Below are 144179 nucleotides of genomic sequence, written 5' to 3'. Positions count from 1 at the left end.
AATAAGAAGGTGCAAGGTATACAGTACACCTGACGTGAAGCATCGGAATCTAAAACTCTACTCACAGGAGAGGTTCAAATCATAGAAAGAGATAGTGTCGGTCCTCTTTTTCTTAAGTCGGCATTGTGCCTTTTGTATTAAATTCGGATGCAATTTCTGTGTTTCATCGTCAATAACAAGGTCCAAGGGATACAGTAAACCTGAAGTGAATCATCGGAATCTAAAACTGGACTCACAGGAGTGGTTAAAATCATTGAAAGAGAGAGAGTCAGTCCTCTTTTACTTAAGTCGGCATTGTGCCTTTTGTATTAAATTCGGATGCAATTTCTGTGTTTCATCGTCAATAAGAAGGTCCAAGGGATACAGCAAACCTGAAGTGAAGCATCGGAATCTAAAACTGGACTCACAGGAGTGGTTTAAATCATAGAAAGTGAGGGTGTCAGTCCTCTTTTACTTAAGTCGGCATTGTGCCTTTTGTATTTAATTCGGATGCAATTTCTGTATTTCATCGTCAATAAGATGGTCCAAGGGATACAGTAAACCTGAAGTGAAGCATCGGAATCTAAAACTGGTCTCACAGAGAAGTTCAAATCGTAGAAAGTGAGAGTGTTAGTCCTCTTGTACTTAAGTCGGCATTGTGATTTTTGTATTAAATTCGGATGCAATTTCTGTATTTCATCGTCAATAAGAATGTCCAAGGGTTACAGTAAACCTGAAGTTAAGCATCGGAATCTAAAACTTGACTCACTGGAGAGGTTCAAATCATAGAAAGGGAGAGTGCCAGTCCTCTTGTACTTAAGTCGGCATTGCGCCTTTTGTATTAAATTTGGATGCAATTTCTGTGTTTCATCGTCAATACGAAGGTACAAGGTATACAGTAAACCTGAAGTGAATCATCGGAATCTGAAACTGGGCTCACAGGAGAGGTTCAAATCATAGAAAGTGAGAGTGTCAGTCCTCATGTACTTAAGTCGGCATTGTGCCTTTTGTATTAAATTCGGATTCAATTTCTGTGTTTCATCGTCAATAAGAAGGTTCAATGGATACAGTAAACCTGAAGTTAAGCATCGGAATCTAAAACTGGACTCACTGGAGAGGTTCAAATCATAGAAAGAGTGAGTGTCAGTCCTCTTGTACTTAAGTCGGCATTGTGCCTTTTGTACTAAATTTGGATGCAATTTCGGTGTTTCATCGTCAATACGAAGGTACAAGGTATACAGTAAACCTGAAATGAATCATCGGAATCTGAAACTGGGCTCACAGCAGAGGTTCAAATCATGGAAAGTGAGAGTGTCAGTCGTCTTGCACGTAAGTCGGCATTGTGCCTTTTGAATTTAATTCCGATGCAAGTTCTATGTTTCATCGTCAATAAGAAGGTGCAAGGTATACAGTAAACCTGAAGTGAAGCATCGGAATCTAAAACTGGGCTCACAGGAGAGGTTCAAATCATAGAAAGTGAGAGTGTCAGTCCTCTTTTACTTAAGTCGGCATTGTGCCTTTTGTATTAAATTCGGATGCAAATTCTGTGTTTCATCGTCTATAAGAAGGTCCAAGGTATACAGTAAACCTGATGCGAATCAACGGAATCTAAAACTGGGCTCACATTAGAGGTTCAAATCATAGAAAGTGAGAGTGTCAGTCCTCTTGCACTTAAGTCGGCATTGTGCCTTTTGTATTAAATTCGGATGCAATTTCTGTGTTTCATCGCCAATTAGAGGGTCCAAGGGATGCAGTAAACCTGAAGTGAAGCATCGGAATCTAGAACTAAACTCACAGGAGAGGTTCAAATCATAGATAGTTAGAGTGTCAGTCCTCTTGTACTTAAGCCGACATTGTGCCTTTTGAATTTAATTCCGATGCAATTTTTATGTTTCATCGTCAATAAGAAGGTGCAAAGTATACAGTAAACGTCTAGTGAAGCATCGGAAACTAAAACTGGACTCACAGGAGAGGTTCCAATCATAGAAAGAGAGAGTGTCAGTCCTCTTTTACTTAAGTCGGCATTGTGCCATTTGTATTAAATTCGGATGCAATTTCTGTATTTCATCGTCAATAAGAAGGTTCAAGTGATACAGTAAACCAGAAGTGAAGCATCGGAATCTAAAACTGGACTCACAGGAGAGGTTCAAATCACAGAAAGTTAGTCAGTCCTCTTGTACTTATGTCGGCATTGTGCCTTTGTATTAAAATCCGATGCAATTTCTGTGTTTCATCGTCAATAAGAAGGTGCAAGGTATACGGTAAACCTGAAGTGACGCATCGGAAACTAAAACTGGACTCACAGGAGAAGTTCAAATCATAGAAAGTGAGAGTGTCAGTCCTCTTCTACTTAAGTCGGCATTGTGCCTTTTGTATTAAATTCGAATGCAAATTCTGTGTTTCATCGTCAATACGAAGGTACAAGGTATACAGTAAACCTGATGTGAATCATCGGAATCTGAAACTGGGCTAACAGGAGAGGTTCAAATCGTAGAAAGTGACAGTGTCATTCCTCTTGTACTTAAGTCGGCATTGTGCCTTTTGTACTAAATTCGGATGCAATTTCTGTGTTTCATCGTCTATAAGAAGGTCCAAAGTATGCACTAAACCTGAAGTGAATCAACCGAATCTAAAACTGGGCTCACATGAGAGGTTAAAATCATAGAAAGTGAGAGTGTCATTCCTCTTATACTTAAGTCGGCAATGTGCCTTTTGTATTAAATTCGGATGCAATTTCTGTGTTTCATCGCCAATTAGAGGGTCCTAGGGATGCAGTAAACCTGAAGTAAAGCATCGGAATCTAAAACTGGACTCAGTGGAGAGGTTCAAGTCATAGAAAGGGAGAGTGTCAGTCCTCTTGTACTTAAGTCGGCATTGTGCCTTTTAAATTAAATTTGGATGCAATTTCTGTGTTTCATCGTCAATACGAAGGTACAAGGTATACAGTAAACATGAAGTGAATCATCGGACTCTAAAACTGGGCTCATAGGAGAGGTTCAGATCATAGAAAGTGAGAGTGTCAGTCCTCATGTACTTAAGTCGGCATTGCGCCTTTTGTATTAAATTCGGATGCAATTTCTTTGTTTGATCGTCAATTAGAGGGTCCAAGGGATACAGTAAACCGGAAGTGAAGCATCGGAATCTAAAACTGGACTCACAGGAAAGGTTCAAATCATAGATAGTTAGAATGTCAGTCCTCTTGTACTTAAGTCGGCATTGTGCCTTTGGAATTTAATTCCGACGCAATTTCTATGTTCCATCGTCAATAAGAAGGTGCCAGGTATACAGTAAACGTGCAGTGAAGCATCGGAATCTAAAACTGGACTCACAGGAGAGATTCAAACCATAGAAAGAGAGAGTGTCAGTCCTCTTTTACTTAAGTCGGCATTGTGCCATTTGTATTAAATTCGGATGCAATTTCTGTATTTCATCGTCAATAAGAAGGTCCAAGTGATACAGTATACCTGAAGTGAAGCATCGGAATCTAAAACTGGTCTCACAGGAGAGGTTCAAATCATAGAAAGAGAGAGGGACAGTTGACTTGTACTTAAGTCGGAATTGTGCCTTTTGTATTAAATTCGGATGAAATTTCTGTATTTCATCGTCAATAAGAAGGTCCAAGGGATACAGTAAACCTGAAGTGAAGCATCGGAATCTAAAACTGGACTCACAGGAGAGGTTTAAATCATAGAAAGAGATAGTGTCAGTCCTCTTTTACTTAAGTCGGCATTGTGCCTTTAGTATTAAATTCGGTAGCAATTTCTGTGTTTCATCGTCAATAAGAAGCTCCAAGGGATACAGTAAACCTGAAGTGATTCATCGGAATCTAAAACTGGACTCACTGGAAAGGTTCAAATCATAGAAATGGAGAGTGTCAGTCCTCTTGTACTTAAGTCGGCATTGTGCCTTTTGTTTTAAATTTGGATGCAATTTCTGTGTTTCATCGTCAATACGAAGGTACAAGGTATACAGTAAACATGAAGTGAATCATCGGAATCTAAAACTGGGCTAACAGGAGAGGTTCAAATAATAGAATGTGAGAGTGTCAGTCCTCATGTACTTAAGTCGGCATTGTGCCCTTTGTATTAAATTCGGATGCAATTTTTGTGTTTCATCGTCAATTAGAGGGTCCAAGGGATACAGTAAACTTGAAGTGAAGCATCGGAATCTAAAACTGGACTCACAGGAGAGGTTCAAATCATAGATAGTTAGAATGTCAGTCCTCTTGTACTTAAGTCGGCATTGTGCCTTTTGAATTTAATTCCGATGCAATTTCTATGTTTCATCGTCAATAAGAAGGTGCAAGGTATACAGTAAACGTGAAGTGAAGCATCGGAAACTAAAACTGGACTCACAGGAGAGGTTCCAATCAAAGAAAGAGAGTGTGTCATTCCTCTTTTACTTAAGTCTCCATTGTGCCATTTATATTACATTCGCATGCAATTTCTGTATTTCATCGTCAATAAGAAGGTTCAAGTGATACAGTAAACCAGATGTGAAGCATCGGAATCTAAAATTAAACTCACAGGAGAGGTACAAATCATGTAAAGTTAGAGTGTCAGTCCTCTTGTACTTATGTCAGCATTGTGACTTTGTATTAAATTCCGATGCAATTTCTGTGTTTCATCGTCAATGAGAAGGTGCAAGGTATACGGTAAACCTGAAGTGACGCATCGGAAACTAAAACTGGACTCACAGGAGAAGTTCAAATCATAGAAAGTGAGAGTGTCAGTCCTCTTTTACTTAAGTCGGCAATTTGCCTTTTGTATTAATATCGTATCCAAATTCTGTGTTTCATCGTCAATAAGAAGGTCCAAGGGGTACAGTAAACCTGAAGTGAAGCATTGGAATCTAAAACTGGACTCACAGGAGAAGTTCAAATCATAGATAGTTAGAATGTCAGTACTCTTGTACTTAAGTCGGCATTGTGCCTTTTGAATTTAATTCCGATGCAATTTCTATGTTTCATCGTCAATAAGAAGGTGCAAGGTATACAGTAAACGTGAAGTGAAGCATCGGAATCTAATACTGGACTCACAGGAGAGGTTCCAATCATAGAAAGAGAGAGTGTCAGTCCTCTTTTACTTAAGTTGGCATTGTGCCATTTGTATTAAATTCGTATGCAATTTCTGTATTTCATCGTCAATAAGAAGGTCCAAGTGATACAGTAAACCAGAAATGAAGCATCGGAATCTAACATTGGACTCACAGGAGAGGTTCAAATCATAGAAAGAGAGAGTGTCAGTCGTCTTTTACTTAAGTCGGCATTGTGCCTTTTGTATTAAATTCGGATGCAATTTCTGTATTTCATCGTCAATTAGAAGGTCCAAGAGATACAGTAAACCTGAAGTGAAGCATCGGAATCTAAAACTGGACTCACATTAGAGGTTAAATCATAGAAAGAGAGAGTGTCAGTCCTCTTTTACTTAAGTCGGCATCGTCCCTTATGTATTAAATTCGGATGCAATTTCTGTGTTTCATCGTCAATAAGAAGGTCCAAGGTATACAGTAAACCTGAAGTGAATCACCGGAATCTAAAACTGGGTTCACATGAGAGGTTCAAATCATAGAAAGTGAGAGTGTCAGTCCTCTTATACTTAAGTCGGCATTGTGCCTTTTGTATTAAATTTGGATGCAATTTCTGTATTTCATCGTCAATAAGAAGGTCCAAGGGATACAGTAAACTTGAAGTGAAGCATCGGAATCTAAAACTGGACTCACAAGAGAGGTTCAAATCATAGAAAGTGAGAGTGTTAGTCCTCTTGTACTTAAGTCGGCATTGTGTCTTTTGTATTAAATTCCGATGCAATTTCGTTGTTTCATCGTCAATAAGAAGGTGCAAGGTATTCAGTAAACCTGAACTGAAGCATCAGAATCTAAAACTGGACTCACAGGAGAGGTTCAAATCATAGAAAGTAAGAGTGACAGTCCTCTTATACTTAAGTCGGCATGGTGCCTTTTGTATTAAATTCGGATGCAATTTCTGTGTTTCATCGTCAATTGGAAGGTCCAAGGGATACAGTAAACCTGAAGTGAAGCATCGGAATCTAAAACTGGACTCACAGGAGAGATTCAAATTATAGAAAGTGAGAGTGTCAGTCCTCTTGTACTTAAGTCGGCATTGTGCATTTTGTACTAACTTCCGATGCAATTTCTCTGTTTCATCGTCAATAAGAAGGTGCAATTTACACAGCAAACCTGAAGTGAAGCATCGGAATGTAAAACTGGACTCACAGGAGAGGTTCAAATCATAGAAAGAGATAGTGTCGGTCCTCTTTTACTTAAGGCGGCATTGTGCCTTTTGTATTAAATTTGGATGCAATTTCTGTGTTTCATTGTCAATAAGAAGGTCCAAGGGATACAGTAAACCTGAAGTGAAGCATTGGAATCTAAAACTGGACTCACAGGAGAAGTTCAAATCATAGATAGTTAGAATGTCAGTACTCTTGTACTTAAGTCGGCATTGTGCCTTTTGAATTTAATTCCGATGCAATTTCTATGTTTCATCGTCAATAAGAAGGTGCAAGGTATACAGTAAACGTGAAGTGAAGCATCGGAATCTAATACTGGACTCACAGGAGAGGTTCCAATCATAGAAAGAGAGAGTGTCAGTCCTCTTTTACTTAAGTTGGCATTGTGCCATTTGTATTAAATTCGTATGCAATTTCTGTATTTCATCGTCAATAAGAAGGTCCAAGTGATACAGTAAACCAGAATTGAAGCATCGGAATCTAACACTGGACTCACAGGAGAGGTTCAAATCATAGAAAGAGAGAGTGTCAGTCGTCTTTTACTTAAGTCGGCATTGTGCCTTTTGTATTAAATTCGGATGCAATTTCTGTATTTCATCGTCAATTAGAAGGTCCAAGAGATACAGTAAACCTGAAGTGAAGCATCGGAATCTAAAACTGGACTCACATTAGAGGTTAAATCATAGAAAGAGAGAGTGTCAGTCCTCTTTTACTTAAGTCGGCATTGTCCCTTATGTATTAAATTCGGATGCAATTTCTGTGTTTCATCGTCAATAAGAAGGTCCAAGGTATACAGTAAACCTGAAGTGAATCACCGGAATCTAAAACTGGGTTCACATGAGAGGTTCAAATCATAGAAAGTGAGAGTGTCAGTCCTCTTATACTTAAGTCGGCATTGTGCCTTTTGTATTAAATTTGGATGCAATTTCTGTATTTCATCGTCAATAAGAAGGTCCAAGGGATACAGTAAACCTGAAGTGAAGCATCGGAATCTAAAACTGGACTCACAAGAGAGGTTCAAATCATAGAAAGTGAGAGTGTTAGTCCTCTTGTACTTAAGTCGGCATTGTGCCTTTTGTATTAAATTCCGATGCAATTTCGTTGTTTCATCGCCAATAAGAAGGTGCAAGGTATTCAGTAAACCTGAACTGAAGCATCAGAATCTGAAACTGGACGCACAGGAGAGGTTCAAATCATAGAAAGTGAGAGTGACAGTCCTCTTATACTTAAGTTGGCATGGTGCCTTTTGTATTAAATTCGGATGCAATTTCTGTGTTTCATCGTCAATAAGAAGGTACAAGGGATACAGTAAACCTGAAGTGAAGCATCGGAATCTAAAACTGGACTCACAGGAGAGTTTCAAATCATAGAAAGTGAGAGTGTCAGTCCTCATGTACTTAAGTCGGCATTGTGCCGTTTGTATTAAATTCGGTTGCAATTTCTGTGTTTCATCGTCAATACGAAGGTCCAAGGGATACAGTAAACCTGAAGTGAAGCATCGGAATCTAAAACAGGACTCACACTAGAGTTTCAAATCATATAAAGTTAGAGTTTCAGTCCCCTTGTTTCTAAGTCTGCATTGTGCCTTTTGTATTAAATTCCTATGCAATTTCTGTGTTTCATCGTTAATATGAAGGTGCAAGGTATACAGTAAACCTGATGTGAAGCATCGGAATCTAATACTGGCCTCACAGGAGAGGTTCAAATCATAGAAAGAGTGAGTGACAGTCCACTTGAACTTAAGTCGGAATTGTGCCTTTTGTATTAAATTTGGATGCAATTTCTGTGTTTCATCGTCAATAAGAAGGTGCAAGGTATACGGTAAACCTGAAGTGAAGCATCGGAATCTAATACTGGACTCACAGGAGAGGTTCCAATCATAGAAAGAGAGAGTGTCAGTCCTCTTTTACTTAAGTTGGCATTGTGCCATTTGTATTAAATTCGTATGCAATTTCTGTATTTCATCGTCAATAAGAGGGTCCAAGTGATACAGTAAACCAGAAATGAAGCATCGGAATCTAACACTGGACTAACAGGAGAGGTTCAAATCATAGAAAGAGAGAGTGTCAGTCGTCTTTTACTTAAGTCGGCATTGTGCCTTTTGTATTAAATTCGGATGCAATTTCCTTATTTAATCGTCAATTAGAAGGTCCAAGAGATATAATAAACCTGAAGTGAAGCATCGGAATCTAAAACTGTTCTTACAGGAGATGTTCAAATCATATAAAGTTAGAGTGTCGGTCCTCTTGTACCTATGTCAGCATTGTGCCTTTGTATTAAATTCCGATGCAATTTCTGTGTTTCATCGTCAATAAGAAGGTGCAAGGTATACGGTAAACCTGAAGTGATGCATCGGAAACTTAAACTGGACTCACAGCAGAAGTTCAAATCATAGAAAGTGAGAGTGTCAGTCCTCTTGTACTTAAGTCGGCATTGTGCCTTTTGTATTAAATTCGGATGCAATTTCTGTATTTCATCGTCGATAAGAAGGTCCAAGGGATACAGTAAACCTGAAGTGAAGCTCCGGAATCTAAAACTGGACTCACAGGAGTGGTTCAAATCATAGAAAGTGAGAGTGTCAGTCCTCTTGTACTTAAGTCGGCATTGTAGCTTTTGTATTAAATTCCGATGCAATTTCTCTGTTTCATCGTCAATAAGAAGGTGCAAAAGGTATACAGAAAACCTGAAGTGAAGCATCGGAATCTAAAACTGGACTCACATTAGAGGTTAAATCATAGAAAGAGAGAGTGTCAGTCCTCTTTTACTTAAGTCGGCATTGTCCCTTATGTATTAAATTCGGATGCAATTTCTGTGTTTCATCGTCAATAAAAAGGTCCAAGGGATACAGTAAACCTGAAGTGAAGCATGGGAATCTAAAACTGGACTCACAGAAGAGGTTCAAATCATAGAAAGTGAGAGTGTCAGTCCTCTTGTACTTAAGTCGGCATTGTGCCTTTTGTATTAAATTCGGATGCAATTTCTGTATTTCATCGTCAATAAAAAGGTCCAAGGGATACAGTAAACCTGAAGTGAAGCATGGGAATCTAAAACTGGTCTCACAGAAGAGGTTCAAATCATAGAAAGTGAGAGTGTCAGTCCTCTTGTACTTAAGTCGGCATTGTGCCTTTTGTATTAAATTCCGATGCAATTTCTGTGTTTCATCGTCAATAAGAAGGTGCAAGGTATACAGTAAACCTGACGTGAAGCATCGGAATCTAAAACTGGACTCACCGGAGAAGTTCAAATCATAGAAAGAGATAGTGTCGGTCCTCCTTTACTTAAATCGGCATTGTGAACTTTGTATTAAATTCGGATGCAATTTCTGTGTTTCATCGTCAATAAGAAGGTCCAAGGGATACAGATAACCTGAAGTGAACCATCGGAATCTAAAACTGGACTCACAGGAGAGGTTCAAATCATAGAAAGTGAGAGTGTCAGTCCTCTTGTACTTAAGTCGGCTTTGTGCCTTTTGAATTAAATTTGGATGCAATTTCTGTGTTTCATCGCCAATACGAAATTTACAAGGTATACAGTAAACATGAAGTGAATCATCGGAATCTAAAACTGGACTCACAGGAGAAGTTCAAATCATAGAAAGAGATAGTGTCGGTCCTCTTTTACTTAAATCGGCATTGTGCCCTTTGTATTAAATTCGGATGCAATTTCTGTGTTTCATCGTCAATAAGAAGGTCCAAGGGATACAGTTAACCTGAAGTGAAGCATCGGAATTTAACACTGGACTCACAGGAGAGGTTCAAATCATAGAAAGAGAGAGTGTCAGTCCTCTTTTACTTAAGTCGGCATTGTGCCTTTTGTATTAAATTCGTATCCAAATTCTGTGTTTCATCGTCAATAAGAAGGTCCAAGGGATACAGTAAACCTGAAGTGAAGCATCGGAATCTAAAACTGGACTCACAGGAGAGGTTCAAAACATAGAAAGTGACAGTGTCAGTCCTCTTGTACTTAAGTCGGCATATTGCCTTTTGCATTAAATTCGGATGCAATTTCTGTGTTTCATCGTCAATACGAAGGTACAAGGTATACAGTAAACCTGAAGTGAATCATCGGAATCTGAAACTGGGCTCACAGGAGAGGTTCAAATCATAGAAAGTGACAGTGTCAGTCCTCTTGTACTTAAGTCGGCATTGTGCCTTTTGTACTAAATTCGGATGCAATTTCTGTGTTTCATCGTCTATAAGAAGGTCCAAGGTATACAGTAAACCAGAAGTGAATCACCGGAATCTAAAACTGGGCTCACATGGGAGGTTGAAATCATAGAAAGTGAGAGTGTCAGTCCTCTTATACTTAATTCGGCATTGTGCCTTTTGTATTAAATTTGGTTGCAATTTCTGTATTTCATCGTCAATAAGAAGGTCCAAGGGATACAGTAAACCTGAAGTGAAGCATCGGAATCTAAAACTGGACTCACAAGAGAGGTTCAAATCATAGAAAGTGAGAGTGTCAGTCCTCTTGTACTTAAGCCGGCATTGTGCCTTTTGTATTAAATTCCGATGCAATTTCGTTGTTTCATCGTCAATAAGACGGTGCAAGGTATTCAGTAAACCTGAACTGAAGCATCAGAATCTAAAACTGGACTCACAGGAGAGGTTCAAATCATAGAAAGTGAGAGTGACAGTCCTCTTATACTTATGTCGGCATGGTGCCTTTTGTATTAAATTCGGATGCAATTTTTGTGTTTCATCGTCAATAAGAAAGTCCAAGGGAAACAGTAAACCTGAAGTTAAGCATCGGAATCTAAAACTGGACTGACTGGAGAGGTTCAAATCATAAAAAAGGGAGAGTGTCAGTCCTCTTGTACTTAAGTCGGCATTGTGCCTTTTGTATTAAATTTGGATGCAATTTCTGTGTTTCATCGTCAATTCGAAGGTACAAGGTATACAGTAAACCTGAAGTGAAGCATCGGAATCTAATCCTGGCCTCACAGGAGAGGTTCAAATCACAGAAAGGGAGAGTGTCAGTCCTCTTGTACTTAAGTCGGCATTGTGCCTTTTGTATTAAATTCGGATGCAATTTCTGTGTTTCATCGTCAATTAGAGGGTCCAAGGGATACAGTAAACCTGAAGTGAAGCATCGGAATCTAAAACTGGACTCACTGGAGAAGTTCAAATCATAGATAGTTAGAATGTCAGTACTCTTGTACTTAAGTCGGCATTGTGCCTTTTGAATTTAATTCCGATGCAATTTCTATGTTTCATCGTCAATAAGAAGGTGCAAGGTATACAGTAAACGTGAAGTTAAGCATCGGAATCTAATACTGGACTCACAGGAGAGGTTCCAATGATAGAAAGAGAGAGTGTCATTCCTCTTTCACTTAAGTTGGCATTGTGCCATTTGTATTAAATTCGTATGCCATTTCTGTATTTCATCGTCAATAAGAAGGTCCAAGTGATACAGTAAACCAGAAATGAAGCATCGGAATCTAACACTGGACTCACAGGAGAGGTTCAAATCATAGAAAGAGAGAGTGTCAGTCGTCTTTTACTTAAGTCGGCATTGTGCCTTTTGTATTAAATTCGGATGCAATTTCTGTATTTAATCGTCAATTAGAAGGTCCAAGAGATACAGTAAACCTGAAGTGAAGCATCGGAATCTAAAACTGTTCTTACAGGAGATGTTCAAATCATAGAAAGTTAGAGTGTCAGTCCTCTAGTACCAATGTCAGCATTGTGCCTTTGTATTAAATTCCGATGCAATTTCTGTGTTTCATCGTCAATAAGAAGGTGCAAGGTATACGGTAAACCTGAAGTGATGCATCGGAAACTTAAACTGGACTCACAGCAGAAGTTCAAACCATAGAAAGTGAGAGTGTCAGTCCTCTTTTACTTAAGTCGGCATTGTGCCTTTTATATTAAATTCGGATGCAATTTCTGTATTTCATCGTCGATAAGAAGGTCCAAGGGATACAGTAAACCTGAAGTGAAGCATCGGAATCTAAAACTGGACTCACAGGAGATGTTCAAATCATAGATAGTTAGAATGTCAGTACTCTTGTACTTAAGTCGGCATTGTGCATTTTGTATTTAATTCCGATGCAATTTCTATGTTTCATCGTCAATAAGAAGGTGCAAGGTATACAGTAAACGTGAAGTGAAGCATCGGAATCTAATACTGGACTCACAGGAGAGGTTCCAATCATAGAAAGAGAGAGTGTCAGTCCTCTTCTACTTAAGTTGGCATTGTGCCATTTGTATTAAATTCGTATGCAATTTCTGTATTTCATCGTCAATAAGAAGGTCCAAGTGATACAGTAAACCAGAAATGAGGCATCGGAATCTAACACTGGACACACAGGAGAGGTTCAAATCATAGAAAGAGAGAGTGTCAGTCGTCTTTCACTTAAGTCGGCATTGTGCCTTTTGTATTAAATTCGGATGCAATTTCTGTATTTCATCGTCTATTAGATGGTCCAAGAGATACAGTAAACCTGAAGTGAAGCATCGGAATCTAAAACTGTTCTTACAGGAGATGTTCAAATCATAGAAAGTTAGAGTGTCAGTCCTCTTGTACCTATGTCAGCATTGCGCCTTTGTATTAAATTCCGATGCAATTTCTGTGTTTCATCGTCAATAAGAAGGTGCAAGGTATACGGTAAACCTGAAGTGATGCATCGGAAACTTAAACTGGACTCACAGCAGAAGTTCAAATCATAGAAAGTGAGAGTGTCAGTCCTCTTGTACTTAAGTCGGCATTGTGCCTTTTGTATTAAATTAGGATGCAATTTCTGTATTTCATCGTCGATAAGAAGGTCCAAGGGATACAGTAAACCTGAAGTGAAGCACCGGAATCTAAAACTGGACTCACAGGAGTGGTTCAAATCATAGAAAGTGAGAGTGTCAGCCCTCTTGTACTTAAGTCGGCATTGTAGCTTTTGTATTAAATTCCGATGCAATTTCTCTGTTTCATCGTCAACAAGAAGGTGCAAAAGTATACAGAAAACCTGAAGTGAAGCATCGGAATCTAAAACTGGACTCACATTAGAGGTTAAATCATAGAAAGAGAGAGTGTCAGTCCTCTTTTACTTAAGTTGGCATTGTCCCTTATGTATTAAATTCGGATGCAATTTCTGTGTTTCATCGTCAATAAGATGGTCCAAGGGATACAGTAAACCTGAAGTGAAGCATCGGAATTTAAAACTGGACCCCGAGGAGGGGTTCAAATCATAGAAAGAGAGAGTGTCAGTCCTCTTGTACTTAAGTCGGCATTGTGCCTTTTGTATTAAATTCGGATGCAATTTCTGTATTTCATCGTCAATAAGAAGGTCCAAGGGATACAGTAAACCTGAAGTGAAGCATGGGAATCTAAAACTGGACTCACAGGAGAGCTTCAAATCATAGAAAGTGAGAGTGTCCGTCCTCATGTACTTAAGTCGGCGTTGTGCCTTTTGTATTAAATTCGGATGCAATTTCTGTGTTTCATCGTCAATTAGAGGGTCCATGGGATACAGTAAAGCGGAAGTGAAGCATCGGAATCTAAAACTGTACTCACTGGAGAGGTTCAAATCATAGACAGTTAGAATGTCAGTCCTCTTGTACTTAAGTCGGCATTGTGCCTTTTGAATTTAATTCCGATGCAATTTCTATGTTCCATCGTCAATAAGAAGGTGGAAGGTATACAGTAAACGTGCAGTGAAGCATCGGAATCTAAAACTGGACTCACAGGAGAGGTTGAAATCATAGAAAGAGAAAGTGTCAGTCCTCTTTTACTTAAGTCAGCATTGTGCCATTTGTATTACATTCGGATGCAATTTCTGAGTTTGATCGTCAATAAGAAGGTGCAAGGTGTACGGTAAACCTGAAATGACGCATCGGAAACTAAAGCTGGACTCACAGGTGAAGTTCAAATCCTAGAAAGTGAGAGTGTCAGACCTCTTTTACTTAAGTCGGCATTGTGCCTTTTGTATTAAATTCGGATGCAAATTCTGTGTATCGTCGTCAATAAGAAGGTGCAAGGTATACAGTAAACCTGAAGTCAAGCATCGGAATCTAAAACTGGACTCACAGGAGGGGTTCAAATCATAGATAGTTAGAGTGTCAGTCCTCTTGTACTTAAGTCGACATTGTGCCTTTTGAATTTAATTCCGATTCAATTTTTATGTTTCATCGTCAATAAGAAGGTGCAAAGTATACAGTAAACGTGAAGTGAAGCATCGGAATCTAAAACTGGACTCACAGGAGAGGTTCAAATCATAGAAAGAGAGAGTGTCAGTCCTCTTTTACTTAAATCGGCATTGTGCCTTTTGCATTAAATTCGGATGCAATTTCTGTATTTCATCGTCAATAAGAAGGTCCAAGTGATACAGTAAACCTGAAGTGAAGCATCGGAATCTAAAACTGGTCTCACAGGAGATGTTCAAATCATAGAATGTTAGAGTGTCAGTCCTCTTGTACCTATGTCGGCATTGTGCCTTTGTATTAAATTCCGATGCAATTTCTGTGTTTCATCGTCAATAAGAAGGTGCAAGGTATACGGTAAACCTGAAGTGACGCATCGGAAACTTAAACTGGACACACAGCATTAGTTCAAATCATAGAAATTGAGAGTGTCAGTCCTCTTGTACTTAAGTCGGTATTGTGCCTTTTGTGTTAAATTCGGATGCAATTTCTGTATTTCATCGTCAATAAGAAGGTCCAAGGGATACAGTAAACCTGAAGTGAAGCACCGGAATCCAAAACTGGACTCACAGGAGTGGTTCAAATCATAGAAAGTGAGAGTGTCAGTCCTCTTGTACTTAAGTCGGCATTGTGCCTTTTGTATTAAATTCCGATGCAATTTCTGTGTTTCATCGTCAATAACAAGGTGCAAAAGGTATACAGTAAACCTGAAGTGAAGCATCGGAATCTAAAACTGGACTCACAGGAGAGGTTCAAATCATAGATAGTTAGAGTGTCAGTCCTCTTGTACTTAAGTCGTCATTGTGCCTTTTGAATTTAATTCCGATTCAATTTTTATGTTTCATCGTCAATAAGAAGGTGCAAAGTATACAGTAAACGTGAAGTGAATCATCGGAATCTAAAACTGGACTCACAGGAGAGGTTCAAATCATAGAAAGAGAGAGTGTCAGTCCTCTTTTACTTAAATCGGCATTGTGCCTTTTGCATTAAATTCGGATGCAATTTCTGTATTTCATCGTCAATAAGAAGGTCCAAGTGATACAGTAAACCTGAAGTGAAGCATCGGAATCTAAAACTGGTCTCACAGGAGATGTTCAAATCATAGAATTTTAGAGTGTCAGTCCTCTTGTACCTATGTCGGCATTGTGCCTTTGTATTAAATGCCGATGCAATTTCTGTGTTTCATCGTCAATAAGAAGGTGCAAGGTATACGGTAAACCTGAAGTGACGCATCAGAAACTTAAACTGGACACACAGCATTAGTTCAAATCATAGAAATTGAGAGTGTCAGTCCCCTTGTACTTAAGTCGGTATTGTGCCTTTTGTGTTAAATTCGGATGCAATTTCTGTATTTCATCGTCAATAAGAAGGTCCAAGGGATACAGTAAACCTGAAGTGAAGCACCGGAATCCAAAACTGGACTCACAGGAGTGGTTCAAATCATAGAAAGTGAGAGTGTCAGTCCTCTTGTACTTAAGTCGGCATTGTGCCTTTTGTATTAAATTCCGATGCAATTTCTGTGTTTCATCGTCAATAACAAGGTGCAAAAGGTATACAGTAAACCTGAAGTGAAGCATCGGAATCTAAAACTGGACTCACATTAGAGGTTCAAATCATAGTAAGACAGAGTGTCAGTCCTCTTTTACTTAAGTCGGCATTGTGCCTTCTGTATTAAATTCGGATGCAATTTCTGTGTTTCATCGTCAATAAGAAGGTCCAAGGGATACAGTAAACCTGAAGTGAAGCATCGGAATCTAAAACTGGACTCACAGGAGAGGTTCAAATCATAGAAAGTGAGAGTGTCAGTCCTCTTGTACTTAAGTCGGCATTGTGCCTTTTGTATTAAATTCCGATGCAATTTCTGTGTTTAATCGTCAATAAGAAGGTGCAAGGTATACAGTAAACCTGACGTGAAGCATCGGAATCTAAAACTGGACTCACACGAGAAGTTCAAATCATAGAAAGAGATAGTGTCGGTCCTCTTTTACTTAAGTCGGCATTGTGCCTTTTGTATTAAATTCGGATGCAATTTCTGTGTTTCATCGTCAATAAGAAGGTCCAAGGTATACAGTAAACCTGAAGTGAAGCATCGGAATCTAAAACTGGACTCACTGGAGAGGTTCAAATCATAGAAAGGGAGAGTGTCAGTCCTCTTGTACTTAAGTCGGCATTGTGCCTTTTATTATTATTATTATTCGTTACAGTCAACTTTGGACTACGCTAAGCATCAGTCATTTCTTGTGCTTTTTCTTGCGTTCTTCCCAGTACTTCTTCATTTTTTCTGAGTGGGCTTCTTTACGTTCTTGCGACCAGGTTGTTCCCGTCTTCTTTGATTGCGTTCGGTCTTTGAATCCCTGTATTTTGTTGATGGCATTCCTATATTCCATTCTGTTGTAAACTGTCTCTGGTATAATGTTCATTTCTGCAATGTCTTCTTTTACTTCTTTCAACCAGTTAATTTGTGTCTTTCTGCTTTCCATGTATTCCAGGATTTTCTTTGCTGTTCTTTCTGGTGCCATTCTTTTGACATGCCCATAGAAACTCAGTCTTCTCTTTTTAAAGGATGTTGTCAGTTTTTCAATTTTCTCGTATAACTCTTCATTGGATCGCAATTTATAATCCTGTCCATCCTTTTTAGGTCCTAAGATCTTTCTCAGTAATTTTCTCTCTTTTATTTCCAATTTCTCCAACAGACGTTTTCTGTTCAGTGGGATGCATTCAATCGCATACAAACTTTCTGGTTTTATTACCGCATTGTAGTGCCTGAGCTTGGCATTGATGGAGATCGACTTTTTATTGTATACATTTCGGCATAGCTGGTATGCCGTTTCCATCTTTATTGCTCTTTCCTGTAGTGAAACATTTGGTAACCCTGTCGGTGTAATCCATTCCCCTAGATACTTAAATTTATGAACTCTCTTAATTATTCCATATTTAGTTTGCAATGTCTGTGTTGGGTCTGTTTTGTCCTGTATCATCAGTTCTGTCTTTTCATACGATATTTGTAGACCTGTCTTCTCAGCGATCTCATGCAGCATTTCTATCTGAATCTTTGCTGTTTCGATGTCATCTGCCAATATTGCCATGTCATCAGCAAATGCCAGACATTCAATTTTTGTTTTATTTCTTCCTAACGTTATCCCATTTTTCACTCCAGCTTCTGCCATCTTCTTTCTCCATTCCCTGACCACTTTTTCAAGGACAATGTTAAACAACAGCGGGGAGAGCCCATCCCCTTGTCTAACACCTGTTCCAATTACAAACGGTTGTGACAATCTACCCAAAAACTTCACTTGCGATTTTGTTCCCGTAAGGGTTTCCTGGATTAGACTTCTGCTTTTATCATCAATCCCAAATTCTTCTAATGTGTTAATCAGAGTTGGTCTATCAATAGAATCATATGCTTTTTTGAAGTCTATGAATGTAATTACTAGATTTTTCGATGTGCGTGCGCGAAGTTGTATTATGGAGAGTAGACTGAATATCTGTTCACTGCATGATCTTCCTTTTCTAAACCCAGCCTGATATTCACCCAGTTCTTTCTCTACCTGATTTTCAATCCTGTTTTGTAGTGCCTTGGATAGGATCTTATAGGCCACTGATAACAATGAGATACCTCTGCAGTTATTTGCATTTGTCTTGGCACCCTTCTTATGTAACGGATGAATCAATGCTGTCTTCCATTCCTCCGGAATCTTCTCTGTATTCCAAATCTCTTCAAACAGCGCCTCGAAATTATTTATTAAGTTTTCTCCTGCGTATTTCAGTAGTTCCGCGACTAACGAATCTTTACCAGATGCTTTATTGTTTTTCAATCCTTTCAAGATCTCTTTAATTTCTTCTTTATTAGGTGGTTCAGAGTCTGGTAGCTTATTCTTAGGCTTCTCAAATGTCAAGGTTTCATCAGGTCTTTTGCAGCTTAGCAGCGTTTCAAAGTAGTTCGCTAGGTGTTGGCAATTTTGTTCCACGCTGGTGATCAGATTTCCTTTTTCATCTTTGAAGCAGAGTGTCGGTGGTTTATATCTTGTTATTGTAGTTCTGAATGTTTGAAAGAAATTGCGTGTATTATTCTTAGAAAATTCATCTTGTATTTTCTGTATTTGTTGTGTGTCATATTTCCTTCGTTCACTTTTAATGATTTTCGTCGTTTCACGTCTTTGCGTTTTGAACTGCTCCCAGTCAGTTGGCCTTTTGGTAGAGTTGTATTTCTCCCAAGTTCTGGCTCTTTTCTGTAGTGCTTTCTCACAGACCTCATTCCACCAGGGATGCTTTTTCTTTTTGGTTAGTAAAATTGTTTGTTCTGCTGCGTCTCGTATTGAGGTTGCAATTTCTTCCCATTTGTGACTTTTGATTTTATCTGTCTTTTCCTTGTAGTCGTCTAAGACTTGCTGATTGAGCATTAAGTCCTGTACTCTGTATTTGGCTATTTTTGTTTCGTCACTCTTGTGACTTCTTTCTGGTGTTAATTTCATCTTAATTTTGGTCAGATAATGGTCAGAATCAAAGTTGGCCCCTTTCACCACCTGTACATCTTGAATGTCCCTTGAATTATCATAACTTATTGCCACGTGATCAATCTGGAACTCGCCGAGTAATTTGTTCGGTGATTTCCATGTTGTTTGTTTTTTGGGATTCTTCTGGAATTTGGTTGTCATAATGTTCAATTTGAATTTCTCACAAAACTCTACTAATCTCTGGCCATTCATGTTAGTTTTAGTGTGTGCTGTAAACCTCCCTGTGCTTTTTGATAATTCGTTTCTTCCAATTTGTGCATTAAAGTCTCCTAACAGAATTGTAGTGTGTTGCTCAGGGATCTTCCCTATTGTTTCTTCCAGTTCCTCCCAAAATGTCTGCACTTTCTCTGGATTTTGTTGGTTGTCTTTATTTATTGGTGCATGGGCATTTATAAGTGTGTACTTTTTATTTTTATTTCTGAATGTTATCAATGATATTCTTGGTGATTTAGATTTAAATTCTAGTACCTTAGTAGAAAATGAGTTATGTATCACAAATGCTGTGCCATATACCCGAAGACCTTTTGTATTCTTTACTATCTGTGCTGGTTTCCGTTTATAAATCCTGTACTGGTCTGCCTGTACTGTATCCTCATCTGGGTATCTTGTTTCTTGTATAGCCAGAACTTTTAGTTTGTGTTCATCCATTAGTTTTGTCAGTTCTTTTTGTTTACCTGTTCTCAGCATTGAGTTCACGTTCAGTGTTCCTATGAACGTTTGATGTCTGTTCCTATGTTTAGCGTTAGGGATCCTAGGACCCTCCGACTGGTCTGTTGCGCAATGATGCTGGGCCCCCGGATCCGAATGCCCAGCTTCGGTGGTATTACCACCACGGGGAGGAAACTTTCTCATTGCACCTTCCATTTCTGATACTTGGTTAAAGCTGTTGTTTCCAGAGGTATACACCTCCTTCCACTAAGACTTAGTTCGCTACACTAAGAAGTTAATTCAGGCCGCTCCTCTGGAGTACAGACGCCTTTCGCAGCCGCTTCTCTGAAGTACAGACGCTGCTGATTGAAGATAACTCTTCCGCTCCAAAAGCCGTTGGGACATATAGTGTCTTCTTCCGCCTTCTGGACCGTTAGTTAATCTTCACCTCTTCCGCCAGTTCCGCCGTTCCGATGATCTTCATCTCCGCCTTCACTGCCGTTGAGGTCTTCACCGTTACCCTGGCAAGAGACCCAGGCCAGGTGAACCAAGGTTTTTTAACGAGGTTGTTACTCCTCCACCTCCTCCTTTTTCAACCGGGCTTGGGACCGGCTTTGGCGGAGTTCATTGTGCCTTTTGTATTAAATTTGGATGCAATTTCGGTGTTTCGTCGCCAAATCGAAGGTACAAGGTATACAGTCAACATGAAGTGAATCATCGCAATCTAAAACTGGGCTCACAGGAGAGGTTCAAAGTGAGAGTGTCCGTCCTCATGTTTTTAAGTCGGCATTGTGCCTTTTGTATTAAATTCGGATGCAATTTCTGTGTTTCATCGTCAATTAGAGGGTCCAAGGGATGCAGTAAACCGGAAGTGAAGCATCGGAATCTAAAACTGGACTCACAGGAGAGGTTCAAATCATAGAAAGTGACAGTGTCAGTCCTCTTGTACTTAAGTCGGCATTGTGCCTTTGTATTAAATTCCGATGCAATTTCTGTGTTTCATCGTCAATAAGAAGGTGCAAGGTATACGGTAAACCTGAAGTGACGCATCGGAAACTTAAACTGGACTCACAGGAGAAGTTCAAATCATAGAAAGTGAGAGTGTCAGTCCTCTTTTACTTAAGTCGGCATTGTGCCTTTTGTATTAAATTCGGATGCGATTTCTGTATTTCATCGTCAATAACAAGGTCCAAGGGATACAGTAAACCTGAAGTGAAGCATCAGAATCTAAAACTGGACTCACAGGAGAGGTTCAAATCATAGAAAGTGAGAGTGTCAGTCCTCTTGTACTTAAGTCGGCATTGTGCCTTTTGTATTAAATTCCGATGCAATTTCTGTGTTTCATCGTCAATAAGAAGGTGCAAGGTATACAGTAATCCTGAAGTGAAGCATCGGAATTTAAAACTGGACTCACAGGAGAGGATCAAATCATAGAAAAAGATAGTGTCGGTCCTCTTTTACTTAAGTCGGCATTGTGCCATTTGTATTAAATTCGGATGCAATTTCTGTGTTTCATCATCAATAAGAAGGTCCAAGGGATACAGTAAACCTGATGTGAAGCATCGGAATCTATAACTGGATTCACTGGAGAGGTTCAAATCGTAGAGAGTTAGAATGTCAGTCCTCTTGTACTTAAGTCGGCATTGTGCCTTTTGTATTAAATTTGGATGCAATTTCTGTGTTTGATTGTCAATACGAAGGTGCAAGGTATACAGTAAACATGAAGTGAATCATCGGAATCAAAACTGGGCTCACAGGAGAGGTTCAAATCATAGAAAGTGAGAGTCTCAGTCCTCATGTACTTAAGTCGGCATAGTGCATTTTGTATTAAATTCGGATGCAATTTCTGTGTTTCATCGTCAATTAGAGGGTCCAAGGGATACAGTAAACCTGAAGTGAAGCATCGGAATCTAAAACTGGACTCACAGGAGAGGTTCAAATCATAGATAGTTACAATGTCAGTCCTCTTGTACTTAAGTCGGCATTGTGCCGTTGAAATTCAATTCCGATGCAATTTCTATGTTTCATCGTCAATAAGAAGGTGCAATTTATACAGTAAACGTGAAGTAAAGCATCGGAATCTAAAACTGGACTCGCAGGAGAGGTTCAAATCATAGAAAGAGAGAGTGTCAGTCCTCTTTTACTTAAGTCGGCATTGTGCCTTTGTATTAAATTCGGATGCAATTTCTGTATTTCATCGTCAACAAGAAGGCCCAAGTGATACAGCAACCTGAAGTGAAGCATCGGAATTTAAAACTGGACTCACAGGAGAGGTTCAAATCATAGAAAGTTTGAGTGTGAGTCCTCTTGTACTTATGTCGGCATTGTGCCCTTGTATTAAATTCCAATGCAATTTCTGTGTTTCATCGTCAATAAGAAGGTGCAAGGTATACGGTAATCCTGAAGTGACGCATCGGAAAATTAAATTGGACTCACAGGAGAGGTTCAAATCATAGAATGTGAGAGTGTCAGTCCACTTTTACTTAAGTCGGCATTGTGCCATTTGTAGTAAATTCGGATGCAATTTCTACGTTTCATCGTCAATAAGAAGGTCCAAGGGATACAGTAAACCTGAAGTGAAGCATCGGAATCTAAAACTGGACTCACAGGAGAGGTTCAAATCTTAGAAAGTGACAGTGTCAGTCCTCTTGTACTGAAGTCGGCATTGTGCATTTTGTATTAAATTCGGATGCTATTTCTGTGTTTCATCGTCAATTAAAGGGTCCAAGGGATACAGTAAACCTGAAGTGAAGCATCGTAATCTAAAACTGGACTCACAGGAGAGGTTCAAATCATAGATAGTTAGAGTGTCAGTCCTCTTGTACTTAAGTCGACATTTTGCCTTTTGAAATTAATTCCCATGCAATTTCTATGTTTCATCGTCAATATGATGGTGCAAAGTATACAGTAAACGTGAAGTGAAGCATCGGAATCTAAAACTGGACTCACAGGAGAAGTTCAAATCATAGAAAGAGATGGTGTCGGTCCTCTTGTACTTAAGTCGGCATTGTGCCTTTTGTATTAAATTCGGATGCAATTTCTGTGTTTCATCATCAATAAGAAGGTCCAAGGGATACAGTAAACCTGAAGTGAAGCATCGGAATCTATAACTGGACTCACTGGAGAGGTTCAAATCATAGAGAGTTAGAGTGTCAGTCCTCTTGTACTTAAGTCGGCATTGTGCCTTTTGTATTAAATTTGGATGCAATTTCTGTGTTTGATCGTCAATACGAACGTACAAGGTATACAGTAAACATGAAGTGAATCATCGGAATCTAAAACTGGGCTCACAGGAGAGGTTCAAATCATAGAAAGAGAGAGTTTCAGCCCTCTTTTACTTAAGTCGCATTGTGCCATTTGTATTAAATTCGGATGCAATTACTTTATTTCATCGTCAATAAGAAGGTCCAAGTGATACAGTAAACCTGAAGTGAAGCATCGGAATTTAAAACTGGACTCACAGGAGTGGTTCAAATCATAGAAAGTTAGAGTGTGAGTCCTCTTTTACTTATGTCGGCATTGTGCCTTTGTATTAAATTCCGATGCAATTTCTGTGTTTCATCGTCAATAAGAAGGTGCAAGGTATACGGTAATCCGGAAGTGACGCATCGGAAACTAAAACTGGACTCACAGGAGAAGTTCAAAACATAGAAAGTGACAGTGTCAGTCCTCTTGTACTGAAGTCGGCATTGTGCCTTTTGTATTAAATCCGGATTTAATTTCTGTGTTTCATCGTCAATTAAAGGGTCCAAGGGATACAGTATACCTGAAGTGAACCATCGGAATCTAAAACTGGACTCACAGGAGAGGTTCAAATCATAGATAGTTAGAGTGTCAGTCCACTTGTACTTAAGTCGACTTTGTGCCTTTTGAAATTAATTCCGATGCAATTTCTATGTTTCATCGTCAATATGGTGGTGCAAAGTATACAGTAAACGTGAAGTGAAGCATCGGAATCTAAAACTGGACTCACAGGAGAGGTTCAAAACATAGAAAGTGACAGTGTCAGTCCTCTTGTACTTATGTCGGCATTGTGCCTTTGTATTAAATTCCGATGTAATTTCTGTGTTTCATCGTCAATAAGAAGGTGCAAGGGATACGGTAAACCTGAAGTGACGCTTCGCAAACTTAAACTGGACTCACAGGAGAAGTTCAAATCATAGAAAGCGAGAGTGTCTGTCCACTTTTACTTAAGTTGGCATTGTGCCTTTTGTATTAAATTCGGATGCAATTTCTGAGTTTCATCGTCAATAAGAAGATGCAAGGGATACAGTAAACCTGAAGTGAAGCATTGGAATCTAAAACTGTACTCACAGGAGAGGTTCAAATCATAGAAAGTGAAAGTTAGTCCTCTTGTACTTAAGTCGGCATTGTGCCTTCTGTATTAAATTCCGATGCTACCTCAGTGTTTCATCGACAATAAGAAGGTGCAAGGTATACAGTAAACCTGAAGTGAAGCATCGGAATTTAGAACTGGACTCACAGGAGAGGTTCAAATCATAGAAATAGATAGAGTCGGTCCTCTTTTACTTATGTCGGCATTGTGCCTTTTGTATTAAATTCGGATGCAATTTCTGTGTTTCTTCTTCAATAACAAGGTCCAAGGGAAACAGTAAACCTGAAGTGAAGCATCGGAATCTATAACTGGACTCACTGGAGAGGTTCAAATCATAGAGAGTTAGAGTGTCAGTCCTCTTGTACTTAAGTCGGCATTGTGCCTTTTGTATTAAATTTGGATGCAATTTCTGTGTTTCATCGTCAATACGAAGGTACAAGGTATACAGTAAACATGAAGTGAATCATCGGAATCTAAAACTGGGCTTACAGGAGAGGTTCAAGTCATAGAAAATGAGAGTGTCAGTCCTCATGTACTGAAGTCGGCATAGTGGCTTTTGTATTAAATTCGGATGCAATTTCTGTGTTTCATCGTCAATTACAGGGTCCAAGGGATACAGTAAACCTGAAGCGAAACATCGGAATCTAAAACTGGACTACAGGAGAGGTTCAAATCATAGATAGTTAGAATGTCAGTCCTCTTGTACTTAAGTAGGCATTGTGCCTTTTGAATTTAATTCCGATGCAATTTCTGTGTTTCATCGTCAATTAAAGGGTCCAAGGGATACAGTAAACCTGAAGTGAAGCATCGGAATCCATAACTGGACTCACAGGAGAGGTTCAAATCATAGCAAGAAAGAGTGTCAGTCCTCTTGTACTTAAGTCGGCATTGTGCCTTTTGTATCAAATTCCGATGCAATTTCTGTGTTTCATCGTCAATAAGAAGGTGCAAGGTATACAGTAAACCTGAAGTGAAGCATCGGAATCTATAACTGGACTCACCGGAGAGGTTCAAATCATAGAGAGTGTCAGTCCTCTTGTACTTAAGTCGGCATTGTGCCTTTTGAATTTAATTCCAATGCAAAATCTGTGGTTCATCGTCAATAAGAAGTTCCTAGGAATACAGTAAACCTGAAGTGAAGCATCGGAATCTAAAACTGGACTCACAGGAGAGGTTCGAATCATAGAAAGCGAGAGTGTCTGTCCACTTTTACTTAAGTTGGCATTGTGCCTTTTGTGTTAAATTCGGATGCAATTTCTGAGTTTCATCGTCAATAAGAAGATGCAAGGGATACAGTAAACCTGAAGTGAAGCATCGGAATCTAAAACTGGACTCACAGGAGAGGTTCAAATCATAGAAAGTGAGAGTGTCAGTCCTCTAGTACTTCAGTCTGCATTGTGCATGTTATACTAAATTCGGATGCAATTTCTGTTTTTCATCGTCAATAAGAAGGTCCAAGGTATATGGTTAACCGGAAGTGAAGCATCGGAATCTAAAACTGGACTCACAGGAGAGGTTCAAATCTTAGAAAGTGACAGTGTCAGTCCTCTTGTACTTAAGTCGCCATTGTGCCTCTTCTATTAAATTCGGATGGAATTTCTGTGTTTCATCGTCAATTAGAGGGTCCAAGGGATGCAGTAAACCTGAAGTGATGCATCGGAATCTAAAAGTGGACTCACAGGAGAGGTTCAAATCATAGATAGTTAGAGTGTCAGTCCTCTTGTACTTAAGTCATTATTGTGCCTTTTGAATTTAATTCCGATGCAATTTCTATGTTTCTTCGTCAATAAGATGGTGCAAAGTATACAGTAAACGTGAAGTGAAGCATCGGAATCTAAAACTGGTCTCACAGGAGATGTTCAAATCATAGAAAGTTAGAGTGTCAGTCCTCTCGTACCTATGTCGGCATTGTGCCTTTGTATTAAATTCCCATGCAATTTCTGTGTTTCACCGTCAATTAGAAGATCCAAGGGATACAGTAAACCTGAACTGAAGCACCGGAAACACAAACTGGACTCACAATAGTGGTTCAAATCATAGGAAGTGAGAGTGTCAGTCCTCTTTTACTTAACTCGGCATTGTGCCTTTTGTATTAAATTCGGATGCAATTTCTGTGTTTCATCGTCAACAAGAAGGTCCAAGGGATACAGTAAACCTGAAGTGAAGCATCGGAATCTAAAACTGGACTCACAGGAGAGGTTCAAATCATAGATAGTTAGAGTGTCAGTCCTCTTGTTCTTAAGTCGACATTGTGCCTTTTGAATTTAATTCTGATGAAATTTCTAAGTTTCTTCGTCAATAAGATGGTGCAAAATATACAGTAAACGTGAAGTGAAGCATCGGAATCTAAAACTGGACTCACAGGAGAGGTTCAAATCATAGAAAGAGAGAGTGTCAGTCCTCTTTTACTGAAGTCGGCATTGTGCCTTTTGTATTAAATTCGGATGCAATTTCTGTGTTTCATCGCCAATAAGAAGGTCCAAGGGATACAGTAAACCTGAAGTGAAGCATCGGAATCTAAAACTGTACTCACAGGAGAGGTTCAAATCATAGAAAGGGAAAGTTAGTCCTCTTGTACTTAAGTCGGCATTGTGCCTTCTGTATTAAATTCCGATGCAACCTCAGTGTTTCATCGACAATAAGAAGGTGCAAGGTATACAGTAAACCTGAAGTGAAGCATCGGAATTTAGAACTGGACTCACAGGAGAGGTTCAAATCATAGAAATAAATAGAGTCGGTCCTCATGTACTTAAGTCGGCATCTTGCCTTTTGTATTAAATTCGGATGCAATTTCTGTGTTTCATCGTCAATTACAGGGTCCAAGGGATACAGTAAACCTGAAGTGAAGCATCGGAATCTAAAACTGGACTACAGGAGAGGTTCAAATCATAGATAGTTAGAATGTCAGTCCTCTTGTACTTAAGTCGGCATTGTGCCTTTTGAATTTAATTCCGATGCAATTTCTGTGTTTCATCGTCAATTAAAGGGTCCAAGGGATACAGTAAACCTGAAGTGAAGCATCGGAATCCATAACTGGACTCACAGGAGAGGTTCAAATTATAGCAAGAAAGAGTGTCAGTCCTCTTGTATTTAAGTCGGCATTGTGCCTTTTGTATCAAATTCCGATGCAATTTCTGTGTTTCATCGTCAATAAGAAGGTGCAAGGTATACAGTAAACCTGAAGTGAAGCATCGGAATCTATAACTGGACTCACAGGAGAGGTTCAAATCATAGAGAGTGTCAGTCCTCTTGTACTTAAGTCGGCATTGTGCCTTTTGAATTTAATTCCGATGCAAAATCTGTGGTTCATCGTCAATAAGAAGTTCCTAGGAATATAGTAAACCTGAAGTGAAGCATCGGAATCTAAAACTGGACTCACAGGAGAGGTTCGAATCATAGAAAGTGAGAGTGTCAGTCCTCTTTTACTTAAGTCTCCATTGTGCCTTTTGTATTAAATTCTGATGCAATATCTGTGTTTCATCGTGAAACGATGGTGCAAGGTATACAGTAAACCTGAAGTGAAGCATCGGATTCTAAAACTGGACTCACAGGAGAGGTTCAAATCATAGAAAGAGAGAGTGTCAGTCCTCTTTTACTTAAGTCGGCATTGTGCCTTTTGTATTAAATTGGGATGCAATTTTTGTATTTCATCGTCAATAAGATGGTCAACTGGATACAGTAAACCTGGAGTGAAGCATCGGAATCTAAAACTGGAATGACAGGAGAGGTTCAAATCATAGAAAGTAAGAGTGTCAGTCCTCTTGTACTTAAGTCGGCATTGCGCCTTTGTATAAAATTCTGATCAATTTCTGTATTTCTTTGTCGATAAGAAGGTGCAAGGTATACAGTAAACCTGAAGTGAAGCATCGGAATCTAAAACTGGACACATAGGAGAGGTTCAAATCAAAAAAAGTGATAGTGTCAGTCCTTTTTTACTTAAGTCGGCATGGTGACTTTTGTATTAAATTCGGATGAAATTTCTGTGTTTCATCGTCAATAAGAAGGTCCAAGGAATGCAGTAAACCTGAAGTGAGGCATCGGAATCTTAAACTGGACTCACAGGAGAGGTTCAAATCATAGAAAGAGAGAGTGTCAGTCCTCTTGTACTTGAGTCGGCATTGTCCCTTCTGTATTAAATTCGGTTGCAATTCTGGATTTCATCGTCAATAAGAAGGTCCAAGGGATACAGTAAACCTGAAGTGAAGCATCGGAATCTAAGACTGGACTCACAGGAGTGGTTCAAATCATAGAAAGTTAGAGTGTCAGTCCTCTTGTACTTATGTCGGCATTGTGCCTTTTGCATTAAATTCCGATGCAATTTCTGAGTTTCATCGACAGTAAGAAGATGCAAGGTATACGGTAGACCTAAAGTGACGCATCGGAATCTAAAACTGGACTCACAGGAGAAGTTCAAATCATAGAAAGTGAGGGTGTCAGTTTTCTTTCACTTAAGTCGGCATTGTGCCTTTTGTAATAAATTCGGATGGAATTTCTGTGTTTTACCGTCAATAAGAATGTCCAAGGAATACAGTAAACCTGAAGTGAAGCTTCGGAATCTAAAACTGGACTCACAGGAGTGGTTCAAATCATAGAAAGTGAGAGTGTCAGTCCTCTTTTACGTAAGTCGGCATTTGGCCTTTTGTATAAAATTGCGACGCAATTTCTGTGTTTCATCGTCAATAAGGAGGTCCAAGGGATACAGTAAACCTAAAGTGAAGCATCGGAATCTAAATCTGGACTCACAGGAGAGGTTAAAATCATAGAAATAGATAGAGTCGGTCCTCTTTTACTTATGTCGGCATTGTGCCTTTTGGGATAATATCGGATGCAATTTCTGTGTTTCATCTTCAATAAGAAGGTCCAAGGGATACAGTAAACCTGAAGTGAAGCATCGGAATCTATAACTGGACTCACTGGAGAGGTTCAAATCATAGAGAGTTAGAGTGTCAGTCCTCTTGTACTTAAGTCGGCATTGTGCCTTTTGTATTAAATTTGGATGCAATTTCTGTGTTTCATCGTCAATACGAAGGTACAAGGTATACAGTAAACATGAAGTAAATCATCGGAATCTAAAACTGGGCTTACAGGAGAGGTTCAAATCATAGAAAATGAGAGTGTCAGTCCTCATGTACTTAAGTCGGCATAGTGCCTTTTGTATTAAATTCGGATGCAATTTCTGTGTTTCATCGTCAATTACAGGGTCCAAGGGATACAGTAAACCTGAAGTGAAGCATCGGAATCTAAAACTGGACTACAGGAGAGGTTCAAATCATAGATAGTTAGAATGTCAGTCTTCTTGTACTTAAGTCGGCATTGTGCCTTTTGAATTTAATTCCGATGCAATTTCTGTGTTTCATCGTCAATTAAAGGGTCCAAGGGATACAGTAAACCTGAAGTGAAGCATCGGAATCCATAACTGGACTCACAGGAGAGGTTCAAATCATAGCAAGAAAGAGTGTCAGTCCTCTTGTACTTAAGTCTGCATTGTGCCTTTTGTATCAAATTCCGATGCAATTTCTGTGTTTCATCGTCAATAAGAAGGTGCAAGGTATACAGTAAACCTGAAGTGAAGCATCGGAATCTGTAACTGGACTCACAGGAGAGGTTCAAATCATAGAGAGTGTCAGTCCTCTTGTACTTAAGTCGGCATTGTGCCTTTTGAATTTAATTCCGATGCAAATTCTGTGGTTCATCGTCAATAAGAAGTTCCTATTAATACAGTAAACCTCAAGTGAACCGTCGGAATCTAAAACTGGACTCACAGGAGAGGTTCGAATCATAGAAAGTGAGAGTGTCAGTCCTCTTTTACTTAAGTCGGCATTGTGCCTTTTGTTTTAAATTCCGATGCAATATCTGTGTTTCATCGTGAAACGATGGTGCAAGGTATACAGTAAACCTGAAGTGAAGCATCGTATCTAAAACTGGACTCACAGGAGAAGTTCAAATCATAGAAAGAGAGAGTGTCAGTCCTCTTTTACTTAAGTCGGCATTGTGCCTTTTGTATTAAATTCGGATGCAATTTTTGTATTTCATCGTCAATAAGATGGTCAGCTGGATACAGTAAACCTGGAGTGAAGCATCGGAATCTAAAACTGGAATCACAGGAGAGGTTCAAATCATAGAAAGTAAGAGTGTCAGTCCTCTTGTACTTAAGTCGGCATTGCGCCTTTGTATAAAATTCTGATTAATTTCTGTATTTCTTTGTCGATAAGAAGGTGCAAGGTATACAGTAAACCTGAAGTGAAGCATCGGAATCTAAAACTGGACACATAGGAGAGGTTCAAATCATAAAAAGTGATAGTGTCAGTCCTTTTTTACTTAAGTCGGCATGGTGACTTTTGTATTAAATTCGGATGAAATTTCTGTGTTTCATCGTAAATAAGAAGGTCCAAGGAATACAGTAAACCTGAAGTGAGGCATCGGAATCTTAAACTGGACTCACAGGAGAGGTTCAAATCATAGAAAGAGAGAGTGTCAGTCCTCTTGTACTTGAGTCGGCATTGTCCCTTTTGTATTAAATTCGGTTGCAATTCTGGATTTCATCGTCAATAAGAAGGTCCAAGGGATACAGTAAACCTGATGTGAAGCATCGGAATCTAAAACTGGACTCACAGGAGTGGTTCAAATCATAGAAAGTTAGAGTGTCAGTCCTCTTGTACTTAAGTCGGCATTGTGCCTTTTGCATTAAATTCCGATGCAATTTCTGAGTTTCATCGACAATAAGAAGATGCAAGGTATACGGTAGACCTAAAGTGACGCATCGGAATCTAAAACTGGACTCACAGGAGATGTTCAAATCATAGAAAGTGAGGGTGTCAGTTTTCTTTCACTTAAGTCGGCATTGTGCCTTTTGTAATAAATTCGGATGGAATTTCTGTGTTTTACCGTCAATAAGAAGGTCCAAGGAATACAGTAAACCTGAAGTGAAGCTTCGGAATCTAAAACTGGACCCACAGGAGAGGTTCAAATCATAGAAAGTGAGAGTGTCAGTCCTCTTTTACGTAAGTCGGCATTTTGCCTTTTGTATAAAATTGCGATGCAATTTCTGTGTTTCATCGTCAATAAGGAGGTCCAAGGGATACAGTAAACCTAAAGTGAAGCATCGGAATCTAAATCTGGACTCACAGGAGAGGTTCAAATCATAGAAATAGATAGAGTCGGTCCTCTTTTACTTATGTCGGCATTGTGCCTTTTGTATTAAATTCGGATGCAATTTCTGTGTTTCATCTTCAATAAGTAGGTCCAAGGGATACAGTAAACCTGAAGTGAAGCATCGGAATCTATAACTGGACTCACTGGAGAGGTTCAAATCATAGAGAGTTAAAGTGTCAGTCCTCTTGTACTTAAGTCGGCATTGTGCCTTTTGTATTAAATTTGGATGCAATTTCTGTGTTTCATCGTCAATACGAAGGTACAAGGTATACAGTAAACATGAAGTGAATCATCGGAATCTAAAACTGGGCTTACAGGAGAGGTTCAAATCATAGAAAATGAGAGTGTCAGTCCTCATGTACTTAAGTCGGCATAGTGCCTTTTGTATTAAATTCGGATGCAATTTCTGTGTTTCGTCGTCAATTATAGGGTCCAAGGGATACAGTAAACCTGAAGTGAAGCATCGGAATCTAAAACTTGACTCACAGGAGAGGTTCAAATCATAGAAAGTGAGAAAATCAGTCCTCTTGCAATTCAGTCGGCACTGTGCCTTTTGTATTAACTTCCGATGCAATTTCACTGTTTCATCGTCAATAAGAAGGTGCAAGGTATACAGTAAACCTGAAGTGAAGCATCGGAATCTAAAACTGGACTCACAGGAGAGGCTCAAATCATAGGAAGGGAGAGTGTCAGTCCTCTTTTACTTAAGTCGGCATTGTGCCTTTTGTATTAAAATCGGATGCAATTTTTGCATTTCATCGTCAATAAGATGGTCAACTGGATACAGTAAACCTGGAGTGAAGCATCGGAATCTAAAACTGGAATCACAGGAGAGGTTCAAATCATAGAAAGTTAGAGTGTCAGTCCTCTTGTACTTAAGTCGGCATTGTGCCTTTTGAATTTAATTCCGATGCACAATCTGTGGTTCATCGTCAATAAGAAGTTCCTAGGAATACAGTAAACCTGAAGTGAAGCATCGGAATCTAAAACTGGACTCACAGGAGAGGTTCGAATCATAGAAAGTGAGAGTGTCAGTCCTCTTTTACTTTAGTCCGCATTGTGCCTTTTGTATTAAATTCCGATGCAATATCTGTGTTTCATCGTGAAACGATGGTGCAAGGTATACAGTAAACCTGAAGTGAAGCATCGGATTCTAAAACTGCACTCACAGGAGAGGTTCAAATCATAGAAAGAGAGAGTGTCAGTCCTCTTTTACTTAAGTCGGCATTGTGCCTTTTGTATTAAATTCGGATGCAATTTTTGTATTTCATCGTCAATAAGATGGTCAACTGGATACAGTAAACCTGGAGTGAAGCATCGGAATCTAAAACTGGAATCACAGGAGAGGTTCAAATCATAGAAAGTAAGAGTGTCAGTCCTCTTGTACTTAAGTTGGCATTGCGAATTTGTATAAAATTCTGATCAATTTCTGTGTTTCTTTGTCGATAAGAAGGTGCAAGGTATACAGTAAACCTGAAGTGAAGCATCGGAATCTAAAACTGGACACATAGGAGAGGTTCAAATCATAAAAAGTGATAAGGTCAGTCCTTTTTTACTTAAGTCGGCATGGTGACTTTTGTATTAAATTCGGATGAAATTTCTGTGTTTCATCGTCAATAAGACGGTCCAAGGAATACAGTAAACCTAAAGTGAGGCATCGGAATCTTAAACTGGACTCACAGGAGAGGTTCAAATCATAGAAAGAGAGAGTGTCAGTCCTCTTGTACTTGAGTCGGCATTGTCCCTTTTGTATTAAATTCGGTTGCAATTCTGGATTTCATCGTCAATAAGAAGGTCCAAGGGATACAGTAAACCTGAAGTGAAGCATCGGAATCTAAAACTGGACTCACAGGAGTGGTTCAAATCATAGAAAGTTAGAGTGTCAGTCCTCTTGTACTTATGTAGGCATTGTGCCTTTTGCATTAAATTCCGATGCAATTTCTGAGTTTCATCGTCAATAAGAAGATGCAAGGTATACGGTAGACCTAAAGTGACGCATCGGAACCTAAAACTGGACTCACAGGAGAAGTTCAAATCATAGAAAGTGAGGGTGTCAGTTTTCTTTCACTTAAGTCGGCATTGTTCCTTTTGTAATAAATTCGGATGGAATTTCTGTGTTTTACCGTCAATAAGAAGGTCCAAGGAATACAGTAAACCTGAAGTGAAGCATCGGAATCTAAAACTGGACTCACAGGACAGGTTCAAATCATAGAAAGTGAGAGTGTCAGTCCTCTTGCAATTCAGTCGGCATTGTGCCTTTTGTATTAAATTCCGATGCAATTTCTGTGTTTCATCGTCAATAAGATGGTGCAAGGTATACAGTAAACCTGAAGTGAAGCTTCGGAATCTAAAACTGGACTCACAGTAGAGATTCAAATCATAAAAAGAGAGAGTGTCAGTCCTCTTTTATTTAAGTCAGCATTGTGCCTTTTGTATTAAATTCCAATGCAGTTTCTGTGTTTCATCGTCAATAAGAATGTCCAAGGGAAACAGTAAACCTGAAGTGAAGAATCGGAATCTATAACTGGACTCACAGGAGAGGTTCAAATCATAGAAAGAGAGAGTGTCAGTCCTCTTGTACTTAAGTCGGCATTATGCATTTTGAATTAAATTCGGATCCGATTTCTGTGTTTCATCGTCAATAAGGAGGTCCAAGGGATACAGTAAACCTCAAGTGATGCCTCGGAATCTAAAGCTGGACTCACAAGAGAGGTTCAAATCATGGAAAGTGAGAGTGTCGGTCCTCTTTTACTTAGGTCGGCATTGTGCCTTTTGTATTAAATTCCGATGCAATTTCTATGTTTCATCGTCAATAAGAAGGTCCAAGGGATACAGTAAAGCTGAAGTGAGGCATCGGAATCTAAATCCGGACTCACAGGAGAGGTTCAAATCATAGAAAGAGAGACTGTCAGTCCTCTTGTACTTAAGCCGGCATTGTGCATTTTGTATTAAATTCGGTTGCATTTCTGGATTTCATCGTCAGTAAGAAGGTCGAAGGGATACAGTAAACCTGAAGTGAGGCATCGGAATCGAAAACTGGACTCACAGGAGAGGTTCAAATCATAGAAAGGGAGAGTGTCAGTCCTCTTTTACTTAAGTCGGCATGGTGCCTTTTGTATTAAATTCGGATGCAATTTCTGTGTGTCATCGTCAATAAGGAGGTGCAAGGTATACAGTAAACCTGAAGTGAAGCATCTTAATCTAAAACTTGACTCACAGGAGAGGTTAAAATCATAGAAAGTTTGAGTGTCAGTCCTCTTGTGCTTATGTCGGCATTGTGCCTTTTGCATTAAATTCCGATGCAATTTATGTGTTTCATCGTCAATAAGAAGGTGCAAGGTATACGGTAGGCCTAAAGTGACGCATCGGAATCTAAAACTGGACTCACAGGAGAAGTTCAAATCATAGAAAGTGAGAGTGTCAGTCCTCTTTCACTAAAGTCGGCATTGTGCCTTTTGTAGTAAATTCGGATGGAATTTCTGTGTTTTACCGTCAATAAGAAGGTCCAAGGAATACAGTAAACCTGAAGTGAAGCTTCGGAATCTAAAACTGGACTCACAGGAGAGGTTCAAATCATAGAAAGTGAGAGTGTCAGTCCTCTTTTACTTAAGTCGGCACTGTGCCTTTTGTATAAAATTGCGTTGCAATTTCTGTGTTTCATCGTCAATAAGGAGGTCCAAGGGATACAGTAAACCTAAAGTGAAGCATCGGAATCTAAATCCGGACTCACAGGAGAGGTTCAAATCATAGAAAGAGAGACTGTCAGTCCTCTTGTACTTAAGTCGGCATTGTGCCTTTTGTATTAAATTCGGATGCAATTTCTGTATTTCATCGTCAATAAGAAGGTCCAAGTGATGCAGTAAACCTGAAGTGAAGCATCGGAATCTAAAAATGGACTCACAGGAGAGGAACAAATCATTGAAAGTGAGAGTGTCAGTCCTCTTGCAATTCAGTCGGCATTGTGCCTTTTGTATTAAATTGCGATGCAATTTCTGTGTTTCATCGTCAATAAGATGGTGCAAGGTATACAGTAAACCTGAAGTGAAGCATCGGAATCTAAAACTGGACTCACAGGAGAGGTTCAAATCATAGAAAGAGAGAGTGTCAGTCCTCTTGTACTTAAGTCGGCATTGTGCCTTTTGTATTAAATTCGGATGCAATTTCTATATTTCATCGTCAATAAGGGGTACAAGGGATACAGTAAACCTGAAGTCAAGCATCGGAATCTAAAACTGAACTCACAAGAGAGGTTCAAATCATAGAAAGTGAGAGTGTCAGTCCTCTTTTACTTAGGTCGGCATTGTGCCTTTTGTATTAAAATCCGATGCAATTTCTGTGTTTCATCGTCAATAAGAAGGTGCAATGTATACAGTAAACTTGAAGTGAAGCATCGGAATCTAAAACTGGACTCACAGGAGAGGTTCAAATCATAGAAAGAGAGAGTGTCAGTCCTCTTTGTCTTAAGTCGGCATGGTGCCTTTTGTATTAAATTCGAATGCAATTTCTGTGTTTCATCGTCAATAAGAAGGTCCAAGGGATACAGTAAACCTGAAGTGAAGCATCGGAATCTAAAACTGGACTCACAGGAGAGGTTCAAATTGTAGAAAGTGAGAGTGTCAGTCCTCTTTTACTTAAGTCGGCATGGTGCCTTTTTTATTAAATTCGGATGCAATTTCTGTGTTGCATCGTCAATAAGAAGGTGCAAGGGATACAGTAAACGTGAAGTTAAGCATCGGAATCTAGAACCGGATTCACAGGAGAGGTTCAAATCACAGAAAGTGAGCGTGTCAGTCCTCTTTTACTTAAGTCGTCATTGTGCCTTTTGTATTAAATTCCGATGCAATTTCTGTGTTTCATCGTCAATAAGATGGTGCAAGGTAAACAGTATACCTGAAGTGAAGCATCGGAATCTAAAACTGGACTCACAGTAGAGGTTCAAATCATAGAAAGAGAGAGTGTCAGTCCTCTTTTATTTAAGTCAGCATTGTGCCTTTTGTATTAAATTCCAATGCAATTTCTGTGTTTCATCGTCAATAAGGATGTCCAAGGGATACAGTAAACCTGAAGTGAAGCATCGGAATTTAAAACTGGACTCACAGTTGAGGTTCAAATCATAGAAAGTGAGAGTGTCAGTCCTCTTTTACTTAAGTCGGCATTGTGTCTTTTGTATTAAATTCCGAAACAATTTCTGTGTTTCATCGTCAATTAGATGGTGCAAGTTATACAGTAAACCTGAATTGAAGCATCGGAATCTAAAACTTTACTCACAGGAGAGGTTCATATCATAGAAAGAGAGAGTGACAGTCCTCTTTTACATAAGTCGGCATTGTGCCTTTTGTATTAGATTCCGAAGCAATTTCTGTGTTTCATCATCAATACGAATCTCCAAGGGATACAGTAAACCTGAAGGGAAGCATCGGAATCTAAAACTGGACTCACAGGAGAGGTTCAAATCATAGAAAGAGAGAGTGACAGTCCTCTTTTACATAAGTCGGCATTGTGCTTTTTGTATTAGATTCCGAAGCAATTTCTGTGTTTCATCATCAATACGAATGTCCAAGGGATACAGTAAACCTGAAGGGAAGCATCGAAATCTAAAACTGGACTCACAGGAGAGGTTCAAATCATAGAAAGGTAGAGTGTCAGTCCTCTCGTACTTAAGTCGGCATTGTGCCTTTTGAATTTAATTCCGATGCAATTTCTATGTTTCATCGTCAATAAGAAGGTGCAAGGTATACAGTAAACCTGAAGTGAAGCATCGGAATCTAAAACTGGACTCACAGGAGAGGTTCAAATCATAGAATGAGAGAGTGTCAGTCCTCTTGTACTTAAGCCGGCATTGTGCATTTTGTATTAAATTCGGTTGCATTTCTGGATTTCATCGTCAATAAGAAGGTCCAAGGGATACAGTAAACCTGAAGTGAGGCATCGGAATCGAAAACTGGACTCACAGGAGAGGTTCAAATCATAGAAAGAGAGAGTGTCAGTCCTCTTGTAATTAAGTCGGCATTGTTCATTTTGAATTAAATTCGGATGCAATTTCGGTGTTTCATCGTCAATAAGAAGGTCCTAGGGATACAGTAAACCTGAAGTGAAGCATCGGAATCTAAAACTGGACTCACAGTAGAGGTTCAAATCATAGAAAGAGAGAGTGTCAGTCCTCTTTTATTTAAGTCAGCATTATGCCTTTTGTATTAAATTCCAATGCAATTTCTGTGTTTCATCGTCAATAAGAATGTCCAAGGGATACAGTAAACCTGAAGTGAAGCATCGGAATCTAAAACTGGACTCACGGGAGAGGTTCAAATCATAGAAAGAGAGAGTGACAGTCCTCTTTTACTTAAGTCGGCATTGTGCCTTTTGTATTAGATTCCGAAGCAATTTTTGTGTTTCATCATCAATAAGAATGTCCAAGGGATACAGTAAACCTGAAGGGAAGCATCGGAATCTAAAACTGGACTCACAGGAGAGGTTCAAATCATAGAAAGTGAGCGTGTCAGTCCTCTTTTACTTAAGTCGTCATTGTGCCTTTTGTATTAAATTCCGATGCGATTTCTGTGTTTCATCGTCAATAAGATGGTGCAAGGTATACAGTATACCTGAAGTGAAGCATCGGAATCTAAAACTGGACTCACAGTAGAGGTTCAAATCATAGAAAGAGAGAGTGTCAGTCCTCTTTTATTTAAGTCAGCATTGTGCCTTTTGTATTAAATTCCAATGCAATTTCTGTGTTTCATCGTCAATAAGGATGTCCAAGGGATACAGTAAACCTGAAGTGAAGCATCGGAATTTAAAACTGGACTCACAGTTGAGGTTCAAATCATAGAAAGTGAGAGTGTCAGTCCTCTTTTACTTAAGTCGGCATTGTGTCTTTTGTATTAAATTCCGATACAATTTCTGTGTTTCATCGTCAATTAGATGGTGCAAGGTATACAGTAAACCTGAAGTGAAGCATCGGAATCTAAAACTTTACTCACAGGAGAGGTTCAAATCATAGAAAGAGAGAGTGACAGTCCTCTTTTACATAAGTCGGCATTGTGCTTTTTGTGTTAGATTCCGAAGCAATTTCTGTGTTTCATCATCAATACGAATGTCCAAGGGATACAGTAAACCTAAAGGGAAGCATCGAAATCTAAAACTGGACTCACAGGAGAGGTTCAAATCATAGAAAGGTAGAGTGTCAGTCCTCTCGTACTTAAGTCGGCATTGTGCCTTTTGAATTTAATTCCGATGCAATTTCTATGTTTCATCGTCAATAAGAAGGTGCAAGGTATACAGTAAACCTGAAGTGAAGCATCGGAATCTAAAACTGGAATCACAGGAGAGGTTCAAATCATAGAATGAGAGAGTGTCAGTCCTCTTGTACTTAAACCGGCATTGTGCATTTTGTATTAAATTCGGTTGCATTTCTGGATTTCATCGTCAATAAGAAGGTCCAAGGGATACAGTAAACCTGAAGTGAGGCATCGGAATCGAAAACTGGACTCACAGGAGAGGTTCAAATCATAGAAAGAGAGAGTGTCAGTTCTCTTGTAATTAAGTCGTCATTGTGCATTTTGAATTAAATTCGGATGCAATTTCTGTGTTTCATCGTCAATAAGAAGGTCCTAGGGATACAGTAAACCTGAAGTGAAGCTTCGGAATCTAAAACTGGACTCACAGTAGAGGTTCAAATCATAGAAAGAGAGAGTGTCAGTCCTCTTTTATTTAAGTCAGCATTATGCCTTTTGTATTAAATTCCAATGCAATTTCTGTGTTTCATCGTCAATAAGAATGTCCAAGGGATACAGTAAACATGAAGTGAAGCATCGGAATCTAAAACTGGACTCACGGGAGAGGTTCAAATCATAGAAAGAGAGAGTGACAGTCCTCTTTTACTTAAGTCGGCATTGTGCCTTTTGTATTAGATTCCGAAGCAATTTCTGTGTTTCATCATCAATAAGAATGTCCAAGGGATACAGTAAACCTGAAGGGAAGCATCGGAATCTAAAACTGGACTCACAGGAGAGGTTCAAATCATTGAAAGAGAGAGTGTCAGTCCTCTTGTACATAAGTCGGCATTGTGCCTTTTGTATTAAATTCGGATGCAATTTCTATATTTCATCGTCAATAAGGGGTCCAAGGGATACCGTAAACCTGAAGTGAAGCATCGGAATCTAAAACTGAACTCACAAGAGAGGTTCAAATCATAGAAAGTGAGAGTGTCAGTCCTCTTTTACTTAGGTCGGCATTGTGCCTTTTGTATTAAAATCCGATGCAATTTCTGTGTTTCATTGTCAATAAGAAGGTGCAAGGTATACAGTAAACCTGAAGTGAAGCATCGGAATCTAAAACCGGACTCACAGGAGAGGTTTAAATTATAGAAGAGAGAGTGTCAGTCCTCTTTGACTTAAGTCGGCATGGTGCCTTTTTTATTAAATTCGGATGCAATTTCTGTGTTGCATCGTCAATAAGAAGGTCCAAGGGATACAGTAAACCTGAAGTGAAGCATCGGAATCTAAAACTGGACTCACAGTAGAGGTTCAAATCATAGAAAGAGAGAGTGTCATTCCTCTTTTATTTAAGTCAGCATTGTGCCTTTTGTATTAAATTCCAATGCAATTTCTGTGTTTCATCGTCAATAAGGATGTCCAAGGGATACAGTAAACCTGAAGTGAAGCATCGGAATTTAAAACTGGACTCACAGGAGAGGTTCAAATCATAGAAAGTGAGAGTGTCAGTCCTCTTTTACTTAAGTCGGCATTGTGCCTTTTGTATTAAATTCCGATACAATTTCTGTGTTTCATCGTCAATAAGATGGTGCAAGGTATACAGTAAACCTGAAGTGAAGCATCGGAATCTAAAACTTTACTCAAAGGAGACGTTCAAATCATAGAAAGAGAGAGTGACAGTCCTCTTTTACATTAGTCGGCATTGTGCCTTTTGTATTAGATTCCGAAGCAATTTCTGTGTTTCATCATCAATACGAATGTCCAAGGGATACAGTAAACCTGAAGGGAAGCATCGGAATCTAAAACTGGACTCACAGGAGAGGTTCAAATCATAGAAAGAGAGAGTGTCAGTCCTCTTTGAGTAAAGCCGGCATGGTGCCTTTTGTATTAAATTCGAATGCAATTACTGTGTTTCAACATCAATAAGAAGGTCCAAGGGATACAGTAAACCTGAAGTGAAGCATCGGAATCTAAGACTGGACTCACAGGAGAGGTTCAAATCATAGAAAGTGAAAGTGTCAGTCCTCTTTTACATAAGTCGACATTGTGCCTTTTGTATTAAATTCCGATACAATTTCTGTGTTTCATCGTCAATAAGATGGTGCAAGGTATACAGTAAACCTGAAGCAAAGCATCAGAATCTAAAACTAGACTCACAGGAGAGGTTCATCTCATAGAAAGAGAGAGTGTCAGTCCTCTTTTACTTAAGTCGGCATTGTGCCATTTGTATTAAATTCCGACGCAATTTCTGTGTTTCATCGTCAATAAGATGGTGCAAGGTATACAGTTAACCTGAAGTGAAGCATCGGAATCTAAAACTTTGCTCACAGGAGAGGTTCAAATCATAGAAAGGGAGAGTGTCAGTCCTCTTGTACTTAAGTCGGCATTGTGCCTTTTGAATTTAATTCCGATGCAATTTCTATGTTTCATCAATAAGAAGGTGCAAGGTATACAGTAAACCTGACGTGAAGCATCGGAATCTAAAACTGGACTCACAGGAGAGGTTCAAATCATAGAAAGAGAGAGTGTCAGCCCTTTTGTACTTAAGCCGGCATTGTGCCTTTTGTATTAAATTCGGTTGCATTTCTGGATTTCATCGTCAATAAGAAGGTCCAAGGGATACAGTAAACCTGAAGTGAGGCATCGGAATCGAAAACTGGACTCACAGGAGAGGTTCAAATCATAGAAAGTGAGAGTGTCAGTCCTCTTTTACATATTACGGCATTGTGCCTTTTGTATTAAATTCCGATACAATTTCTGTGTTTCATCGTCAATAAGATGGTGCACGGTATACAGTAAACCTGAAGCAAAGCATCGGAATCTGAAACTAGACTCACAGGAGAGGTTCATCTCATAGAAAGAGAGAGTGTCAGTCCTCCTTTACTTAAGTCGGCATTGTGCCATTTGTATTAAATTCCGATCCAATTTCTGTGTTTCATCGTCAATAAGATGGTGCAAGGTATTCAGTTAACCTGAAATGAAGCATTGGAATCTAAAACTTTACTCACAGGAGAGGTTCAAATCATAGAAAGGGAGAGTGTCAGTCCTCTTGTACTTAAGTCGGCATTGTGCCTTTGAATTTAATTCCGATGCAATTTCTATGTTTCATCGTCAATAAGAAGGTGCAAGGTATACACTAAACCTGAAGTGAAGCATCGGAATCTAAAACTGGACTCACAGGAGAGGTTCAAATCATAGAAACAGAGAGTGTCAGTCCTCTTTGATTAAAGTCGGCATGGTGCCTTTTGTATTAAATTCGAATGCATTTTTCTGTGTTTCTTCGTCAATAAGAAGGTCCAAGGGATACAGTAAACCTGAAGTGAAGAATCGGAATCTAAAACTGGACTCACAGTAGAGGTTCAAATCATAGAAAGAGAGAGTGTCAGTCCTCTTTTATTTAAGTCAGCATTATGCCTTTTGTATTAAATTCCAATGCAATTTCTGTGTTTCATCGTCAATAAGAATGTCCAAGGGATACAGTAAACCTGAAGTGAAACATCGGAATCTAAAACTTTACTCACAGGAGAGGTTCAAATCATAGAAAGAGAGAGTGACAGTCCTCTTTTACATAAGTCGGCATTGTGCCTTTTGTATTAGATTCCGAAGCAATTTCTGTGTTTCATCATCAATACGAATGTCCAAGGGATACAGTAAACCTGAAGGGAAGCTTCGGAATCTAAAACTGGACTCACAGGAGCGGTTCAAATCATAGAAAGAGAGAGTGTCAGTCCTCTTTGACTAAAGTCGGCATGGTGCCTTTTGTATTAAATTCGAATGCAATTTCTGTGTTTCATCGTCAATAAGAAGGACCAAGGGATACAGTAAACCTGAAGTGAAGCATCGGAATCTAAAACTGGTCTCACAGGAGAGGTTCAAATCATAGAAAGTGACAGTGATAGTCCTCTTTTACATAAGTCGGCATTGTGCCTTTTGTATTAAATTCCGATACAATTTCTGTGTTTCATCGACAATAAGATGGTGCAAGGTATACAGTAAACCTGAAGCAAAGCATCGGAATATAAAACTAGACTCACAGGAGAGGTTCATCTCATAGAAAGAGAGAGTGTCAGTCCTCTTTTACTTAAGTCGGAATTGTGGCATTTGTATTAAATTCCGATGCAATTTCTGTGTTTCATCGTCAATAAGATGGTGCAAGGTATACAGTTAACCGGAAGTGAAGCATCGGAATCTAAAACTTTACTCACAGGAGAGGTTCAAATCATAGAAAGAGAGAGTGTCACTCCTCTTGTACTTAAGCCGGCATTGTGCCTTTTGTATCATATTCGGTTGCATTTCTGGATTTCATCGTCAATAAGAAGGTCCAAGGGATACAGTAAACCTGAAGTGAGGCATCGGAATCGAAAACTGGACTCACAGGAGAGGTTCAAATCATAGAATGGGAGAGTGTCAGTCCTCTTTTACTTAAGTCGGCATGGTGCCCTGCGTATTAAATTCGGATGCAATTTCTGTGTTTCATCGTCAATAAGAAGGTCCAAGGGATACAGTACACCTAAAGTGAGGCATCGGAATCTAAAACTGGACTCACAGGAGAGGTTCAAATCATAGAAAGGGAGAGTGTCAGTCCTCTTGTACTTAAGTCGGCATTGTGCCTTTTGAAGTTAATTCCGATGCAATTTCTACGTTTCATCGTCAATAAGAAGGTGCAAGGTATACAGTAAACCTGAAGTGAAGCATCGGAATCTAAAACTGGACTCACAGGAGAGGTTCAAATCATAGAAAGTTAGAGTGTCAGTCCTCTTGTACTTATGTCGGCATTGTGCCTTTTGCATTAAATTCCGATGCAATTTATGTGTTTCATCGTCAATAAGAAGGTGCAACGTATACGGTAGACATAAAGTGACGCATCGGAATCTAAAACTGGACTCACAGTAGAGGTTCAAATCATAGAAAGAGAGAGTGTCAGTCCTCTTTTATTTAAGTCAGCATTATGCCTTTTGTATTAAATTCCAATGCAATTTCTGTGTTTCATCGTCAATAAGAATGTCCAAGGGATACAGTAAACCTGAAGTGAAGCATCGGAATCTAAAACTAGACTCACAGGAGAGGTTCAAATCATAGAAAGAGAGTGACAGTCCTCTTTTACTTAAGTCGGCATTGTGCCTTTTGTATTAGATTCCGAAGCAATTTCTGTGTTTCATCATCAATAAGAGTGTCCAAGGGATACAGTAAACCTGAAGGGAAGCATCGGAATCTAAAACTGGACTCACAGGAGAGGTTCAAATCATAGAAAGAGAGAGTGTCAGTCCTCTTGTACTTAAGTCGGCATTGTGCCTTTTGTATTAAATTCGGATGCAATTTCTATATTTCATCGTCAATAAGAAGGTCCAAGGGATACAGTAAACCTGAAGTGAAGCATCGGAATCTAAAACTGAACTCACAAGAGAGGTTCAAATCATAGAAAGTGAGAGTGTCAGTCCTCTTTTACTTAGGTCGGCATTGTGCCTTTTGTATTAAAATCCGATGCAATTTCTGTGTTTCATCGTCAATAAGAAGGTGCAAGGTATACAGTAAAGCTGAAGTGAAGCATCGGAATCTAAAACTGGACTCACAGGAGAGGTTCAAATCATAGAAAGAGAGAGTGTCAGTCCTCTTTGACTTAAGTCGGCATGGTGCCTTTTGTATTAAATTCGAATGCAATTTCTGTGTTTCATCGTCAATAAGAAGGTCCAAGGGATACAGGAAACCTGAAGTGAAGCATCGGAATCTAAAACTGGACTCACAGGAGAGGTTCAAATCATAGAAAGTGAGAGTGTCAGTCCTCTTTTACTTAAGTCGGCATGGTCCCTTTTGTATTAAATTCCGATACAATTTCTGTGTTTCATCGACAATAAGATGGTGTAAGGTATACAGTAAACCTGAAGTGAAGCATCGGAATCTAAAACTTTACTCACAGGAGAGGTTCAAATCATAGAAAGAGAGAACGACAGTCCTCTTTTACTTAAGTCGGCATTGTGCCTTTTGTATTAGATTCCGAAGCAATTTTTGTGTTTCATCATCAATAAGAATGTCCAAGGGATACAGTAAACCTGAATGGAAGCATCGGAATCTAAAACTTGACTCACAGGAGAGGTTCAAATCATAGAAGGAGAGAGTGTCAGTCCTCTTTGACTTAAGTCGGCATGGTGCCTTATGTATTAAATTCGAATGCAATTTCTGTGATTCATCGTCAATAAGAAGGTCCAAGGGATACAGTAAACCTGAAGTGAAGCATCGGAATCTAAAACTGGACTCAGAGGTGAGGTTCAAATCACAGAAAGGGAATGTGTCAGTCCTCGTTTACTTAAGTCGGCATAGTGCCGTTTGTATTGAATTCGGATGCAATTTCTGTGTTTCATCGTCAATAAGAAGGTCTAAGGGATACAGTAAATCTGAAGTGAAGCATCGGAATCTAAAACTGGACTCACAGGAGAGGTTCAAATCATAGAAAGTTAGAGTGTCAGTCCTCTTTTAATTAAGTCGGCATTGTGCCTTTTGAATTAAATTCGGATGCAAACTCTGTGTTTCATCGTCAATAAGATGGTGCAAAAAAAACAGTGAACCTGAAGTGAAGCATTTGAATCTAAAACTGGACACACAGGAGAGGTTCAAATCATAGAAAGAGAGAGTGTCCGTCCTCTTTTACTTAAGTCGGCAATGTGCCTTTTGTATTACATTCCGATGCAATTTCTGTGTTTCATCGTCAATAAGAAGGTCCAAGGTATACAGTAAACCTGAAGTGAACCATCGAAATCTAAAACTGGACTCACAGCAGAGGTTCAAATCATATAAAGAGAGAGTGTCAGTCCTCTTGTACTTAAGTCGGCATTATGCCTTTTGTATTAAATTCGGTTGCAATTTCTGTAGTTCATCGTGAATAAGAAGGTGCAAGGTATACAGTAAAACCTCAAGTGATCCATCGGAATCTAAAACTGGACTCACAGGAGAAGTTCATATCATAGAAAGTGAGAGTGTCAGTCCTCTTGTACTTATGTCGGCATTGTGCCATTTGTATTAAATTCGGATGCAATTTCTGTGTTTCATCGTCGATTAGAAGGTCCAAGGGATACAGTACTTCTGAGGTGAAGCATCGGAATGTAAAACTGGAGACACAGGAGAGGTTCAAAACATAGATATTTAGCGTGTCAGTACTCGTGTACTTAAGTCGACATTGTGCCTTTTGAATTTAATTCCGATGCAATTTCTGTGTTTCATCGTCAACAAGAAGGTGCAAGGTATACAGTAAACCTGAAGTGAAGCATCGGAATCTAAAACTGGATTCACAGGAGAGGTTCAAATCACAGAAAGGGAGAGTGTCAGTTCTCTTTTACTTAAGTCGACATTGTGCCTTTTGAATTTAATTCCGATGCAATTTCTGTGTTTCATCGTCAACAAGAAGGTGCAAGGTATACAGTAAACCTGAAGTGAAGCATCGGAATCTAAAACTGGACACCCAGGAGAGGTTGAAATCATAGAACGAGAGAGTGTCACTGCTCTTTTGCTTAAGTCGGCATTGTGCCTTTTGTATTAAATTCGGATGCAATCTCTGTGTTTCATCGTCAATAAGAAGGTCCAAGGGATATAGTAAACCTGAAGTGAAACATCGGATTCTAAAACTGGACTCACAGGAGAGGTTCAACTCATAGAAAGGGAGAGTGTCAGTCCTCTTGTACTTAAGTCGGCATTGTGCCTTTTGTATTAAATTCCGATGCAATTTCTGTGTTTCATCGTTAATAGGAAGGTCCAACGTGTACAGTAAACCTGAAGTGAACCATCGGAATCTAAAACTAGACTCACAGGGGAGGTTCAAATCATAGAAAGAGAGAGTAACAGTCCTTTGTTACTTAAGTCGGCATGGTGCCTTTTGTATTAAATTTGGATGCAATTTCTGTGTTTCATCGTCAATAAGAAAGTCCAAGGGATAAAGTAAACCTGAAGTGAAGCATCGGATTCTAAAACTGGAATCATAGGAGAGGTTCAAATCATAGAAAGTGTGAGTATCAGTCCTCTTTTACATAAGTCGGCATTGTGCCTTTTGTATTAAATTCCGATACAATTTCTGTGTTTCATCGTCATTAAGATGGTGCAAGGTATACAGTAATCGTGAAGTGAAGCATCGGAATCTAAAACTAGACTCACAGGAGAGGTTCAAATCTTAGATAGTTAGAGTGTCAGTCCTCTTTTAATTAAGTCAGCATTGTGAATTTTGTATTAAATTCGGATGCAAACTCTGTGTTTCATCGTCAATAAGATGGTCCAAAAAAAACAGTGAACCTGAAGTGAAGCATCGGAATCTAAAACTGGACTCACAGGAGAGGTTCATATCATAGAAAGAGAGAATGTCAGTCCTCTTTTACTTAAGTCGGCATTGTGCCTTTTGTATTAAATTCCGATGCAATTTCTGTGTTTCATCGTCAATACGAAGGTCCAAGGTATACAGTAAACCTGAAGTGAACCATCGGAATCTAAAACCGGACTCACAGGGGAGGTTCAAATCATAGAAAGAGAGAGTGTCAGTCCTCTTGTACTTAAGTCGGCATTATGCCTTTTGTATTAAATTCGGTTGCAATTTCTGTAGTTCATCGTGAATAAGAAGGTGCAAGGTATACAGTAAACCTCAAGTGATCCATCGGAATCTAAAACTGGACTCACAGGAGAAGTTCAAATCATGGAAAGTGAGAGTGTCAGTCCTCTTGTACTTATGTCGGCATTGTGCCATTTGTATTAAATTCGGATGCAATTTCTGTGTTTCATCGTCAATAAGATGGTGCAAGGTATACAGTGAACCAGAAGTGAAGCATCGGAATTTAAAACTGGACACACAGGAGAGGTTCAAATCATAGAAAGAGAGAGTGACAGTCCTCTTGTACTGAAGTCGGCATTGTGCCTTTTGTATTAAATTCGGATGCAATTTCTGTATTTCATTGTCAATAAGAAGGTCCAAGGGATACAGTAAACCTGAAGTGAAGCATCGGAATCTAAAACTGGACTCACAGGAGAGGTTCATATCATAGAAAGTGAGAGTGTCAGTCCTCTTTTACTTAAGTCGGTATTGTGCCTCTTTTATAAAATTCCGATGCAATTTCTGTGTTTCATCGTCAATACGAAGGTCCAAGGTATACAGTAAACATGAAGTGAACCATCGGAATCTAAAACTGGACTCACAGGAGAGGTTCGAATTATAGAAAGAGGGAGAGTCAGTCCTCTTTTACTTAAGTCGGCATTGTGCCTTTTGTATTAAATTCGGATGCAATCTCTGTGTTTCATCGTCAATAAGAAAGTCCAAGGATATAGTAAACCTGAAGTGAAGCATTCGATTCTAAAACTGTACTCACAGGAGAGATTCAAATCATAGAAAGGGAGAGTGTCAGTCCTCTTGTACTTATGTCGGCATTATGTCTTTTGTATTACATGCGGTAGCAATTTCTGTGTTTCATCGTTAATAAGAAGGTGCAAGGTATACAGTAAACCTGAAGTGAACGATCAGAATCTAAAACTGGACTCACAGGAGAATTTCAAATCATAGAAAGTGAGAGTGTCAGTCCTCTTATACTTAAGTTGGCATTGTGCCATTTGTATTAAATTCGGATGCAATTTCTGTGTTTCATCGTCAATTGGAAGGTCCAAGGGATACAGTAAACCCGAAGTGAAGCGTCGGATCCTAAAACTGGACTCACAGGAGAGGTTCAAATCATAGATAGTTAGAGTGTCACTCCTCTTGTACTTAAGTCGGCATTATGCCTTTTGAATTTAATTCCGATGCAATTTCTGTGTTTCATCGCCAATTAGAAGGTGCAAGGTATACAGTAAACCTGAAGTGAAGCATCGGAATCTAAAACTGGACTCACAGGAGAGGTTCAAATCATAGAGAGTTAGAGTGTCAGTCCTCTTGTACTTATGTTGGCATTGTGCCTTTTGTATTAAATTCCGATGCAATTTCTGTGTTTCATCGTCAATAAGAAGGTGCAAGGTATACGGTAAACCTGTAGTGAAGCATCGGAATCTAAAACTGGACTCACAGGAGAGGTTCATCTCATAGAAAGTGAGAGTGTCAGTCCTCTTTTATTTAAGTCGGCATTGTGCCTTTTGTATTAAATTCCGATGCAATTTCTGTGTATCATCGTCAATAAGATGGTGCAAGGTATACAGTTAACGTGAAGTGAAGCATCGGAATCTAAAACTGGACTCTCAGGTGAGGTTCAAATCTTATATACTTAGAGTGTCAGTCCTCGTGTACTTAAGTCGACATTGTGCCTTTTGAATTTAATTCCGATGCAATTTCTGTGTTTCATCGTCAATAAGAAGGTGCAAGGTATACGGTAAACCTGAGGCGAAGCATCGGAATCTAAAACTGGACTCACAGGAGAGGTTCAAATCATAGAAAGGGAGAGTGTCAGTCCTCTTTTTATTAAGTCGGCATTGTGCCTTTTGTATTAAATTCGGATGCAATTTCTGTGTTTCATCGTCAATAAGAAGGTCTAAGGGATACAGTAAACCTGAAGTGAAGCATCGGAATTTAAAACTGCACTCACAGAAGAGGTTCAAATCATAGAAAGGGAGAGTGTCAGTCCTCTTGTACTTAAGTCGGCATTATGCCTTTTGTATTAAATTCGGTTGCAATTTCTGTGTTTCATCGTGAATAAGAAGGTGCAAGGTATACAGTAAACCTCAGGTGATCCATCGGAATCTAAAACTGGACTCACAGGAGAAGTTCAAATCATAGAAAGTGAGAGTGTCAGTCCTCGTGTACTTAAGTCGACATTGTGCCTTTTGAATTTAATTCCGATGCAATTTCTGTATTTCATCGTCAATAAGAAGGTCCAAGGGATACAGTAAACCTGAAGTGAAGCATCGGAATGTAAAACTGTTCTCACAGATGAGGTTCAAATCGTAGAAAGTGAGAGTGTCATTCCTCTTTTACTTAAGTCGGTATTGTGCCTTTTGTATAAAATTCCGATGTAATTTCTGTGTTTCATCTTCATTAAGAAGGTCCAAGGTATACAGTAAACCTGAAGTGAACCATCGGAATCTAAAACTGGACTCACAGGAGAAGTACATCTCATAGAAAGGGAGAGTGTCTGTCCTCTTTTATTTAAGTTGGCATTGTGCCTTTTGATTTAAATTCCGATGCAATTTCTGTGTATCATCGTCAATAAGATGGTGCAAGGTATACAGTAAACGTGAACTGAAGCATCGAAATCTAAAACTGGACTCACAGGTCAGGTTCAAATCTTAGATAGTTAGAGTTTCAGTCCTCGTGTACTTAAGTCGACATTGTGCCTTTTGAATTTAATTCCGATGCAATTTCTGTGTTTCATCGTCAATAAGAAGGTGCAAGGTATACGGTAAACCTGAGGTGAAGCATCGGAATCTAAAACTGGACTCACAGGAAGGGTTCAAATCACAGAAAGGGAGAGTGTCAGTCCTCTTTTTATTAAGTCGGCATTGTGCCTTTTGTATTAAATTCGGATGGAATTTCTGTGTTTCATCGTCAATAAGAAAGTCTAAGGGATACAGTAAACCTGAAGGGAAGCCTCGGAATCTAAAACTGGACTCACAGGAGAGGTTCAAATCATAGAAAGTTAGAATGTCTGTCCTCTTGTACTTAAGTCTGCTTTGTGCCTTTTGGATTAAATTCGGATGCAAACTCTGTGTTTCATCGTCAATAAGATGGTGCAAGGTATACAGTGAACCTGACGTGAAGCATCGGAATCTAAAACTGGACGCACAGGAGAGGTTCAAATCATAGAAAGAGAGAATGTCAGTCCTCTTTTACTTAAGTCGGCATTGTGCCTTTTGTATTAAATTCGGATCCAATCTCTGTGTTTCATCGTCAATAAGGAGGTCCAAGGGATATAGTAAACCTGAAGTGAAGCATCGGATTCTAAATCTGGACTCACAGGAGAGGTTCAACTCATAGAAAGGGACAGTGTCAGTCCTCTTGTACTTAAGTCGGCATTTTGCCTTCTGTATTAAATTCGGATGCAATTTCTGTATTTCATCGTCAGTAAGAAGGTCCAAGGGATACAGTGAACCTGAAGAGAGTCAACGGAATCTACAACTGGACTCACAGGAGAGGTTCGAATCATAGAAAGTGAGAGTGTCAGTCCTCTTTTACTTAAGTCGGCATTATGACTTTTGTATTAAATTCGGGTGCAATTTCTGTCTTTCATCATCAATTAGAAGGTCCAAGGGATACAGTAAACCTGAAGTGAAGCATCGGAATCTAAAACTGGACTCACAGGAGAGGTTCAAATCATAGATAGTTGCAGTGTCAGTCCTCTTGTACTTAAGTCGGCATTGTGCCTTTTGAATTTAATTCCGATGCAATTTCTGTGTTTCATCGTCAATAAGAAGGTGCAAGGTATACAGTAAACCTGAAGTGAAGCATCAGAATCTAAAACTGGACTCACAGGAGAGGTTCAAATCATAGAGAGTTAGAGTGTCAGTCCTCTTGTACATATGTTGGCATTGTGCCTTTTGTATTAAATTCCGATGCAATTTCTGTGTTTCATCGTCAATTAGAAGGTGCAAGGTATACAGTAAACCTGAAGTGAAGCATCGGAATCTAAAACTGGACTCACAGGAGAGGTTCAAATCATAGAGAGTTAGAGTGTCAGTCCTCTTGTACTTATGTTGGCATTGTGCCTTTTGTATTAAATTAAGATGCAATTTCTGTGTTTCATCGTCAATAAGAAGGTGCAAGGTATTCGGTAAACCTGAAGTGAAGCATCGGAATCTAAAACTGGACTCACAGGAGAGGTTTATCTCATAGAAAGGGAGAGTGTCAGTCCTCTTTTATTTAAGTCGGCATTGTGCCTTTTGTATTAAATTCCGATGCAATTTCTGTGTATCATCGTCAATAAGATGGTGCAAGGTATACAGTAAACGTGAAGTGAAGCATCGGAATCTAAAACTGGACTCTCAGGTGAGGTTCAAATCTTATATAGTTAGAGTGTCAGTCCTCGTGTACTTAAGTCGACATTGTGCCTTTTGAATTTAATTCCGATGCAATTTCTGTGTTTCAGCGTCAATAAGAAGGTGCAAGGTATACGGTAAACCTGAGGTGAAGCATCGGAATCTAAAACTGGACTCACAGGAGAGGTTCAAATCACAGAAAGGGAGAGTGTCAGTCCTCTTTTTATTACGTCGGCATTGTGCCTTTTGTATTGAATTCGGATGGAATTTCTGTGTTTCATCGTCAATAAGAAGGTCTAAGGGATACAGTAAACCTGAAGTGAAGCATCGGAATTTAAAACTGCACTCACAGAAGAGGTTCAAATCATAGAAAGGTAGAGTGTCAGTCCTCTTGTACTTAAGTCGGCATTATGCCTTTTGTATTAAATTCGGTTGCAATTTCTGTGTTTCATCGAGAATAAGAAGGTGCAAGGTATACAGTAAACCTCAGGTGATCCATCGGAATCTAAAACTGGACTCACAGGAGAAGTTCAAATCATAGAAAGTGAGAGTGTCAGTCCTCGTGTACTTAAGTCGACATTGTGCCTTTTGAATTTAATTCCGATGCAATTTCTGTGTTTCATCGTCAATAAGAAGGTGCAAGGTATACAGTAAACCTGAAGTGAAGAATCGGAATCTAAAACTGGACTCACAGGAGAGGTTCATATCACAGAAAGGGAGAGCGTCAGTGCTCTTGCACTTAAGTCGGCATTGTGCTTTTGTATTAAATTCGGATGCAGTTTCTGTATTTCATCGTAAATAAGAAGGTCCAAGGGATACAGTGAACCTGAAGTGAAGCAACGGAATCTAAAACTGGACTCACAGGTGAGGTTCAAATCGTAGAAAGTGAGAGTGTCAGTCCTCTTCTACTTTTGTTGGCATTGTGCATTTTGTATTAAATTCCGTTGCAATTTCTGTGTTTCGTCGTCAATAAGAAGGTCCAAGGTGTACAGTAAACCTGAAGTGAACCATCGAAATCAAAACTAGACTCACAGGGGAGATTCAAATCATAGAAAGAGAGAGTGACAGTCCTCTTGCACTGAAGACGGCATTGTGCCGTTTATATTGAATTCGGATGCAATTTCTGTATTTCATCTTCAATAAGAAGGTCCAAGGTATACAGTAAACCTGAAGTGAACCATCGGAATCTAAAACTGGACTCACAGGAGAGGTACATCTCATAGAAAGGGAGAGTGTCTGTCCTCTTTTATTTAAGTCGGCATTGTGCCTTTTGAATTAAATTCCGATGCAATTTCTGTGTATCATCGTCAATAAGATGGTGCAAAGTATACAGTAAACGTGAACTGAAGCATCGGAATCTAAAACTGGACTCACAGGTCAGGTTCAAATCTTAGATAGTTAGAGTTTCAGTCCTCGTGTACTTAAGTCGACATTGTGCTTTTTGAATTTAATTCCGATGCAATTTCTGTGTTTCATCGTCAATAAGAAGGTGCAAGGTATACGGTAAACCTGAGGTGAAGCATCGGAATCTAAAACTGGACTCACAGGAAGGGTTCAAATCACAGAAGGGAGGGTGTCAGTCCTCTTTTTATTAAGTCGGCATTGTGCCTTTTGTATTAAATTCGGATGGAATTTCTGTTTTTCATCGTCATAAGAAAGCCTAAGGGATACAGTAAACCTGAAGTTAAGCATCGGAATCTAAAACTGGACTCACAGGAGAGGTTCAAATCATAGAAAGTTAGAGTGTCTGTCCTCTTGTACTTAAATCGGCATTGTGCCTTTTGGATTAAATTCGGATGCAAACTCTGTGTTTCATCGTCAATAAGATGGTGCAAGGTATACAGTGAACCTGAAGTGAAGCATCGGAATCTAAAACTGGACACACAGGAGAGGTTCAAATCATAGAAAGAGAGAATAACAGCCCTCTTTTACTTAAGTCGGCATTGTGCCTTTTGTATTAAATTCGGATCCAATCTCTGTGTTTCATCGTCAATAAGGAGGTCCAAGGGATATAGTAAACCTGAAGTGAAGCATCGGATTCTAAAACTGGACTCACAGGAGAGGTTCAACTCATAGAAAGGGAGAATGTCAGTCCTCTTGTACTTAAGTCGGCATTGTGCCTTTTGTATTAAATTCGGATGCAATTTCTGTATTTCATCGTCAGTAAGAAGGTCCAAGGGATACAGAGAACCTGAAGTGAAGCAACGGATTTTAAAACTGGACTCACAGGAGAGGTTCGAATCATAGAAAGTGAGAGTGTCAGTCCTCTTTTACTTAAGTCGGCATTATGTCTTTTGCATTAAATTCGGATGCAATTTCTGTCTTTAATCGTCAATTAGAAGGTCCAAGGGATACAGTAAACCTGAAGTGAAGCATTGGAATCTAAAACTGGACTCACAGTAGAGGTTCAAATCATAGATTGTTAGAGTGTCAGTCCTCGTGTACTTAAGTCGACATTGTGCCTTTTGAATTTAATTTCGATGGAATTTCTGTGTTTCATCGTCAATAAGAAGGTGCAAGGTATGCAGTAAACCTGAAGTGAAGCATCGGAATCTAAAACTGGACTCACAGGAGAGGTTCAAATCACAGAAAGGGAGAGTGTCAGTCCTCTTTTACTTAAGTCGGCATTGTGCTTTTTGTATTGAATTCGGATGCAATTTCTGTGTTTCATCGTCAATAACAAGGTCTAAGGGATACAGTAAACCTGAAGTGAACGATCGGAATCTAAAACTGGACTCACAGGAGAAGTTCAAATCATAGAAAGTGAGAGAGTCAGTCCTCTTATACTTAAGTTGGCATTGTGCCAATTGTATTAAATTCGGATGCAATTTCTGAGTTTCATCGTCAATTGGAAGGCCCAAGGGATACAGTAAACCTGAAGTGAAGCATCGGAATCTAAAACTGGACTCACAGGAGAGGTTCAAATCATAGATAGTTGCAGTGTCAGTCCTCTTGTACTTAAGTCGGCATTGTGCCTTTTGAATTTAATTCCGATGCAATTTCTGTGTTTCATCGTCAATAAGAAGGTGCAAGGTATATAGTAAACCTGACGTGAAGCATCAGAATCTAAAACTGGACTCACAGGAGAGGTTCAAATCATAGAGAGTTAGAGTGTCAGTCCTCTTGTACTTATGTTGGCATTGTGCCTTTTGTATTAAATTCCGATGCAATTTCTGTGTTTCATCGTCAATAAGAAGGTGCAATTTATACGGTAAACCTGAAGTGAAGCATCGGAATCTAAAACTGGACTCACAGGAGAGGTTCAAATCATAGATAGTTTGAGTGTCAGTCCTCGTGTACTTAAGTCGACATTGTGCCTTTTGAATTTAATTTCGATGCAATTTCTGTGTTTCATCGTCAATAAGAAGGTGCAAGGTATGCGGTAAACCTGAAGTGAAGCATCGGAATCTAAAACTGGACTCACAGGAGAGGTTCAAATCACAGAAAGGGAGAGTGTCAGTCCTCTTTTACTTAAGTCGGCATTGTGCCTTTTGTATTAATATCGGATGCACTTTCTGTGTTTCATCGTCAATAAGAAGGTCTAAGGGATACAGTAAACCTGAAGTGAACGATCGGAATCTAAAACTGGACTCACAGGAGAAGTTCAAATTATAGAAAGTGAGAGAGTCAGTCCTCTTATACTTAAGTTGGCATTGTGCCATTTGTATTAAATTCGGATGCAATTTCTGTGTTTCATCGTCAATTGGAAGGTCCAAGGGATACAGTAAACCTGAAGTGAAGCATCGGAATCTAAAACTGGACTCACAGGAGAGGTTCAAATCATAGATAGTTGCAGTGTCAGTCCTCTTGTACTTAAGTCGGCATTGTGCCTTTTGAATTCAATTCCGATGCAATTTCTGTGTTTCATCGTCAATAAGAAGGTGCAAGGTATACAGTAAACCTGAAGTGAAGCATCAGAATCTAAAACTGGACTCACAGGAGAGGTTCAAATCATAGAGAGTTAGAGTGTCAGTCCTCTTGTACTTATGTTCGCATTGTGCCTTTTTTATTAAATTCCGATGCAATTTCTGTGTTTCATCGTCAATAAGAAGGTGCAAGGTATACGGTAAACCTGAAGTGAAGCACCGGAATCTAAAACTGAACTCACAGGAGAGGTTCATCTCATAGAAAGGGAGAGTGTCTGTCCTCTTTTATTTAAGTCGGCATTGTGCCTTTTGTAATAAATTCCGATGCAATTTCTGTGTATCATCGTCAATAAGATGGTGCAAGGTATACAGTAAACGTGAAGTGAAGCACCGGAATCTAAAACTGGACTCACAGGTCAGGTTCAAATCTTAGATAGTTTGAGTTTCAGTCCTCGTGTACGTAAGTCGACATTGTGCCTTTTGAATTTAATTGCGATGCAATTTCTGTGTTTCATCGTCAATAAGAAGGTGCAAGGTATACGGTAAACCTGAGGTGAGGCATCGGAATCTAAAACTGAACTCACAGGAGAGGTTCAAATCACAGAAAGTGAGAGTGTCAGTCCTCTTTTTATTAAGTCGGCATTGTGCCTTTTGTATTGTATTCGGATGGAAAATCTGTGTTTCATCGTCAATAAGAAGGTCTAAGGAATACAGTAAAACTAAAGTGAAGCATCGGAATCTAAAACTGGACTCACAGGCGAGGTTCAAATCATAGAAAATTAGAGTGTCTGTCCTCTTGTACTTAAGTCGGCATTGTGCCTTATGTATTAAATTCGGATGCAAACTCTGTGTTTCATCGTCAATAAGATGGTGCAAGGTATACAGTGAACCTGAAGTGAAGCATCGGAATCTAAAATTGGACTCACAGGAGAGGTTCAAATCACAGAAAGGGAGAGTGTCAGTCCTCTTTTACTTAAGTCGGCATTGTGCCTTTTGTATTGAATTCGGATGCAATTTCTGTGTTTCATCGTCATTAAGAAGGTCTAAGGGATACAGTAAACCTCAAGTGAAGCATCGGAATCTAAAACTGGACTCACTGGAGAGGTTCAAATCATAGAAAGTGATAGTGTCAGTCCTCTTTTACTTAAGTCGGCATTGTGCCTTTTGTATTAAATTCCGATGCTATTTCTGTATTTCATCGTCAATAAGATGGTGCAAGGTATACAGTGAACCTGAAGTGAAGCATCGGAATCTAAAACTGGACACACAGGAGAGGTTCAAATCATCGAAAGAGAAAGTGTCAGTCATCTTTTACTTAAGTCGGCATTGTGCCTTTTGTATTAAATTCGGATGCAATCTGTGTGTTTCATCGTCAATAAGAAGGTCCAAGGGATATAGTAAACCTGAAGTGAAGCATCGGATGCTAAAACTGGACACACAGCAGAGGTTCAACTCATAGAAAGGGAGAGTGTCAGTCCTCTTGTACTTAAGTCGGCATTGTGCCTTTTGTATTGAATTCGGATGCAATTTCTGTGTTTCATCGTCAATAAGAAGGTCTAAGGGATACAGTAAACCTCAAGTGAAGCATCGGGATCTAAAACTGGACTCACTGGAGAGGTTCAAATCATAGAAAGTGATAGTGTCAGTCCTCTTTTACTTAAGTCACCATTGTGCCTTTTGTATTAAATTCCGATGCTATTTCTGTATTTCATCGTCAATAAGATGGTGCAAGGTATACAGTGAACCTGAAGTGAAGCATCGGAATCTAAAACTGGACACACAGGAGAGGTCCAAATCATCGAAAGAGAGAGTGTCAGTCATCTTTTACTTAAGTCGGCATTGTGCATTTTGTATTAAATTCGGATGCAAACTCTGTGTTTCATCGTAAAAAAGTAGGTCCAAGGGATACAGTAAACCTGAAGTGAAGCATCGGAATCTAAAACTGGACTCACAGGAGAGGTTCAAAACAAAAACAGTTAGAGTGTCGGTCGTCTTGTACTTCAGTCGGCATTGTGCCTTTTGTTTTAAATTCGGATGCAATTTCTGTATTTCATCGTCAATAAGAAGGTGCAAGGTATAGAGTAAACCTGAAGTGAACCATCGGAATCCAAAACTGGACTCACAGGAGAAGTTCAAATCATAGAAAGTGAGAGTGTCAGTCCTCTTGTACTAAAGTCGGCATTGTGCCATTTGTATTAATTTCGGATGCAATTTCAGTGTTTCATCGTCAATTAGAAGGTCCAAGGGATACAGTAAACCTGAAATGAAGCATCGTATACTAAAACTGGACTCACAGCAGAGGTTCAAATCACAGATAGTTAGAGTGTCAGTCGTCTTGTACTTAAGTCGCCATTGTGCCTTTTGAATATAATTCCGATGCAATTTCTGTGTTTCATCGTCAATAAGAAGGTGCAAGGTATACAGTAAACCTGAAGTGAAGCATCGGAATCTAAAACTGGACTCACAGGAGAGGTTCAAATCACAGAATGTTAGAGTGTCAGTCCTCTTGTACTTAAGTCGGCATTGTGCCTTTTGTATTAAATTCGGATGCAAACTCTGTGTGTCATCGTCAATAAGAATGTGCAAGGTATACAGTAAACCTGAGGTGAAGCATCGGAATCTAAAACTGGCCTCACAGGAAAGGTTCAAATAACAGAAAGGGAGAGTGTCAGTCCTCTTTCACTTAAGTCGGCATTGTGCCTTTTGTATTGAATTCGGATGCAATTTCTGTGTTTCATCGTCAATAAGAAGGTCTAAGGGATACAGTAAACCTGAAGTGAAGCATCTGAATCTAAAACTGGACTCAGAGGAGAGGTTCAAATCATAGAAAGTTAGAGTGTCCTCTTGTACTTAAGTCGGCATTGTGCCTTTTGTATTAAATTCGGATGCAAACTCTGTGTTTCATCGTCAATAAGAAGGTCCAACGGATACAGTAAACCTGAAGTGAAGCATCGGAATCTAAAACTGGACTCACAGGAGAGGTTCAAATCATTGAAAGTGATAGTGTCAGTCCTCTTTTACTTAAGTCGGCATTCTGCCTTTTGTATTAAATTCGGATGCAATCTCTGTGTTTCATCGTCAATAAGAAGGTCCAAGGGATATAGTAAACCTGAAGTGAAGCATCGGATTCTAAAACTGGACTCACAGGAGAGGTTCAACTCATAGAAAGGGAGAGTGTCAGTCCTCTTGTACTTAAGTCTGCATTGTGCATTTTGTATTACATTCGGATGCAATTTCTGTATTTCATCGTCAATAAGAAGGTCCAAGGGATACAGTGAACCTAACGTGAAGCAACGGAATCTAAAACAGGACTCACAGGAGAGGTTCAAATCATAGAAAGTGAGAGTGTCAGTCCTCTTTTACTTAAGTCGGCATTGTGCCTTTTGTATTAAATTCCGATGCAATTTCTGTGTTTCATCGTCAATAAGAAGGTCCAAGGTGTACAGGAAACCTAAAGTGAACCATCGGAATCTAAAACTGGACTCACAGGGGAGGTTCAATTCATAGAAAGAGAGAGTAACAGTCCTCTTTTACTTAAGTCGGCATGGTGCCTTTTGTATTAAATTTGGATGCAATTTCTGTGTTTCATCGTCAATAAGAAGGTCCAAGGGATACAGTAAACCTGAAGTGAAGCATCGGAATTTAAAACTGCACTCACAGGAGAGGTTCAAATCATAGAAAGGGAGAGTGTCAGTCCTCTTGTACTTAAGTCGGCATTATGCCTTTTGTATTAAATTCGGTTTGCAATTTCTGTGATTCATCGTCAATAAGAAGGTGCAAGGTATACAGTAAACCTGAAGTGATCCATCGTAATCTAAAACTGGACTCACAGGAGAAGTTCAAATCATGGAAAGTGAGAGTGTCAGTCCTCTTGTACTTAAGTCGGCATTGTGCCATTTGTATTAAATTCGGATGCAATTTCTGTGTTTCAGCGTCAATTAGAAGGTCCGAGGGATACAGTAAACCTGAAGTGAACCATCGGAACCTAAAACTGGACCCACAGATGAGGTTCAAATCATAGATAGTTAGAGTGTCAGTCCTCTTGTACTTAAGTTGGCATTGTGCCTTTTGAATATAATTCCGATGCAATTTCTGTGTTTCATCGTCAATTAGAAGGTCCGAGGGATACAGTAAACCTGAAGTGAAGCATCGGAATCTAAAACTGGACGCACAGGAGAGGTTCAAATCATAGAAAGTGAGTGTGTCAGTCCTCTTGTACTTAAGTCGGCATTGTGCCTTTTGTACTAAATTCTAATGCAATTTCTGTGTTTCATCGTCAATTAGAAGGTCCAAGGTATACAGCAAACGTGAAGTGAAGCATCGGAATCTAAAACTGGACTCACAGGAGAGGTTCAAATCTTAGAAAGTTAGAGTGTCAGTCCTCTTGTACTTAAGTCGGCATTGTGTCTTTTGAAATTAATTCCGATGCAATTTCTGTGTTTTATCGCCAATAAGAAGGTGCAAGGTATACAGTAAACCTGAAGTGAAGCATCGGAATCTAAAACTGGTCTCACAGGAGAGGTTCAAATCATAGAAAATTAGAGTGTCAGTCCTCTTGTACTTAAGTCGGCATTGTGCCTTTTGAATTTAATTCCGATGCAATTTCTGTGTTTCATCGCCAATAAGAAGGTGCAAGGTATACAGTAAACCTGAAGTGAAGCGTCGATTTCTATAACTGGACTCACAGGAGAGGTTCAAATCATAGAAAGTTAGAATGTCAGTCCTCTTGTACTTAAGTCGGCGTTGTGCATTTTGTATTAAATTCGGATGCAATTTCTGTGTTTCATCGTCAATAAGAAGGTGCAAGGTATACAGTAAACCTGAAGTGAAGCATCAGAATCTAAAACTGGACTCACAGGAGAGGTTCAAATCATAGAGAGTTAGAGTGTCAGTCCTCTTGTACTTATGTTGGCATTGTGCCTTTTTTATTAAATTCCGATGCAATTTCTGTGTTTCATCGTCAATAAGATGGTGCAAGGTATACAGTAAACGTGAAGTGAAGCATCGGAATCTAAAACTGGACTCACAGGAGAGGTTCATCTCATAGAAAGGGAGAGTGTCTGTCCTCTTTTATTTAGGTCGGCATTGTGCCTTTTGTAATAAATTCCGATGCAATTTCTGTGTATCATCGTCAATAAGATGGTGCAAGGTATACAGTAAACGTGAAGTGAAGCATCGGAATCTAAAACTGGACTCACAGGTCAGGTTCAAATCTTAGATAGTTTGAGTTTCAGTCCTCGTGTACTTAAGTCGACATTGTGCCTTTTGAATTTAATTGCGATGCAATTTCTGTGTTTCATCGTCAATAAGAAGGTGCAAGGTATACGGTAAACCTGAGGTGAGGCATCGGAATCTAAAACTGAACTCACAGGAGAGGTTCAAATCACAGAAATTGAGAGTGTCAGTCCTCTTTTTATTAAGTCGGCATTGTGCCTTTTGTATTGTATTCGGATGGAATTTCTGTGTTTTATCGTCAATAAGAAGGTCTAAGGAATACAGTAAAACTAAAGTGAAACTTCGGAATCTAAAACTGGACTCATAGGCGAGGTTCAAATCATAGAAAGTTAGAGTGTCTGTCCTCTTGTACTTAAGTCGGCATTGTGCCTTTTGTATTAAATTCGGATGCAAACTCTGTGTTTCATCGTCAATAAGATGGTGCAAGGTATACAGTGAACCTGAAGTGAAGCATCGGAATCTAAAACTAGACACACAGGAGAGGTTCAAATCTAAGAAAGAGAGAATGTCAGTCCTCTTTTACTTAAGTCGGCATTGTGCCTTTTGTATTAAATTGGGATCCAATCTCTGTGTTTCATCGTCAATAAGGAGGTCCAAGGGATATAGTAAACCTGAAGTGAAGCATCGGATTCTAAAACTGGACTCACAGGAGAGGTTCAACTCATAGAAAGGGAGAGTGTCAGTCCTCTTGTACTTAAGTCGGCATTGTGCCTTTTGTATTAAATTCGGATGCAATTTCTGTATTTCATCGTCAGTAAGAAGGTCCAAGGGATACAGTGAACCTGAAGTGAAGCAACGGAATCTAAAACTGGACTCACAGGAGAGGTTCGAGTCATAGAAAGTGAGAGTGTCAGTCCTCTTTTACTTAAGTCGGCATTGTGCCTTTTGTATTAAATTTCGCTGCAATTTCTGTGTTTCATCGTCAGTAAGAAGGTCCAAGGTATACAGTAAACCTGAAGTGAACCATCGGAATCTAAAACTGTATTCACAGGGGAGGATCAAATCATAGAAAGAGAGAGTACCAGTCCTCTTTTACTTAAGTCGGCATGGTGCCTTATGTATTAAATTTGGATGCAATTTCTGTGTTTCTTCGTGAATAAGAAGGTCCTACAGTAAACCTGAAGTGAAGCATCGGAATTTAAAACTGCACTCACAGCAGAGGTTCAAATCATAGAAAGGGAGAGTGTCAGTCCTCTTGTACTTAAGTCGGCGTTATGACATTTGTATTAAATTCGGTTGCAATTTCTGTCTTTCATCGTCAATAAGAACGTGCAAGGTATACAGTAAACCTGAAGTGAACCATCGGAATCTGAAACTGGACTCACAGGAGAAGTTCAAATCATAGAAAGTGAGAGTGTCAGTCCTCTTTTACTTAAGTCGGCATTGTGCCATTTGTATTAAATTCGGATGCAATTTCTGTGTTTCATCGTCAATTAGAAGGTCCAAGGGATACAGTAAACCTGAAGTGAAGCATCGGAATCTAAAACTGGACTCACAGGAGAGGTTCAAATCATAGATAGTTAGAGTGTCAGTCCTCGTGTACTTAAGTCGACATTGTGCCTTTTGAATTTAATTCCGATGCAATTTCTGTGTTTCATCGTCAATAAGAAGGTGCAAGGTATGCAGTAAACCTGAAGTGAAGCATCGGAATCTAAAATTGGACTCACAGGAGAGGTTCAAATCACAGAAAGGGAGAGTGTCAGTCCTCTTTTACTTACGTCGGCATTGTGCCTTTTGTATTGAATTCGGATGCAATTTCTGTGTTTCATCGTCAATAAGAAGGTCTAAGGGATACAGTAAACCTCAAGTGAAGCATCGGAATCTAAAACTGGACTCACTGGAGAGGTTCAAATCATAGAAAGTGATAGTGTCAGTCCTCTTTTACTTAAGTCGGCATTGTGCCTTTTGTATTACATTCCGATGCTGTTTCTGTATTTCATCGTCAATAAGATGGTGCAAGGTATACAGTGAACCTGAAGTGAAGCATCGGAATCTAAAACTGGACACACAGGAGAGGTTCAAATCATCGAAAGAGAGAGTGTCAGTCATCTTTTACTTAAGTCGGCATTGTGCCTTTTGTATTAAATTCGGATGCAATCTATGTGTTTCATCGTCAATAAGAAGGTCCAAGGGATATAGTAAACCTGAAGTGAAGCATCGGATTCTAAAACTGGACACACAGCAGAGGTTCAACTCATAGAAAGGGAGAGTGTCAGTCCTCTTGTACTAAAGTCGGCATTGTGCCTTTTGTATTGAATTCGGATGCAATTTCTGTGTTTCATCGTCAATAAGAAGGTCTAAGGGATACAGTAAACCTCAAGTGAAGCATCGGAATCTAAAACTGGACTCACTGGAGAGGTTCAAATCATAGAAAGTGATAGTGTCAGTCCTATTTTACTTAAGTCGCCATTGTGCCTTTTGTATTAAATTCCGATGCTATTTCTGTATTTCATCGTCAATAAGATGGTGCAAGGTATACAGTGAACCTGAAGTGAAGCATCGGAATCTAAAACTGGACACACAGGAGAGGTTCAAATCATCGAAAGAGAGAGTGTCAGTCATCTTTTACTTAAGTCGGCATTGTGCATTTTGTATTAAATTCGGATGCAAATTCTGTGTTTCATCGTAAAAAAGTAGGTCCAAGGGATACAGTAAACCTGAAGTGAAGCATCGGAATCTAAAACTGGACTCACAGGAGAGGTTCAAAACAAAAACAGTTAGAGTGTCGGTCGTCTTGTACTTCAGTTTTCATTGTGCCTTTTGTTTTAAATTCGGATGCAATTTCTGTATTTCATCGTCAATAAGAAGGTGCAAGGTATACAGTAAACCTGAAGTGAAAAATCGGAATCTAAAACTGGACTCACAGGAGAGGTTCAAATCATAGAATGTTAGAGTGTCAGTCCTCTTGTACTTAAGTCGGCATTGTGCCTTTTGTATTAAATTCGGATGCAAACTCTGTGTGTCATCGTCAATAAGAATGTGCAAGGTATACAGTAAACCTGAGGTGAAGCATCGGAATCTAAAACTGGACTCACAGGAAAGGTTCAAATAACAGAAAGGGAGAGTGTCAGTCCTCTTTCACTTAAGTCGGCATTGTGCCTTTTGTATTGAATTCGGATGCAATTTCTGTGTTTCATCGTCAATAAGAAGGTCTAAGGGAAACAGTAAACCTCAAGTGAAGCATCTGAATCTAAAACTGGACTCACAGGAGAGGTTCAAATCGTAGTAAGTTAGAGTGTCCTCTTGTACTTAAGTCGGCATTGTGCCTTTTGTATTAAATTCGGATGCAAACTCTGTGTTTCATGGTCAATAAGAAGGTCCAACGGATACAGTAAACCTGAAGTGAAGCATCGGAATCTAAAACTGGACTCACAGGAGAGGTTCAAATCATTGAAAGTGATAGTGTCAGTCCTCTTTTACTTAAGTCGGCATTCTGCCTTTTGTATTAAATTCGGATGCAATCTCTGTGTTTCATCGTCAATAAGAAGGTCCAAGGGATATAGTAAACCCGAAGTGAAGCATCGGATTCTAAAACTGGACTCACAGGAGAGGTTCAACTCATAGAAAGGGAGAGTGTCAGTCCTCTTGTACTTAAGTCGGCATTGTGCATTTTGTTTTACATTCGGATGCAATTTCTGTATTTCATCGTCAATAAGAAGGTCCAAGGGATACAGTGAACCTAAAGTGAAGCAACGGAATCTAAAACAGGACTCACAGGAGAGGTTCAAATCATAGAAAGTGAGAGTGTCAGTCCTCTTTTACTTAAGTCGGCATTGTGCCTTTTGTATTAAATTCCGATGCAATTTCTGTGTTTCATCGTCAATAAGAAGTTCCAAGGTGTACAGGAAACCTAAAGTGAACCATCGGAATCTAAAACTGGACTCACAGGGGAGGTTCAAATCATAGAAAGATAGAGTAACAGTCCTCTTTTACTTAAGTCGGCATGGTGCCTTTTGTATTAAATTTGGATGCAATTTCTGTGTTTCATCGTCAATAAGAAGGTCCAAGGGATACAGTAAACCTGAAGTGAAGCATCGGAATTTCAAACTGCACTCACAGGAGAGGTTCAAATCATAGAAAGGGAGAGTGTCAGTCCTCTTGTACTTAAGTCGGCATTATGCCTTTTGTATTAAATTCGGTTTGCAATTTCTGTGATTCATCGTCAATAAGAAGGTGCAAGGTATACAGTAAACCTGAAGTGATCCATCGTAATCTAAAACTGGACTCACAGGAGAAGTTCAAATCATAGAAAGTGAGAGTGTCAGTCTTCTTGTACTTAAGTCGGCATTGTGCCATTTGTATTAAATTCAAATGCAATTTCTGTGTTTCATCGTCAATTAGAAGGTCCGAGGGATACAGTAAACCTGAAGTGAACCATCGGAATCTAAAACTGGACCCACAGATGAGGTTCAAATCATAGATAGTTAGAGTGTCAGTCCTCTTGTACTTAAGTCGGCATTGTGCCTTTTGAATTTAATTCCGATGCTATTTCTATGTTTCATCGTCAGTAAGTAGGTGCAAGGTATACAGTAAACCTGAAGTGAAGCATCGGAATCTAAAACTGGACTCACAGGAGAGGTTCAAATCATAGAAAATTAGAGTGTCAGTCCTCTTGTACTTAGGTCGGCATTGTGCCTTTTGTATTAAATTCGGATGCAAACTCTGTGTTTCATCGTCAATAAGAAGGTGCAAGTTATACAGAAAACCTGAGGTGAAACATTTGAATCTAAAACTGGACTCACAGGAAAGGTTCAAATAACAGAAAGGGAGAGTGTCAGTCCTCTTTCACTTAAGTCGGCATTGTGCCTTTTGTATTGAATTCGGATTCAATTTCTGTGTTTCATCGTCAATAAGAAGGTCTAAGGGATACAGTAAATCTGAAGTGAAGCATCTGAATCTAATACTGGACTCACAGGAGAGGTTCAAATCATAGAAAGTTAGAGTGTCAGTCCTCTTGTACTTAAGTCGGCATTGTGCCTTTTGTATTAAATTCGGATGCAAACTCTGTGTTTCATCGTCAATAAGAAGGTCCAACGGATACAGTAAACCTGAAGTGAAGCATCGGAAGCTAAAACTGGACTCACAGGGGAGGTTCAAATCATAGAAAGAGAGAGTAACAGTGCTCTTTTACTTAAGTCGGCATTGTGCCTTTTGTATTGAATTCGGATGCAATTTCTGTGTTTCATCGTCAATAAGAAAATCTAAGGGATACAGTAAACCTGAAGTCGAAGCATCTGAATCTAAAACTGGACTCACAGGAGAGGTTCAAATCATAGAATGTTAGAGTGTCCACTTGTACTTAAGTCGGCATTGTGCCTTTTGTATTAATTTCGGATGCAAACTCTGTGTTTCATCGTCAATAAGAAGGTCCAACGGATACAGTAAACCTGAAGTGAAGCATCGGAATCTAAAACTGGACTCACAGGAGAGGTTCAAATTATAGATAGTTAGAGTGTCAGTCCTCTAGTACTCAAGTCGGCATTGTGCATTTTGTATTAAATTCGGATGCAAACTCTGTGTTTCATCGTAAAAAAGTAGGTCAAAGGGATACAGTAAACCTGAAGTGAAGCATCGGAATCTAAAACTGGACGCACAGGAGAGGTTCAAATCATAGAAAGTGAGTGTGTCAGTCCTCTTGTACTTAAGTCGGCATTGTGCCTTTTGTACTAAATTCGGATGCAATTTCTGTGTTTCATCGTCAATTAGAAGGTCCAAGGTATACAGCAAACGTGAAATGAAGCATCGGAATCTAAAACTGGACTCACAGGAGAGGTTCATATCTTAGAAAGTTAGAGTGTCAGTCCTCTTGTACTTAAGTCGGCATTGTGCCTTTTGAAATTAATTCCGATGCAATTTCTGTGTTTTATCGCCAATAAGAAGGTGCAAGGTATACAGTAAACCTGAAGTGAAGCATCGGAATCTAAAACTGGACTCACAGGAGAGGTTCATCTCATAGAAAGGGAGAGTGTCTGTCCTCTTTTATTTAGGTCGGCATTGTGCCTTTTGTAATAAATTCCGATGCAATTTCTGTGTATCATCGTCAATAAGATGGTGCAAGGTATACAGTAAACGTGAAGTGAAGCATCGGAATCTAAAACTGGACTCACAGGTCAGGTTCAAATCTTTGATAGTTTGAGTTTCAGTCCTCGTGTACTTAAGTCGACATTGTGCCTTTTGAATTTAATTGCGATGCAATTTCTGTGTTTCATCGTCAATAAGAAGGTGCAAGGTATACGGTAAACCTGAGGTGAGGCATCGGAATCTAAAACTGAACTCACAGGAGAGGTTCAAATCACAGAAAGGTAGAGTGTCAGTCCTCTTTTTATTAAGTCGGCATTGTGCCTTTTGTATTGTATTCGGATGGAATTTCTGTGTTTCATCGTCAATAAGAAGGTCTAAGGAATACAGTAAAACTAAAGTGAAGCATCGGAATCTAAAACTGGACTCACAGGCGAGGTTCAAATCATAGAAAGTTAGAGTGTCTGTCCTCTTGTACTTAAGTCGGCATTGTGCCTTTTGTATTAAATTCGGATGCAAACTCTGTGTTTCATCGTCAATAAGATGGTGCAAGGTATACAGTGAACCTGAAGTGAAGCATCGGAATCTAAAACTAGACACACAGGAGAGGTTCAAATCATAGAAAGAGAGAATGTCAGTCCTCTTTTACTTAAGTCGGCATTGTGCCCTTTGTATTAAATTCGTATCCAATCTCTGTGTTTCATCGTCAATAAGGAGGTCCAAGGGATATAGTAAACCTGAAGTGAAGCATCGGATTCTAAAACTGGACTCACTGGAGAGGTTCAACTCATAGAAAGGGAGAGTGTCAGTCCTCTTGTACTTAAGTCGGCATTGTGCCTTTTGTATTAAATTCGGATGCAATTTCTGTATTTCATCGTCAGTACGAAGGTCCAAGGGATACAGTGAACCTGAAGTGAAGCAACGGAATCTAAAACTGGACTCACAGGAGAGGTTCGAATCATAGAAAGTGAGAGTGTCAGTCCTCTTTTACTTAAGTCGGCATTGTGCCTTTTGTATTAAATTTCGCTGCAATTTCTGTGTTTCATCGTCAGTAAGAAGGTCCAAGGTATACAGTAAACCTGAAGTGAACCATCGGAATCTAAAACTGTATTCACAGGGGAGGTTCAAATCATAGAAAGAGAGAGTAACAGTCCTCTTTTACTTAAGTCGGCATGGTGCCTTTTGTATTAAATTTGGATGCAATTTCTGTGTTTCTTCGTGAATGAGAAGGTCCATGGGATACAGTAAACCTGAAGTGAAGCATCGGAATTTAAAACTGCACTCACAGCAGAGGTTCAAAACATAGAAAGGGAGAGTGTCAGTCCTCTTGTACTTAAGTCGGCGTTATGACATTTGTATTAAATTCGGTTGCAATTTCTGTCTTTCATCGTCAATAAGAACGTGCAAGGTATACAGTAAACCTGAAGTGAACCATCGGAATCTGAAACTGGACTCACAGGAGAAGTTCAAATCATAGAAAGTGAGAGTGTCAGTCCTCTTTTACTTAAGTCGGCATTGTGCCATTTGTATTAAATTCGGATGCAATTTCTGTGTTTCATCGTCAATTAGAAGGTCCAAGGGATACAGTAAACCTGAAGTGAAGCATCGGAATCTAAAACTGGACTCACAGGAGAGGTTCAAATCATAGATAGTTAGAGTGTCAGTCCTCGTGTACTTAAGTCGACATTGTGCCTTTTGAATTTAATTCCGATGCAATTTCTGTGTTTCATCGTCAATAAGAATGTGCAAGGTATGCAGCAAACCTGAAGTGAAGCATCGGAATCTAAAATTGGACTCACAGGAGAGGTTCAAATCACAGAAAGGGAGAGTGTCAGTCCTCTTTTACTTAAGTCGGCATTGTGCCTTTTGTATTGAATTCGGATGCAATTTCTGTGTTTCATCGTCAATAAGTAGGTCTAAGGGATACAGTAAACCTCAAGTGAAGCATCGGAATCTAAAACTGGACTCACTGGAGAGGTTCAAATCATAGAAAGTGATAGTGTCAGTCCTCTTTTACTTATGTCGGCATTGTGCCTTTTGTATTAAATTCCGATGCTATTTCTGTATTTCATCGTCAATAAGATGGTGCAAGGTATACAGTGAACCTGAAGTGAAGCATCGGAATCCAAAACTGGACACACAGGAGAGGTTCAAATCATCGAAAGAGAGAGTGTCAGTCATCTTTTACTTAAGTCGGCATTGTGCCTTTTGTATTAAATTCGGATGCAATCTCTGTGTTTCATCGTCAATAAGAAGGTCCAAGGGATATAGTAAACCTGAAGTGAAGCATCGGATTCTAAAACTGGACACACAGCAGAGGTTCAACTCATAGAAAGGGAGAGTGTCAGTCCTCTTGTACTTAAGTCGGCATTGTGCCTTTTGTACTGAATTCGGATGCAATTTCTGTGTTTCATCGTCAATAAGAAGGTCTAAGGGATACAGTAAACCTCAAGTGAAGCATCGGAATCTAAAACTGGACTCACTGGAGAGGTTCAAATCATAGAAAGTGATAGTGTCAGTCCTCTTTTACTTAAGTCGCCATTGTGCCTTTTGTATTAAATTCCGATGCTATTTCTGTATTTCATCGTCAATAAGATGGTGCAAGGTATACAGTGAACCTGAAGTGAAGCATCGGAATCTAAAACTGGACACACAGGAGAGGTTCAAATCATCGAAAGAGAGAGTGTCAGTCATCTTTTACTTAAGTCGGCATTGTGCATTTTGTATTAAATTCGGATGCAAACTCTGTGTTTCATCGTAAAAAAGTAGGTCCAAGGGATACAGTAAACCTGAAGTGAAGCATCGGAATCTAAAACTGGACTCACAGGAGAGGTTCAAAACAAAAACAGTTAGAGTGTCGGTCGTCTTGTACTTCAGTCGGCATTGTGCCTTTTGTTTTAAATTCGGATGCAATTTCTGTATTTCATCGTCAATAAGAAGGTGCAAGGTATAGAGTAAACCTGAAGTGAACCATCGGAATCTAAAACTGGACTCACAGGAGAAGTTCAAATCATAGTAAGTGAGAGTGTCAGTCCTCTTGTACTAAAGTCGGCATTGTGCCATTTGTATTAATTTCGGATGCAATTTCAGTGTTTCATCGTCAATTATAAGGTCCAAGGGATACAGTAAACCTGAAGTTTAGCATCGGAATCTAAAACTGGACTCACAGCAGAGGTTCAAATCATAGATAGTTAGAGTGTCAGTCGTCTTGTACTTAAGTCGCCATTGTGCCTTTTGACTATAATTCCGATGCAATTTCTGTGTTTCAACGTCAATAAGAAGGTGCAAGGTATACAGTAAACCTGAAGTGGAAAATCGGAATCTAAAACTGGACTCACAGGAGAGGTTCAAATCATAGAACGTTAGAGTGTCAGTCCTCTTGTACTTAAGTCGGCATTGTGCCTTTTGTATTAAATTCGGATGCAAACTCTGTGTGTCATCGTCAATAAGAATGTGCAAGGTATACAGTAAACCTGAGGTGAAGCATCGGAATCTAAAACTGGACTCACAGGAAAGGTTCAAATAACAGAAAGGGAGAGTGTCAGTCCTCTTTCACTTAAGTCGGCATTGTGCCTTTTGTATTGAATTCGGATGCAATTTCTGTGTTTCATCGTCAATAAGAAGGTCTAAGGGAAACAGTAAACCTGAAGTGAAGCATCTGAATCTAAAACTGGACTCACAGGAGAGGTTCAAATCATAGAAAGTTAGAGTGTCCTCTTGTACTTAAGTCAGCATTGTGCCTTTTGTATTAAATTCGGATGCAAACTCTGTGTTTCATCGTCAATAAGAAGGTCCAACGGATACAGTAAACCTGAAGTGAAGCATCGGAATCTAAAACTGGACTCACAGGAGAGGTTCAAATCATTGAAAGTGATAGTGTCAGTCCTCTTTTACTTAAGTCGGCATTCTGCCTTTTGTATTAAATTCGGATGCAATCTCTGTGTTTCATCGTCAATAAGAAGGTCCAAGGGATATAGTAAACCCGAAGTGAAGCATCGGATTCTAAAACTGGACTCACAGGAGAGGTTCAACTCATAGAAAGGGAGAGTGTCAGTCCTCTTGTACTTAAGTCGGCATTGTGCATTTTGTATTACATTCGGATGCAATTTCTGTATTTCATCGTCAATAAGAAGGTCCAAGGGATACAGTGAACCTAAAGTGAAGCAACGGAATCTAAAACAGGACTCACAGGAGAGGTTCAAATCATAGAAAGTGAGAGTGTCAGTCCTCTTTTACTTAAGTCGGCATTGTGCCTTTTGTATTAAATTCCGATGCAATTTCTGTGTTTCATCGTCAATAAGAAGTTCCAAGGTGTACAGGAAACCTAAAGTGAACCATCGGAATCTAAAACTGGACTCACAGGGGAGGTTCAAATCATAGAAAGATAGAGTAACAGTCCTCTTTTACTTAAGTCGGCATGGTGCCTTTTGTATTAAATTTGGATGCAATTTCTGTGTTTCATCGTCAATAAGAAGGTCCAAGGGATACAGTAAACCTGAAGTGAAGCATCGGAATTTCAAACTGCACTCACAGGAGAGGTTCAAATCATAGAAAGGGAGAGTGTCAGTCCTCTTGTACTTAAGTCGGCATTATGCCTTTTGTATTAAATTCGGTTTGCAATTTCTGTGATTCATCGTCAATAAGAAGGTGCAAGGTATACAGTAAACCTGAAGTGATCCATCGTAATCTAAAACTGGACTCACAGGAGAAGTTCAAATCATAGAATGTGAGAGTGTCAGTCCTCTTGTACTTAAGTCGGCATTGTGCCATTTGTATTAAATTCAAATGCAATTTCTGTGTTTCATCGTCAATTAGAAGGTCCGAGGGATACAGTAAACCTGAAGTGAACCATCGGAATCTAAAACTGGACCCAAAGATGAGGTTCAAATCATAGATAGTTAGAGTGTCAGTCCTCTTGTACTTAAGTCGGCATTGTGCCTTTTGAATTTAATTCCGATGCTATTTCTATGTTTCATCGTCAGTAAGAAGGTGCAAGGTATACAGTAAACCTGAAGTGAAGCATCGGAATCTAAAACTGGACTCACAGGAGAGGTTCAAATCATAGAAAATTAGAGTGTCAGTCCTCTTGTACTTAGGTCGGCATTGTGCCTTTTGTATTAAATTCGGATGCAAACTCTGTGTTTCATCGTCAATAAGAAGGTGCAAGTTATACAGAAAACCTGAGGTGAAACATTTGAATCTAAAACTGGACTCACAGGAAAGGTTCAAATAACAGAAAGGGAGAGTGTCAGTCCTCTTTCACTTAAGTCGGCATTGTGCCTTTTGTATTGAATTCGGATTCAATTTCTGTGTTTCATCGTCAATAAGAAGGTCTAAGGGATACAGTAAATCTGAAGTGAAGCATCTGAATCTAAAATTGGACTCACAGGAGAGGTTCAAATCATAGAAAGTTAGAGTGTCAGTCCTCTTGTACTTAAGTCGGCATTGTGCCTTTTGTATTAAATTCGGATGCAAACTCTGTGTTTCATCGTCAATAAGAAGGTCCAACGGATACAGTAAACCTGAAGTGAAGCATCGGAAGCTAAAACTGGACTCACAGGGGAGGTTCAAATCATAGAAAGAGAGAGTAACAGTGCTCTTTTACTTAAGTCGGCATTGTGCCTTTTGTATTGAATTCGGATGCAATTTCTGTGTTTCATCGTCAATAAGAAGGTCTAAGGGATACAGTAAACCTGAAGTCGAAGCATCTGAATCTAAAACTGGACTCACAGGAGAGGTTCAAATCATAGAATGTTAGAGTGTCCACTTGTACTTAAGTCGGCATTGTGCCTTTTGTATTAATTTCGGATGCAAACTCTGTGTTTCATCGTCAATAAGAAGGTCCAACGGATACAGTAAACCTGAAGTGAAGCATCGGAATCTAAAACTGGACTCACAAGAGAGGTTCAAATCATAGATAGTTAGAGTGTCAGTCCTCTAGTACTTAAGTCGGCATTGTGCATTTTGTATTAAATTCGGATGCAAACTCTGTGTTTCATCGTAAAAAAGTAGGTCAAAGGGATACAGTAAACCTGAAGTGAAGCATCGGAATCTATAACTGGACGCACAGGAGAGGTTCAAATCATAGAAAGTGAGTGTGTCAGTCCTCTTGTACTTAAGTCGGCATTGTGCCTTTTGTACTAAATTCGGATGCAATTTCTGTGTTTCATCGTCAATTAGAAGGTCCAAGGTATACAGCAAACGTGAAGTGAAGCATCGGAATCTAAAACTGGACTCACAGGAGAGGTTCAAATCTTAGAAAGTTAGAGTGTCAGTCCTCTTGTACTTAAGTCGGCATTGTGCCTTTTGAAATTAATTCCGATGCAATTTCTGTGTTTTATCGCCAATAAGAAGGTGCAAGGTATACAGTAAACCTGAAGTGAAGCATCGGAATCTAAAACTGGACTCACAGGAGAGGTTCAAATCATAGAAAATTAGAGTGTCAGTCCTCTTGTACTTAAGTCGGCATTGTGCCTTTTGAATTTAATTCCGATGCAATTTCTGTGTTTCAACGCCAATAAGAAGGTGCAAGGTATACAGTAAACCTGAAGTGAAGCGTCGATTTCTAAAACTGGACTCACAGGAGAGGTTCAAATCATAGAAAGTTAGAATGTCAGTCCTCTTGTACTTAAGTCGGCATTGTGCATTTTGTATTAAATTCGGATGCAATTTCTGTGTTTCATCGTCAATAAGAAGGTGCAAGGTATACAGTAAACCTGAAGTGAAGCATCGGAATCTAAAACTGGACTCACAGGAGAGGTTCAAAACATAGACAGTTAGAGTGTCTGTCGTCTTGTACTTCAGTCGGCATTGTGCCTTTTGTTTGAAATTCGGATGCAATTTCTGTATTTCATCGTCAATACGAAGGTGCAAGGTATACAGTAAACCTGAAGTGAACCATCGGAATCTAAAACTAGACTCACAGGAGAAGTTCAAATCATAGAAAGTGAGAGTGACAGTCCTCTTGTACTTAGGTCGGCATTGTGCCTTTTGTATTAAATTCGGATGCAAACTCTGTGTTTCATCGTCAATAAGAAGGTGCAAGTTATACAGAAAACCTGAGGTGAAACATTTGAATCTAAAACTGGACTCACAGGAAAGGTTCAAATAACAGAAAGGGAGAGTGTCAGTCCTCTTTCACTTAAGTCGGCATTGTGCCTTTTGTATTGAATTCGGATTCAATTTCTGTGTTTCATCGTCAATAAGAAGGTCTAAGGGATACAGTAAATCTGAAGTGAAGCATCTGAATCTAAAACTGGACTCACAGGAGAGGTTCAAATCATAGAAAGTTGGAGTGTCAGTCCTCTTGTACTTAAGTCGGCATTGTGCCTTTTGTATTAAATTCGGATGCAAACTATGTGTTTCATCGTCAATAAGAAGGTCCAACGGATACAGTGAACCTGAAGTGAAGCATCGGAAGCTAAAACTGGACTCACAGGGGAGGTTCAAATCATAGAAAGAGAGAGTAACAGTGCTCTTTTACTTAAGTCGGCATTGTGCCTTTTGTATTGAATTCGGATGCAATTTCTGTGTTTCATCGTCAATAAGAAGGTCTAAGGGATACAGTAAACCTGAAGTCGAAGCATCTGAATCTAAAACTGGACTCACAGGAGAGGTTCAAATCATAGAATGTTAGAGTGTCCACTTGTACTTAAGTCGGCATTGTGCCTTTTGTATTAATTTCGGATGCAAACTCTGTGTTTCATCGTCAATAAGAAGGTCCAACGGATACAGTAAACCTGAAGTGAAGCATCGGAATCTAAAACTGGACTCACAGGAGAGGTTCAAATCATAGATAGTTAGAGTGTCAGTCCTCTTGTACTTAAGTCGGCATTGTGCCTTTTGAATATAATTCCGTTGCAATTTCTGTCTTTCATCGTCAATAAGAAGGTGCAAGGTATGCAGTAAACCTGAAGTGAAGCATCGGAATCTAAAACTGGACTCACAGGGGAGGTTCTAATCATAGAGAGTTAGAGTGTCATTCCTCTTGTACTTACGTCGGCATTGTGCCTTTTGTATTAAATTCCGATACAATTTCTGTGTTTCATCGTCAATAAGAATGTGCAAGGTAACGGTAAACCTGAAGTGACGCATCGGAATCTAAAACTGGAATCACAGGAGAAGTTCAAATCATAGAAAGTGAGAGTGTCAGTCCTCTTTTACTTAAGTCGGCATTGTGCCTTTTGTATTAAATTCGGATGCAATTTCTGTATTTTATCGTCAATAAGCAGGTCCAAGGAATACAGTATACGTGAACTGAAGCATCGGATTTTAAAACTGGACTCACAGGAGAAGTTCAAATCTTAGAAAGTTAGAGTGACAGTCATCTTGTACTAAAGTCGGCATTGTGCCTTTTGAATTTAATTCCGATGCAATTTCTGTGTTTCATCGCCAATAAGAAGGTGCAAGGTATACAGTAAACCTGAAGTGAAGCATCGGAATCAAAAACTGGACTCACAGGAGAGGTTCAAATCATAGAAAGTTAGAATGTCAGTCCTCTTGTACTTAAGTCGGCATTGTGCATTTTGTATTAAATTCGGATGCAAACTCTGTGTTTCATCGTAAAAAAGTAGGTCCAACGGATACAGTAAACCTGAAGTGAAGCATTGGAATCTGAAACTGGACTCACAGGAGAGGTCCAAAACATAGACAGTTAGAGTGTCGGTCGTCTTGTACTTCAGTCGGCATTGTGCATTTTGTTTTAAATTCGGATGCAATTTCTGTATTTCATCGTCAATAAGAAGGTGCAAGATATACAGTAAACCTGAAGTGAACCATCGGAATCTAAAACTGGACTAACAGGAGAAGTTCAAATCATAGATAATGAGAGTGTCAATCCTCTTGTACTAAAGTCGGCATTGTGCCATTTGTATTAATTTCGGATGCAATTTCAGTGTTTCATCGTCTACTAGAAGGTCCAAGGGATACAGTAACCCTGAAGTGAAGCATCGGAATCTAAAACTGGACACACAGGAGAGGTTCAAATCATAGAAAGAGAGAGTGTCAGTCCTCTTTTACTTAAGTCGGCATTGTGCCTTTTGTATTAAATTCCGATGCAATTTCTGTGTTTCATCGTCAATAAGAAGGTCCAAGGTGTACAGGAAACCTGAAGTGAACCATCGGAATCTAAAACTGGACTCAGAGGCTAGGTTCAAATCATAGAAAGAGAGAGTAACAGTCCTCTTTTCCTTAAGTCGGCATTGTGCCTTCTGTATTAAATTCGGATGCAATTTCTGTGTTTCAATAAGAAGGTCCAAGGAATACAGTAAACCTGAAGTGAAGCATCGGAATCTAAAACTGGACTCACAGGAGAGGTTCAAAACATAGACAGTTAGAGTGTCGGTCGTCTTGTACTTAAGTCGGCATTGTGCCCTTTGTATTGAATTTGGATGCAATTTCTGTGTTTCATCGTCAATACGAAAGTACAAGGTATACAGTAAACCTGAAGTGAGGCATCGGAATCTAAAACTGGACTCACAGGAGAGGTTCAAATCATAGAAAGTTAGAATGTCAGTCCTCTTGTACTTAAGTCGGCATTGTGCATTTTGTATTAAATTCAGCTGCAAACTCTGTGTTTCATCGTAAGAAAGTAGGTCCAATGGATACAGTAAACCTGAAGTGAAGCATCGGAATCTAAAACTGGACTCACAGGAGAGGTTCAAATCTCAGAAAGTTAGAGTGTCAGTCCTCTTGTACTTAAGTCGGCATTGTGCCTTTTGAAGTTAATTCCGATGCAATTTCTGTGGTTCATTGCCAATAAGAAGGTCCAAGGTATACAGTAAACCTGAAGTGAAGCATCGGAATCTAAAACTGGACTCACAGGAGAGGTTCAAAACATAGAAAATTAGAGTGTCAGTCCTCTTGTACTTAAGTCGGCATTGTGCCTTTTGAATTTAATTCCGATGCAATTTCTGTGATTCATCGCCAATAAGAAGGTGCAAGGTATACAGTAAACCTGAAGTGAAGCATCGGAATCTAAAACTGGACTCACAGGGGAGGTTCAAATCATAGAAAGAGAGAGTAACAGTCCTCTTTTACTTAAGTCGGCATTGTGGCTTTTGTATTAAATTTGGATGCAATTTCCGTGTTTCATCGTCAATAAGAATGTCCAAAGGATACAGTAAACCTGAAGTGAAGCATCGGAATTTAAAACTGCACTCACAGGAGAGGTTCAAATCATAGAAAGGGAGAGTGTCAGTCCTCTTGTACTTATGTCGGCATTATGCCTTTTGTATTAAATTCGGTTGCAATTTCTGTGATTCATCGTCAATAAGAAGGTGCAAGGTATACAGTAATCCTGAAGTGAACCATCGGAATCTAAAACTGGAAACACAGGAGAAGTTCAAATCATAAAAAGTGAGAGTGTCAGTCCTCTTGTACTTAAGTCGGCATTGTGCCATTTGTATTAAATTCGGATGAAATTTCTGTGTTTTATCGTCAATTAGAAGGTCCAAGGGATACAGTAAACCTGAAGTGAAGCATCGGAATCTAAAACTGGACCCACAGGAGAGGTTCAAATCATAGATAATTAGAGTGTCAGTCCTCTTGTACTTAAGTCGGCATTGTGCCTTTTGAATTTAATTCCGATGCAAGTTCTGTGTTTCATCGTCAGTAAGAAGGTGCAAGGTATACAGTAAACCTGAAGTGAAGCATCGGAAGCTAAAACTGGACTCACAGGGGAGGTTCAAATCATAGAAAGAGAGAGTAACAGTGCTCTTTTACTTAAGTCGGCATTGTGCCTTTTGTATTGAATTCGGATGCAATTTCTGTGTTTCATCGTCAATAAGAAGGTCTAAGGGATACAGTAAACCTGAAGTCGAAGCATCTGAATCTAAAACTGGACTCAGAGGCTAGGTTCAAATCATAGAAAGAGAGAGTAACAGTCCTCTTTTCCTTAAGTCGGCATTGTGCCTTTTGTATTAAATTCGGATGCAATTTCTGTGTTTCAATAAGAAGGTCCAAGGAATACAGTAAACCTGAAGTGAAGCATCGGAATCTAAAACTGGACTCACAGGAGAGGTTCAAATCATAGATAGTTAGAGTGTCAGTCCTCTAGTACTTAAGTCGGCATTGTGCATTTTGTATTAAATTCGGATGCAAACTCTGTGTTTCATCGTAAAAAAGTAGGTCAAAGGGATACAGTAAACCTGAAGTGAAGCATCGGAATCTATAACTGGACGCACAGGAGAGGTTCAAATCATAGAAAGTGAGTGTGTCAGTCCTCTTGTACTTAAGTCGGCATTGTGCCTTTTGTACTAAATTCGGATGCAATTTCTGTGTTTCATCGTCAATTAGAAGGTCCAAGGTATACAGCAAACGTGAAGTGAAGCATCGGAATCTAAAACTGGACTCACAGGAGAGGTTCAAATCTTAGAAAGTTAGAGTGTCAGTCCTCTTGTACTTAAGTCGGCATTGTGCCTTTTGAAATTAATTCCGATGCAATTTCTGTGTTTTATCGCCAATAAGAAGGTGCAAGGTATACAGTAAACCTGAAGTGAAGCATCGGAATCTAAAACTGGACTCACAGGAGAGGTTCAAATCATAGAAAATTAGAGTGTCAGTCCTCTTGTACTTAAGCCGGCATTGTGCCTTTTGAATTTAATTCCGATGCAATTTCTGTGTTTCGACGCCAATAAGAAGGTGCAAGGTATACAGTAAACCTGAAGTGAAGCGTCGATTTCTAAAACTGGACTCACAGGAGAGGTTCAAATCATAGAAAGTTAGAATGTCAGTCCTCTTGTACTTAAGTCGGCATTGTGCATTTTGTATTAAATTCGGATGCAATTTCTGTGTTTCATCGTCAATAAGAAGGTGCAAGGTATACAGTAAACCTGAAGTGAAGCATCGGAATCTAAAACTGGACTCACAGGAGAGGTTCAAAACATAGACAGTTAGAGTGTCTGTCGTCTTGTACTTCAGTCGGCATTGTGCCTTTTGTTTGAAATTCGGATGCAATTTCTGTATTTCATCGTCAATAAGAAGGTGCAAGGTATACAGTAAACCTGAAGTGAACCATCGGAATCTAAAACTAGACTCACAGGAGAAGTTCAAATCATAGAAAGTGAGAGTGACAGTCCTCTTGTACTTAGGTCGGCATTGTGCCTTTTGTATTAAATTCGGATGCAAACTCTGTGTTTCATCGTCAATAAGAAGGTGCAAGTTATACAGAAAACCTGAGGTGAAACATTTGAATCTAAAACTGGACTCACAGGAAAGGTTCAAATAACAGAAAGGGAGAGTGTCAGTCCTCTTTCACTTAAGTCGGAATTGTGCCTTTTGTATTGAATTCGGATTCAATTTCTGTGTATCATCGTCAATAAGAAGGTCTAAGGGATACAGTAAATCTGAAGTGAAGCATCTGAATCTAAAACTGGACTCACAGGAGAGGTTCAAATCATAGAAAGTTGGAGTGTCAGTCCTCTTGTACTTAAGTCGGCATTGTGCCTTTTGTATTAAATTCGGATGCAAACTCTGTGTTTCATCGTCAATAAGAAGGTCCAACGGATACAGTAAACCTGAAGTGAAGCATCGGAAGCTAAAACTGGACTCACAGGGGAGGTTCAAATCATAGAAAGAGAGAGTAACAGTGCTCTTTTACTTAAGTCGGCATTGTGCCTTTTGTATTGAATTCGGATGCAATTTCTGTGTTTCATCGTCAATAAGAAGGTCTAAGGGATACAGTAAACCTGAAGTCGAAGCATCTGAATCTAAAACTGGACTCACAGGAGAGGTTCAAATCATAGAATGTTAGAGTGTCCACTTGTACTTAAGTCGGCATTGTGCCTTTTGTATTAATTTCGGATGCAAACTCTGTGTTTCATCGTCAATAAGAAGGTCCAACGGATACAGTAAACCTGAAGTGAAGCATCGGAATCTAAAACTGGACTCACAGGAGAGGTTCAAATCATAGATAGTTAGAGTGTCAGTCCTCTTGTACTTAAGTCGGCATTGTGCCTTTTGAATTTAATTCCGTTGCAATTTCTGTCTTTCATCGTCAATAAGAAGGTGCAAGGTATGCAGTAAACCTGAAGTGAAGCATCGGAATCTAAAACTGGACTCACAGGGGAGGTTGTAATCATAGAGAGTTAGAGTGTCATTCCTCTTGTACTTACGTCGGCATTGTGCCTTTTGTTTTAAATTCCGATACAATTTCTGTGTTTCATCGTCAATAAGAATGTGCAAGGTAACGGTAAACCTGAAGTGACGCATCGGAATCTAAAACTGGAATCACAGGAGAAGTTCAAATCATAGAAAGTGAGAGTGTCAGTCCTCTTTTACTTAAGTCGGCATTGTGCCTTTTGTATTAAATTCGGATGCAATTTCTGTATTTTATCGTCAATAAGCAGGTCCAAGGAATACAGTATACGTGAAGTGAAGCATCGGATTCTAAAACTGGACTCACAGGAGAAGTTCAAATCTTAGAAAGTTAGAGTGACAGTCATCTTGTACTAAAGTCGGCATTGTGCCTTTTGAATTTAATTCCGATGCAATTTCTGTGTTTCATCGCCAATAAGAAGGTGCAAGGTATACAGTAAACCTGAAGTGAAGCATCGGAATCAAAAACTGGACTCACAGGAGAGGTTCAAATCATAGAAAGTTAGAATGTCAGTCCTCTTGTACTTAAGTCGGCATTGTGCATTTTGTATTAAATTCGGATGCAAACTCTGTGTTTCATCGTAAAAAAGTAGGTCCAACGGATACAGTAAACCTGAAGTGAAGCATTGGAATCTGAAACTGGACTCACAGGAGAGGTCCAAAACATAGACAGTTAGAGTGTCGGTCGTCTTGTACTTCAGTCGGCATTGTGCATTTTGTTTTAAATTCGGATGCAATTTCTGTATTTCATCGTCAATAAGAAGGTGCAAGATATACAGTAAACCTGAAGTGAACCATCGGAATCTAAAACTGGACTAACAGGAGAAGTTCAAATCATAGATAATGAGAGTGTCAATCCTCTTGTACTAAAGTCGGCATTGTGCCATTTGTATTAATTTCGGATGCAATTTCAGTGTTTCATCGTCTACTAGAAGGTCCAAGGGATACAGTAACCCTGAAGTGAAGCATCGGAATCTAAAACTAGACACACAGGAGAGGTTCAAATCATAGAAAGAGAGAGTGTCAGTCCTCTTTTACTTAAGTCGGCATTGTGCCTTTTGTATTAAATTCCGATGCAATTTCTGTGTTTCATCGTCAATAAGAAGGTCCAAGGTGTACAGGAAACCTGAAGTGAACCATCGGAATCTAAAACTGGACTCAGAGGCTAGGTTCAAATCATAGTAAGAGAGAGTAACAGTCCTCTTTTCCTTAAGTCGGCATTGTGCCTTTTGTATTAAATTCGGATGCAATTTCTGTGTTTCAATAAGAAGGTCCAAGGAATACAGTAAACCTGAAGTGAAGCATCGGAATCTAAAACTGGACTCACAGGAGAGGTTCAAAACATAGACAGTTAGAGGGTCGGTCGTCTTGTACTTAAGTCGGCATTGTGCCCTTTGTATTGAATTTGGATGCAATTTCTGTGTTTCATCGTCAATACGAAAGTACAAGGTATACAGTAAACCTGAAGTGAGGCATCGGAATCTAAAACTGGACTCACAGGAGAGGTTCAAATCATAGAAAGTTAGAATGTCAGTCCTCTTGTACTTAAGTCGGCATTGTGCATTTTGTATTAAATTCAGCTGCAAACTCTGTGTTTCATCGTAAGAAAGTAGGTCCAATGGATACAGTAAACCTGAAGTGAAGCATCGGAATCTAAAACTGGACTCACAGGAGAGGTTCAAATCTTAGAAAGTTAGAGTGTCAGTCCTCTTGTACTTAAGTCGGCATTGTGCCTTTTGAAGTTAATTCCGATGCAATTTCTGTGGTTCATTGCCAATAAGAAGGTCCAAGGTATACAGTAAACCTGAAGTGAAGCATCGGAATCTAAAACTGGACTCACAGGAGAGGTTCAAAACATAGAAAATTAGAGTGTCAGTCCTCTTGTACTTAAGTCGGCATTGTGCCTTTTGAATTTAATTCCGATGCAATTTCTGTGATTCATCGCCAATAAGAAGGTGCAAGGTATACAGTAAACCTGAAGTGAAGCATCGGAATCTAAAACTGGACTCACAGGGGAGGTTCAAATCATAGAAAGAGAGAGTAACAGTCCTCTTTTACTTAAGTCGGCATTGTGGCTTTTGTATTAAATTTGGATGCAATTTCCGTGTTTCATCGTCAATAAGAATGTCCAAAGGATACAGTAAACCTGAAGTGAAGCATCGGAATTTAAAACTGCACTCACAGGAGAGGTTCAAATCATAGAAAGGGAGAGTGTCAGTCCTCTTGTACTTATGTCGGCATTATGCCTTTTGTATTAAATTCGGTTGCAATTTCTGTGATTCATCGTCAATAAGAAGGTGCAAGGTATACAGTAATCCTGAAGTGAACCATCGGAATCTAAAACTGGAAACACAGGAGAAGTTCAAATCATAAAAAGTGAGAGTGTCAGTCCTCTTGTACTTAAGTCGGCATTGTGCCATTTGTATTAAATTCGGATGAAATTTCTGTGTTTTATCGTCAATTAGAAGGTCCAAGGGATACAGTAAACCTGAAGTGAAGCATCGGAATCTAAAACTGGACCCACAGGAGAGGTTCAAATCATAGATAATTAGAGTGTCAGTCCTCTTGTACTTAAGTCGGCATTGTGCCTTTTGAATTTAATTCCGATGCAAGTTCTGTGTTTCATCGTCAGTAAGAAGGTGCAAGGTATACAGTAAACCTGAAGTGAAGCATCGGAATCTAAAACTGGACTCACAGGGGAGGTTGTAATCATAGAGAGTTAGAGTGTCATTCCTCTTGTACTTACGTCGGCATTGTGCCTTTTGTTTTAAATTCCGATACAATTTCTGTGTTTCATCGTCAATAAGAATGTGCAAGGTAACGGTAAACCTGAAGTGACGCATCGGAATCTAAAACTGGAATCACAGGAGAAGTTCAAATCATAGAAAGTGAGAGTGTCAGTCCTCTTTTACTTAAGTCGGCATTGTGCCTTTTGTATTAAATTCGGATGCAATTTCTGTATTTTATCGTCAATAAGCAGGTCCAAGGAATACAGTATACGTGAAGTGAAGCATCGGATTCTAAAACTGGACTCACAGGAGAAGTTCAAATCTTAGAAAGTTAGAGTGACAGTCATCTTGTACTAAAGTCGGCATTGTGCCTTTTGAATTTAATTCCGATGCAATTTCTGTGTTTCATCGCCAATAAGAAGGTGCAAGGTATACAGTAAACCTGAAGTGAAGCATCGGAATCAAAAACTGGACTCACAGGAGAGGTTCAAATCATAGAAAGTTAGAATGTCAGTCCTCTTGTACTTAAGTCGGCATTGTGCATTTTGTATTAAATTCGGATGCAAACTCTGTGTTTCATCGTAAAAAAGTAGGTCCAACGGATACAGTAAACCTGAAGTGAAGCATTGGAATCTGAAACTGGACTCACAGGAGAGGTCCAAAACATAGACAGTTAGAGTGTCGGTCGTCTTGTACTTCAGTCGGCATTGTGCATTTTGTTTTAAATTCGGATGCAATTTCTGTATTTCATCGTCAATAAGAAGGTGCAAGATATACAGTAAACCTGAAGTGAACCATCGGAATCTAAAACTGGACTAACAGGAGAAGTTCAAATCATAGATAATGAGAGTGTCAATCCTCTTGTACTAAAGTCGGCATTGTGCCATTTGTATTAATTTCGGATGCAATTTCAGTGTTTCATCGTCTACTAGAAGGTCCAAGGGATACAGTAACCCTGAAGTGAAGCATCGGAATCTAAAACTAGACACACAGGAGAGGTTCAAATCATAGAAAGAGAGAGTGTCAGTCCTCTTTTACTTAAGTCGGCATTGTGCCTTTTGTATTAAATTCCGATGCAATTTCTGTGTTTCATCGTCAATAAGAAGGTCCAAGGTGTACAGGAAACCTGAAGTGAACCATCGGAATCTAAAACTGGACTCAGAGGCTAGGTTCAAATCATAGTAAGAGAGAGTAACAGTCCTCTTTTCCTTAAGTCGGCATTGTGCCTTTTGTATTAAATTCGGATGCAATTTCTGTGTTTCAATAAGAAGGTCCAAGGAATACAGTAAACCTGAAGTGAAGCATCGGAATCTAAAACTGGACTCACAGGAGAGGTTCAAAACATAGACAGTTAGAGGGTCGGTCGTCTTGTACTTAAGTCGGCATTGTGCCCTTTGTATTGAATTTGGATGCAATTTCTGTGTTTCATCGTCAATACGAAAGTACAAGGTATACAGTAAACCTGAAGTGAGGCATCGGAATCTAAAACTGGACTCACAGGAGAGGTTCAAATCATAGAAAGTTAGAATGTCAGTCCTCTTGTACTTAAGTCGGCATTGTGCATTTTGTATTAAATTCAGCTGCAAACTCTGTGTTTCATCGTAAGAAAGTAGGTCCAATGGATACAGTAAACCTGAAGTGAAGCATCGGAATCTAAAACTGGACTCACAGGAGAGGTTCAAATCTTAGAAAGTTAGAGTGTCAGTCCTCTTGTACTTAAGTCGGCATTGTGCCTTTTGAAGTTAATTCCGATGCAATTTCTGTGGTTCATTGCCAATAAGAAGGTCCAAGGTATACAGTAAACCTGAAGTGAAGCATCGGAATCTAAAACTGGACTCACAGGAGAGGTTCAAAACATAGAAAATTAGAGTGTCAGTCCTCTTGTACTTAAGTCGGCATTGTGCCTTTTGAATTTAATTCCGATGCAATTTCTGTGATTCATCGCCAATAAGAAGGTGCAAGGTATACAGTAAACCTGAAGTGAAGCATCGGAATCTAAAACTGGACTCACAGGGGAGGTTCAAATCATAGAAAGAGAGAGTAACAGTCCTCTTTTACTTAAGTCGGCATTGTGGCTTTTGTATTAAATTTGGATGCAATTTCCGTGTTTCATCGTCAATAAGAATGTCCAAAGGATACAGTAAACCTGAAGTGAAGCATCGGAATTTAAAACTGCACTCACAGGAGAGGTTCAAATCATAGAAAGGGAGAGTGTCAGTCCTCTTGTACTTATGTCGGCATTATGCCTTTTGTATTAAATTCGGTTGCAATTTCTGTGATTCATCGTCAATAAGAAGGTGCAAGGTATACAGTAATCCTGAAGTGAACCATCGGAATCTAAAACTGGAAACACAGGAGAAGTTCAAATCATAAAAAGTGAGAGTGTCAGTCCTCTTGTACTTAAGTCGGCATTGTGCCATTTGTATTAAATTCGGATGAAATTTCTGTGTTTTATCGTCAATTAGAAGGTCCAAGGGATACAGTAAACCTGAAGTGAAGCATCGGAATCTAAAACTGGACCCACAGGAGAGGTTCAAATCATAGATAATTAGAGTGTCAGTCCTCTTGTACTTAAGTCGGCATTGTGCCTTTTGAATTTAATTCCGATGCAAGTTCTGTGTTTCATCGTCAGTAAGAAGGTGCAAGGTATACAGTAAACCTGAAGTGAAGCATCGGAATCTAAAACTGGACTCACAGGGGAGGTTGTAATCATAGAGAGTTAGAGTGTCATTCCTCTTGTACTTACGTCGGCATTGTGCCTTTTGTTTTAAATTCCGATACAATTTCTGTGTTTCATCGTCAATAAGAATGTGCAAGGTAACGGTAAACCTGAAGTGACGCATCGGAATCTAAAACTGGAATCACAGGAGAAGTTCAAATCATAGAAAGTGAGAGTGTCAGTCCTCTTTTACTTAAGTCGGCATTGTGCCTTTTGTATTAAATTCGGATGCAATTTCTGTATTTTATCGTCAATAAGCAGGTCCAAGGAATACAGTATACGTGAAGTGAAGCATCGGATTCTAAAACTGGACTCACAGGAGAAGTTCAAATCTTAGAAAGTTAGAGTGACAGTCATCTTGTACTAAAGTCGGCATTGTGCCTTTTGAATTTAATTCCGATGCAATTTCTGTGTTTCATCGCCAATAAGAAGGTGCAAGGTATACAGTAAACCTGAAGTGAAGCATCGGAATCAAAAACTGGACTCACAGGAGAGGTTCAAATCATAGAAAGTTAGAATGTCAGTCCTCTTGTACTTAAGTCGGCATTGTGCATTTTGTATTAAATTCGGATGCAAACTCTGTGTTTCATCGTAAAAAAGTAGGTCCAACGGATACAGTAAACCTGAAGTGAAGCATTGGAATCTGAAACTGGACTCACAGGAGAGGTCCAAAACATAGACAGTTAGAGTGTCGGTCGTCTTGTACTTCAGTCGGCATTGTGCATTTTGTTTTAAATTCGGATGCAATTTCTGTATTTCATCGTCAATAAGAAGGTGCAAGATATACAGTAAACCTGAAGTGAACCATCGGAATCTAAAACTGGACTAACAGGAGAAGTTCAAATCATAGATAATGAGAGTGTCAATCCTCTTGTACTAAAGTCGGCATTGTGCCATTTGTATTAATTTCGGATGCAATTTCAGTGTTTCATCGTCCACTAGAAGGTCCAAGGGATACAGTAACCCTGAAGTGAAGCATCGGAATCTAAAACTAGACACACAGGAGAGGTTCAAATCATAGAAAGAGAGAGTGTCAGTCCTCTTTTACTTAAGTCGGCATTGTGCCTTTTGTATTAAATTCCGATGCAATTTCTGTGTTTCATCGTCAATAAGAAGGTCCAAGGTGTACAGGAAACCTGAAGTGAACCATCGGAATCTAAAACTGGACTCAGAGGCTAGGTTCAAATCATAGAAAGAGAGAGTAACAGTCCTCTTTTCCTTAAGTCGGCATTGTGCCTTTTGTATTAAATTCGGATGCAATTTCTGTGTTTCAATAAGAAGGTCCAAGGAATACAGTAAACCTGAAGTGAAGCATCGGAATCTAAAACTGGACTCACAGGAGAGGTTCAAAACATAGACAGTTAGAGGGTCGGTCGTCTTGTACTTAAGTCGGCATTGTGCCCTTTGTATTGAATTTGGATGCAATTTCTGTGTTTCATCGTCAATACGAAAGTACAAGGTATACAGTAAACCTGAAGTGAGGCATCGGAATCTAAAACTGGACTCACAGGAGAGGTTCAAATCATAGAAAGTTAGAATGTCAGTCCTCTTGTACTTAAGTCGGCATTGTGCATTTTGTATTAAATTCAGCTGCAAACTCTGTGTTTCATCGTAAGAAAGTAGGTCCAATGGATACAGTAAACCTGAAGTGAAGCATCGGAATCTAAAACTGGACTCACAGGAGAGGTTCAAATCTTAGAAAGTTAGAGTGTCAGTCCTCTTGTACTTAAGTCGGCATTGTGCCTTTTGAAGTTAATTCCGATGCAATTTCTGTGGTTCATTGCCAATAAGAAGGTCCAAGGTATACAGTAAACCTGAAGTGAAGCATCGGAATCTAAAACTGGACTCACAGGAGAGGTTCAAAACATAGAAAATTAGAGTGTCAGTCCTCTTGTACTTAAGTCGGCATTGTGCCTTTTGAATTTAATTCCGATGCAATTTCTGTGATTCATCGCCAATAAGAAGGTGCAAGGTATACAGTAAACCTGAAGTGAAGCATCGGAATCTAAAACTGGACTCACAGGGGAGGTTCAAATCATAGAAAGAGAGAGTAACAGTCCTCTTTTACTTAAGTCGGCATTGTGGCTTTTGTATTAAATTTGGATGGAATTTCCGTGTTTCATCGTCAATAAGAATGTCCAAAGGATACAGTAAACCTGAAGTGAAGCATCGGAATTTAAAACTGCACTCACAGGAGAGGTTCAAATCATAGAAAGGGAGAGTGTCAGTCCTCTTGTACTTATGTCGGCATTATGCCTTTTGTATTAAATTCGGTTGCAATTTCTGTGATTCATCGTCAATAAGAAGGTGCAAGGTATACAGTAATCCTGAAGTGAACCATCGGAATCTAAAACTGGAAACACAGGAGAAGTTCAAATCATAAAAAGTGAGAGTGTCAGTCCTCTTGTACTTAAGTCGGCATTGTGCCATTTGTATTAAATTCGGATGAAATTTCTGTGTTTTATCGTCAATTAGAAGGTCCAAGGGATACAGTAAACCTGAAGTGAAGCATCGGAATCTAAAACTGGACCCACAGGAGAGGTTCAAATCATAGATAATTAGAGTGTCAGTCCTCTTGTACTTAAGTCGGCATTGTGCCTTTTGAATTTAATTCCGATGCAAGTTCTGTGTTTCATCGTCAGTAAGAAGGTGCAAGGTATACAGTAAACCTGAAGTGAAGCATCGGAAGCTAAAACTGGACTCACAGGGGAGGTTCAAATCATAGAAAGAGAGAGTAACAGTGCTCTTTTACTTAAGTCGGCATTGTGCCTTTTGTATTGAATTCGGATGCAATTTCTGTGTTTCATCGTCAATAAGAAGGTCTAAGGGATACAGTAAACCTGAAGTCGAAGCATCTGAATCTAAAACTGGACTCACAGGAGAGGTTCAAATCATAGAATGTTAGAGTGTCCACTTGTACTTAAGTCGGCATTGTGCCTTTTGTATTAATTTCGGATGCAAACTCTGTGTTTCATCGTCAATAAGAAGGTCCAACGGATACAGTAAATCTGAAGTGAAGCATCGGAATCTAAAACTGGACTCACAGGAGAGGTTCAAATCATAGATAGTTAGAGTGTCAGTCCTCTAGTACTTAAGTCGGCATTGTGCATTTTGTATTAAATTCGGATGCAAACTCTGTGTTTCATCGTAAAAAAGTAGGTCAAAGGGATACAGTAAACCTGAAGTGAAGCATCGGAATCTATAATTGGACGCACAGGAGAGGTTCAAATCATAGAAAGTGAGTGTGTCAGTCCTCTTGTACTTAAGTCGGCATTGTGCCTTTTGTACTAAATTCGGATGCAATTTCTGTGTTTCATCGTCAATTAGAAGGTCCAAGGTATACAGCAAACGTGAAGTGAAGCATCGGAATCTAAAACTGGACTCACAGGAGAGGTTCAAATCTTAGAAAGTTAGAGTGTCAGTCCTCTTGTACTTAAGTCGGCATTGTGCCTTTTGAAATTAATTCCGATGCAATTTCTGTGTTTTATCGCCAATAAGAAGGTGCAAGGTATACAGTAAACCTGAAGTGAAGCATCGGAATCTAAAACTGGACTCACAGGAGAGGTTCAAATCATAGAAAATAAGAGTGTCAGTCCTCTTGTACTTAAGTCGGCATTGTGCCTTTTGAATTTAATTCCGATGCAATTTCTGTGTTTCAACGCCAATAAGAAGGTGCAAGGTATACAGTAAACCTGAAGTGAAGCGTCGATTTCTAAAACTGGACTCACAGGAGAGGTTCAAATCATAGAAAGTTAGAATGTCAGTCCTCTTGTACTTAAGTCGGCATTGTGCATTTTGTATTAAATTCGGATGCAATTTCTGTGTTTCATCGTCAATAAGAAGGTGCAAGGTATACAGTAAACCTGAAGTGAAGCATCGGAATCTGAAACTGGACTCACAGGAGAGGTTCAAATCATAGAAAGTTGGAGTGTCAGTCCTCTTGTACTTAAGTCGGCATTGTGCCTTTTGTATTAAATTCGGATGCAAACTCTGTGTTTCATCGTCAATAAGAAGGTCCAACGGATACAGTAAACCTGAAGTGAAGCATCGGAAGCTAAAACTGGACTCACAGGGGAGGTTCAAATCATAGAAAGAGAGAGTAACAGTGCTCTTTTACTTAAGTCGGCATTGTGCCTTTTGTATTGAATTCGGATGCAATTTCTGTGTTTCATCGTCAATAAGAAGGTCTAAGGGATACAGTAAACCTGAAGTCGAAGCATCTGAATCTAAAACTGGACTCACAGGAGAGGTTCAAATCATAGAATGTTAGAGTGTCCACTTGTACTTAAGTCGGCATTGTGCCTTTTGTATTAATTTCGGATGCAAACTCTGTGTTTCATCGTCAATAAGAAGGTCCAACGGATACAGTAAACCTGAAGTGAAGCATCGGAATCTAAAACTGGACTCACAGGAGAGGTTCAAATCATAGATAGTTAGAGTGTCAGTCCTCTTGTACTTAAGTCGGCATTGTGCCTTTTGAATTTAATTCCGTTGCAATTTCTGTCTTTCATCGTCAATAAGAAGGTGCAAGGTATGCAGTAAACCTGAAGTGAAGCATCGGAATCTAAAACTGGACTCACAGGGGAGGTTCTAATCATAGAGAGTTAGAGTGTCATTCCTCTTGTACTTACGTCGGCATTGTGCCTTTTGTATTAAATTCCGATACAATTTCTGTGTTTCATCGTCAATAAGAATGTGCAAGGTAACGGTAAACCTGAAGTGACGCATCGGAATCTAAAACTGGAATCACAGGAGAAGTTCAAATCATAGAAAGTGAGAGTGTCAGTCCTCTTTTACTTAAGTCGGCATTGTGCCTTTTGTATTAAATTCGGATGCAATTTCTGTATTTTATCGTCAATAAGCAGGTCCAAGGAATACAGTATACGTGAAGTGAAGCATCGGATTCTAAAACTGGACTCACAGGAGAAGTTCAAATCTTAGAAAGTTAGAGTGACAGTCATCTTGTACTAAAGTCGGCATTGTGCCTTTTGAATTTAATTCCGATGCAATTTCTGTGTTTCATCGCCAATAAGAAGGTGCAAGGTATACAGTAAACCTGAAGTGAAGCATCGGAATCAAAAACTGGACTCACAGGAGAGGTTCAAATCATAGAAAGTTAGAATGTCAGTCCTCTTGTACTTAAGTCGGCATTGTGCATTTTGTATTAAATTCGGATGCAAACTCTGTGTTTCATCGTAAAAAAGTAGGTCCAACGGATACAGTAAACCTGAAGTGAAGCATTGGAATCTGAAACTGGACTCACAGGAGAGGTCCAAAACATAGACAGTTAGAGTGTCGGTCGTCTTGTACTTCAGTCGGCATTGTGCATTATGTTTTAAATTCGGATGCAATTTCTGTATTTCATCGTCAATAAGAAGGTGCAAGATATACAGTAAACCTGAAGTGAACCATCGGAATCTAAAACTGGACTAACAGGAGAAGTTCAAATCATAGATAATGAGAGTGTCAATCCTCTTGTACTAAAGTCGGCATTGTGCCATTTGTATTAATTTCGGATGCAATTTCAGTGTTTCATCGTCTACTAGAAGGTCCAAGGGATACAGTAACCCTGAAGTGAAGCATCGGAATCTAAAACTGGACACACAGGAGAGGTTCAAATCATAGAAAGAGAGAGTGTCAGTCCTCTTTTCCTTAAGTCGGCATTGTGCCTTTTGTATTAAATTCGGATGCAATTTCTGTGTTTCAATAAGAAGGTCCAAGGAATACAGTAAACCTGAAGTGAAGCATCGGAATCTAAAACTGGACTCACAGGAGAGGTTCAAAACATAGACAGTTAGAGTGTCGGTCGTCTTGTACTTAAGTCGGCATTGTGCCCTTTGTATTGAATTTGGATGCAATTTCTGTGTTTCATCGTCAATACGAAAGTACAAGGTATACAGTAAACCTGAAGTGAGGCATCGGAATCTAAAACTGGACTCACAGGAGAGGTTCAAATCATAGAAAGTTAGAATGTCAGTCCTCTTGTTCTTAAGTCGGCATTGTGCATTTTGTATTAAATTCAGCTGCAAACTCTGTGTTTCATCGTAAGAAAGTAGGTCCAATGGATACAGTAAACCTGAAGTGAAGCATCGGAATCTAAAACTGGACTCACAGGAGAGGTTCAAATCTTAGAAAGTTAGAGTGTCAGTCCTCTTGTACTTAAGTCGGCATTGTGCCATTTGAAATTAATTCCGATGCAATTTCTGTGGTTCATTGCCAATAAGAAGGTCCAAGGTATACAGTAAACCTGAAGTGAAGCATCGGAATCTAAAACTGGACTCACAGGAGAGGTTCAAAACATAGAAAATTAGAGTGTCAGTCCTCTTGTACTTAAGTCGGCATTGTGCCTTTTGAATTTAATTCCGATGCAATTTCTGTGATTCATCGCCAATAAGAAGGTGCAAGGTATACAGTAAACCTGAAGTGAAGCATCGGAATCTAAAACTGGACTCACAGGGGAGGTTCAAATCATAGAAAGAGAGAGTAACAGTCCTCTTTTACTTAAGTCGGCATTGTGGCTTTTGTATTAAATTTGGATGCAATTTCCGTGTTTCATCGTCAGTAAGAATGTCCAAAGGATACAGTAAACCTGAAGTGAAGCATCGGAATTTAAAACTGCACTCACAGGAGAGGTTCAAATCATAGAAAGGGAGAGTGTCAGTCCTCTTGTACTTATGTCGGCATTATGCCTTTTGTATTAAATTCGGTTGCAATTTCTGTGATTCATCGTCAATAAGAAGGTGCAAGGTATACAGTAATCCTGAAGTGAACCATCGGAATCTAAAACTGGAAACACAGGAGAAGTTCAAATCATAAAAAGTGAGAGTGTCAGTCCTCTTGTACTTAAGTCGGCATTGTGCCATTTGTATTAAATTCGGATGAAATTTCTGTGTTTTATCGTCAATTAGAAGGTCCAAGGGATACAGTAAACCTGAAGTGAAGCATCGGAATCTAAAACTGGACCCACAGGAGAGGTTCAAATCATAGATAATTAGAGTGTCAGTCCTCTTGTACTTAAGTCGGCATTGTGCCTTTTGAATTTAATTCCGATGCAAGTTCTGTGTTTCATCGTCAGTAAGAAGGTGCAAGGTATACAGTAAACCTGAAGTGAAGCATCGGAATCTAAAACTGGACTCACAGGGGAGGTTCAAATCATAGAGAGTTAGAGTGTCAGTCCTCTGCTACTTATGTCGGCATTGTGCCTTTTGTATTAAATTCGGATGCAATTTCTGTGTTTTATCGTCAATAAGAAGGTCCATGGAATACAGAAAACCTGAAGTGAAGCATCGGAATCTAAAACTGGACGCACAGGATAGGTTCAAATCATAGAAAGTGAGAGTGTCAGTCCTCTTGTACTTAAGTCGGCATTGTGCCTTTTGTATTACATTCGGATGCAATTTCTGTGTTTCATCGCCAATAAGAAGGTGCAAGGTATAGAGTAAACCTGAAGTGAAGCATCGGAATCTAAAACTGGACTCACAGGAGAGGTTCAAATCATAGAAAATTAGAGTGTCAGTCCTCTTGTACTTAAGTCGGCATTGTGCATTTTGTATTAAATTCGGATGCAAACTCTGTGTTTCATCGTAAAAAAGTAGGTCCAAGGGATACAGTAAACCTTAAGTGAAGCATCGGAACCTAAAACTGGGCTCACAGGAGAGGTTCAAAACGTAGACAGTTAGAGTGTCGGTCGTCTTGTACTTCGGTCGGAATTGTGCCTTTTGTTTTAAATTCGGATGCAATTTCCGTATTTCATCATCAATGAGAAGGTGCAAAGTATACAGTAAACCTGAAGTGAACCATCGGAATCTAAAACTGGACTCACAGGAGAAGTTCAAATCATAGAAAGTGAGAGTGTCAGTCCTCTTGTACTTAAGTCGGCATTGTGCCATTTGTATTAAATTCGGATGCAATTTCTATGTTTCATCGTCGATTAGAAGGTCCAAGGGATACAGTAAACCTGAAGTGAAGCATCGGAATCTAAAACTGGACTCACACGGGAGGTTCAAGTCATAGATAGTTAGAGTGTCAGTCCTCTTGTACTTAAGTCGGCATTGTGCCTTTTGAATTTAATTCCGATGCAATTACTGTGTTTCATCGTCAATAAGAAGGTGCAAGGTATACAGTAAACCTGTAGTGAAGCATCGGAATCTAAAACTGGACTCACAGGGGAGGTTCAAATCATAGAGAGTTAGAGTGTCAGTCCTCTTCTACTTATGTCAGCATTGTGCCATTTGTATTAAATTCCGATGCAATTTCTGTGTTTCATCGTCAATAAGAAGGTGCAAGGTATACGGTAAACCTGAAGTGACGCATCGGAATGTAAAACTGGACTCACAGGAGAAGTTCAAATCATAGAAAATGAGAGTGTCAGTCCTCTTTTACTTAAGTCGGCATTGTGCCTTTTGTATTAAATTGGGATGCAATTTCTGTGTTTTGTCGTCAATAACAAGGTCCAAGGAATACAGTAAACCTGACGTGAAGCATCGGAAACTAAAACTGGACGCACAGGATAGGTTAAAAATCATGGAAAGTGAGAGTGTCAGTCCTCTTGTACTTAAGTCGGCATTGTGCCTTTTGTACTAAATTCGGATGCAATTTCTGTGTTTCATCGTCAATTAGAAGGTCCAAGGTATACAGCAAACGTGAAGTGAAGCATCGGAATCTAAAACTGGACTCACAGGAGAGGTTCAATTCTTAGAAAGTTAGAGTGTCAGTCCTCTTGTACTTAAGTCGCCATTGTGCCTTTTGAATTTAATTCCGATGCAATTTCTGTGTTTCATCGCCAATAAGAAGGTGCAAGGTATACAGTAAACCTGAAGTGAAGCATCGGAATCTAAAACTGGACTCACAGGAGAGGTTCAAATCATAGAAAATTAGAGTGTCAGTCCTCTTGTACTTAAGTGGGCATTGTGCCTTTTGTATTAAATTCGGATGCAAACTCTGTTTTCATCGTAAAAAAGTAGGTCCAAGGGATACAGTAAACCTGAAGTGAAGCATCGGAATCTAAAACTGGACTCACAGGAGAGGTTCAAAGCATAGGCAATTAGAGTGTCGGTCGTCTTGTACTTCAGTCGGCATTGTGCCTTTTGTTTTAAATTCGGATGCAATTTCTGTATTTCATCATCAATAAGAAGGTGCAAGGTATACAGTAAACCTGAAGTGAACCATCGGAATCTAAAACTGGACTCACAGGAGAAGTTCAAATCATAGAAAGTGAGAGTGTCAGTCCTCTTGTACTTAAGCCGGCATTGTGCCATTTGTATTAATTTCGGATGCAATTTCTGTGTTTCATCGTCAATTAGAAGGTCCAAGGTATACAGCAAACGTGAAGTGAAGCATCGGAATCTAAAACTGGACGCACAGGATAGGTTAAAAATCATAGAAAGTGAGAGTGTCAGTCCTCTTGTACTTAAGAGGGCATTGTGCCATTTGTATTAAATTCGGATGCAATTTCTGTGTTTCATCGTTAATTAGAAGATCCAAGGGATACAGTAATCCTGAAGTGAAGCATCGGAATCTAAAACTGGACTCACAGGAGAGGTTCAAATCATAGATAGTTAGAGTATCAGTCCTCTTGTACTTAAGTCGGCATTGTGCCTTTTGAGTTCAATTCCGATGCAATTACTGTGTTTCATCGTCAATAAGAAGGTGCAAGGTATACGGTAAACCTGAAGTGAAGCATCGGAATCTGAAACTGGACTCACAGGAGAAGTTCAAATCCTAGAAAGTGAGAGTGTCAGTCCTCTTGTACTTAAGTCGGTATTGTGCCATTTGTATTAAATTCGGATGCAATTTCATTGTTTCATCGTCAATTAGAAGGTCCACGGTATATGGTAAACCTGAAGTGACGCATCGGAATCTAAAACTCGACTCACAGGAGAAGTTCAAATCATAGAAAGTGAGAGTGTCAGTCCTCTTTTACTTAAGTCGGCATTGTGCCTTTTTTATTAAATTTGGATGCAAATTTCTGTGTTTTATCGTCAATAAGAAGGTCCAAGGAATACAGTCAACCTGAAGTGAATCATCGGAATCTAAAACTGGATGCACAGGAGAGGTTCAAATCATAGAAAGTGAGAGTGTCAGTCCTCTTGTACTTAAGTCGGCATTGTGCCTTTTGAATTTAATTCTGATGCAATTTCTGTGTTTCATCGCCAATAAGAAGGTGCAAGGTATACAGTAAACCTGAAGTGAAGCATCGGAATCTAAAACTGGACTCACAGGAGAGGTTCAAATCATAGAAAATTAGAGTGTCAGTCCTCTTGTGCTTAAGTCGGCATTGTGCATTTTGTATTAAATTCGGATGAAAAATCTGTGTTTCATCGTAAAAAAAGTAGGTCCAAGGGATACAGTAAACCTGAAATGAAGCATCGGAATCTAAAACTGGACTCACAGGAGAAGTTCAAACCATAGAAAGTGAGGGTGTCAGTCCTCTTGTACTTAAGTGGGCATTGTGCCATTTGTATTAAATTCGGATGCAATTTCTGTGTTTCATCGTCAATTAGAAGATCCAAGGGATACAGTAAACCTGAAGTGAAGCATCGGAATCTAAAACTGGACTCACAGGAGAGGCTCAAATTATAGATAGTTAGAGCGTCAGTCCTCTTGTACTTAAGTCGGCATTGTGCCTGTTGAATTTAATTCCGATGCAATTACTGTGTTTCATCGTCAAGAAGAAGGTGCAAGGTATACAGCAAACCTGAAGTGAAGCATCGGAATCTGAAACTGGACTCACAGGAGAAGTTCAAATCATAGAAAGTGAGAGTGTCAGTCCTCTTGTACTTAAGTCGACATTGTGCCACTTGTATTAAATTCGGATGCAATTTCTGCGTTTCATCGTCAATTAGAAGGTCCTCGGTATACGGTAAACCTGAAGTGACGCATCGGAATGTAAAACTGGACTCACAGGAGTGGTTCAATTCTTAGAAAGTTAGAGTGTCATTCCTCTTGTACTTAAGTCGGCATTGTGCCTTTTGAATTTAATTCCGATGCAATTTCTGTGTTTCATCGCCAATAAGAAGGTGCAAGGTATACATTAAACCTGAAGTGAACCATCGGAATCTAAAACTGGACTCACAGGAGAAGTTCAAATCATAGAAAGTGAGAGTGTCAGTCCTCTTATACTTAAGTCGGCATTGTGCCATTTGTATTAAATTCGGATGCAATTTCTGTGTTTCATCGTCAATTAGAAGATCCAAGGTATACAGTAAACCTGAAGTGAAGCATCGGAATCTAAAACTGGACTCACACGAGAGGTTCAAGTCATAGATAGTTAGAATGTCAGTCCTCTTGTACTTAAGTCGGCATTGTGCCTTTTGAATTTAATTCCGATGCAATTACTGTGTTTCATCGTCAATAAGAAGGTGCAAGGTATACAGTAAACCTGTAGTGAAGCATCGGAATCTAAATCTGGACTCACAGGGGAGGTTCAAATCATAGAGAGTTAGAGTGTCAGTCCTCTTCTACTTATGTCGGCATTGTGCCATTTGTATTAAATTCCGATGCAATTTCTGTGTTTCATCGTCAATAAGAAGGTGCAAGGTATACGGTAAACCTGAAGTGACGCATCGGAATGTAAAACTGGACTCACAGGAGAAGTTCAAATTATAGAAAGTGAGAGTGTCAGTCCTCTTTTACTTAAGTCGGCATTGTGCCTTTTGTATTAAATTCGGATGCAATTTCTGTGTTTTATCGTCAATAAGAAGGTCCAAGGAATACAGTAAACCTGACGTGAAGCATCGGAATATAAAACTGGACGCACAGGATAGGTTAAAAATCATAGAAAGTGAGAGTGTCAGTCCTCTTGTACTTAAGTCGGCATTGTGCCTTTTGTACTAAATTCAGATGCAATTTCTGTGTTTCATCGTCAATTAGAAGGTCCAAGGTATACAGCAAACGTGAAGTGAAGCATCGGAATCTAAAACTGGACTAACAGGAGAGGTTCAATTCTTAGAAAGTTAGAGTGTCAGTCCTCTTGTACTTAAGTCGCCATTGTGCCTTTTGAATTTAATTCCGATGCAATTTCTGTGTTTCATCGCCAATAAGAAGGTGCAAGGTATACAGTAAACCTGAAGTGAAGCATCGGAATCTAAAACTGGACTCACAGGAGAGGTTCAAATCATAGAAAATTAGAGTGTCAGTCCTCTTGTACTTAAGTCGGCATTGTGCATTTTGTATTAAATTCGGATGCAAACTCTGTTTTCATCACAAAAAAGTAGGTCCAAGGGATACAGTAAACCTGAAGTGAAGCATCGGAATCTAAAACTGGACTCACAGGAGAGGTTCAAAACATAGGCAATTAGAGTGTCGGTCGTCTTGTACTTCAGTCGGCATTGTGCCTTTTGTTATAAATTCGGATGCAATTTCTGTATTTCATCGTCAATAAGAAGGTGCAAGGTATACAGTAAACCTGAAGTGAACCATCGGAATCTAAAACTGGACTCACAGGAGAAGTTCAAATCATAGAAAGTGAGAGTGTCAGTCCTCTTGTACTTAAGCCGGCATTGTGCCATTTGTATTAATTTCGGATGCAATTTCTGTGTTTCATCGTCAATTAGAAGGTCCAAGGTATACAGCAAACGTGAAGTGAAGCATCGGAATCTAAAACTGGACGCACCGGATAGGTTAAAAATCATAGAAAGTGAGAGTGTCAGTCCTCTTGTACTTAAGTGGGCATTGTGCCATTTGTATTAAATTCGGATGCAATTTCTGTGTTTCATCGTCAATTAGAAGATCCAAGGGATACAGTAATCCTGAAGTGAAGCATCGGAATCTAAAACTGGACTCACAGGAGAGGTTCAAATCATAGATAGTTAGAGTGTCAGTCCTCTTGTACTTAAGTCGGCATTGTGCCTTTTGAGTTCAATTCCGATGCAATTACTGTGTTTCATCGTCAATAAGAAGGTGCAAGGTATACGGTAAACCTGAAGTGAAGCATCGGAATCTGAAACTGGACTCACAGGAGAAGTTCAAATCCTAGAAAGTGAGAGTGCCAGTCCTCTTGTACTTAAGTCGGTATTGTGCCATTTGTATTAAATTCGGATGCAATTTCTGTGTTTCATCGTCAATTAGAAGGTCCACGGTATACGGTAAACCTGAAGTGACGCATCGGAATCTAAAACTGGACTCACAGGAGAAGTTCAAATCATAGAAAGTGAGAGTGTCAGTCCTCTTTTACTTAAGTCGGCATTGTGCCATTTGTATTAAATTCGGATGCAAATTTCTGTGTTTTATCGTCAATAAGAAGGTCCAAGGAATACAGTTAACCTGAAGTGATGCATCGGAATCTAAAACTGGACACACAGGAGAGGTTCAAATCATAGAAAGTGAGAGTGTCAGTCCTCTTGTACTTAAGTCGGCATTGTGCCTTTGGTACTAAATTCGGATGCAATTTCTGTGTTTCATCGTCAATTAGAAGATCCAAGGGATACAGTTAACCTGAAGTGAAGCATCGGAATCTAAAACTGGACTCACAGGAGAGGCTCAAATTGTAGATAGTTAGAGTGTCAGTCCTCTTGTACTTAAGTCGGCATTGTGCCTGTTGAATTTAATTCCGATGCAATTACTGTGTTTCATCGTCAAGAAGAAGGTGCAAGGCATACAGTAAACCTGAAGTGAAGCATCGGAATCTACAACTGGACTCACAGGAGAGGTTCAAATCATAGAAAGTTAGAGTGTCAGTCCTCTTGTACTTAAGACGGCATTGTGCATTTTGTATTATATTCGGATGCAAACACTGTTTTTCATCGTAAAAAAGAGGTCCAAGGGATACAGTAAACCTGAAGTGATCCATCGGAATGTAAAACTGGACTCACAGGAGAAGTTCAAATCATAGAAAGTGAGAGTGTCAGTCCTCTTTTACTTAAGTCGGCATTGTGCCATTTGTATTAAATTCGGATGCAAATTTCTGTGTTTTATCGTCAATAAGAAGGTCCAAGGAATACAGTAAACCTGAAGTGATGCATCGGAATCTAAAACTGGACACACAGGAGAGGTTCAAATCATAGAAAGTGAGAGTGTCAGTCCTCTTGTACTTAAGTCGGCATTGTGCCTTTTGTACTAAATTCGGATGCAATTTCTGATTTTCATCGTCAATTAGAAGGTCCAAGGTATACACTAAACGTGAAGTGAAGCATCGGAATCTAAAACTGGACTCACAGGCGAGGTTCAAATCATAGAAAGTTAGAGTGTCAGTCCTCTTGTACTTAAGTCGGCATTGTGCCTTTTGAATTTAATTCCGATGCAATTTCTGTGTTTCATCGTCAATAAGAAGGTGCAATGTATACAGTAGACCTGAAGTGAAGCATTGGAATCTAAAACTGGATTCACAGGTGAGGTTCAAATCAAAGAGAGTTAGAATGTCAGTCCTCTTGTACTTAAGTCGGCATTGTACCTTTTGAATTTAATTCCGAAGCAATTTCTGTGTTTCATCGTCAATAGGAAGGTTCAAGTTATACAATAAACCTGAAGTGACGCATCGGAATCTAAAACTGGACTCACAGGAGAAGCTCAAATCATAGAAAGTGAGAGCGTCGGTCTTCTTTTACTTAAGTCGGCATTGTGCCTTTTGTATTAATTTCGGATGCAAATTACTGTGTTTTATCGTCAGTAAGAAGGTCAAAGGAATACAATAAACCTGAATTGAAGCATCGGAATCTAAAACTGGACGCACAGGAGAGGATCAAACCATAGGAAGTGAGAGTGTCAGTCCTCTTTTACTTAAGTCGGCATTGTGCCTGTTGTACTAAATTCGGATGCAATTTCTGTGTTTCATCGTCAATAAGAAGGTCCAATGTTTACAGTAAACCTGAAGTGAAGCATCGGAATCTAAAACTGGACTTACAGGAGTGGTTCAATTCTTAGAAAGTTAGAGTGTCATTCCTCTTGTACATAAGTCGGCATTGTGCCTTTTGAATTTAATTCCGATGCAATTTCTGTGTTTCATCGTCAATATGAAAATGCAAGGTATACCGTAAACCTGAAGTGAAGCATCGAAATCTAAAACTGGACTCACAGGAGAGGTTCAAATCACAGAAAGTGAGAGTGTCTGCCCTCTCTTACTTAAGTCGGCATTGTGCCTTTTGTTTTAAATTCGGATGCAATTTCTGTGTTTCATCGTCAATTAGAAGGTCCAAGGTATACAGTAAACATAAAGTGAAGCATCGGAATCTAAAACTGGTCCACAGGAGAGGTTGATATCATAGAAAGTGAGAGTGTCAGTCCTCTTGTACGTAAGTCAGTATTGTGCCTTTTGTATTAAATTCGGTTGCAATTTCTGTGTTTCATCGTCAATAAGAAGGTCCAAGGGATACAGTAAACCCGAAGTGAAGCATCGGAATCTAAAACTGGACCCACAGGAGAGTTTCAAATAAAAGAATGTTAGAGTGTCAGTCCTCTTGGTATTATGTCGGCATTGTGCCTTTTGTATTAAATTCCGATGCAATTTCTGTGTTTCATCGTCAATAAGAAGGTGGAAGGTATACGGTGAACCTGATGTGATGCATCGGAATCTAAAATTGGACTCACAGGAGACGTTCAAATCATAGAAAGTGAGAGTGTCAGTCTTCTTTTACTTAAGTCGGCATTGTGCCTTGTGTATTACATTCGGATGCAGTTTCTGTGTTTTATCGTTAATAAGAAGGTCCAAGGGATACAGTAAACCTGAAGTGAAGCATCGGAATCTAAAACTGGATTCACAGGACCGGTTCAAATCAAAGAAAGTTAGTATGTCAGTCCTCTTGTGCATAAGTCGGCATTGTGCCTTTTGTATTACATTCGGATGCAAACTCAGTGCTTCATCGTCAACAACAAGGTCCAAGGGATACAGCAGACCTAAAGTGAAGCATCGGAATCTAAAACTGGACTCACAGGAGGGATTCAAATCATAGATAATTAGAGTGTCAGTCCTCTTTTACTTAAGTCGGCATGGTTCCTTTTGTATTAAATTCGGATGTAATTTCTGTGTTTCATCGTCATTAAGAAGGTCCAAAGGATACAGTAAACCTGATGTGAAGCATCGGAATTTAAAACTGCACTCACAGGAGAGGTTCAAATCATGGAAAGGGAGAGTGTCAGTCCTCTTGTACTTAAGTCGGCATAATGACTTTTGCATTAAATTCGGTTGCAATTTCTGTGTTTCATCGTCAATAAGAAAGTGCAAGGTATACAGTAAACCTGAAGTGAACCATCGGAATCTAAAACTGGACTCACAGGAGAAGTTCAAATCATAGATAGTTAGAGTGTCAGTCCTCTTGTACTTAAGTCGGCATTGTGACATTTGAATTTAATTCCGAAGAAATTTCTGTGTTTCATCGTCAATAAGAAGGTGCAAGTTATACGGTAAACCTTAAGTGAAGCATCGGAATCTAAAACTGGACTCACAGGAAAGGTTCGATTCTTAGAAAGTTAGAGTGTGAGTCCTCTTCTACTTAAGTCGGCATTGTGCATTTTGAATTTAATTCCGATGCAATTTCTGTGTTTCTTCGTCAATATGAAAGTGCAAGGTATACAGTAAACCTGAAGTGAAGCATCGGAATCTAAAACTGGACTCACAGGAGAGGTTCAAACCACAGAAAGTGAGAGTGTCAGCCCTCTGTTACTTAAGTCGGCAATGTGCCTTTTGTATTAAATTCGGATGCAATTTCTGTGTTTCATCGTCAATAAGAAGGTCCAAGGTATACAGTAAACATAAAGTGAAGCATCGGAATCTAAAACTGGTCCACAGGAGAGGTTGAAATCATAGAAAGTGAGTTGTCAGTCCTCTTGTACTTAAGTCAGTATTGTGCCTTTTGTATTAAATTCGGTTGCAATTTATGTGTTTCATCGTCAATAAGAAGGTCCAAGGGATACTGTAAACCCGAAGTGAAGCATCGGAATCTAAAATTGGAACCACACTAGAGGTTCAAATAAAAGAAAGTTAGAGTGTCAGTCCTCTTGTACTTAAGTCGGCATTGTGCATTTTGTATTAAATTCGGATGCAAACTCTGTGTTTCATCGTAAATAAGAAGGTCCAAGGGATACAGTAAATCTGAAGTGAAGCATCGGAATCTGAAACTGGACTCACAGGAGAGGTTCAAAACATAGACAGTTAGAGTGTCGGTCGTCTTGAACTTAAGTCGGCATTGTGCCTTTTGTTTTATATTCGGATGCAATTTCTGTATTTCATCGTCAATAAGAAGGTCCTAGGGATACAGTAAAGCTGAAGTGAAGTATCGGAATCTAAACGTGGGCTCACAGGAGAGGTTCAAATCATAGAAAGTTAGAGTGTCAGTCCTCTTGTAATTATGTCGGCATTCTGCCTTTTGTATTAAATTCCGATACAATTTCTGTGTTTCATCGTCAATAAGAAGGTCCAAGATATACAGTAAACCTAAAGTGAAGCATCGGAATCTAAAACTGGTCCACAGGAAAGGTTCAAATCATAGAAAGTGAGAGTGTCAGTCCTCTTGTACTTAAGTCAGCATTGTGCCTTTTGTATTAAATACGGATGCAATTCCTGTGTTTCATCGTCAATAAAAAGGTCCAAGGGATACAGTAAACCCGAAGTGAAGCATCGGAATCTAAAACTGGATTCACAGGAGAAGTTCAAATCATAGAATGAGAGTCAGTCTTCTCGTGCTTAAGTCGGCATTGTGCCTTTTGTATTAAATTCGGATGCAATTTCTGTATCTCATCGTCAATAAGAAGGTCCAAGGTATACAGTAAACCTGAAGGATCGGAATCTAAATCTGGACTCACAGGAGAGGTTCAAATCACAGAAAGTGAGAGTGTCAGTCCTCTTGTACTTAAGTCGACATTGTGCCTTTTGTTTTAAATTCGGATGCAATTTCTGTGTTTCATCGTCAATAAAAAGGTCCAAGGGATACAGTAAACCCGAAGTGAAGCATCGGAATCTAAAACTGGATTCACAGGAGAAGTTCAAATCATAGAATGAGAGTCAGTCTTCTCGTGCTTACGTCGACATTGTGCATTTTGTATTAAATTCGGATGCAAACTCTGTGTTTCATCGTAAACAAGAAGGTCCAAGGGATACAGTAAACCTAAAGTGAAGCATCGGAATCTAAAACTGAACTCACAGGAGAGGTTCAAAACTTAGCCAGTTAGAGTGTCGGTTCTCTTGTACTTAAGTCGGCATTGTGCCTTTTGTTTTAAATTCGGATGCAATATCTGTGTCTCATCGTCAATAAAAAGGTCCAAAGTAAACAATAAACCGTAAGTGAAGCATCGGAATCTAAATCTGGACTCACAGGAGAGGTTCAAATCACAGAAAGTGAGAGTGTCAGTCCTCTTTTACTTAAGTCGGCATTGTCCCTTTTGTATTAAATTCGTATGCAATTTATGTGTTTCATCGTCAAAAAGAAGGTCCAAGGTATACAGTAAACCTGAAGTGAAGCATAGGAATCTAAAACTGGACTCACATTAGAGGTTCAAATCATAGAAAATGAGAGTGTCAGTCCTCTTTTACTTAAGTCGGCATTGTGCCTTTTGTATAAAATTCGGATGCAATTTCTGTGTTTCATCGTCAATACGAAGTTCCAAATGATACAGTAAACCTGAAGTGAAGCATCGGAATCTAAATCTGGACTCACAGGAGAGGTTCAAATCACAGAAAGTGAGAGTGTCAACCCTCTTTTACTTAAGTCGGCATTGTGACTTTTGTATTAAATTCGGATGCAATTTCTGTCTTTCATCGTCAATAAGAAGGTCCAAGGGATACAGTAAACCCGAAGTGAAGTATCGGAATCTAACACTGGATTCACAGGAGAAGTTCAAATCATAGAAAGTTAGAGTGTCAGTCTTCTTGCGCTTAAGTCGGCATTGTGCCTTTTGTATTAAATTCGGATGCAATTTCTGTGTCTCATCGTCAATAAGAAGGGCCAAGGTATACAGTAAACCTGAAGTGAAGGATCGGAATCTAAATCTGGCCTCACTGGAGAGGTTGAAATCACAGAAAGTGAGATTGTCAGCCCTCTTTTACTTCAGTCGGCATTGTGCCTTTTGTATTAAGTTCAGCTGCAATTTCTGTGTTTCATCGTCAATAAGAAGGTCCAAAGGGTACAGTAAACCTAAAGTGAAGCATCGGAATCTAAAACTGGACTCACAGGAGAGATTCAAATCATAGAAAATTAGAGTGTCAGTCCTCTTTTACTTAAGTCGGCATGGTTCCTTTTGTATTAAATTCGGATGTAATATCTGTGTTTCATCGTCAATAAGAAGGTACAAGGGATACAGTAAACCTGAAGTGAAGCATCGGAATTTAAAATTGCACTCACAGGAGAGGTTCATATCATGGAAATTGAGAGTGTCAGTCCTCTTGTACTTAAGTCGGCATTGTGACATTTGAATTTAATTCCGAAGCAATTTCTGTGTTTCATCGTCAATAAGAAGGTGCAAGTTATACGGTAAACCTTAAGTGAAGCATCGGAATCTAAAACTGGACTCACAGGAGAGGTTCGATTCTTAGAAAGTTAGAGTGTCAGTCCTCTTCTACTTAAGTCCGCATTGTGCATTTTGAATTTAATTCAGATGCAATTTCTGTGTTTCATCGTCAATATGAAAGTGCAAGGTATACAGTAAACCTGAAGTGAAGCATCGGAATCTAAAACTGGACTCACAGGAGAGGTTCATATCACAGAAAGTGAGAGTGTCAGCCCTCTCTTACTTAAGTCGGCATTGTGCCTTTTGTATTAAATTCGGATGCAATTTCTGTGTTTCATCGTCAATAAGAAGGTCCAAGGTATACAGTAAACATAAAGTGAAGCATCAGAATCTAAAACTGGTCCACAGGAGAGGTTGAAATCATAGAAAGTGAGTTGTCAGTCCTCTTGTACTTAAGTCAGTATTGTGCCTTTTGTATTAAATTCGGTTGCAATTTCTGTGTTTCATCGTCAATAAGAAGGTCCAAGGGATACAGTAAACCCGAAGTGAAGCATCGGAATCTAAAACTGGACCCACAGGAGAGGTTCAAATAAAAGAAAGTTAGAGTGTCAGTCCTCTTGTACTTAAGTCGGCATTGGGCATTTTGTATTAAATTCGGATGCAAACTCTGTGTTTCATCGTAAATAAGAAGGTCCAAGGGATACAGTAAACCTGAAGTGAAGCATCGGAATCTAAAACTGGACTCACAGGAGAGGTTCAAAACATAGACAGGTAGAGTGTCGGTAGTCTTGATCTTAAGTCGCACTGTGCCTTTTGTTTTAAATTCTGATGCAATTTCTGTATTTCATCGTCAATAAGAAGGTCCTAGGGATACAGTAAACCTGAAGTGAAGTATCGGAATCTAAAGGTGGACTCACAGGAGAGGTTCAAATCATAGTAAGTTAGAGCGTCAGTCCTCTTGTAATTATGTCGGCATTGTGCCATTTGTATTAAATTCCGATGCAATTTCTGTGTTTCATCGTCAATAAGAAGGTGCAAGGTATACAGTAAACCTAAAGTGAAGCATCGGAATCTAAAACTGTTCCAAAGGAGAGGCTCAAATCATAGAAAGTGAGAGTGTCTGTCCTCTTTTACTTAAGTCGGCATTGTGATTTTTGTATTAAATTCGGATGCAATTTCTGTGTTTCATCGTCAATAAGAAGGTCCAAGGTATACAGTAAACCTAAAGTGAAGCATCGGAATCTAAAACTGTTCCAAAGGAGAGGCTCAAATCATAGAAAGTGAGAGTGTCTGTCCTCTTTTACTTAAGTCGGCATTGTGATTTTTGTATTAAATTCGGATGAAATTTCTGTGTTTCATCGTCAATAAGAAGGTCCAAAGGATACAGTAAACCTAAAGTGAAGCATCAGAATGTTAAACTTGTCCACAGGAGAGGTTCAATTCATAGAAAGTGAGAGTGTCAGTCCTCTTGTACTTAAGTCGGCATTGTGCCTTTTGTAATAAATTCGGATGCAATTTCTGTGTTTCATCGTCAATAAGAAGGTACAAGGGATACAGTAAACCCGAAGTGAAGCATCGGAATCTAAAACTGGATTCAAAGGAGAAGTTCAAATCATAGAAAGAGAGTCAGTCTTCTTGCGCTTAAGTCGGCATTGTGCCTTTTGTATTAAATTCGGATGCAATTTCTGTGTCTCATCGTCAATAAGAAGGTCCAAGGTATACAGTAAACCTGAAGGATCGGAATCTAAATCTGGACTCACAGGAGAGGTTAAATCACAGAAAGTGAGAGTGTCAGCCCTCTTTTACTTAAGTCGGCATTGTGACTTTTGTATTAAATTCGAATGCAATTTCCGTGTTTCATCGCCAATAAGATGGTCCAAAGTATACAGTAAACCTAAAGGGAAGCGTCGGAATCTAAAACTGGTCCACAGGAGAGGTTCAAATCACAGAAAGTGAGAGTGTCAGTCCTCTTGTACTTAAGTCGGCATTGTGAGTTTTGTATTAAACTCGGATGCAATTTCTGTGTTTCATCGTCAATAAGAAGGTCCAAGGAATACAGTAAACCTGAAGTGAAGCATCGGAATCTAAAACTGGATTCACAGGACCGGTTCAAATCAAAGAAAGTTAGTGTTTCAGTCCTCTTGTGCTTACGTCGGCATTGTGCCTTTTGTATTAAATTCGGATGCAAACTCTGTGTTTCATCGTAAACAAGAAGGTCCAAGGGATACAGTAAACCTAAAGTGAAGCATCGGAATCTAAAACTGGACTCACATGAGAGGTTCAAAACTTAGACAGTTAGAGTGTCGGTTCTCTTGTACTTAAGTCGGCATTGTGCCTTTTGTATTAAATTCGGAAGCAATTTCTGTGTCTCATCGTCAATAAAAAGGTCCAAGGTATACAGTAAACCTTAAGTGAAGCATCGGAATCTAAAACTGGACCCACAGGAGAGGTTCAAATAAAAGACAGTTAGAGTGTCAGTCCTCTTCTACTTAAGGCGGCATTGAGCATTTTGTATTAAATTCGGATGCAAACTCTGTGTTTCATCGTAAACAAGAAGGTCCAAGGGGTACAGTAAACCTAAAGTGAAGCATCGGAATCTAAAACTGAACTCACAGGAGAGGTTCAAAACTTAGCCAGTTAGAGTGTCGGTTCTCTTGTACTTAAGTCGGCATTGTGCCTTTTGTTTTAAATTCGGATGCAATATCTGTGTCTCATCGTCAATAAAAAGGTCCAAGGTAAACAATAAACCGTAAGTGAAGCATCGGAATCTAAATCTGGACTCACAGGAGAGGTTCAAATCACAGAAAGTGAGAGTGTCAGTCCTCTTTTACTTAAGTCGGCATTGTCCCTTTTGTATTAAATTCGTATGCAATTTATGTGTTTCATCGTCAAAAAGAAGGTCCAAGGTATACAGTAAACCTGAAGTGAAGCATAGGAATCTAAAACTGGACTCACATTAGAGGTTCAAATCATAGAAAATGAGAGTGTCAGTCCTCTTTTACTTAAGTCGGCATTGTGCCTTTTGTATAAAATTCGGATGCAATTTCTGTGTTACATCGTCAATACGAAGTTCCAAATGATACAGTAAACCTGAAGTGAAGCATCGGAATCTAAATCTGGACTCACAGGAGAGGTTCAGATCACAGAAAGTGAGAGTGTCAACCCTCTTTTACTTAAGTCGGCATTGTGACTTTTGTATTAAATTCGGATGCAATTTCTGTCTTTCATCGTCAATAAGAAGGTCCAAGGGATACAGTAAACCCGAAGTGAAGTATCGGAATCTAACACTGGATTCACAGGAGAAGTTCAAATCATAGAAAGTTAGAGTGTCAGTCTTCTTGCGCTTAAGTCGGCATTGTGCCTTTTGTATTAAATTCGGATGCAATTTCTGTGTCTCATCGTCAATAAGAAGGGCCAAGGTATACAGTAAACCTGAAGTGAAGGATCGGAATCTAAATCTGGCCTCACTGGAGAGGTTGAAATCACAGAAAGTGAGATTGTCAGCCCTCTTTTACTTCAGTCGGCATTGTGCCTTTTGTATTAAGTTCAGCTGCAATTTCTGTGTTTCATCGTCAATAAGAAGGTCCAAGGGGTACAGTAAACCTAAAGTGAAGCATCGGAATCTAAAACTGGACTCACAGGAGAGATTCAAATCATAGAAAATTAGAGTGTCAGTCCTCTTTTACTTAAGTCGGCATGGTTCCTTTTGTATTAAATTCGGATGTAATATCTGTGTTTCATCGTCAATAAGAAGGTACAAGGGATACAGTAAACCTGAAGTGAAGCATCGGAATTTAAAATTGCACTCACAGGAGAGGTTCATATCATGGAAATTGAGAGTGTCAGTCCTCTTGTACTTAAGTCGGCATTGTGACATTTGAATTTAATTCCGAAGCAATTTCTGTGTTTCATCGTCAATAAGAAGGTGCAAGTTATACGGTAAACCTTAAGTGAAGCATCGGAATCTAAAACTGGACTCACAGGAGAGGTTCAATTCTTAGAAAGTTAGAGTGTCAGTCCTCTTCTACTTAAGTCCGCATTGTGCATTTTGAATTTAATTCAGATGCAATTTCTGTGTTTCATCGTCAATATGAAAGTGCAAGGTATACAGTAAACCTGAAGTGAAGCATCGGAATCTAAAACTGGACTCACAGGAGAGGTTCATATCACAGAAAGTGAGAGTGTCAGCCCTCTCTTACTTAAGTCGGCATTGTGCCTTTTGTATTAAATTCGGATGCAATTTCTGTGTTTCATCGTCAATAAGAAGGTCCAAGGTATACAGTAAACATAAAGTGAAGCATCAGAATCTAAAACTGGTCCACAGGAGAGGTTGAAATCATAGAAAGTGAGTTGTCAGTCCTCTTGTACTTAAGTCAGTATTGTGCCTTTTGTATTAAATTCGGTTGCAATTTCTGTGTTTCATCGTCAATAAGAAGGTCCAAGGGATACAGTAAACCCGAAGTGAAGCATCGGAATCTAAAACTGGACCCACAGGAGAGGTTCAAATAAAAGAAAGTTAGAGTGTCAGTCCTCTTGTACTTAAGTCGGCATTGGGCATTTTGTATTAAATTCGGATGCAAACTCTGTGTTTCATCGTAAATAAGAAGGTCCAAGGGATACAGTAAACCTGAAGTGAAGCATCGGAATCTAAAACTGGACTCACAGGAGAGGTTCAAAACATAGACAGGTAGAGTGTCGGTAGTCTTGATCTTAAGTCGCACTGTGCCTTTTGTTTTAAATTCTGATGCAATTTCTGTATTTCATCGTCAATAAGAAGGTCCTAGGGATACAGTAAACCTGAAGTGAAGTATCGGAATCTAAAGGTGGACTCACAGGAGAGGTTCAAATCATAGTAAGTTAGAGCGTCAGTCCTCTTGTAATTATGTCGGCATTGTGCCATTTGTATTAAATTCCGATGCAATTTCTGTGTTTCATCGTCAATAAGAAGGTGCAAGGTATACAGTAAACCTAAAGTGAAGCATCGGAATCTAAAACTGTTCCAAAGGAGAGGCTCAAATCATAGAAAGTGAGAGTGTCTGTCCTCTTTTACTTAAGTCGGCATTGTGATTTTTGTATTAAATTCGGATGCAATTTCTGTGTTTCATCGTCAATAAGAAGGTCCAAGGTATACAGTAAACCTAAAGTGAAGCATCGGAATCTAAAACTGTTCCAAAGGAGAGGCTCAAATCATAGAAAGTGAGAGTGTCTGTCCTCTTTTACTTAAGTCGGCATTGTGATTTTTGTATTAAATTCGGATGAAATTTCTGTGTTTCATCGTCAATAAGAAGGTCCAAAGGATACAGTAAACCTAAAGTGAAGCATCAGAATGTTAAACTTGTCCACAGGAGAGGTTCAATTCATAGAAAGTGAGAGTGTCAGTCCTCTTGTACTTAAGTCGGCATTGTGCCTTTTGTAATAAATTCGGATGCAATTTCTGTGTTTCATCGTCAATAAGAAGGTACAAGGGATACAGTAAACCCGAAGTGAAGCATCGGAATCTAAAACTGGATTCAAAGGAGAAGTTCAAATCATAGAAAGAGAGTCAGTCTTCTTGCGCTTAAGTCGGCATTGTGCCTTTTGTATTAAATTCGGATGCAATTTCTGTGTCTCATCGTCAATAAGAAGGTCCAAGGTATACAGTAAACCTGAAGGATCGGAATCTAAATCTGGACTCACAGGAGAGGTTAAATCACAGAAAGTGAGAGTGTCAGCCCTCTTTTACTTAAGTCGGCATTGTGACTTTTGTATTAAATTCGAATGCAATTTCCGTGTTTCATCGCCAATAAGATGGTCCAAAGTATACAGTAAACCTAAAGGGAAGCGTCGGAATCTAAAACTGGTCCACAGGAGAGGTTCAAATCACAGAAAGTGAGAGTGTCAGTCCTCTTGTACTTAAGTCGGCATTGTGAGTTTTGTATTAAACTCGGATGCAATTTCTGTGTTTCATCGTCAATAAGAAGGTCCAAGGAATACAGTAAACCTGAAGTGAAGCATCGGAATCTAAAACTGGATTCACAGGACCGGTTCAAATCAAAGAAAGTTAGTGTTTCAGTCCTCTTGTGCTTACGTCGGCATTGTGCCTTTTGTATTAAATTCGGAAGCAATTTCTGTGTCTCATCGTCAATAAAAAGGTCCAAGGTATACAGTAAACCTTAAGTGAAGCATCGGAATCTAAAACTGGACCCACAGGAGAGGTTCAAATAAAAGACAGTTAGAGTGTCAGTCCTCTTCTACTTAAGGCGGCATTGAGCATTTTGTATTAAATTCGGATGCAAACTCTGTGTTTCATCGTAAACAAGAAGGTCCAAGGGGTACAGTAAACATAAAGTGAAGCATCGGAATCTAAAACTGAACTCACAGGAGAGGTTCAAAACTTAGCCAGTTAGAGTGTCGGTTCTCTTGTACTTAAGTCGGCATTGTGCCTTTTGTTTTAAATTCGGATGCAATTTCTGTGTCTCATCGTCAATAAAAAGGTCCAAGGTATACAGTAAACCTTAAGTGAAGCATCGGAATCTAAATCTGGACTCACAGGAGAGGTTCAAATCACAGAAAGTGAGAGTGTCAGTCCTCTTTTACTTAAGTCGGCATTGTCCCTTTTGTATTAAATTCGGATGCAATTTATGTGTTTCATCGTCAAAAAGAAGGTCCAAGGTATACAGTAAACCTGAAGTGAAGCATAGGAATCTAGAACTGGACTCACATTAGAGGTTCAAATCATAGAAAATGAGACTGTCAGTCCTCTTTTACTTAAGTCGGCATTGTCCCTTTTGTATTAAATTCGGATGCAATTCCTGTGTTTCATCGTCAATACGAAGTTCCAAATGATACAGTAAACCTGAAGTGAAGCATCGGAATCTAAATCTGGACTCACAGGAGAGGTTCAAATCACAGAAAGTGAGAGTGTCAACCCTCTTTTACTTCAGTCGGCATTGTGACTTTTGTATTAATTTTGGATGCAATTTCTGTGTTTCATCGTCAATAAGAAGATCCAAGGTATACAGTAAATCTAGAGTGAAGCAATGGAATCTGAAACTGGTCCACAGGAGAGGTTCAAATCATAGAAAGTGAGAGTGTCAGTCCTCTTTTACTTAAGTCGGCATTGTGCTTTTTGTATTAAATTCGGATGAAATTTCTGTGTTTCATCGTCAATAAGAAGGTCCAAGGTATACAGTAAACCTAAAGTGAAGCATCGAAATCTAACACTGCATTCACAGGAGAAGTTCAAATCATAGAAAGTTAGAGTGTCAGTCTTCTTGCGCTTAAGCCGGCATTGTGCCTTTTGTATTAAATTCGGATGCAATTTCTGTGTCTCATCGTCAATAAGAAGGTCCAAGGTATACAGTAAACCTGAAGTGAAGGATCGGAATCCAAATCTGACTTCACAGGAGAGGTTGAAATGACAGAAAGTGAGATTGTCAGCCCTCTTTTACTTAAGTCGGCATTGTGCCTTTTGTATTAAGTTCGGCTGCAATTTCTGTGTTTCATCGTCAATAAGAAGGTCCAAGGTATACAGTAAACCTAAAGAGAAGCATCGGAATCTAAAACTGGTCCACAGGAGAGGTTCAAATCAAAGAAAGTGAGAGTGTCAGTCCTTTTGTACTTAAGTCGGCATTGTTCCTTTTGTATTAAACTCGGATGCAATTTCTGTGTTTCATCGTCAATAAGAAGGTCCTAGGAATACAGTAAACCTGAAGTGAAGCATCGGAATCTAAAACTGGATTCACAGGACCGGTTCAAATCAAAGAAAGTTAGTGTGTCAGTCCTCTTGTGCTTAAGTCGGCATTGTGCCTTTTGTATTAAATTCGGATGCAAACTCTGTGTTTCATCGTAAACAAGAAGGTCCAAGGGATACAGTAAACCTAAAGTGAAGCATCGGAATCTAAAACTGGACTCACAGGAGAGAATCAAATCATAGAAAATTAGAGTGTCAGTCCTCTTTTACTTAAGTCGGCATGGTTCCTTTTGTATTAAATTCGGATGTAAATTCTGTGTTTCATCGTCAATAAGAAGGTCCAAGGGATACAGTAAACCTGAAGTGAAGCATCGGAATTTAAAACTGCACTCACAGGAGAGGTTCAAATCATGGAAACGGAGAGTGTCAGTCCTCTTGTACTTAAGTCGGCATTGTGACATTTGCATTAATTCCGAAGCAATCTCTGTGTTTCATCGTCAATAAGAAGGTGCAAGTTATACGGTAAACCTTAAGTGAAGCATCGGAATCTAAAACTGGACTCACAGGAGAGGTTCAATGCTTAGAAAATTAGAGTGGTTGTCCTCTTGTACTTAAGTCGGCATTGTGCTTTTTGAATTTAATTCCGATTCAATTTCTGTGTTTCATCGTCAATAAGAAGGTGTAAGGTATACAGTAAACCGGAAGTGAAGCATCGGAATCTAAAACTGGACTCACAGGAGAGGTTCAAATCACAGAAAGTGAGAGTGTCAGTCCGCTTTTACTTAAGTCGGCATTGTGCTTTTTGTATTAAATTCGGATGCAATTTCTGTGTTTCATCGTCAATAAGAAGGTCCAAGGGATACAGTAAACCTGAAGTGAAGCATCGGAATCTAAAACTGGACTCACAGGAGAGGTTCAAATCACAGAAAGTGAGAGTGTCAGTGCTTTTCTACTTCAGTCGGCATTGTGCCTTTTGTATCAAATTCGGATGCAATTTCTATGTTTCATCGTCAAGAAGAAGGTCGAAGGAATACACTAAACCTGAAGTGAAGCATCGCAATCTAAAACTAGACTCACAGGAGAGGTTGAAATCATAGAAAGTTAGAGTGTCAGTCCTCTTGTACTTAAGTCGGCATTGTGCCTTTTGAATTTATTTCCAATGCAATGTCTGAGTTTCATCGTCAATAAGAAGGTGCAAGGTGTACAGTAAACATGAAGAGAAGCATCGGAATCTAAAACTGGACTGACAGGAGAGGTTCAAATTACAGAAAGGGGGAGTGTCAGTCCTCTTTTCTTAAGTCGGCATTGTGCCTTTCGTATTAAATTCGGATGCAATTTCTGTGTTTCATCGTCAATAAGAAAGTGCAAGGTATACAGTAAACTTGATGTGAAGTTTCGGAATCTAAAGCTGGACTTACAGGAGAGGTTCAAATCATAGAAAGTGAGAGTGTCACTCCTCTTGTACTTAAGTCGGCATTGTGCCTTTTGTATTAAATTCGGATGCAATTTCTGTGTTTTATCGTCAATAAGAAGGTCCAAGGGATACCGTAAACCCGAAGTGAATCATCGCAATCTAAAACTGGACTCACAGGAGAGGTCCAAATCATAGAAAGGGAGAGTGTCAGTCATCTTGTATTAAGTCGGCATTGTGCCTTTTGAATTTAATTCCGATGCAATTCCTGTGTTTCATCGTCAATAAGAAGGTGCAAGGTATACAGTAAACCTGAAGTGAAGCATCGGAATCTAAAACTGGACTGACAGGAGAGGTTCAAATCATAGAGGGTTAGAGTGTCAGTCCTCTTGTACTTAAGTCGGCATTGTGCCTTTTGAATTTAATTCCGATGCAATTTCTGTGTTTCATCGTCAATACGAAGGTGCATGATATACAGTAAACCTGAAGTGAATCATCGGAATCTAAAACTGGACTCACAAGAGAGGGTCAAATCTTAGAAAATTAGAGTGGTTGTCCTCTTGTAATTATGTCGGCATTGTGCCTTTTGAATTTAATTCCGATTCAATTTCTGTGTTTCTTCGTCAATAAGAAGGTGCAAGGTATACAGTAAACCGGAAGTGAAGCATCGGAATCTAAAACTGGACTCACAGGAGAGGTTCAAATCACAGAAAGTGAGAGTGTCAGTCCGCTTTTACTTAAGTCGGCATTGTGCTTTTTGTATTAAATTCGGATGCAATTTCTGTGTTTCATCGTCAATAAGAAGGTCCAAGGGATACAGTAAACCTGAAGTGAAGCATCGGAATCTAAAACTGGACTCACAGGAGAGGTTCAAATCACAGAAAGTGAGAGTGTCAGTGCTTTTGTACTTCAGTCGGCATTGTGCCTTTTGTATCAAATTCGGATGCAATTTCTATGTTTCATCGTCAAGAAGAAGGTCCAAGGGATACACTAAACCTGAAGTGAAGCATCGCAATCTAAAACTAGACTCACAGGAGAGGTTGAAAACATAGAAAGTTAGAGTGTCAGTCCACTTGTGCTTAAGTCGGCATTGTGCCTTTTGAATTTATTTCCCATGCAATGTCTGAGTTTCATCGTCAATAAGAAGGTGCAAGGTGTACAGTAAACATGAAGAGAAGCATCGGAATCTAAAACTGGACTGTCAGGAGAGGTTCAAATCACAGAAAGGGGGAGTGTCAGTCCTCTTTTCTTAAGTCGGCATTGTGCCTTTCGTATTAAAATCGGATGCAATTTCTGTGTTTCATCGTCAATAAGAAGGTGCAAGGAATACAGTAACCTTGATGTGAAGTTTCGGAATCTAAAGCTGGACTTACAGGAGAGGTTCAAATCATAGAAAGTGAGAGTGTCACTCCTCTTGTACTTAAGTCGGCATTGTGCCTTTTGTATTAAATTCGGATGCAATTTCTGTGTTTTGTCGTCAATAAGAAGGTCCAAGGGATACAGTAAACCCGAAGTGAATCATCGCAATCTAAAACTGGACTAACAGGAGAGGTCCAAATCATAGAAAGGGAGAGTGTCAGTCATCTTGTATTAAGTCGGCATTGTGCCTTTTGAATTTAATTCCGATGCAATGCCTGTGTTTCATCGTCAATAAGAAGGTGCAAGGTATACAGTAAGCCTGATGTGAAGCATCGGAATCTAAAACTGGACTGACAGGAGAGGTTCAAATCATAGAGGGTTAGAGTGTCAGTCCTCTTGTACTTAAGTCGGCATTGTGCCTTTTGAATTTAATTCCGATGCAATTTCTGTGTTTCATCGTCAATAAGAAGGTGCATGATATACAGTAAACCTGAAGTGAATCATCGGAATCTAAAACTTGACTCACAAGAGAGGTTCAAATCACAGAAAGTGAGAGTGTCAGTCCGCTTTTACTTAAGTCGGCATTGTGCCTTTTGAATTTATTTCCCATGCAATGTCTGAGTTTCATCGTCAATAAGAAGGTGCAAGGTGTACAGTAAACATGAAGAGAAGCATCGGAATCTAAAACTGGACTGACAGGAGAGGTTCAAATCACAGAAAGGGGGAGTGTCAGTCCTCTTTTCTTAAGTCGGCATTGTGCCTTTGGTATTAAATTCGGATGCAATTTCTGTGTTTCATCGTCAATAAGAAGGTCCCAGGGATACAGTGAACCTGAAGTGAAGCATCGGAATCTATAACTGGATTCACAGGAGAGGTTCAAATCATAGTTAGTTGGAGTGTCAGTCCTCTTGTACTTAAGTCGGCATTGAGCCTTTTGAATTTAATTCCGATGCAATTTCCTTGTTTCATCGTCAATATGAAGGTGCAAGGTATACAGCTAACCTGAAATGACGCATCGGAATCTAAAACTGGACTCACAGGAGAGGTTCAAATCACAGAAAGTGAGAGTGTCAGTGCTCTTGTACTTCAGTCGGCATTGTGCCTTTTGTATCAAATTCGGATGCAATTTTTATGTATCATCGTCAATAAGAAGGTCCAAGGGTTACACTAAACCTGAAGTGAAGCATCGCAATCTAAAACTAGACTCACAGGAGAGGTTGAAATCATAGAAAGTTAGAATGTCAGTCCTCTTGTACTTAAGTCGGCATTGCGCCTTTTGTATAACATTCGGATGCAATTTCTGCGTTTCATCGTCAATGAGACGGTCCAAGGTATACAGTAAACCTAAAGTGAAGCATCGGAATCTAACACTGGACTCACAGGAGAGGTTCAAATCTTAGAAAGTTAGTGTGTCAGTACTCTTGTACTTAAGTCGGCATTGTGCCTTTTGAATTTCTTTCCCATGCAATGTCTGTGTTTCATCGTCAATAAGAAGGTGCAAGGTGTACAGTAAACAAGAAGAGAAGCATCGGAATCTAAAACTGGACTGACAGGGGAGGTTCAAATCACAGAAAGAGGGAGTGTCAGTCCTCTTTTACTTTAGTCGGCATTGTGAGTTTCGTATTAAATTCGGATGCAATTTCTGTGTTTCATCGTCAATAAGAAGGTGCAAGGTATACAGTAAACTTGATGTGAAGTTTCGCAATCTAAAGCTGGACTTACAGGAGAGGTTCATATCATAGAAAGTGAGAGTGTCAGTCCTCTTGTACTTAAGTCGGCATTGTGCCTTTTGTATTAAATTCGGATGCAATTTCTGTGTTTCATCGTCAATACGAAGGTCCAAGGGATACAGTAAACCTGAAGTGGAGCATCGGAATCTAAAACTGCACTCACAGGAGAAGTTCAAATGATAGAAAGTCAAAGTGTCAGTCCTCTTGTACTTAAGACGTCATTTTGCGTTTTTTATTAAATTCGGATGCAAACTCTGTGTTCCATCGTCAATAAGAAGGTCCAAGGTATACAGTACACCTGAAGTGAAGCATCGGAATCTAAAACTGGACTCACAGGAGAGGTTCAAAACATAGACAGTTAGAGTGTCAGTCCTCTTTTACTTTAGTCGGCATTGTGCCTTTCGTATTAAATTCGGATGCAATTTCTGTGTTTCATCGTCAATAAGAAGGTGCAAGGTATACAGTAAACTTGATGTGAAGTTTCGGAATCTAAAGCTGGACTTACAGGAGAGGTTCAAATCATAGAAAGTGAGAGTGTCAGTCCTCTTGTACTTAAGCCGGCATTGTGCCTTTTGTATTAAATTCGGATGCAATTTCTGTGTTTCATCGCCAATACGAAGGTCCAAGGGATACAGTAAACCTGAAGTGGAGCATCAGAATCTAAAACTGCACTCACAGGAGATGTTCACATGATAGAAAGTTAAAGTGTCAGTCCTCTTGTACTTAAGACGTCATTTTGCGTTTTTTTTTTAAATTCGGATGCAAACTCTGTGTTCCATCGTCAATAAGAAGGTCCAAGGGATACAGTAAACCTGAAGTGAAGCATCGGAAATTAAAATAGGACTCACAGGAGAGGTTCAAATCATAGAAAGTTAGAGTGTCAGTCCTTTTGTACTTAGGTCGTCATTGTGCCTTTTGTATGAATTTCGGATGCAATTTCTGTGTTTCATCGTCAATGAGAAGGTCCGAGGTATACAGTAAACCTGATGTGAGGCATCGGAATCTAAAACTGGACTCACAGGAGAGGTTCAAATCTGAGAAAGTTAGAGTGTCAGTCCTCTTGTACTTAAGTCGGCATTGTGCCTTTTGAATTTAATTCCGCTGCAATTTCTGTGTTTCATCGTCAATAATAAGGTGCAAGGTATACAGTAAACCTGAAGTTAAGCATCGGAATCTTAAACTGGACTGACAGGAGATGTTCAAATCTGAGAAAGTTAGAGTGTCAGTCCTCTTGTACTTAAGTCGGCATTGTGCTTTTTGAATTTAATTCCGATGCAATTTCTGTGTTTCACCGTCAATAAGAAGGTCCAAGGGATACAGTAAACGTGAAGTGAAGCATCGGAATCTAAAACTGGACTCACAGGAGAGGTTCAAATCATAGAAATAAGAGAGTGTCAATCCGCTTGTACTTAAGACGGCATTGTGCCTTTTGTATTAAATTCGGATGCAATTTCTGTATTTCATCGTCAATAAGAAGGTCCAAGGGATACAGTATACCTGAAGTGAAGCATCGGAATCTAAAACTGAACTCACATAAGAGGTTCCAGTCATAGAAAGAGAGAGTGTCAGTCCTCTTGTACTTAACCCGCATTGTGCCTTTTGTATTAAATTCGGATGCAATTTCTGTGTCTCATCGTCAATAAGAAAATGCAAGGGATACAGTAAACCTGAAGTGAAGCATCGGAATCTAAAACTGGACTCACAGAAGGGGTTCAAATCATAGAAAGAGCGAGTGTCAGTCCTCTTGTACTAACGTCGGCATTGTGCCTTTTGTATTAATTCAGATGCAATTTCTGTGTTTCATCGTCAATAAGATGGTAAAAGTGTACAGTAAAACTGAAGTGAAGCATCGGAATCTCAAACTGGACTCACAGGAGAGATTCAAATCTTATAAAGTTAGAGTGTCAGTCCCCTTGTACTTAAGTCAGCATTGTGATTTTTGAATTTAATTCCGATGCAATTTCTGTGTTTAATCGTCAATAAGAAGGTGCAAGGTATACAGTAAACCTGAAGTGAAGCATCGGAATCTTAAACTGGACTCACAGGAGAGGTTCAAATCATAGATAGTTAGAGTGTCAGTCATCTTGTACTTAAGTCGGCATTGTGTCATTTTAATTTAATTCCGATGCAAAATCTGTGTTTCATCGACAATAAGAAGGTGCAAGGTATACAGTAAACCTGAAGTGAACCATCGGAATCTAAAACTGGACTCACAGGAGAGGTTCAAATCATAGAGAGTTAGAGTGTCAGTCCTCTTGTACTTAAGTCGGCATTGTGCCTTTTCAATTTAATTCCGATGCAATTTCTGTGTTTCATCGTCAGTAAGAAGGTGCAAGGTATATAGTAAACCTGAAGTGAAGCATCGGAATCTAAAACTGGACTCACAGGAGAGGTTCAAATCATATTAAGAGAGAGTGTCAGTCCTCTTTTACTTAAGTCGGCATTGTGCCTTTTGTATTAAATTCCGATGCAATTTCTGTGTTTCATCTTCAATAAGAAGGTCCATAGGATACAGAAATCCTGAAGTGAAGCATCGGAATCTAAAACTGGACTCACAGGAGGGTTTCAAATCATTGATAGTTAAAGTGTCAGTCCTCTTGTACTTAAGTCGGCATTGTGCCTTTTGAATTTAATTCCGATGCAATTTCCGTGTTTCATCGTCAATAAGAAGGTCCAAGGGATACGGTAAACCTGAAGTGACGCATCGGAATCTAAAACTGGGCTCACAGAAGAGGTTCAAATTATAGAAAATGGGAGTGTCAGTCCTCTTGTACTTAAGTCGGAGTTGTGCCTCTTGTATTAAATTCGGATGCAATTTCTGTGTTTAATCGTCAATAAGAAGCTCCAAGGTATACAGTAAACCTGAAGTGAAGCATCGGAATCTAAAACTGGACTCACAGGAGGGGTTCAAATCATAGAGAGTTAGAGTGTCATTCCTCTTGTACTTAAGACGGCATTGTGGCTTTTGAATTTAATTCCGATGCAATTTCTGTGTTTCATCGTCAATAAGAAGGTGCAAGGTATACAGTAAACCTGAAGTGAAGCATCGGAATCTAAAACTGGACTCACAGGAGAGATTCAAATCATCAGATGAGAGAGTGTTAGTCCTCTTTTACTTAAGTCGGCATTGTGCTTTTTTATTAATTTCCGATGCAATTTCTGTGTTTCATCGTCAATAAGAAGGTCCAAGGGATACAGTAAACCGGAAGAGAAGCATCGGAATCTAAAACTGGACTCACAGGAGAGTTTCAAATCATAGAAAGTTATATTGTCAGTCCTTTTGTAGTAAGTCGGCATTGTGCCTTTTGTATTAAATTCGGATGCATATTCCGTGTTTCATCGTCAATAAGAAGGTCCAAGTTATACAGTAAACCTGAAGTGAAGCATTGAAATCTAAAACTGGACTCACAGGAGAGGTTCAAATCATATATAGCTAGAGTGTCAGTCCTCTTGTACTTAAGTCGGCATTGTGATTTTTGAATTTAATTCCGATAAATTTCTGTGTTTCATCGTCCATTAGAAGGTGCAAGGTATACAGTAAACCTGAAGTGAAGCATCGGAATCTAAAACTGGACTCACAGGAGAGGTTCAAATCATAGATAATTAGAGTGTCAGTCATCTTGTACTTAAGTCGGCATTGTGTCATTTGAATTTAATTCCGATGCAATTTCTGTGTTTCATCGACAATAAGAAGGTGCAAGGTATACAGTAAATCTGAAGTGAACCATCGGAATCTAAAACTGGACTCACAGGAGAGGTTCAAATCATAGAGAGTTAGAGTGTCAGACCTCTTGTACTTAAGTCGGCATTGTGCCTTTTGAATTTAATTCCGATGCAAATTCTGTGTTTCATCGTCAATAAGAAGGTCATAGGGATACAGTAAACCTGAAGAGAAGCATCGGAAACTAAAACTGGACTGACAGGAGAGGTTCAAATCATAGAAAACGAGAGTGTCAGGCCTCTCGTACTTAAGTCGGCATTGTGCCTTTTGTATTAAATTCGGATGCAATTTCTGTGTTTCATCGTCTATAAGAAGGTCCAAGGGATACAGTAAACCTGAAATGAAGCATCGGAATCTAAAACTGGACCCACAGGAGAGGTTCAAATCATAGATAGTTAGAGTGTCAGTCCTCTTGTACTTAAGTCGGCATTGTATCTTTTGAATTTAATTCCGATGCAATTTCTGTGTTTCATCGTCAATAACAAGGTACAAGGTATACAGTAAACCTGAAGTGAAGCATCGGAATCTAAAACTGGACTCACAGGAGAGGTTCAAATCATAGGAAGAGAGAGTGTTAGTCCTCTTCTACTTAAGTCGGCATTGTGCCTTTTGTATTAAATTCCGATTCAATTTCTGTGTTTAATCGTCAATAAGAAGGTCCAAGGGATACAGTAAACCTGAAGTGAAGCATCGGAATCTAAAGCTGGACTCACAGGAGAGGTTCAAATCATAGATAGTTTAAGTGTCAGTCCTCTTGTACTTAAGTCGGCATTGTGTCTTTTGAATTTAATTCCGATGCAATTATTGTGTTTCATCGTCAATAAGAAGTTCCAAGGGATACAGTAAACCTGAGGTGAAGCATCGGAATCTAAAACTGGACTCACAGAAGGGGTCCAAATCATAGAAAGGGCGTGTGTCAGTCCTCTTGTACTAACGTCGGCATTGTGCCTTTTGTATTAAATTCAGATGCAATTTCTGTGTTTCATCGTCAATAAGAAGGTGCAAAGTATACAGTAAAATTGAAGTGAAGCATCGGAATCTCAAACTGGACTCACAGGAGAGATTCAAATCATATAAAGTTAGGGTGTCAGTCCCCTTGTACTTAAGTCAGCATTGTGATTTTTGAATTTAATTCCGATGCAATTTCTGTGTTTCATCGTCAATAAGAAGGTGCAAGGTATACAGTAAACCTAAAGTGAAGCATCGGAATCTTAAACTGGACTCACAGGAGAGGTTCACATCATAGATAGTTAGAGCGTCAGTCATCTTGTACTTAAGTCGGCATTGTGTCATTTTAATTTAATTCCGATGCAAAATCTGTGTTTCATCGACAATAAGAAGGTGCAAGGTATACAGTAAACCTGAAGTGAACCATCGGAATCTAAAACTGGACTCACAGGAGAGGTTCAAATCATAGAGAGTTAGAGTGTCAGTCCTCTTGTACTTAAGTCGGCATTGTGCCTTTTCAATTTAATTCCGATGCAATTTCTGTGTTTCATCGTCAGTAAGAAGGTGCAAGGTATATAGTAAACCTGAAGTGAAGCATCGGAATCTAAAACTGGACTCACAGGAGAGGTTCAAATCATATTAAGAGAGAGTGTCAGTCCTCTTTTACTTAAGTCGGCATTGTGCCTTTTGTATTAAATTCCGATGCAATTTCTGTGTCTCATCTTCAATAAGAAGGTCCAAGGGATACAGAAAACCTGAAGTGAAGCATCGGAATCTAAAACTGGACTCACACGAGGGTTTCAAATCATTGATAGTTAGAGTGTCAGTCCTCTTGTACTTAAGTCGGCATTGTGCCTTTTGAATTTAATTCCGATGCAATTTCCGTGTTTCATCGTCAATAAGAAGGTCCAAGGGATACGGTAAACCTGAAGTGACGCATCGGAATCTAAAACTGGGCTCTCAGAAGAGGTTCAAATCATAGAAAATGAGAGTGTCAGTCCTCTTGTACTTAAGTCGGAGTTGTGCCTCTTGTATTAAATTCGGATGCAATTTCTGTGTTTAATCGTCAATAAGAAGGTCCAAGGTATACAGTAAACCTGAAGTGAAGCATCGGAATCTAAAACTGGACTCACAGGAGAGGTTCAAATCATAGAGAGTTAGAGTGTCATTCCTCTTGTACTTAAGTCGGCATTGTGGCTTTTGAATTTAATTCCGATGCAATTTCTGTGCTTCATCGTCAATAAGAAGGTGCAAGGTATACAGTAAACCTGAAGTGAAGCATCGGAATCTAAAACTGGATTCACAGGAGAGATTCAAATCATCAGATGAGAGAGTGTTAGTCCTCTTTTACTTAAGTCGGCATTGTGCTTTTTTATTAATTTCCGATGCAATTTCTGTGTTTCATCGTCAATAAGAAGGTCCAAGGGATACAGTAAACCTGAAGAGAAGCATCGGAATCTAAAACTGGACTCACAGGAGAGTTTCAAATCATAGAAAGTTATATTGTCAGTCCTTTTGTAGTAAGTCGGCATTGTGCCTTTTGTATTAAATTCGGATTCATATTCCGTGTTTCATCGTCAATAAGAAGGTCCAAGTTGTACAGTAAACCTGAAGCGAAGCATCGGAATCTAAAACTGGACTCACAGGAGAGGTTCAAATCATAGATAATTAGAGTGTCAGTCATCTTGTACTTAAGTCGGCATTGTGTCATTTGAATTTAATTCCGATGCAATTTCTGTGTTTCATCGACAATAAGAAGGTGCAAGGTATACAGTAAACCTGAAGTGAAGCATCGGAATCTAAAACTGGACTCACAGGAGAGGTTCAAATCATAGATAATTAGAGTGTCAGTCATCTTGTACTTAAGTCGGCATTGTGTCATTTGAATTTAATTCCGATGCAATTTCTGTGTTTCATCGACAATAAGAAGGTGCAAGGTATACAGTAAATCTGAAGTGAACCATCGGAATCTAAAACTGGACTCACAGGAGAGGTTCAAATCATAGAGAGTTAGAGTGTCAGTCCTCTTGTACTTAAGTCGGCATTGTGCCTTTTGAATTTAATTCCGATGCAAATTCTGTGTTTCATAGTCAATAAGAAGGTCCAAGGGATACAGCAAACCTGAAGAGAAGCATCGGAAACTAAAACTGGACTGACAGGAGAGGTTCAAATCATAGAAAACGAGAGTGTCAGGCCTCTTGTACTTAAGTCGGCATTGTGCCTTTTGTACTAAATTCGGATGCAATTTCTGTGTTTCATCGTCTATAAGAAGGTCCAAGGGATACAGTAAACCTGAAATAAAGCATCGGAATCTAAAACTGGACTCACAGGAGAGGTTCAAATCATAGAGAGTTAGAGTGTCAGTCCTCTTGTACTTAAGTCGGCATTGTGGCTTTTGAATTTAATTCCGATGCAATTTCTGTGTTTCATCGTCAGTAAGAAGGTGCAAGGTATATAGTAAACCTGAAGTGCAGCATCGGAATCTAAAACTGGACTCACAGGAGAGGTTCAAATCATATTAAGAGAGAGTGTCAGTCCTCTTTTACTTAAGCCGGCATTGTGCCTTTTGTATTAAATTCCGATGCAATTTCTGTGTTTCATCTTCAATAAGAAGGTCCAAGGGATACAGAAAACCTGAAGTGAAGCATCGGAATCTAAAACTGGACTCACAGGAGGGTTTCAAATCATTGATAGTTAGAGTGTCAGTCCTCTTGTACTTAAGTCGGCATTGTGCCTTTTGAATTTAATTCCGATGCAATTTCCGTGTTTCATCGTCAATAAGAAGGTCCAAGGGATACGGTAAACCTGAAGTGACGCATCGGAATCTAAAACTGGGCTCACAGAAGAGGTTCAAATCATAGAAAATGAGAGTGTCAGTCCTCTTGTACTTAAGTCGGAGTTGTGCCTCTTGTATTAAATTCGGATGCAATTTCTGTGTTTAATCGTCAATAAGAAGGTCCAAGGTATACAGTAAACCTGAAGTGAAGCATCGGAATCTAAAACTGGACTCACAGGAGAGGTTCAAATCATAGAGAGTTAGAGTGTCATTCCTCTTGTACTTAAGTCGGCATTGTGGCTTTTGAATTTAATTCCGATGCAATTTCTGTGTTTCATCGTCAATAAGAAGGTGCAAGGTATACAGTAAACCTGAAGTGAAGGATCGGAATCTAATACTGGACTCACAGGAGAGATTCAAATCATCAGATGAGAGAGTGTTAGTCCTCTTTTACTTAAGTCGGCATTGTGCTTTTTTATAAATTTCCGATGCAATTTCTGTGTTTCATCGTCAATAAGAAGGTCCAACGGATACAGTAAACCTGAAGAGAAGCATCGGAATCTAAAACTGGACTCACAGGAGAGTTTCAAATCATAGAAAGTTATATTGTCAGTCCTTTTGTAGTAAGTCGGCATTGTGCCTTTTGTATTAAATTCGGATTCATATTCCGTGTTTCATCGTCAATAAGAAGGTCCAAGTTATACAGTAAACCTGAAGTGAAGCATCGGAATCTAAAACTGGACTCACAGGAGAGGTTCAAATCATAGATAATTAGAGTGTCAGTCATCTTGTACTTAAGTCGGCATTGTGTCATTTGAATTTAATTCCGATGCAATTTCTGTGATTCATCGACAATAAGAAGGTGCAAGGTATACAGTAAATCTGAAGTGAACCATCGGAATCTAATACTGGACTCACAGGAGAGGTTCAAATCATAGAGAGTTAGAGTGTCTGTCCTCTTGTACTTAAGTCGGCATTGTGCCTTTTGAATTTAATTCCGATGCAAATTCTGTGTTTCATCGTCAATAAGAAGGTCCAAGGGATACAGCAAACCTGAAGAGAAGCATCGGAAACTAAAACTGGACTGACAGGAGAGGTTCAAATCATAGAAAACGAGAGTGTCAGGCCTCTTGTACTTAAGTCGGCATTGTGCCTTTTGTATTAAATTCGGATGCAATTTCTGTGTTTCATCGTCTATAAGAAGGTCCAAGGGATACAGTAAACCTGAAATGAAGCATCGGAATCTAAAAGTGGACTCACAGGAGAGGTTCAAATCATAGATAGTTAGAGTGTCAGTCCTCTTGTACTTAGGTCGGCATTGTTTCTTTTGAATTTAATTCCGATGCAATTTCTGTGTTTCATCGTCAATAACAAGGTACAAGGTATACAGTAAACCTGAAGTGAAGCATCGGAATCTAAAACTGGACTCACAGGAGAGGTTCAAATCATAGGAAGAGAGAGTGTTAGTCCTCATTTACTTAAGTCGGCATTGTGCCTTTTGTATTAAATTCCGATGCAATTTCTGTGTTTAAACGTCAATAAGAAGGTCCAAGGGATACAGAAAACCTGAAGTGAAGCATCGGAATCTAAAACTGGACTCACAGGAACGTTTCAAATCATTGATAGTTAGAGTGTCAGTCCCCTTGTACTTAAGTCGGCATTGTGCCTTTTGAATTTAATTCCGATGCAATTTCCGTGTTTCATCGTCAATAAGAAGGTCCAAGGGATACGGTAAACCTGAAGTGACGCATCGGAATCTAAAACTGGGCTCACAGAAGAGGTTCAAATCATAGAAAATGAGAGTGTCAGTCCTCTTGTACTTAAGTCGGAGTTGTGCCTCTTGTATTAAATTCGGATGCAATTTCTGTGTTTAATCGACAATAAGAAGGTCCGGGGTATACAGTAAACCTGAAGTGAAGCATCGGAATCGAAAACTGGACTCACAGGAGAGGTTCAAATCATAGAGAGTTAGAGTGTCATTCCTCTTGTACTTAAGTCGGCATTGTGGCTTTTGAATTTAATTCCGATGCAATTTCTGTGTTTCATCGTCAATAAGAAGGTGCAAGGTATACAGTAAACCTGAAGTGAAGCATCGGAATCTAAAACTGGACTCACAGGAGAGATTCAAATCATCAGAAGAGAGAGTGTTAGTCCTCTTTTACTTAAGTCGGCATTGTGCTTTTTTATTAATTTCCGATGCAATTTCTGTGTTTCATCGTCAATAAGAAGGTCCAAGGGATACAGTAAACCTGAAGAGAAGCACGGAATCTAAAACTGGACTCACAGGAGAGGTTCAAATCATAGATAGTTAGAGTGTCAGTCCTCTTGTACTTAAGTCGGCATTGTATCTTTTGAATTTAATTCCGATGCAATTTCTGTGATTCATCGTCAATAACAAGGTACAAGGTATACAGTAAACCTGAAGTGAAACATCGGAATCTAAAACTGGACTCACAGTAGAGGTTCAAATCATAGGAAGAGAGAGTGTCAGTACTCTTTTACTTAAGTCGGCATTGTGCCTTTTGTATTAAATTCCGATGCATTTTCTGTGTTTAATCGTCAATAAGAAGGTCCAAGGGATACAGAAAACCTGAAGTGAAGCATCGGAATCTAAAACTGGACTCACAGGAGAGGTTCAAATCATAGATAATTAGAGTGTCAGTCCTCTTGTACTTAAGTCGGCATTGTGCCTTTTGAATGTAATCCTGATGCAATTTCTGTGTTTCATCGTCAATAAGAAGGTGCAAGGTATACAGTAAACCTGCAGTGAAGCATCGGAATCTAAAACTGGACTCATAGGAGAGGTTCAAATCATAGGAAGAGAGAGTGTCAGTCCTCTTTTACTTAAGTCGGAATTGTGCATTTTGCATTAAATTCCGATGCAATTTCTGTGTTTCATCATCAATAAGAAGGTCCAAGGGATACAGTAAACCTGAAGTTCCGCACTGTCGCCTGATAAGCAAAGTAAGAGCCTACGGAATATCCGACCAGCTGTGTGGCTGGATTGAGGAGTTTTTGGCAAACAGAACACAGCATGTTGTTATCAATGGAGAGACGTCTACAGACGTTAAAGTAACCTCTGGCGTGCCACAGGGGAGTGTTATGGGACCATTGCTTTTCACAATATATATAAATGACTTAGTAGATAGTGTCGGAAGTTCCATGCGGCTTTTCGCGGATGATGCTGTAGTATACAGAGAAGTTGCTGCATTAGAAAATTGTAGCGAAATACAGGAAGATCTGCAGCGGATAGGCACTTGGTGCAGGGAGTGGCAACTGACCCTTAACATAGACAAATGTAATGTATTGCGAATACATAGAAAGAAGGATCCTTTATTGTTTGATTATATGATAGCGGAACAAACACTGGTAGCAGTTACTTCTGTAAAATATCTAGGAGTATGCGTACGGAACGATTTGAAGTGGAATGATCATATAAAACTAATTGTTGGTAAGGCGGGTACCAGGTTGAGATTCATTGGGAGAGTGCTTAGAAAATGTAGTCCATCAACAAAGGAGGTGGCTTACAAAACACTCGTTCGACCTATACTTGAGTATTGCTCATCAGTGTGGGATCCGTACCAGGTCGGGTTGACGGAGGAGATAGAGAAGATCCAAAGAAGAGCGGCGCGTTTCGTCACTGGGTTATTTGGTAACCGTGATAGCGTTACGGAGATGTTTAATAAACTCAAGTGGCAGACTCTGCAAGAGAGGCGCTCTGCATCGCGGTGTAGCTTGCTCGCCAGGTTTCGAGAGGGTGCGTTTCTGGATGAGGTATCGAATATATTGCTTCCCCCTACTTATACTTCCCGAGGAGATCACGAATGTAAAATTAGAGAGATTAGAGCGCGCACGGAGGCTTTCAGACAGTCGTTCTTCCCGCGAACCATACGCGACTGGAACAGGTAAGGGAGGTAATGACAGTGGCACGTAAAGTGCCCTCCGCCACACACCGTTGGGTGGCTTGCGGAGTATCAATGTAGATGTAGATGTAGAAGGGAAGCATCGGAATCTAAAACTGGACTCACAGGAGAGGTTCAAGTTATTGATAGTTCGAGTGTCAGTCCTCTTGTACGTAAGTCGGCATTGTGCCCTTTGAATTTAATTCCGATTCAATTTAAGTGTTTCATCATCAATAAGAAGGTCCAAGGGATACAGTAAACCTTAAGTGAAGCATCGGAATCTAAAACTGGACTTACAGGAGGGTTTCAAATCATTAATAGTTAGAGTGTAAGTCCTCCTGTACTTAAGTCGGCATTGTGCCATTTGAATTTAATTCCGATTCAATTTCAGTGTTTCATCGTCAATAAGACGGTCCAAGTGATACAGTAAACCTGAAGATAAGCATCGGAATATAAAACTGGATTCACATCAGAGGTTCAAATCATAGAAAACGAGAGTGTCAGTCCTCTTGTACTTAAGTCGGCATTGTGCCTTTTGTATTAAATTCGGATGAAATTTCTGTGTTTCATCGTCAATAAGAAGGTCCCAGGGATACAGTAAACCCGAAGTGAAGCATCGGAATCTAAAACTGGACTCACAGGAGAGGCTCAAATCATAGATAGTTAGAGTGTCATTCCTCTTGTAGTTAAGTCGGCATTGTGTCTTTTGAATTTAATTCCGATGCAATTTCTGTGTTTCATCGTCAATAAGAAGGAGCAAGCAATACAGTAAACCTGAAGTGAAGCATCGGAATCTAAAACTGGACTCACAGGAGAGGTTCAAATCATAAAGAGTTAGAGTGTCAGTCCTCTTGTACTTATGTCGGAATTGTGCCTTTTGAATTTAATTCCGATGCCATTTCTGTGTTTCATCGTCAATAAGAAGGTGCAAGGTATACAGTAAACCTGAAGTGAGGCATCGGAATCTAAAACTGGACTCACAGGAGAGGTTCAAATCATAGGAAGAGAGAGTGTCAGTCCTCTTTTACTTAAGTCGGCATAGTGCCTTTTGTGTTAAATTCCGATGCAATTTCAGTGTTTCATCGTCAATAAGAAGGTCCAAGGGATACAGTAATCTTGAAGTGGAGCATCGGAATCTAAAACTGGATTCACAGGAGAGGTTCAAATCATTGATAGTTAGAGTGTCAGTCCTTTTGTACTTAAGTCGGCATTGTGCCTTTTGAATTTAATTCCGATTCAATTTCAGTGTTTCATCGTCAATAAGAAGGTCCCAGGGATACAGTAAAACTGAAGTGAAGCAACGGAATCTAAAACTGGACTCACAGGCGGGTTTCAAATCATTGATAGTTAGAGTGTCAGTCCTCTTTTACTTAAGTCGGCATAGTGCCTTTGTGTTAAATTCCGATGCAATTTCTGTGTTTCATCGTCAATAAGAAGGTCCAAGGGATACAGTAAACCTAAAGAGAAGCATCAGAATCTAAAACTGGACACACAGGAGAGGTTCAAATCATAGAAATTTAGATTTTCAGTCCTTTTGTACTTAAGTCGGCATTGTGCCTTTTGTATTAAATTCGGATGCAATTTCTGTGTTCCATCGTCAATAAGAGGGTCCAAGGGATACAGTAAACCTGAAGTGAAGCATCGGAATCTAAAACTGGACTCACAGGAGAGGTTCAAATCATAGAAAGTTAGATTGTCAGTCATCTTGTACTTAAGTCGGCATTGTGCCTTTTGAATTTAATTCCGATGCATGCCTGTGTTTCATCGTCAATAAGAAGGTCCAAGGGATACAGTAAACCTGAAGTGACGCATCGGAATCTAAAACTGGACTCACAGGAGGGGTTCAAATCGTTGATAGTTAGAGTGTCGGTCATCTTGTACTTAAGTCGGCATTGTGCCTTTTGAATTTAATTCCGATGCATGCCTGCGATTCATCGTCAATAAGAAGGTCCAAGGGATACAGTAAACCTGAAGTGAAGCATCGGAATCTAAAACTGGACTCACAGGAGAGGTTCAAATCATAGATAGTTAGAGTGTCAGTCCTCTTAAACTTAAGTCGGCATTGTGTCTTTTGAATTTAATTCCGATGCAATTTCTGTGTTTCATCGTCAATAAGAAGGTCGAAGGGATACAGTAAACCTGAAGAGAAGCATCGGAATCTAAGACTGGACTCACAGGAGAGGTTCAAATCATAGAAAGTTAGATTGTCAGTCGTTTTGTACTTAAATCGGCATTGTGCCTTTTGTATTAAATTCGGATGCAATTTCTGTGTTTTATCGTCAATAAGATGGTCCAAGGGATACAGTAAACCTGAAGTGAAGCATCGGAATCTAAAACTGGACTCGCAGGAGTGGTTCAAATCATTGATAGTTAGAGTGTCAGTCCCCTTGTACTTAAGTCGGCATTGTGCCTTTTGAATTTAATTCCGATGCAATTTCCGTGTTTCATCGTCAATAAGAAGGTCCAAGGGATACGGTAAACCTGAAGTGACGCATCGGAATCTAAAACTGGGCTCACAGAAGAGGTTCAAATCATAGAAAATGAGAGTGTCAGTCCTCTTGTACTTAAGTCGGAGTTGTGCCTCTTGTATTAAATTCGGATGCAATTTCTGTGTTTAATCGACAATAAGAAGGTGCAAGGTATACAGTAAACCTGAAGTGAAGCATCGGAATCGAAAACTGGACTCACAGGAGAGGTTCAAATCATAGAGAGTTAGAGTGTCCTTCCTCTTGTACTTAAGTCGGCATTGTGGCTTTTGAATTTAATTCCGATGCAATTTCTGTGTTTCATCGTCAATAAGAAGGTGCAAGGTATACAGTAAACCTGAAGTGAAGCATCGGAATCTAAAACTGGACTCACAGGAGAGATTCAAATCATCAGAAGAGAGAGTGTTAGTCCTCTTTTACTTAAGTCGGCATTGTGCTTTTTTATTATTTTCCGATGCAATTTCTGTGTTTCATCGTCAATAAGAAGGTCCAAGGGATACAGTAAACCTGAAGAGAAGCACGGAATCTAAAACTGGACTCACAGGAGAGGTTCAAATCATAGACAGTTAGAGTGTCAGTCCTCTTGTACTTAAGTCGGCATTGTATCTTTTGAATTTAATTCCGATGCAATTTCTGTGATTCATCGTCAATAACAAGGTACAAGGTATACAGTAAACCTGAAGTGAAACATCGGAATCTAAAACTGGACTCACAGGAGAGGTTCAAAGCATAGGAAGAGAGAGTGTCAGTCCTCTTTTACTTAAGTCGGCATTGTGCCTTTTGTATTAAATTCCGATGCAATTTCTGTGTTTAATCGTCAATAAGAAGGTCCAAGGGATACAGAAAACCTGAAGTGAAGCATCGGAATCTAAAACTGGACTCACAGGAGAGGTTCAAATCATAGATAATTAGAGTGTCAGTCCTCTTGTACTTAAGTCGGCATTGTGCCTTTTGAATGTAATCCTGATGCAATTTCTGTGTTTCATCGTCAATAAGAAGGTGCAAGGTATACAGTAAACCTGAAGTGAAGCATCGGAATCTAAAACTGGACTCATAGGAGAGGTTCAAATCATAGGAAGAGAGAGTGTCAGTCCTCTTTTACTTAAGTCGGAATTGTGCATTTTGTATTAAATTCCGATGCAATTTCTGTGTTTCATCATCAATAAGAAGGTCCAAGGGATACAGTAAACCTGAAGGGAAGCATCGGAATCTAAAACTGGACTCACAGGAGAGGTTCAAGTTATTGATAGTTCGAGTGTCAGTCCTCTTGTACGTAAGTCGGCATTGTGCCCTTTGAATTTAATTCCGATTCAATTTAAGTGTTTCATCATCAATAAGAAGGTCCAAGGGATACAGTAAACCTTAAGTGAAGCATCGGAATCTACACTCCTGGAAATTGAAATAAGAACACCGTGAATTCATTGTCCCAGGAAGAGGAAACTTTATTGACACATTCCTGGGGTCAGATACATCACATGATCACACTGACAGAACCACAGGCACATAGACACAGGCAACAGAGCATGCACAATGTCGGCACTAGTACAGTGTATATCCACCTTTCGCAGCAATGCAGGCTGCTATTCTCCCATGGAGACGATCGTAGAGATGCTGGATGTAGTCCTGTGGAACGGCTTGCCATGCCATTTCCACCTGGCGCCTCAGTTGGACCAGCGTTCGTGCTGGACGTGCAGACCGCGTGAGACGACGCTTCATCCAGTCCCAAACATGCTCAATGAGGGACAGATCCGGAGATCTTGCTGGCCAGGGTAGTTGACTTACACCTTCTAGAGCACGTTGGGTGGCACGGGATACATGCGGACGTGCATTGTCCTGTTGGAACAGCAAGTTCCCTTGCCGGTCTAGGAATGGTAGAACGATGGGTTCGATGACGGTTTGGATGTACCGTGCACTATTCAGTGTCCCCTCGACGATCACCAGTGGTGTACGGCCAGTGTAGGAGATCGCTCCCCACACCATGATGCCGGGTGTTGGCCCTGTGTGCCTCGGTCGTATGCAGTCCTGATTGTGGCGCTCACCTGTACGGCGCCAAACACGCATACGACCATCATTGGCACCAAGGAAGAAGCGACTCTCATCGCTGAAGACGACACGTCTCCATTCGTCCCTCCATTCACGCCTGTCGCGACACCACTGGAGGCGGGCTGCACGATGTTGGGGCGTGAGCGGAAGACGGCCTAACGGTATGCGGGACCGTAGCCCAGCTTCATGGAGACGGTTGCGAATGGTCCTCGCCGATACCCCAGGAGCAACAGTGTCCCTAATTTGCTGGGAAGTGGCGGTGCGGTCCCCTACGGCACTGCGTAGGATCCTACGGTTTTGGCGTGCATCCGTGCGTCGCTGCGGTCCGGTCCCAGGTCGACGGGCACGTGCACCTTCCGCCGACCACTGGCGACAACATCGATGTACTGTGGAGACCTCACGCCCCACGTGTTGAGCAATTCGGCGGTACGTCCACCCGGCCTCCCGCATGCCCAATATACGCCCTCGCTCAAAGTCCGTCAACTGCACATACGGTTCACGTCCACGCTGTCGCGGCATTCTACCAGTGTTAAAGACTGCGATGGAGCTCCGTATGCCACGGCAAACTGGCTGACACTGACGGCGGCGGTGCACAAATGCTGCGCAGCTAGCGCCATTCGACGGCCAACACCGCGGTTCCTGGTGTGTCCGCTGTGCCGTGCGTGTCATCATTGCTTGTACAGCCCTCTCGCAGTGTCCGGAGCAAGTATGGTGGGTCTGACACACCGGTGTCAATGTGTTCTTTTTTCCATTTCCAGGAGTGTAAAACTGGACTTACAGGAGGGTTTCAAATCATTAATAGTTAGAGTGTAAGTCCTCCTGTACTTAAGTCGGCATTGTGCCATTTGAATTTAATTCCGATTCAATTTCAGTGTTTCATCGTCAATAAGACGGTCCAAGTGATACAGTAAACCTGAAGATAAGCATCGGAATATAAAACTGGATTCACATCAGAGGTTCAAATCATAGAAAACGAGAGTGTCAGTCCTCTTGTACTTAAGTCGGCATTGTGCCTTTTGTATTAAATTCGGATGAAATTTCTGTGTTTCATCGTCAATAAGAAGGTCCCAGGGATACAGTAAACCCGAAGTGAAGCATCGGAATCTAAAACTGGACTCACAGGAGAGGCTCAAATCATAGATAGTTAGAGTGTCATTCCTCTTGTAGTTAAGTCGGCATTGTGTCTTTTGAATTTAATTCCGATGCAATTTCTGTGTTTCATCGTCAATAAGAAGGAGCAAGCAATACAGTAAACCTGAAGTGAAGCATCGGAATCTAAAACTGGACTCACAGGAGAGGTTCAAATCATAAAGAGTTAGAGTGTCAGTCCTCTTGTACTTATGTCGGAATTGTGCCTTTTGAATTTAATTCCGATGCAATTTCTGTGTTTCATCGTCAATAAGAAGGTGCAAGGTATACAGTAAACCTGAAGTGAGGCATCGGAATCTAAAACTGGACTCACAGGAGAGGTTCAAATCATAGGAAGAGAGAGTGTCAGTCCTCTTTTACTTAAGTCGGCATAGTGCCTTTTGTGTTAAATTCCGATGCAATTTCAGTGTTTCATCGTCAATAAGAAGGTCCAAGGGATACAGTAAACTTGAAGTGGAGCATCGGAATCTAAAACTGGAATCACAGGAGAGGTTCAAATCATTGATAGTTAGAGTGTCAGTCCTCTTGTACTTAAGTCGGCATTGTGCCTTTTGAATTTAATTCCGATTCAATTTCAGTGTTTCATCGTCAATAAGAAGGTCCCAGGGATACAGTAAAACTGAAGTGAAGCAACGGAATCTAAAACTGGACTCACAGGCGGGTTTCAAATCATTGATAGTTAGAGTGTCAGTCCTCTTTTACTTAAGTCGGCATAGTGCCTTTTGTGTTAAATTCCGATGCAATTTCTGTGTTTCATCGTCAATAAGAAGGTCCAAGGGATACAGTAAACCTAAAGAGAAGCATCAGAATCTAAAACTGGACTCACAGGAGAGGTTCAAATCATAGAAATTTAGATTTTCAGTCCTTTTGTACTTAAGTCGGCATTGTGCCTTTTGTATTAAATTCGGATGCAATTTCTGTGTTCCATCGTCAATAAGAAGGTCCAAGGGATACAGTAAACCTGAAGTGAAGCATCGGAATCTAAAACTGGACTCACAGGAGAGGTTCAAATCATAGAAAGTTAGATTGTCAGTCATCTTGTACTTAAGTCGGCATTGTGCCTTTTGAATTTAATTCCGATGCATGCCTGCGATTCATCGTCAATAAGAAGGTCCAAGGGATACAGTAAACCTGAAGTGAAGCATCGGAATCTAAAACTGGACTCACAGGAGAGGTCCAAATCATAGATAGTTAGAGTGTCAGTCCTCTTAAACTTAAGTCGGCATTGTGTCTTTTGAATTTAATTCCGATGCAATTTCTGTGTTTCATCGTCAATAAGAAGGTCGAAGGGATACAGTAAACCTGAAGAGAAGCATCGGAATCTAAGACTGGACTCACAGGAGAGGTTCAAATCATAGAAAGTTAGATTGTCAGTCATTTTGTACTTAAATCGGCATTGTGCCTTTTGTATTAAATTGGGATGCAATTTCTGTGTTTTATCGTCAATAAGATGGTCCAAGGGATACAGTAAACCTGAAGTGAAGCATCGGAATCTAAAACTGGACTCGCAGGAGTGGTTCAAATCATTGATAGTTAGAGTGTCAGTCCTCTTATACTTAAGTCGGCATTGTGCCTTTTGTATTAATTTCGGATGCATTTTCTGTGTTTCATCGTCAATAAGAAGGCCCAAGAGATACAGTAAACGTGAAGTGAAGCATCGGAATCGAAAACTGGACTCACAGGAGGGGTTCAAATCATTGATAGTTAGAGTGTCAGTCCTCTTGTACGTAAGTCGGCATTGTGCCTTATGAATTTTATTCCGATGCAATTTCTGTGTTTCATCGTCAATAAGAAGGTCCAAGGAATACAGTATACCAGAAGTGAAGCATCGGAATCTAAAACTGGACTCACAGGAGAGGTTCAAATCATAGAAAGTTGGATTGTCAGTCCTTTTGAACTTAAGTCGGCATTGTTCCTTATGTCTTAAATTCGGATACAATTTTTGTGTTTCATCGTCAATAATAAGGTCCAAGGGTTACAGTAAACCTGAAGTGAAGCATCGAAATTTAAAACTGGACTCACAGGAGAGGTTCAAATCGTAGAAAGTTTGATTGTCAGTCCTCTTGCAGTTAGGTCGGCATTGTGCCTTTTGTATTAAATTCGGATGCAATTTCTGTGTTTCATCGTCAATAATAAGGTCCAATGGATACAGTAAACCTGAAGTGAAGCATCTGAATTTAAAACTGGACTCACAGAGGAGGTTCAAATCATAGAAAGTTAGATTGTCAGTCCTTTAGTACTTAAGTCGTCATTGTGCCTTTTGTATTAAATTCGGATGCAATTTCTGTGTTTCCTCGTCAATAAGAAGATCAAAGGGATACAGTAAACCTGAAGTGAAGCTTCGGAATCTAAAACTGGACTCAAAGGAGATGTTCAAATCATTGATAGTTAGAGTGTCAGTCCTCTTGTGCATATGTCGGCATTGTGTCTATTGAATTTAATTCCGATGCAATTTCTGTGTTTCATCGTCAATAAGAAGGTTCAAGGGATACAGTAAACCTGAAGAGAAGCATCGGAATCTAAAACTGGACTCACAGGAGAGGTTCAACTCATTGATAGTTAGAGTCTCAGTCCTCTTGTACTTAAGTCGGCATTGTCCCTTTGGAATTTAATTCCGATGCAATTTTGTGTTTCATCGTCAATAAGAAGGTGCAAGGTATACAGTAAACCTGAAGTGAAGCATCGGAATCTAAAACTGGACTCACAGGAGAGGTTCAAATCATAGAAACTTAGAGTGTCAGTCCTCTTGTAGTTAAGTCGCCTTTGTGCATTTTGAATTTAATTCCGATGCAATTTCTGTGTTTCATCGGAAATAACAAGGTGCAAGGTACACAGTAAACCTGAAGTGAAGCATCGGAATCTAAAACTGGACTCACAGGAGAGGTTCAAATCATAGAAATCGAGAGTGTCAGTCCTCTTGTACTTAAGTCGGCATTGTGCCTTTTTTATTAAATTCGGATGCAATGTCTGTGTTTCATCGTCAATAAGAAGGTCCTAGGTATACAGTAAACCTGACGTGAAGCATCGGAATCTAAAACTGGACTCACAGGAGAGGTTCAAATCATTGATAGTTAGAGTCTCAGTCCTCTTGTACTTAAGTCGGCATTGTCACTTTTGAATTTAATTCCGATGCAATTTCTGTGTTTCATCGTCAATAAGAAGGTGCGAGGTATACAGTAAACCTGAAGTGAAGCATCGGAATCTAAAACTGGACTCACAGGTGAGGTTCTAATCATAGGAAGAGAGAGTATCCGTCCTCTTTTACTTAAGTCGGCATTGTGCCTTTTGTATTAAATTCGGATGCAACATCTGTATTTCATCGTCAATAAGAAGGTCCAAGGGATACAGTAAACGTGAAGTGAAGCATCGGAATCTAAAACTGGACTCACAGGAGAGGTTCAAATCATAGATAGTTAGAGTGTCAGTCCTCTTGTACTTAAGTCGGCACTGTGTCATTTAGAATTTAATTCCGATGCAAATTCTGTGTTTCATCGTCTATAAGAAGGTGCAAGATATACAGTAAACCTGAGGTGAAGCATCGGAATCTAAAACTGGACTCACAGGAGAGGTTCAAATCATAGATAGTTAGAGTGTCAGTCCTCATGTATTTAAGTCGGCATTGTGTCTTTTCAATTTAATTCCGATGTAATTTCTGTGTTTCATCGTCAATAAGAAGGTCCAAGGGATACAGTAAACTTGAAGTGAAGCGTCGGAATCTAAAACTGGACTCACAGGAGAGCTTCAAATCTTTGATAGTTAGAGTGTCAGTCCTCTTGTACTTAAGTCGGTATTGTGCCTTTTGAATTTAATTCCGATTCAATTTCAGTGTTTCATCGTCAATAAGAAGGTCCCAGGGATACAGTAAAACTAAAGTGAAGCAACGGAATCTAAAACAGGACTCACAGGCGGGTTTCAAATCATTGATAGTTAGAGTGTCAGTCCTCTTGTACTTAAGTCGGCATTGTGCATTTTGAATTTAATTCCGATTCAATTTCAGTGTTTCATCGTCAATAATAAGGTCCAAGGGATACAGTAAACCTAAAGAGAAGCATCAGAATCTAAAACTGGACTCACAGGAGAGGTTCAAATCATATAAATTTAGATTGTCAGTCCTTTTGTACTTATGTCGGCATTGTACCTTTTGTATTAAATTCGGATGCAATTTCTGTGTTCCATCGTCAATAAGAAGGTCCAAGGGATACAGTAAACCTGAAGTAAAGCATCGGAATCTAAAACTGGACTCACAGGAGAGGTTCAAATCATTGATAGTTAGAGTGTCAGTCCTCTTGTACTTAAGTCGGCATTGTGCCTTTTGAATTTAATTCCGATGCAATTTCTGTGTTTCATCGTCAATGAGATGGTCCAAGGGATACAGTAAATCTGAAGAGAAGTATCGGAATCTAAAACTGGACTCACAGGAGAGGTTCAAATCATAGAAAGTTAGATTGACAGTCATGTTGTACTTAAGTCGGCATTGTGCCTTTTGAATTTAATTCCGATGCATGCCTGCGTTTCATCGTCAATAAGATGGTCCAAGGGATACAGTAAACCTGAAGTGAAGCATCGGAATCTAAAACTGGACTCGCAGGAGTGGTTCAAATCATTGATAGTTAGAGTGTCAGTCCTCTTATACTTAAGTCGGCATTGTGCCTTTTGTATTAATTTCGGATGCATTTTCTGTGTTTCATCGTCAATAAGAAGGCCCAAGAGATACAGTAAACGTGAAGTGAAGCATCGGAATCGAAAACTGGACTCACAGGAGGGGTTCAAATCATTGACAGTTAGAGTGTCAGTCCTCTTGTACGTAAGTCGGCATTGTGCCTTATGAATTTAATTCCGATGCAATTTCTGTGTTTCATCGTCAATAAGAAGGTCCAAGGAATACAGTATACCTGAAGTGAAGCATCGGAATCTACAACTGGACACACAGGAGAGGATCAAATCATTGAAAGTTGGATTGTCAGTCCTTTTGAACTTAAGTCGGCATTGTTCCTTATGTCTTAAATTCGGATACAATTTTTGTGTTTCATCGTCAATAATAAGGTCCAAGGGTTACAGTAAACATGAAGTGAAGCATCGGAATCTAAAACTTAACTCACAGGAGAGGTTCAAATCGTAGAAAGTTTGATTGTCAGTCCTCTTCCAGTTAGGTCGGCATTGTGCCTTTTGTATTAAATTCGGACGCGATTTCTGTGTTTCATCGTCAATACGAAGGTCCAATGGATACAGTAAACCTGAAGTGAAGCATCTGAATTTAAAACTGGACTCACAGAAGAGGTTCAAATCATAGAAAGTTAGATTGTCAGTCCTTTAGTACTTAAGTCGTCATTGTGCCTTTTGTATTAAATTCGGATGCAATTTCTGTGTTTCCTCGTCAATAAGAAGATCAAAGGGATACAGTAAACCTGAAGTGAAGCTTCGGAATCTAAAACTGGACTCACAGGAGAGGTTCAAATCATTGATAGTTAGAGTCTCAGTCCTCTTGTACTTAAGTCGGCATTGTCCCTTTTGAATTTAATTCCGATGCAATTTCTGTGTTTCATCGTCAATAAGAAGGTGCAAGGTATACAGTAAACCTGAAGTGAAGCATCGGAATCTAAAACTGGACTCACAGGAGAGTTTCAAATCATAGAAAGTTAGAGTGTCAGTCCTCTTGTAGTTAAGTCGGCTTTGTGCATTTTGAATTTAATTCCGATGCAATTTCTGTGTTTCATCGGAAATAACAAGGTGCAAGGTACACAGTAAACCTGAAGTGAAGCATCGGAATCTAAAACTGGACTCACAGGAGAGGTTCAAATCATAGAAATCGAGAGTGTCAGTCCTCTTGTACTTAAGTCGGCATTGTGCCTTTTTTACTAAATTCGGATCCAATTTCTGTGTTTCATCGTCAATAAGAAGGTCCAAGGTATACAGTAAACCTGACGTGAAGCATCGGTATCTAAAACTGGACTCACAGGAGAGGTTCAAATCATTGATAGTTAGAGTCTCAGTCCTCTTGTACTTAAGTCGGCATTGTCCCTTTTGAATTTAATTCCGATGCAATTTCTGTGTTTCATCGTCAATAAGAGGGTGCAAGGTATACAGTAAACCTGAAGTGAAGCATCGGAATCTAAAACTGGACTCACAGGAGAGGTTCAAACCATAGAGAGTGAGAGTGTCAGTCCTCTAGTACTAAAGTCGGCATTGTTCCTTTTGTATTAAATTCGGATGCAATTTCTGTGTTTCATCGTCAATAAGAAGGTCCAAGGGATACAGTAAACCTGACGTGAAGCTTAGGAATGTAAAATTGGACTCACAGGAGAGGTTCAAATCTTGGAAAGTTAGAGTGTCAGTCCTCTTGTACTTAAGTCGGCATTGTGCCTTTTGAATTAAATTCGGATGCAATTTTCGTGTTTCATCGTCAATAAGACGGTGCAAGGTATACAGTAAACCTGAAGTGAAGCATCGGAATCTAAAACTGGACTCACAGAAGAGGTTCAAATCATAGAAAGTGAGAGTGTCAGTCCTCTTGTACTTAAGTCGGCATTGTGCCTTATGTATTAAATTCCGATGCAATTTCTGTGATTCATCGCCAATAAGAAGCTCCAAGGGATACAGTAAACCCGAAGTGAAGCATCGGAATCTCAAACTGGACTCACAGGAGAGGTTCAAATCATAGAGAGTTAGAGTGTCAGTCCTCTTATACTTAAGTCGGCATTGTGCCTTTTGAATTTAATTCCGATGCAATTTCTGTGTTTCATCGTCAATAAGAAGGTGCAAGGTATACAGTAAACCTGATGTGAAGCATCTTAATCTAAAACTGCACTCACAGGAGAGGTTCAAATCATAGGAAGAGAGAGTGTCAGTGCTCTTTGACTTAAGTCGGCATTGTGCCTTTTGTATTAAATTCGGATGCAATTTCTGTATTTCATCGTCAATAAGAAAGTCCAAGGTATACAGTAAACCTGAAGAGATGCATCGGAATCTAAAACTGAACTCACACGAGAGGTTCAAATCATAGATAGTTAGAGTGTCAGTCCTCTTGTACTTGTGTCGGCATTGTGTCTTTCGAATTTAATTCCGATGCAATTTCTGTGTTTCAGCGTCGATAAGAAGGTCCAAGGGATACAGTAAACCTGAAGAGATGCACCGGAATCTAAAACTGAACTCACACGAGAGGTTCAAGTCATAGAAAGATAGAGTGTCAGTCCTATTGTACTTAAGTCGGCATTGTGCCTTTTGTATTAAATTCGGATGCAATTTCTGTGTTTCATCGTCAATAAGAAGGTCCAAGGCATACAGTAAACCTGAAGTGAAGCATCGGAATCTAAAACTGGACTCACAGGAGAGGGGTCAAATCATAGAAAGTGAGAGTGTCAGACCTCTTGTACTTAAGTCGGCATTGTGTTTTTTGTATTAAATTCGGATGCAATTTCTGTGTTTCATCGTCAATAAGAAGGTCCAAGGAATACAGTAAACCTGAACTGAAGCATCGGAATCTAAAACTGGACTAGCAGGAGAGGTTCAAATCATTGAAAGGGAGAGTGTCGGTCCTCTTGTACGTAAGTCGGCATTGTGCCTTTTGTATTAAATTCGGATGCAATTTCTGTGTTTCATCGTCAATAAGAAGGTGCAAGGTACACAGTAAACCTGAAGTGATGCATTGGAATCTAAAACTGGACTCACAGGAGAGGTTCAAATCATAGAAAACGAGAGTGTCAGTCCTCTTGTACTTAAGTCGGCATTGTGCATTTTGTATTAAATTCGGATGCAATTTTTGTGTTTCATCGTCAATAAGACGGTGCAAGGTATACAGTAAACCTGAAGTGAAGCATCGGAATCTAAAACTGGACTCACAGAAGAGGTTCAAATCATAGAAAGTGAGAGTGTCAGTCCTCTTGTACTTAAGTCGGCATTGTGCCTTATGTATTAAATTCCGATGCAATTTCTGTGTTTCATCGTCAATAAGAAGGTGCAAGGTTCACAGTAAACCTGAAGTGAAGCATCGGAATCTAAAACTGGACTCACAGGAGGGGTTCAAATCATAGATAGTTAGAGTGTCAGTCCTCTTATACTTAAGTCGGCATTGTGTCGTTTGAACTTAATTCCGATACAATTTCTGGGTTTCATCGTCAATAAGAAGGTGCAAGGTATATAGTAAACCTGAAGTGAAGCATCGGAATCTAAAACTGGACTCACAGGAGAGGTTCAAATCATAGAAAGTGAGAGTGTCAGTCCTCTAGTACTTAAGTCGGCATTGTGCCTTTTGAATTTAATTCCGATGCAATTTCTGTGTTCATTCGTCAATAGGAAGGTCCAAGGGATACAGTAAACCAGAAAAGAAGCATGGGAATCTAAAACTGGACTCACAGGAGAGGTCCAAATCATAGAAAATTAGAGTGTCAGTCCTCTTGTACTTAAGTCGCCATTGTGCCTTTTGAATTTAATTCCGATGCAATTTCTGTGTTTCATCGTCAATAAGACGGAGCAGGGTATACAGTACACCTGAAGTGAAGCATCAGAATCTAAAACTGGACTCACAGGAGAGGTTCAAACCATAGAGAGTGAGAGTGTCAGTCCTCTAGTACTAAAGTCGGCATTGTTCCTTTTGTATTAAATTTGGATGCAATTTCTGTGTTTCATCGTCAATAAGAAGGTCCAAGGGATACAGTAAACCTGACGTGAAGCATAGGAATGTAAAATTGGACTCACAGGAGAGGTTCAAATCTTGGAAAGTTAGAGTGTCAGTCCTCTTGTACTTAAGTCGGCATTGTGCCTTTTGAATTAAATTCGGATGCAATTTTCGTGTTTCATCGTCAATAAGACGGTGCAAGGTATACAGTAAACCTGAAGTGAAGCATCGGAATCTAAAACTGGACTCACAGAAGAGGTTCAAATCATAGAAAGTGAGAGTGTCAGTCCTCTTGTACTTAAGTCGGCATTGTGCCTTATGTATTAAATTCCGATGCAATTTCTGTAATTCATCGCCAATAAGAAGCTCCAAGGGATACAGTAAACCCGAAGTGAAGCATCGGAATCTCAAACTGGACTCACAGGAGAGGTTCAAATCATAGAGAGTTAGAGTGTCAGTCCTCTTATACTTAAGTCGGCATTGTGCCTTTTGAATTTAATTCCGATGCAATTTCTGTGTTTCATCGTCAATAAGAAGGTGCAAGGTATACAGTAAACCTGATGTGAAGCATCGGAATCTAAAACTGCACTCACAGGAGAGGTTCAAATCATAGGAAGAGAGAGTGTCAGTGCTCTTTGACTTAAGTCGGCAATGTGCCTTTTGTATTAAATTCGGATGCAATTTCTTTATTTCATCGTCAATAAGAAAGTCCAAGGTATACAGTAAACCTGGAGAGATGCATCGGAATCTAAAACTGAACTCACACGAGAGGTTCAAATCATAGATAGTTAGAGTGTCAGTCCTCTTGTACTTGAGTCGGCATTGTGTCTTTCGAATTTAATTCCGATGCAATTTCTGTGTTTCAGCGTCGATAAGAAGGTCCAAAGGATACAGTAAACCTGAAGAGATGCATCGGAATCTAAAACTGAACTCACTTGAGAGGTTTAAGTCATAGAAAGATAGAGTGTCAGTCCTATTGTACTTAAGTCGGCATTGTGCCTTTTGTATTAAATTCGGATGCAATTTCTGTGTTTCATCGTCAATAAGAAGGTCCAAGGCATACAGTAAACCTGAGGTGAAGCATAGGAATCTAAAACTGGACTCATAGGAGAGTCTCAAATCATAGAAAGTTAGAGTTTCAGTCCTCTTGTACTTATGTCAGCATTGTGCCTTTTGAATTTAATTCGGATGCAATTTTTGTGTTTCATCGTCAATAAGACGGTGCAAGGTATACAGTAAACCTGAAGTGAAGCATCGGAATCTAAAACTGGACTCACAGGAGAGGGGTCAAATCATAGAAAGTGAGAGTGTCAGACCTCTTGTACTTAAGTCGGCATTGTGCTTTTTGTATTAAATTCGGATGCAATTTCTGTGTTTCATCGTCAATAAGAAGGTCCAAGCAATACAGTAAACCTGAACTGAAGCATCGGAATCTAAAACTGGACTAGCAGGAGAGGTTCAAATCATTGAAAGGGAGAGTGTCGGTCCTCTTGTACGTAAGTCGGCATTGTGCCTTTTGTATTAAATTCGGATGCAATTTCTGTGTTTCATCGTCAATAAGAAGGTGCAAGGTACACAGTAAACCTGAAGTGAAGCATTGGAATCTAAAACTGGACTCACAGGAGAGGTTCAAATCATAGAAAACGAGAGTGTCAGTCCTCTTGTACTTAAGTCGGCATTGTGCATTTTGTATTAAATTCGGATGCAATTTTTGTGTTTCATCGTCAATAAGACGGTGCAAGGTATACAGTAAACCTGAAGTGAAGCATCGGAATCTAAAACTGGACTCACAGAAGAGGTTCAAATCATAGAAAGTGAGAGTGTCAGTCCTCTTGTACTTAAGTCGGCATTGTGCCTTATGTATTAAATTCCGATGCAATTTCTGTGTTTCATCGTCAATAAGAAGGTCCAAGGGATACAGTAAACCTGAAGTGAAGCATCGGAATCCAAAACTGGACTCACAGGAGGGGTTCAAATCGTTGATAGTTGAGTGTCAGTCATCTTGTACTTAAGTCGGCATTGTGTCTTTTGAATTTAATTCCGATGCAAGCCTGCGTTTCATCGTCAATAGGAAGGTCCAACGGATACAGTAAACCTGAAGTGAAGCATCTGAATCTAAAACTGGACTCACAGGGGAGGTTCAAATCATAGAAAGTTAGATTGAAAGTCCTTTTGTACTTAAGTCGGCACTGTGCCT

Source organism: Schistocerca americana, chromosome 8 (genome assembly GCF_021461395.2).
Source record: "Schistocerca americana isolate TAMUIC-IGC-003095 chromosome 8, iqSchAmer2.1, whole genome shotgun sequence".
Lineage (NCBI taxonomy): Eukaryota > Metazoa > Arthropoda > Insecta > Orthoptera > Acrididae > Schistocerca > Schistocerca americana.
The sequence above is the reverse complement of the archived record's forward strand: the minus strand, read 5'-3'. Positions refer to the sequence as shown.